The following is a 144,179-nucleotide window of genomic DNA, read 5'->3' as shown; positions in this document are numbered from 1 at the left end:
TTTTGCAAGTCTGGTAAATTAGATAAAGCATTCATTTAAAGTAACTGTAGAAGTTATTTTTATCTTTTCCCGCATCCTTATTTTTACAGAATTTTGTTTTTTGTACTAAAATTTTAGCTGGACAATTTAATAGTACTACAAATGGGTGCACAACTATTCAAATTCCGACAATTCAAGTTCTTTAAAAAAATTGAAACGGCCACAAATAAAAAAGCAATGTATAATAATTAATATTACATATGTAAGTCATATTAATATCTACAGGCCATTTTTTTCCATTTAAAAAAAATTAAATATTTTTTGAGATATGGCTTTAATAAAGTAAAAACATAGTTATTTTTAGTAATTTTAAAATATCTTTAAAAATATTTTAGATTCTCCAAAAAATAAAAAAGTGGCTCGTAGATATTAATAAGATCCACATTTATACTTTTTTTTTTAATTTATATTATATAATTTTTATATATAACGTTTTGAGTTTTCCGAATTTGAGTTGTCCGAATATTAATTGTCATGTAACCACTACAGATATACCTAACATACTTTTAGAGTTTTTTATTTGCATTCATCACCATTCTAAAGCTTGGAATAACAAATATTTGATTTTTCAAAAACAGTATTTGCTGCTTTAAAATAACTAAGATGTTAAATTTTAGGCGTTAGCAACTTTTCTCTAATAAATTTAATTAAATGGATTAAAAACAGTATGCTTGAAATAAAAATTTGTTTAAAATTTCAAAGCTAAAGCTTAGTAAACAATAGTAGTGACGATTATAAATCAAACAGTTTTCGCTATGTACAATAGCTACACTAAATTATGACACTTGTCTAACGAACGTTATTGTGAGTCATAAAATTTTAACAATACAATTGAATTAAGTAAGCTTTCAATGTTAATCGTCGTTTGATAAAATTTTAGTTTCATTTGATAAAAACTTTTTTCACTATTATTCACGTGTTTTTAATGTTTAAAATTTATTAATGGTAACTTAAATAAATACCAAAAACTAATAAAAGTTTAAACTATGTAATACAACACTTTGTTAATCAAAACGTTAGTAACTGACCTGTTTGACTTTGCACCGAAAACTCGCTATTTAACACCTTTTCAACAGTTTTGATAGACGCAGATAGGCTTCTTTTTCTTTTCACAGTTAAATCCAGTGGTTGTTCGTTGGTTATTTTGATAGGTTCAACTTGAGCTATTCTTATTTCAGGTTGTTTTTCTAATGGACTAGAACAAACTTGTTTGTTGAAATCAGCTTCTAAAGAGCTGTCTATTACAAATGTTTGTGTAACTATTTCAATCTTTCGAATCTGCTTAATTTCATCGCTGAACCGTCTTATCACAATCGGTGCGGTTTTAACTGGTGTTGAATCGTCACTGTTTTTCGTACGCTTTATAGGCGGCACGGCCACGATTGGTCTGTTTGGTGATGAGTCCGGACTTTTAAAAAACTCACGGTTAATTTCCCAAATTTTCTTTCTGCTTTCAATAGGTTTAGTACTGGGCTTCGCATTCGTTTTTAAAAACTTCTTTCTCTGCCTGAATAAAAATAAGTATCATAGAAAAAACAAATATTTTGAATACTTTGTTATGTTTTTATTTTTAAACTATGTGATTTTAGATAATAGATTTTTGTATAAAAATTTTCATGATTTTAGTAAAAAGTTTTAAGTCTCCTACAAAGTTTTGTTTACACAGCTTTATACTTTTTCTAACTAATGCTTTAAAACTTTGCACACGATAACAAATCTTATTCCCAAACAACAACTCGACGTAGTTTAAAAAGGTGTAGGCTTGTCTAACTTTTTATCTTTAGTCTTGTAAAATTCATCTTCTAATAGCAGATTAACTTTCAATGAAGCATTTTTTGAAGCTGCTCGTTTCGATCTACGACTTCTCACTTCTAACATTACCAGTTTTAAAATATATTCTACAAAAGTTGCATATATTTGAAGTTTGTTTCATAAGTGCAATACAAAACTTCTGGTTTTTGTTAAAAAAACATCTTTTTGAAAAAAACATTCTATTCATATTATCAATTAATTATAGACTATATTTATAAACTTGTAATTTTTATCTACTAAACACAAATTCTGATTTAAACATATATGCTTTTGTAAAAACCACTAAATTTTTAAAATAAGTAAGCTTTATATTTTAACCGTTTTTAGACTTTTTTGTTTTATTAAATAATTAGTTTTATCATTCTAATTTGTTTTGATAAATACCTTAAGCTATAGCTTTGTGAAAATTTATTATGAACGAGTTTCTTAAGAACTTATTATGTTACATAGTGACAACATTAATTACCTAAAAGCTTAGTTTATTATTTAGAATTTAAAGCTATATAAACAACTTTAACAAGTTTTAATTTTCACTTACAAAAAAAGACTTTAAATTAGTATAATAGATTTTATCTTCATATAAATCAATTTTTTACGGTCGATATCGAATTGTGATTCAAATCTAAATGCTATTTTAATAATGATTAAGTTTTTCTACTAATACTATTTCGCATATTTCAAATACTTTTATTAGTCTGTTTTCATAAAGTATTTAACATTTTTAAAAACTAACAAAATATTTAAGTTTAAAGCTGCTTCATTAAATTGTTACTTTAAGTTTTAATTCTAAAATTAATATGTTGCGGATGTACAGTAGCAGTAGAAAAACAGTTTTCACTTATCTATGTCTCATTCAAGTGTCTGATTTTTTCAAAGCTTAGTTATATATACAACAAATTATTCTTAAAAAAAAACTTCAAGTGACATACAATTATATTTATTTAGAAGAAGTTTAAAAATCTTTAAAGTATTTAAAAGGTAAAACTGATAGCTGTTTATTTTTTATGTGTTGAATTCCAAAAATATTTTATAAAAAACTGACAGCGTTTTCAATTATAGAAATAGTTAAACCATACTTTGCTAAATACTTATATATGTAAGAAAACACTTGTTTCGTTTTGAAAAAAAATCTTAATATAAGTAACTTAGTTTTAAATACCATCATAGTTTTAATTATTTTTTAAATCTAGTTTTGATAGATAAATATAATGAGTGTTTAGTAACCAAACATATTATAGGCCAACATACGTGATTAGATCAATTGAACGAATGATTAAGTAAATCTTACAATTTAATGTTTTATAAACTACATATACATGAAAAAAATTGTTTAAAGAAAGAACTGCCAATGGTTTAATAAAACTTTTAGTATTTCCTACGCATAAGATATATTGTTATAAATAGAAAGTAAATACATGCATTTATTTTTTTAAGTTCTTCGTTTTGAACTAAAAAAATCAATAAACTACTTCTTTTTTATAAAAATACTTGATGCAACAATGTTTTTTTATTAATTAATTAAACTTTGTTATATAGATAATTAGTTTAAATAAGACCTTGAGTCCCTACACTAATGATAATAGTAATGAAGAAGTTTTAAAGTTACTTTGTATTAAATAAACCGAAATAACTTTAGCTGAAGCATTAAGTTTTATTTTTTTTTACAAAAAACAAACAACTCATTGTCTCTCATAGTTAAACACTGAGAATGAAACAAAATATAAGAATTAATAACCTGAAAACTTAAAGAACCCTTCAAAGTCATGCAAAGTTTATTTTTAGTTTATAACTGATATTTTGGCGCCTACTTTATAACTTTTATTAAATTTTTATCGTGTTCAACAAACTAACTTTTTAGGTACTTAGTTGTACAACATGGAAAAAACAGTTTTTTTTTAATTAAACAAGCTAAAATGTATAAAATGATAAGGTATTTTTGAAATAAAATTTCTTATAAAAGTTACAGTAGAAATAACAAAAGTATTTTAATTTGACAAGAATAAAAATTATGTCTTAAATTAACATACTTTCTTTGATCAAACTAAAACTGTAATTAACTTATTTTTTTGGTAAAGCGTTTTAAGTCTTAACTCTATCCAAGTAAAAATTGTTTGCATTGAACAATTTTACCTTTTAGAAACATAACTTATCAGTTAAAACTGAATATGATACTTTATTGAGCTAATTAAAATGCTTTTACACGCCTCGCACAAAATAATCTTTATAATTTATTTGACAGACCGCAACAAATAAAAGGAATAGTTATGGTTTTTATTTGACAACAAAGCAAGTATTTTTTTTTATCTTAATTTTAGTCCAACTAATATTTTAAGCAAAATAAGTATACTAATAAAATAAAAATTAAATTCTGAATTTATAGAAACTGCTTAAATGTAGAAAAATTCCAAAATAAGCTACTCATTGAGTTAATAAAAACTAGTTCCATGATTTTTTTAACATTTACGTAAGTAATACTAAAAGCTATGCTATTTACAACCAAAAAATTACCTATACTAATTAATGTATTTAAAGTTAGTATAAATAGCTAATTACATATTATTTAAAGAAGCCTTTTACTAAACAGTAAACTAAGCAATATTATTTTAATTAAGACAAATAACTATAGAGCATTAATCAAATAGCAGTTTAATTTATTAGTTTTTGTTCAATACTTAATTTCAATTGTGTTATAAACGGAAAGCGTGGTGTTGTATTGTACAGTAAAATTAGCAAAAACTGCTTAAAGTTTTTATGCGCGATAAAGTTGAAAACAATAAGTTAGCTTCATTGTTTTAGTTGTACGTAAAATTTGAGCAAAACACGGAAATCCTCGTTTAAATATAGCGTTTTCTAAGTATTTTGAACTTAAAAAAGCCTTAATAATGATTTAAAACTAAAAAGTAGAAAAACATGTATTTCAAAAAAGATAGGTTTTGTTTTACACTAATGCATAGCATTGACCTTTTAAGCATTTAAAATTAATACTAACGCGTATTTTTCATTTAGCTTTAATCTTAAAAGCTCTTTAAATTTGTATTTGAATTTTCTAACTTTCTTTACTTTAACATATGTACAAGTTCAATGATACGGTTTTACTAAAAACTATTTTTATTTCGTTCTTTTAAGTATAAGATAAACTGAACAACTTTTTTGTTCTGTTTTATACTAGCTGTATTTTGTTTTTTATTTATAATCAAATATTGAGAAAGCTTACGAACTATTTTGCATTAAAAAGCTTTTCATTATCATTATCAAAAGCCTGTTTAAAAGCTAGTAAAACTGTTTTAAAACAGCACTAGTTCTAGTGAATTAAATTTAAACCTAATTAGTACGTTGTTTTATAACTGATTTCTATACACTTCATTTAAACTGTAATTTATACCTATATAAAAACTTAAAAAATACAATTGTTTCTTTTAGATAAGTTTTTATATATCTTAATCTATAAAAAGAATTTGTAATTTTTTACCTAGCCTAGTTAAACAAAATACATTAAGCTCTATAACTTGTTAAACTATAGACATTTATAAAGAAAATCTAAAACGAATAAAAGTTATCTTTAAAAGTAAAAAGTTTTTGTTAATATACTTTTAAACGCTATATTTTTACAAACAGTCAAAACTTGATGTGAGACATTTCCTCTTTGAAAAAGAAAATATAAATTTATTTTGACTCAGTGCCGCAACCTAGTGGTAAAAAAATTTATACTCATGTTTCAATTTATTTCATCAAACTGTTCTATATTTGATAAAAAGCAAGGACTTTGAACATAACTTTTTTTTTTTTAATTATACATTTTTATATGTTGAATTATCGCTCTCATGGAAACAAATTCCTATCCTTCAATTAGCAGTACTGAAACTTAATTCAAAACAGTATTCAAAACATTTTATAGGTAAAGGGCCAGATTAACCATCAAATTGTATCCGTGCCAAATTCGGTACTGAAACGTTTTTTCAAGCTAAAAGTTGTTTCGGGCTGGATTAAGCCCTCGGAACGTAGTCTACTGATTGCCGTTTAAATAAAACAGAAAAAAAAAACATTACATTTTACTTTGGCTGTGTATACTTTCTTCCAATAGTTTTGTCATGCAAACTAATATTTATTTAAGTTTTTATGTAGTTTAAATATAGTTTCTATCAAAACAGTAGTAGTTTACGTGTCGTAAGAACTTTTTTTGTAATAAAGGGCTTATTTGCTTTCACTGAGTCTAATACATCTTAATACGTCACTACCTTATCAAATTATAGTTCTAACTATATACGTTAAAAAGTTCAACCACAACGTTTTACGTATTATTTGTTTTAGAACGTTTTTTTGTTAATAAATAGAAATTTCTTTTAATTTTATGAGTATATCAATATTTTTAAGTGAAATAGTAAAAAAATAGTCTTATATAATTTTTTTGAAATTCACAAGTGTATACCTAAGTTATAAAAAGTAGTAAATATAAAGAGCAAAGCAAAATTTTCAGAAGTACTGAATATTTATAATAAAATTTAGGAAAAATAAATTTTTTTATACAACTAACTTAATTAATTTAACCTGAATTTAAAAAATTTAAGGTGTTACATTATAAAATTTTCCTTTTTATCTACTTCTTATTATTTTTTATATCTTTTCTACTTCTATCTACTTGAAATTTAAATACTTTTAGCTTGCGTATTTATAATATTTACATTTCTTGCTTCAAACTTGTTACTTTAGTTTTAGCTTTCAGTCAAAAAAGTTATTTTTGGTTATTGTAGTGTTAATTTCATTTGGTTATGTATGAAATAAAAAATTGCTTTAACTTTTAAAGATTATGATAATCATGAAAACATATTAGTTAAACTTGTACTTGATTTTAAAATTAAAAAATCGGTTCTCTTAGTTTTCTAAGTTTAACAAGTTTTAAAACTAATTTCTATTTTGAAGGAAAACCAGGTAACTTTTATCATAATCAACCTGTAAGATACACAAACACTTTTTGTAAATAGACATTTAATAGTTTATTATCTGTTAGTTTAACAAAAAGTTTTTCTTCTACACACTATACATAGTTCTTGAACAGTTCAAAAATGTACATATTTAGCTGTATGAAAAGCAGCCGTCCAACAAAAATTTATTAATACTCTAAAATCTAACAAAAGCTTTCCTGAACAGTTGTTTTAAAACTACTTAGAATCTAATATTTTTAATGGCCGCAAGGCCTATCTATATGGTCGTTTGACCAAAATTTAGGGCTTTGATTTCCTTATTGTTTTCAATAAACTTACTAATGTTGTAACAAGTAGTTTTTTTGAACTATGTCTTTAAGTTTAAAAGTTGTCTGCACAAAATGTCTGAAGGTTATTGTTTATTTAAATACACAAAAACTAAAAGCAGCCTAAAAAAAACTATATACTTATAGTGTAGAAAAGTAAGTAAAAACCAATTTATATTCAATATTGTTAACTATGTTTTTTTTTTTGCTTTTAACAGTTGTGTTTTACTGGTAAAAATATTTTTCTTTGGATACCTGATTATCTAGATTTTATAAAACAAATCAAATACTTTGTTTTAAACGTTTTATATTTTTAGGTCAATTAAGTTTCTATTTTTAATAACTTTTGTGAGTACAACAAAATAAATAAAAATAAAAGTTTATAGTTTTGTAAATTAATTTGAAAAACAAAACTTAACGTTAATTTGTAAATATTAACAAAAAATTAAAAACAACTAATTTTTTTGTTAGACTTTTTATGTAAGAGTTATTAAAACAATGTGAAAGACTCGAAGTTTTGTTTTTCAAGTTAATTTACAAAACTATAAAGTTTTTTTTTGATTATTTTTTGTTGTACAGACATAAGTTATTCGAAGTTAAAACTTAACTGACCTAAAAATATTAAACTTTTTAAGCAAAGTTTTATATGATTTGTTTTGAATTTAGATAATTTTACTCTGATTTATTTTGAAGTGTTGTTCTTCATATTTTGTAATAATTTGCATTTTTTTGTAAAAAATGTGTTGCTTAATTAAAAAAAGAATTTGGTTTTAAAAACTTAATTTTCTAGTACTTTTATTAATAAATAATATATTTCTATAAACTAGATCTCAAGTTAAAATTAGCTAGTCTTACTTTAATATCATAACTTCATTTTTAATTTCGTTAGTTTTATAGCTTTTATTTTCAAAATGATTTTTTGAACAAATAAAAAGTGGATCAATTTACTTTGTACCACTAAAATACAGCTGAAACAATTGCACTCATAAGAAAAGTTGACGCCGTTCTATTTATCAAGGTTTTCTGTTGCTGGAGATCTACTGAATATTGTTTCTCCTTACTCCGTTCCTGAACCATTTTACTTTTCGCCCAACGCTGAAAGTAGTCAGCTACATGGCAATCTTTATCGCTGGTCCACATCTTATTTCCTTGCAACCAACGACGATGCAAATAACAAAATACTTGTCTTTCGCTCCCTTGCACACAATAGGGCCCCAGAGTCGCCATGGCAACCCATGTTTTCCTGCTGTAGGGTCGTGGCAAATGATGTTTCCATCATCGATGGTCTGAAAGTGGTGCCAACGACCGAAACTCAGGTGGGGCGTTTTTCCCCTTAGCACCTTCTCTTGTGATTTCCATCCGACCACCCTGCAGTTTCGACCAATTCGCAGTCAGTCAGCGGGAAATAAGCGGAACCCGTTGAAAATTTTGGGGCAGCAGAATGGGACCAATGTCGAATTTGCTGCTCCTGTTGAAACTTCTCCACCCGTAGTCCGGATGTTGAAACTACTACTCGACAAACCTGGCTTTTCTGTCGAAGAGGCCCGCTTTCACGGTGACCTGGTCCAAAAATTTAAAAATTTCTCTTCAGTATCTCATCGGTTCGCTGCGGAGGCAATAAACACTTGTCAGCACTCAGAAAACAGTTTAGAATCGCCCTGCAATGACTTTTCCTAAGCCGTAAGTGAAGTTTCGGTAAAGTTTACGCCACAAACGGCCCTCTTTCGCGTTACTTGGTCATTTGTTGGAATATAAAAGTTATGAGAATAAAAGGTTCTGTGGTGGCTTACAAAAGATATTGTCAATGTTAATGGATTTGTATAATTTCAAATTTACTTTTTAGTTTATTTTTTGTTAGATTTATTGCTTTCGTGACGTAGGTCGTACTAAAAATATAAAAAGCTTAAAATTATAATTAATCGGCTGTATGCTGATGTAAGTCAACTATTTTAGTCATAAAAATTTACCATAAAACGTTTTTACCAGACCGCGTGTGTAAAAGTGTCCTTAATTTTTTATTAAGTCGTTGAAGTAAAATTGTAACAGATTATAAAACCTAGTAAGGAGCATATTAAAAACAATGCGATATAAATAAGCTATTCAAAATACAAATTTAATCGTTTGTTAACAAAAGATCCTAGCGAAACAAGCTCGCTGGAATATATAAAATAACAAATTATACAGTATCCTTCTTTTAATACACTGACATATGTTTCTGTGTGTTTCACGAGTCAACACACTTCAACTGAGCTCTGTAAAAAAATAAACACTGTAAGGAAAGAATAGAAGCTAGTCATTGAAAAAAAATATATTAAGAAAAGAATAGAAGCTAGTCCTAATGTTCATATATATCGTGACGTAATGATTAGATACATTTTTTTCAATGATTAGCAACCAGTAAATATTTAGAATTAGTACTTCCTTCAAATTCATGTCAGCAGTTTATATTATGATATGTTATCTTATTTTGTATTTTTACTTTAATTTATTTAATTTAGATTTAGTAATTACAAATATTATATAGTTTTATAACAGTCGGATTTAACAATAAGTATAACTTTTTTGTACTACATATATTACACAGAAATTTAAGACATGATTCGTTACAAAAACATTTTATGATAACTAGTGTTAATTGTGTTTTTTTTTTTTGATGAAACCTCTAACTATTTATTTACTAAAAATTTTATCTTAGAATTAGTTGCTAACATAAGTAGTTGATAAGAACTAGCCGAAATCGGTTTTTTGTTGTTATTTTGTTTGAATAAAAAAAACTTTTGAACGAATTATGTCTTAAATTTCTGTGTAACATTTAGTATATTATCTATTTTGTGTTAGCAACTATAAAAACCTATAAAAATCCATAGCAATTATTTTTATTTTTAATGGACACATGTACACCTACTTTAGCTTCTATTCTTTCCTGACAGTATTTATTTTTTACAAAGCTCAGTTGAAGTGTGTTGACTCGTTTAACGCACAGAAACATATGTCAGTGTAATAAAAGAAGGATACTGTATAGTTTGTTATTATGATATAAATAAGCTCAATTTTAATTGAAGTTAACTTTTTTTCACAATTTAAAATGAGTCGCTTGTTAGATTTCTTTTAGATTAGACCCGACCCGTAGGTGGCACACATCTAAGTTTTTATGTTTAAAAATTGATTCTTATTTTTTGGTAGATTATACCTAATATATCTACGTAAAAAAAATTTTTGACAATATTAGTTGGTAACAAGCTGATATATTAAAAAAGTAAATTATTTCTTTTCAAAAGCTTATTTAAAAGTTTTTCTAATCAGAGAATAACGAGAAAATTATTTATACATAAACTTTATATTCATTTAAAAAGATACAAACTGGACAACTTTAATATTTAGTTGTTATATTTACAGTACTATTATAGAAGCTACTTTAAGTAGTACGATACAAGCGAACCTTATTTTACACCCAAAATATTTCTCAGAATTTCATCAAAGATTTACTGGTCATAGAAAATATATTTAGTTCTTTGGTAGTTTGAAAACTTAAACTAAATGAATATTTGTATAATACAATATGTTAAAGTTGATAGCGCTAGTAAGCTAAAAATTTTAAGAAATGTTCTTTATCTACTAGTAACACTAAAACACTTACAACCCTTTTAAGGTAAGTTACTAAAATAATAATAATTTAAATTTTAAGAACAAATGATTTCGTTCAACCTTAGGTAGTTTTATGTGCTTAACAACTACAGCAGAAGTTGTGTAGAATGGTTTAATGTTATGTACAACAAAAAACAGCTATTTTAAAGATTGAAAATAATAGTTTTTATGATTTCTTTTTAAGTTTATTCTTTTTAAAAGTTAACTAAAGATTTAAAACTCGACAAAGCGTATCGAATACAAAAAATTAAAGTAGTTTCTGATATAAACTTTTAGAATGATTTTGAAAAAATACAGAGCACTTTTAAATAGCAATAGCACTTTTCTAATAAAAAACATTTTTTTATAAAAGAGATACTAAAATAATTTTAATCATCTGATAAATTTGTATATTCAGTCTTTGTTAGCTTAATATTCGCTAATAAGTACTTTTTCAAATAAAAAGTAATAACTTTAAAGGGAATTTTTGCAAATGTACGATCAGCATAATTGAAGAAACATGTTTACATATTTTAGTGTCATGTAGTTCTTACTAACTGTAATACAATAAACCTCTAGTACAATATCAGTACAACAAATGAGAAGAACACGATTAAAACTGGACAGGAATGCACTTTGAAGTATGCATCTAAATAAGAGCTTATTTTTAATCACGTTTTTATGTTAATAAAAATAGTTTTCATAACACAAATTTTAAAGCGATGAAAGAAACAAAAAGCAATAGTTTTTCATTATTCCTGATATTACAAGCTGCGTTCTTTCTTCCTTGCTTCTTTTTTTCGCTTTTTTCAATCTTTATGACGTCATAACTAGTAGTTGCGCTTCTAGTTGTTGTCGTCATGACGATCTTAGCCGTCGTCGTCTCGCCGAAACTGCGCCACCACTCGGATATTTTGCGAGGAAACCCCTGAGTTACTTGCAGCGAATCAGCGTCGAGCTTCCACCACTTCTTTCCCTTGATAAAGTAAATTGATTGGTCGTAGGGATTCACTGTTGCAGCGTTTAAGTTTTCAGGGATTCCGCTAAGCTGTGAAATTTTTTTCGGGTACGTCGGCTGCATCTTATTGTTTTTCTGTTTTATTTTTTTGTGTTTACTAATAATTCTTTTGAAATAGTTATATCAATGTACAACTTTAAGTAGTTAAATAAGTTAATTAATAAGTTAAGTTATTTATAAACTCATGATGAAGTTGATGAAGTTTATAGAAGTTATTGTAATTAAATTAAACATTTCTTTAAAGTGTTGCAAAATTAGTTTTTGAGTTTTTCAAAAACTTATCACATTTTATGCGGCATGTATAATACTTAAATGAATTATTATTTAAAGTATTGTACGGAGAAACATTTAAAGTAAAGCATTTTCTAATACTTATAAATAATAATAACAATTTCACGAGAATAAACATTTTACTTAATTTTTTCACAACATTTTTCCTGGTGTATAGTTTAAACAAAAAACGTTGATCGTTGAAAAAACAAAAAATTTCAGCACCTAGTCTTTAGACTCACCAAACTGTACTTCCAGTACTGATCTTTGCGAAAGAAGTAAACCTGGTCATCATTCACGTATGCTGCATCTACTTTCTCCAAACTATCCGGTAGATCGAAGTGTGATAATAATTTTATCGGATGCTCATCGTACAGCACGTTGTCTTGATAAACCAGCACTGATTTTCCTGTTTATATTTATTAATTAAAAAACGCAACAAAACATCATCTTGATAAAATTTAGACGTTAAATAGTTGAGTTTTTATAATTAAAAATAAATTTGCTCACAGCTCAACTTAAAAAAATCTATTAAAGATGGCAATATTTCAAAATAATAATATTAGACTTTCAATTCCTAAAAGCTAAGTATTCAGGTATTTACTCAAGTACTAATTCTAATAAATGTTCAAGTTTTGAAAACTTATAAGTTAAGAATTTACAACAGACCTGTGAGAAAATATATTTCAGAACTGTAGGAAAACACAGCGTCTATTTTAATTTTAGGGAATTCCCTCCAGAAGAGATAAATTGGGTGAGGTCCAAGTTTTTCTGTTTTCGTCAGCCGCCAGAAGTCTTCACCCTGATTTTTTTATTATTAATAACCAACTTTATACTAACCATTTGAGTTTAATAAACCAAAAATATAGCTAAAAAACTTGTCTGCCTTAAAACTTACTCAAAGAAATAAAATAAAACATATATCTTAACAACTTACTGTTAAATTTCTAAAAATTTAACCATTAGAGTATAAAATTTTCAAAACGGTCAACTTTATAAAAAACCATAAAAACAGCTTTTGTATGTTTAAATTTAAAGTTAGACGCATTTTTAAAGTAACATGAACGTAAGTGTTCTCAAAAAAAAATGTTTCAAGGTTTCAACCTGAAATTAAAAAGCAATTTTATTTAAAAAACAAATTCTAAAAGTCTCAGTCGGTCACATTTGAATGAAACGAAACACTCCAATTGAGATTAACGATAATACAATAGCAGATAAAGGTAGCATATGCACATACGAACATCTGCACATAATATACTGTGCGAACCGATTAACCTATCTAGTTTATTCATCACTTTAAAGTTTCGCGACTCAAATCCATTTTGCCATATGTGCGCAATTAAGTCGTTTTAAAATAATATTCTCAAACTACCCATGCAAGTAGTTTGTAAAGTTAAAAAATGTTTTCAGTGTTTATTAAAGTATCTAAATTGTTTTTAAAGTTTGTGTTTTGTTTTCTTAAATCGTAAAAATAAAATTAAACTTTTAGTAACTTTATAACTAAGAATCCTCCATAAAAAATGTACTACTAAGAGCATGTTCACCAAATAAAACTTTGTATGGTGTATATATATTTATTAAACATATAAGATTTCTAAATATGTTTACTCATAAAATTTATTTTATTTGGTTACTATCAACATGTATTACTTTTAAACAACACGTAAATTAACTTCTGCAAGGACCTAATATATGCAACTAATAAAATATTTTTTTCTTCAAATTTAATGTTAACCTTGAAAAAATAAAGTTCTCCTCTGATATTTGCTGCGGCATCAACGTTTGAACAGCAAATTTTCGTTTTTTTGTGTTTTTTTGATTTTTTGTTTCTTCTGTTTTTGTTACTTCTTTTCATCCTTCTACTCAAATCTATTAAAACTGGATATTTTTAATTTGTAATAAAATGTAAAAGTAAAATTACTGTAAGGTTTCCACACTTTTTAAATATATACTTTTTATTACAAATTAAAAACAATGTATCGAGGTAATCTTAAATAACTAAAAAATGGAAACACTTTTGGTAATTAAAATTTTTTAAATATAATTTAAAACTATATTTAGCAAAAGTGTTTCCATTTTTTAGTTATTTAAGATTACCTCGATACAAAATTAAACTAGATAATAAAAGCACTAAAAACTTGTCTGGCGCAAACGCTGTTTTTATAGATATCTTAATTAAAATAAGAACATTTTCATTAGTTTTTTTTATCTTTTTATAAACATACAAGAGTTGAAAATGGTCATTTTAGAAAAGAAGTTCCTTTTTTTTGTTTTAAATATAAGCTTGTATAGAAATTCTACTAGTCTATGTTTATTCTACGATGTAATATACTTTACTTTGCAATACTACTAATGTATTTAAAAAAAATTATGCGACATTATAAATTTTAGAAAATTTTAAAGTCTCTATGAAAATACGTACACTAAGAAATAAAGAGTCAAAACATTTTATAAATACAGTTTTGGCTCGGAGTTTAAACAAGACTTAAATGCAGCAAGCGTTGCATACTAAAGTGTTACTTTCTGCAATAAGTTTTGTTTTTGTCAGATGAAACGGACGGTTTACAATTGAAATGTATTAGAAAATTTGCGTGTTAAATTGTATGCCGGGCACTCATAAATAAATTAGGCCGATCGATAATGGTTTCTTACACTTTGATTCTTACACTTGTTTGAAAATTGTCTGGCAACAATTGAAACGTCGTAAACGCTTATATTACAAAAAATTGCTCAAGTGTTATTCTGTTATTGAAAGTCAAGTATTTTAAAACATTAAATGAGGCGTTTTGATTTTATAGCAAATTTTGTTAACGGTGTCAAATTTTAAATGAAATCATAAAATTGTAAATAAAAATGTTCCTATTAGTTTAGTCTATATTTTTTGTGTTCATCAGTTTTATCTAAAACAAATACTAAAGCTTTTGGAATTGAAAATTTTATTCATCGTTTATTTTATTTGATCATCAATAAAAACACCAACCATAAAAGGGTTTTATGATCCTTTTTTAATTTGTTAGCTACATAAAGACTATTGAAAAAAAAAGTTGTTAGTTATTTTTTTTTGTACGTTTTGAAAGCTGAGTGAATATTTCGTTTAAAAACTTTTAAGTACAATTATCACTTTTAATGTATATATGTGATAAAACTAATTAGTTTATATCTTAATAATTTTTTGTAACAAATTACTTTCTTTAATTTTTTTATAAAAGTAGTATCTATTTTGAAACTGGATACAAGGCTTATGTACTGTTTTGTTTAAAAAAACAAAATAAAAGTATGATTTTAGTTCTTTATAAACAATAGTGTAAGCTTTAAAATTATGGTTTAGAACTGTAAAAATAAAAAGAATTGCATTTTTTTCCTTATACTAACTCATCGAGTAGTAGGGTTTCGTTTTATTATAATTCGAGTATAAGAATGCAGTTTTTTAAAACATACTTTGTTTGTACTTAAGATAAAAAAAAATTAAACAGTTATATTAGTATGAAAATTTAAAACAAAAAGAACGGTAGTAAACTAGTATTCTATGTGGTCAAGTTTTTATAAACTTGAGTTAAAGTATGTAAGTTGTTTATAAATCCTTCACAAACACTAATCAGTACAAAAATATTTTAACACCGAAGTTATAAGTTTTAAACTTTAGTTAATTTTTTTGTAGTTGCAATCATAATAGAATATTAACTTAAAGTAGTTTTACCTTTACAAATGTTTTTTTGAATAGACGGAGTATATTTAGAAGCATGTTAAGTGTATAAAACAACAAAGTACTCAATGAAAGTTATTCTTATTTATTGTACTCACAACCAGCTCTAAAACTAATAGACTTCCAATTAATAAAAACCTACTTCAAGGAAGTCTGACATATGCCCAAGTAATTTATATCTCATTAATCACTATAGGGTGGCTACTTTATGTTATCTGGAAAAGGTTAATCTACCGACACAAAATTCTCCACTTCCTAAGAAGCTTTACCTGTATTTTTCCGTCTTTTTTAATTTGTTGCGTACTTAAGTAACTCTTAAGCTCAATTTACTTTGAAAACTTAAGTGTAACTTTTTGATTAAAAATATATATTTCAAAGTTGTCTAGCCTAAACAAAACGTTTAACTTAAACATTTATGGATCAATTAAAACCGTTTAATGCTTAATCAAATATTTTTAATTTATTAATCTTTAGAAACATTTTTGGTACACACTACAAAAACAGAAATTTAATCTTATTCAACTATATTCCCATTAAACTTTAAAACAACAAATTGTACTAATTTATTTTTCTAGTTGTTTTTATAATTAGTTTAAATGAGCTCTAAATCTTTTGTATACCTTCTTAAGTGTCAGTGTACCATAGTAGTACACCGAGTATAACTTTGTTAAACAAACAAACTTATATAATCCATTACTTAACATTTTTCACTATTTTAAGAAAATAGTTTTTAATTTAATTATGTGAAAGGTTTCTAACATTAAAAACATTGAGATTTAGTTTTAATAAAAACATTTTCGCTTCTCTTTTATGGTAAAATAGACATTCTTTTTCAGATTAGTTTTGTTTGGAAAAATACTTACTGTAAAGCTTGTTTTGTTGAGTTTTTGTCGTACGATAACCTTGAGTTACATGATTTTTATCGTTTGAAAGTAAATATTTAATAAACGAGTTAAGCATTTTGGGGAAGTTTATTTTAAACTTTATGTATGAATTTTTAATAAGATTGTTCAATATATTTTCTAATTTATCCTATTTGAAAAATACTCACTAACACTAATACTTTTTTTTATACCTATAAAAACAACATGTTAAAAAAAATTGTTCTTTTTTTAGTATCTTTAAAAAACAAAATAAAACTGAATCATATGCGTACAAAAAAAAAGAAGACTACACAACACAGTATAACTTACTTGCATTATTTGTCCTATCAAAGTATGTTTTTGTTCGATCAACTAAGTTGTCAATTTTCGAGCTGCTAATGCTACTTGTCAATAGGTTCATCGAACTCTGTTGGAAATATGTTACATAACGAGATTTACATGTTAAAAAAGTTTTATACAAAGTACTAACTGTTTACTACTCTATGACTTACACATATATGATATATATCAAAATGTAAGACTACACTAGTACTATTAACGCATTTTAACATTTTTTATATAACTTTTGTTATTTTAAAACATTTTTTAAATTTAGTACTGAAACAACATGCACGAAAATTGTACTAGAAAAAGTTATCAAAGTAATCATTTAAAATAAAATGAGCTCTATATCAGTGTTAGTGTTTACTTATTTGGTTATTTTGATAGTTTATGTGATTACTTTCAAAATCTTTTAAAACCACCACGTCAAAATATCGCATACTTAAGACTTTTTAACGCAGTTTCAGCCAACATTTTAGTAAGCGTTCGTCACCAGCTATTAAATATCCGGTTTGTATTTGACATTTTACCGAGAAATACATTTTTTTAATGTAAATTTTCTAAAAATCGATATCTAAACGAAAAATTTCTGCTCTTAAAACAATTTTTTAATTATTTATCAATTTCGGAAGGAAATGCAACGCATCAATGTTACTCTTGCTCGTGACATTGTCAATTTTATTATTTATTTATAAGTATTTTGTTTGATTAAAAATATTTTACTTGTTTTTTTGTTTGAATATACTAAAGAAACCGATAATCATTAAAAAAAACATTAATACATAAATTTTGTGTAACTATTAAAACAACATTTATAATCTTTTATATCCTAAAACTTTTTAGTTTTGATAAAATATTACATCAAAAATTAATATAGAATTGTATAAGAAATTAAACGGTTGTATTTTTAATGTTTTACTTTAAACAAACTTAATTTTAAAACTAATCGTTAACTTTTAAGAAAAAAACAATAACACATATTTTATTTTTTTCTACATATAGTTTTAAATCAGTAAACACATTCAAAAGTGAATACAATTTTTTTGTAATTACTCATGAGGTATTAGAATAACTTTATTCTTATACAGTAAGAATTCTTAACTGAGTCACACCTAGTCACGTATGGTTAGTAAATGTTTTGAATATTGTCTATTGAAGGACAAAAATTAAAGCGCTCAAAATATTTTGTCCTAGGACCTAGGTGAACGAAAAAACTAGCACACCACTTGGGAACTTATTAACGTCTTGTCCAGGACTTTTAAAGGACTTTAACGTCTTTTTTAAGTAAGTTATTTTTGTTAAAAATTGAAGTGTTTCCAAATCACTTGTATAAAAAATAACATAAATTAAAATAGTTTTTTTTACTAAGAGTTAAAAAAAATTATAAAGTTCGTTATAAACTTAAACTATTTAAATTTTAATTTTAAATGTTATTAAGTTTTAAAAACTTACATGCTCAATAATGGCTGTTTCCGCAAAACTGTTTACTTGATGACAAGTAATGGATACCAACAAACACGATGCAAGCAGCCTGACAAATGTACTTTCCAGTCTTGTTGACATCCTTTTTAAATGTATTGTTCCAATTCAACAAAATTCCTAAACAGAACTCACTACAAACAACTTAAATATATATTCAATAAACTTCAGTGTGAATACACGAAACTTTCAAAGATTTGCGTTTCAAGTGTTTCGGGTAGCTGAGCAAACATGAAGTCATTTCAAACGAGACAAATTGATGTCGGAAAAAAAAAGAGAGATTATTTTTTTTCACGTTTTTTTTTTTTTTTTGAATTAAAATAAGCTGTTAACTTTATATTTTCAACAATATTTTATTTTATTTTAATAAACTTTTGTCTGATGAATGTTTAAAAAAAAATTAATATCTGAATTAAAAATGTTTATTTCTAAAACAAAAGTCGTTCAATGCAAACTCATCCATTATCAAATACAAAGTTAGAGCAACAACTTTATATTGAAATAAAATTTAGTAAAATTATTTTTTTAAACTTTTGTTACATTTAAAACTTGTAAATTAGTTATATCAATTTTAGAGTTTTTGTCCTTTTAAATTAGCTTTTACTTTTGCTATTTAAACAATTAAGTGATTTGTCCAATTTTTTTTTTGTAATTTATAATGTTAAAAACGTATAAACATAGTTACATTTTTGAAGTAAACATTTTTTATAAATGTTTATGTATAATTTCCTAGAACTTTTTTTCATTAAACCACTAGGTGGACTCAAAAGTTTATTTTCTTTTATGACTTAATAAACTTCAAACTGTTACTGAAAGAATAATTATAATTATGACAACAGTTCAAAGCGAACAACTATAATGATTCTCTTAAATATAAACATTTAAATTCTTTAACTTAACTTCTTCGTTTGTTCGTTGCAGAAGTTGTTTAAGTTTAAGTAACAAAAGAAACTTTTTAATTTACCTCTTGGAAAACATTTTAAAAAGTTTGATATTTTATTATACTTTAAAGTAAAGATAATGTTGAAGTAAATACAAATAAAGTTATCTAGATAGTAAAACTACTTTTTAAATATTTTATTGCAATCCTGACAAAAAGAGTTAAAATATATTGGACGTCTTTTTTAATATAATACTCAAAAAAGCAAAGTTTTATCTATGAACGAAAAATATTTACATAACCAATAGTTTTAGAAAGTTTAATCAAACAGTACTGTTATAAATAAATTATTGTTAAATCGAGTCATTTATACACAGATAATCAATGTAAAACTTAATTAAATAAATACTTTCACAAAAAGTCGAACTTTATCTGAATGAATGTGTTTACTTAAGTAAAAATAAACTTTTAATAAACTTTCATGTAAATGAAAACGATTATGTCGTAAAGATTTGCTTTGCAATTTTCTTTGTTCTTTTTTCTTAGCAAACATCAAATCGTTTTAAATGAGGAAAATTAATGTCAGAAAAAAGGATAACTGTTTTTGCTTCGTTTCGTTTCGAGTTAAATCAGCAGTTATGGGATGTCACGCAACAGTTTGAATAATCTTGTAATTATAGCTTTATTTTTTGTAGCTTATTTAATAAAAATGCGTAAGTTACTAGTGTTGCACAAAAATAAACTGCTATGATAGCATATACTATTAATGAGCGAAAATTCCTAAAAGCAACTTATGTAATTTAAATTGTAATGTATGTTATTTACATATTTGTAAGTTTAATAAAACTTAAAAGTTTTTTTTTCAGATTGTCATTACTAGTTATGATTTGTAGTTGGCTATAAGCAAAACTACATAAGTTAATAAAAAAAATTTGAAAATTTATAATAAATTTACATTTAATAATAAAACTTGTTGATATAATTTCAATATCGTAGTTCTTTTTTTTTAATGTTTTGTATTTTAAGCTAATTCAAAAAATTTAAGCGCGGACTTTGAAATTAATTATAAACAGGTTTATTTAAAACAAAAAACCTCCTCATTGGCTTTTAAATAAAGTTTAAACCAGCACAATGTATTGAAATAGAAGAAATTAAATAAAATGTTTTGAATATTTGTTAAAGAAACAGATTTGGAAATGATTTTTATTGTAAAAATTACTTTTGAAAAAAAAAAGCGAAATAATGTTTTATTGCATAAAAACAAAACTTATACCTAAAGACTCAATGTATATTTGGTGGGCTAAAAGTGTGTAATTTAAGTTGATCCAAGTAATATATCAAGTCAAAGATTTTTATTTTAAGACGTTTTTTAATATATTTTAATTTCCAAAATTAGAGTTTTTTTTTATACAACTATTTAAACTTTTTTTTTCTTATAGCAACCCTTAAAAATACGCTTTCTTGATACTTGAATAATTTCTTTTTTTTCAAAAAATAGGTAGTTTTAATTTTAAAATGTTAGTTTCTGGGATAAAGCCTTTACTACTGTTGTCAATAGTTTTTTTTTAGTAATACTGTTCTACAGCTTTAATATTTATAACATATTAAAACCTTTTAAATCAGTTGCTTGAAGCTTCATAAAAAAGCCGTTTGGCTGTAAATATATCCTTAAAATTAGTGTTTATTTAAAACTGCAAAAATTCTTCTTACATGTTTTTTTCTATTATTTAAAACTAGACAAATGCTAATAAAAGTTAAAGTATTTTGAACATTTAAGAATTTCTGTTATTAAAAATCAAAAACGATAAGTGGTAGTATAATGTGGTAATTGCAAATAATGTGTTTTAGTTTCAAGGTTTCAAAATAAAACTAAAAAATTATTTAAACTTGAATAAGACTATTATTGCTTGGTAAAAATTATCTCAGGTATTCGTCCTGGACAAGACGTTAAAAGGTATCCGTGCCGTGGTGTGCAACCCGGTAATCACAGGGTTCTTGTGCACAAGGTCCTAGGACCAATTATTTTGAGCCTTTTTTTTGTCGTTTAATAGACTAGACATTAAATATCAGTAAAATTTTAAAGAAATAAGTAAAACCATACTAATTTAAAAAAAAAAACACGTGTAAAATAGGAAAACAAACATAAAGTAAAATATTTAGTGCAAACGTTTTACTCATTTTCCATTCGAGAATCATGTGTTTTAAATTTTTTTTATTTAGAGCAGTGTTTCCCAAAGTGAAAAGTTATGAAAATTAACTTTCGAAATTCTTCTCTTAACTAAAATTAAATTACCTAGATAAAAAGCGTTTTTTAATTTTAGTGTTTTAAAGTTTAAAGTTTTGTCGTTTATCAACAAAGATTCTTAATCATTATAGTTGTAATAAATTTGACACTGAACAAAAAAGTATTATTAAAGTCACTATTGATGTTAAGCATTATTTGTTTTAACAAATTTTCTGGGCATAACACTATTAATATTTTCTTAAGCAAAGTTGAATAATATTAGTTTTCTATTTAAAAACCTAAGCAATTTTTTTAATCAGCTAATGAATTTTCTCAAGAATTAATTAAGTTTTCCTTATTAACTCTGGATATAAAAAAAAGTTTACGTTTTAGTATTAAAGATTATCTTCAACTTTTTAAGTTAGATGTGAAAAAGTAAGTTTTTATTTATTGTCAAACTAAAAATATTATTAGTTGTTTGTGTTAAAATTATTAATCAATTATATAATAGTTTTTCACTTAAAAGTTAGTACTGATACTTACCTAATCATTTCCTATCTTTAATTTAAAAATATGCTTTAGATCGTCGTTTTATTATTGTACTTGAAGAGCTGCTTAGCAGCGAAACCGTGGTAAAACCAAATAAACGTTTGTTCTAAACGCAATATCATTTAGTAATTGCTCAAGTTTGTTTGAGCACTTTACTTTTATCCAGCGAGACACTTTTTTAGCCTATTATATATGTACTGATAAATGTAAAAATTATTGAAAGATAATAATTTTTTATTAGTGTTGTTAAAATTTTATTGCTTAGGCGTAAAAATATACTTAAACTTATTTGCAAAATGCTTAAGCAGAAAATAAAATTTATAATTTTGAAAATATAAAAGTTCCAGTTTAATTTTTTCATATTTATTCAATTTTCCTACATCAAACATTAGACTGGACTACTGTAGTCCAAACATTTCTAGCGCTTTTTTTATCGTTCAACAAGCAATAACAGTTTGATTTAATTTTGACAGTATATTTATTTACGAAAACAGCTATGCACGGTGTTTAATAAAATAAATTTTCTGTTTGTTATGTTTTCCGCTTTTAATTTAAAATATTTTTTAACTTGCTTACTACAGCATCTTCGTTTTAGAGGTATGAAGTTATAAAAATAGTTTAATATGAAATAGCGTGAAAAGTAGTTTGTACGAATAGTAACTTAAATATCTACATTTTTTGCTTTATCTATTAAATAATGAATAAAGAAAATTTTTTAAAAATGCTTTAACAGCTTTTTTTGGTGCATAACATAATCAAAAATTATTTTTTGAATAAATCAAAATATATACATAGACCTGAAAAGTGTGTTCAATTTACTAAAAGTACATATTTGAAAATCAATCACTAATTATGATAATCACTACAGCTATAACAATTCTAAACTCAAGACTACAAATAGAGCTCACAATATGTATATTCAGTATTTTACCAGAATTTTAAGTGGTACAATCATGCCACATATTCCACGTTTGGATGAATTTAGAACTTCTTGTGAAGAGTTGGTGGAGAAAACAAAATTTCCTGACAATTTCAAGTATGTCATGAAGTATAACCATTCCAAAGGAGAGCTTAAAGTCACAGCTACTGATGATGTTAAGAAATGGTTGTACAAGACTAAAAGCAAGGATGATTTGAATGAAATTTTAGAAAGTATACACCTGTCAGTTATGGAAAAAATTATAGAATTACCAGTTGCAAAAAAGATAAAAGAAAATACCAAAGCAGCAGCTGATGAAGATATGAAAGAAAACACCAAATCACTAGCTGCTAAAGATATGAAAGAAAATAACAAAGCACCAGCTGATGAGAATATGAAAGAAATTAATATAACACTGGGAGCTGAATAAATAAAAGAAAATTCTAAAGCACCAGCTAGTGGTTACTGATAAGACAGTTTTATTGACCAGTATATAAATTGTAAGGACCTTGATTTGTGTTGAGTGAAGTTAATTTCATAATTTAAGAACTGTATAAGATGACTTAGTTTTATTAATGCTTATTTGTTAATATTGTTTAAGTTTTAGTACTTCTATTTTGTTGAATGTAAATTTTTAATACTGAAACTTAGTTGTTACAGGTTAAATAATTTGTTTATAATAAACTTGCTGTACAACAATGCTTTTAAAATGTGAGTTTTTTAACACAAAGTTTACTTGAATTATATAATAATTAAATTAATAAATAGTCTTAATAAATTTACTTAAAGAAGTTTTTTTCAAGTTCTAATATTTTTAGCTCTATAAAATTGAAAAGATAATTAACTCACTAAATAATAGTTTGTAAACATAGGGTTTCCTGCTATATAACCGCTAAAATAAAGTACTTCTGTTTGTCAAACAATTAACTAAATTCTTTTTTGAATCTTATATATAATAAAAATAATTTGTATGCAATTATCAAAGTAAATTTAGAATTAAGACAAAATTTTTCATAGTTTTGTTAAAAGTGTAAATGCAACCTATGTTTGTCATATTGTGCTCTTGGCTCAATGTAATCCTTTTTTCTCTTTATTCTAAATAATTTTTGAACAGACAAAATTATGCAACCTGCAGTCCTTAATCAAGTGTTCAGTTTAAAACTAATATCTAAGGACTGCAGATTGCATAATTTTGTAAAGCAATACTACAATTATATTTGTATACAGTCAACTAATATGCATCTTGATATTAAAAAAACTAAATACAGCCTAAATTTTTATCTGCTTAATACCATAAGTGTAAAAAAAAATCTGATTCGAGCTGGTCTAAGTACAATAAACAATACAGTACAAATTGATTTTGAGATATAAGTTAAACTAGAGTAATTGTTAAGATTTAAAAAGTAAAAAACAATGCTAAATTATATTTAAAAACTGAGCGAAGTATATTGAACTAAAATTCAAAATTTCAACTGTACCTCCTTTAAGTGTTAAGATAATTACCAAAGATATTTGGAGTAATTCTAACTTAAATTGAAAATAATAAAATAAAAAATTTATATATAAAATGAAAAACTAAAATAATTTTTCTTTAAAATTTTGTTGAGACAGAACTTTTTAAATACTTCAAGGAACATTTTCTAAAAATTTCCGGTAGTTATCTTAAAAAACGTAGGAGGAAGAATAAGATTTTTAGTGATTTCTAGTTATTTGCCGTTTTAATTTGCGCCTTCCATTAGGAACCTATTGTTGCCTCCAACTTTGACCGGGTATATCTCAAAAATTATTTTAAATTTTTAAATCTGTAAAAAGCATCTTGTAACTTAGTAAAAACTTTATAAAAAAAGATTAAATTGTGAAAAAAGTGTTAACCCCCCTATGCCCATAATTCAAGTGTTAACCCTGGTTTGTATTAGAAAGGAATTCAATAGTTTAAGTCGATTAACTAAAATATTTATCTAACAATATTCTTATTTCTAGCTTAATTGCTTGCACTATTTACTATGGGAAAAGTGCTAAGCATTTTCAAAAGCAGAAGATACAATCAAGGGGGCCAAACAGAATCTCAACCAAAAGCATCTCCGCAAAGAAATAAGGAATTTATTGACTTTTCACAGCCAAAAACAGTTGTAAATAATGCAGCTGACAATACTCAGCAACCAAGTATAGAAACAAGTTAATTTCAACTTAGTAAAAAAAACTAATTTTATAATGTTTGTTTCCAAATATTGTTCAATTTATTTTTCACTTACTGCTATATGTATTAAGAAGTTATGCTAAACTTTAAAAGTTTCAAAATAATTAAGTTAAATAATATTTGATAACTTAAATGAAGTAAATCATGGTAACAAAACTAAAGGGCGTGATTAATTTTCTAATATTGGTTTTATTTTCTATTTTGCGCCAGTTTGTTTATTCATTTCAACATCAGTAAAACAATTAAGGTGTATAATTTATTATTTCTAAACATGTGTTAGTTTAATACATGTTTTAAAATACTTCCAAAGATATTAATGTGGTCTTCAAACAGATGGTCAATCAGCTGAGTTATCAGCTCTCAATGATTTTAATCAAGGTGGTAGAACTTGCTTGTGTTTGATCGATGATGGAAGAATAGTTGTTACTGCAAACAGAGAAAATAATGTGGTTGTTCAGGTTAGTTGGGACTTGAGAAAAAATTGAAAAAAAATATTAATTTAAATAAGCAAACAGTAAAACTAAGTTATATTTTTTAACAATAAATTGTTTTACTTTCCAGTTAATGCAAAATAAGAGTTTACTGTATGAATATACAAACTAAATTCTATACTTGCTTATGCTTTTTTATTCTCCAAATGGCCCACCAAAGGTTTTTATTTGTTTAAAAGATAGTTTTTTTTGGTTTATTAGAAGGACCCTATTGCTTGGGGTAGGTGAAATTTTTCCAGAAAACTTTGCTAGCCATTAATTTGATTAAATTTAAGTAATTAGTAGATGAGTATACCTTAATATTTATTCTAGAGAACAAATGAATATAGCAAATGTTTGCACAAGTGGTCTTACCATGAAAGAGACATTATCAAACTTAGTTGTCACAAAAGTGTAATTGCCAGTGCTTCGAGAGATGCTACAATTGTTTTATGGAAAATTGGTGAAGAAAATAGCTTAGGTATGGTTTTTGATATGCTTAAAAAACTAAGATAATTTTTCAAGTGCATTTTTACACATTAAAATATTCAAGTTTTTTTTATTAAAACAATGATGTCGAATTAGAATATTTATTTCATTAAAAGACTGTAATTAGTGGACATAAAAATTTGCCAACAAAACCTTATATTTTACTATTGAATTAGTATATATTTTTGTATTTTTGTTTGCTTCTTGGTCAGCAGTGTTAAGTTTGTAAGAACCTAGGACAAAATTAGAAATTTAGCACGAAGTAATTTTAATTTTATCCTCTAAAAGATGATATGTTTATTACATGAAAAATTAAGTTATGTGTTTTTTTATTTTTTTTTAGTATTGAAGCTAAATCAATAAGGGTATAGTGTGGTAAACACTTTTTTTTTTAATTAGTGCTTGGTTTTATATGAAAATCTCAAGTATAAACTAATAGTCAGTTTTACAATATTATAAAATCAAATAACTTATTAGACTTAGTCATTTTGAAAAGAGTTGCCAATACAAATTTTTTCTTTAAAATTTTAAATCACTTGAAGGTTTATCTCTTTTTACGTTTTTTTTTGCCAAATTCTTAAAATTTCAGGAAACAGACTTAAAATAAAAAATATAATAACTTGAAAAATATACGTTGAAGATAATAATAGGTAAAAAAGGAGTAGTTTTTAATTAAAACAATACTTATGTGAGCTGTTAAAGTGTTGGTAGTGGACTAAAAGTATAGTAAAAGATAATTGATAAGATATTATAGACATTGACTGAAATAATCACTGGTATTTAAAATTTAGTCTCTAGAAACCAATTAAACTCACCAAATCTAGTTACTTAAGTTTATTAAAACTGTGTTGAAAGGAAAAAAGTATCTGATAGCTAAGGTAAAACTCTATAAAATAAGACTAGCTAGTAAAAAATATAAAGTAAACCACTTTGTGCCCTTAACAATATTTGTTCACCACTTAAAGATATTGTTTTAAATTTAAAATTAGAAATAAATTTAGGTCAGTTGTGCAATAAATTATAAAAATAGATATATGCTACAGCCAATAACCTTTTTTATTTAAATTTATTAATAGAAATGTTATAGTTAAAGCTCAAACATGTATGTTGAAATGGTGACAAAATTGTATAAAAAACAATGAAACATATTTATTCGTAAACACTGTAACTGAAAATTAAGAACTAAAAAGTATTTATTACTGGTTTTTATCTCAATTTTTCTAGCTCCTTTAAAATTTTTATACATGCTGCTAATCTTGTACAACAGAACTCGATTAAAGTCCTGACATATCAAATTCAAACATTTACAATTCTGATATATTGTAATCTATGTCTTTGGACAATTTTTTTTTACTGGTAACATCTTGATTATTGGACATGCTTTTACTTGTTTATTGAAATTAAACAAATTAAAATAAGGTATTAAACTTGCTAAAATTATGCAATTTTAGCAATACTTTTTTTTCTAAATTTTGTACTAATATAGTATTGTATTAGTTGTATCTTCTGCTACGTTTAATTTAAATTTTTTTTAGCTTGTTTTGAGGTATGAATTTAATGTTAATAAATTTATTTAAGAAACTAATAATTCTCTAACATTTTTTTACACAGAAAATGTATAATGTTCTTAAATGAAGTTGATATAAAAGTCTTACATTATAAGGTAAAAATGTACTTAAGCAATGCCAACTAGTTAAGACTTCAATTAGTTTATAATGAATCCTGCATTTTTTCATTACAAAAAGCCAAAATATACTAAAGGTGTCTTAAGATTAGTATTCAAAATTTTGAGAATATAAGCAATGATATATTTTCCTCCATACATTTGTATCAAAACTTTTTACTAAAGTGATGATATCTCCACAGTTAAAACGACATGTTTTAATTCTGTGAAAAGTTTTTTGGAGCATCTGATTATAGCCTTCATATATGGTATAATGTTAATTTCTGTAAATAAAGGCCTCTGGTTCAATTATAATACTACTATTTATTATATTTAGATAGTTGATTTGTACTTAAAGTGATGATTAAATACTAAATTCATATGTTGCAATTTTTTTATGATAAACATAGAGTTCATCATTTAAGTTGTTAGCTTTTTTAAATATATAAAGTTTGAAAGGTAGCTAAAATACACCTAGCTAGAAAAAAAAGTTGGTGAAAACTGAATGTGAAAAAGTTGTAATGACTCGTGTCCTGTTTATCTTAAAAATATCAAAACCGAGTAAGAAATTTTATTATTATTTTTGTATTGTTTATTGTGCAATGTTGGACTCGGGCACCAAAACCAGAGTCACTTGAACAGGACACAAGAAGAAAAAAATAAAATAAAGTATTTTTTTTCAACAAGAGTTCATCTAACTTTTTCTAAATTCAAATAATAACTAGAATCTTTTTAGTTACCATAAAGTTTAATTCAAAATTTTGTTAGTTTTTTTTTTTGTGTGACCTTATAAATTTAAAGTGATTTTTCTTAAAAATCCAACTAGCTTAATTTATTATGATGATATATAAAATTTTGTCTATTAAACAGGTTTACTTGAAGATCATGAGTTAGCAGTATCAGCTGTTGATTTTGACCATAGAAGTGGAAACTATCTAGTGAGTGGCAGTAGAGATAATTGTGTTAAATTCTGGGATTTAAATAGTATGGAATGTGATAACTCTATTGAAATCAGCAGGTATTTATGTTGTTAGTTTTTTCAACAGTTGCTTAAGTATGGTTGAAAATTGTTTTGTTTTCATCAGAATAAAATTTATAAACAAATAATGAAAGTCTTCATAAGAGATAAGATAAAAATTAAAAATAGTAATTTCAAAGTAAAACTAACATGTTTTATATACTAAAACATAGTAATAAAAATACGAAATCAGTTAAAATATATGTATCGACTGTTTTTATATAATAGTAAGAACAGTTGGATGGTTTTAAACTTTCACTAGTTTCTGAATATTTAGAAGGTAACATTTCAAGTACTTTTTTTTAAATCGTTTTTTACCTTTTTTAGTTAAATTAATTGAAAACAATAATTAAAATATTTTAGTTTAAATTTTGAACTTAAAGTTAAGTAATCTAAAATGTTGTTTAAAATCTTTAGTGTTACATAATTACATTTTTAAAAAGTTAGAGATTAAACATAGTTACAATAAAGTAATCCCATTTCAGAAGTACATATAATCTTATCTGGTATTTATATCTTAACAGAAATCTAGTGACAGACATCAAGTGGAAAGCAGATTCTGACGTCATAGTACAAACTTCTGAGGACAGAATTGTCAGAGTTTTTGATAGCAGATTTCAACAAGTCAGTTTATGATATAGTGATTATTTCTTAATGGAAATTAAATATAAATATTTACTTTTTAAACTCTACAACTATCTATTCATTTTATAATACAATCCTATTCCTTTTAATTATTACATTGTAAATTAACAAGTATATTATAGGAAAATGAAGTGATAGGATTTTTTACCAAAATCAGAAATTATTCTCATTTGAAAGATTTAAGTTTAAACTATAAGTCAGTTTTTCTAAAAAAAATTCAATGCAAATGTATAAAGCGCAAATTTAACATTTTTGATTTTCTCAGAAAATTAAATATTTACTAGAATTGCCTCTTCTCATTTATTTTTAAAGAAATTCACATCAAATTTTGAATTACAATTGAAGTATCTTATAGTAACATTTTAGAATAATTTAAATTGTATGACCAAAAGAAAAACTAAATCAGTTTTGACAACTTATAAACAAATAGTTGCTAAACACAGTGATTTAGTTTTTTTTTACTAATAGCTCCATATTTAAGTCCTAAATTTAATAAAATCTTTATTTAGCCTAAATAGTGTATTTAAGTTCATATTACTAGCAAAAGTCTAAAATTAATCAAGATATAAAACAATTACTGAGGTACTAATTTGTTAAAAATCAAAGTTTTAGTATAATGTTCTGAATACTTATTTTTTTCTTTGATTCTTGAAAACAAATTTATGTAAATTGTGTATTACAGAGGTTTGTAAACTGTCAAATTAACTGAACTATTTGTTAAGTTACCCAAAACTTTCTGTCATTGACAAAACATTATAAAACTTACCAGATGAGTAATCAAGTTTTTTGTGTTAAAAGTAATAGTTTTCTGATACATTTGTTGAACAAAAAAAAAAGAATATTAATAAATGTTTTTTTTAGCAACCAGAGAGGTCTAAACACAAATAAAGGCTTTATCAGGGTTGCCACACGGTCAGGAAATCAGGAAAAACTAAAACTAAAACAATGACATAAGTCCGAAAAAATAGGGGTTTTTGAAAAAAAGTCAGGAATAGTCAGGAAATTTGACAAAATTTAAAAAAGTTCAGATTTGGTCAGATTAATTTACAAAATTCCTTATTTTCCAAAGCCTTCAAATTGTAAAAAAATAATTAAAAATCCTTAGTAGTCAGACTAAAATTGCAAAATTTTCCTAGAAATTTACAATTTTTTTTAATTTCCAATGCCTTCATCTGGTATAAACTAATAAAATATCTATTGCAAAACTGCAAAATTTTTCTATTAACATATTAAATAACAACCCTACTTACACAAGCAGTTTTTTTTTATGCTCTTTAGTATTGATGATCTGTGGCAAGAGCACTTCCATAGTGAAACTGTGATATATACACAAAAATTTTCTTGCATTTCTTTAGTTCAGTGATATCTCTTATGCAGCCTTTTTTAACATTGTACCAGAGTATCAGGGGCGTGTTTTGACTGGTTTCCTGTTTCCTGTGAACCCCATAAAAAAAAAAATGAAAAAAGAAAAAAAAATCTTAGAATATCATTAAAAACGTTGTTTATTAACTTTGTTTTTGCTTATTTGATAAACTTTGAATAATGAATGTGGAATTTATAACACTAAAAGATAAAAAAGTTTTCTTAACAAAAAATGCTCTTTTTTGCCCAGCTGAAATATATTTTAAATAAAATTTCAATTGTGACGTTATAATAGGTAAAAGTTATAAAGTAGCATTTCTATCTAGGAAACTTTTTACCATGATGCTCTTAGTTCCCACTAAAAATTGTTAATTAGTGTAAATAACTTTTAATACAGTATTGTTTTTGAACTAGTAAGTACAATTTTACTTAAAAAATGTCTAATACAATCACTAAAATTTTATTTTACTTATTTGGTTGTATATAATAATGTTGTGTAAAGTTTTTGTACTTTAAAATTTATATTTTTTGTTTATGTGTCAACCAACTGGGTTTAAACCGTGAAAAGTTCAATTTATAGAGTTTTCAAAATTATCCTTAGACCTGCCATTTTATTCTTTTATCATTTAATGCTATTTTAATATTTTTTTATATAAGTTTTTTTATTTTTGTATATGTGTTAGCCACAAATTTTGTTCTTGATTTTTTTAAATTTTTAACTCAGAGATTTCAAAATCATTATTAGAATTCCTGGACCATCAGGCTAACATTAAGTTATAATTTAAAGATTTTTTAATTTAGTTGTGAAAGTCTAAATTTTTTTTGGTAATTATCAAGGATGATGTCGCACCAATATCAAGCTGTATTATATTGTGTTTAATATCTTTTTGAACCATGATTTTAGGCTTGTAGGCATGTATGTTTGATCTAAAATTATACTTCGTTTTAAACAAGCTATATAAATACATAGTTAGAATTAAATTCATTTGTTATAAACTAAAATACTTAATTGATGTTATTATTTCAGTACAGTAATGTATATAAGTTATGTATCATTTGCTTTGTTTCAAAATAAAAAGGAGTTAAATATTTAAGTTTTATTGGTTTATAATAAATAAGTTATATTTATGTATTTATAAAATATAAGTTTTAAGCCTATAATTATGGTAAAAAATGACACGAAATTAATATAAATTCAGCTTGATATTGGTGCGACATCATCCTAGTTAATTAACCTTTTTTTAGTAAAATTTAAATATTTATAGTTTAAATTACTTTAAAAAAACTTTTATTATAAATATAACTTTTCCGGCTCTTTTAGTTTTAATTTATCTAAGTTTAGTACAGTATATTAAATAAAAAAGTATAATATTTTCCCAATTACTACTTATATGTTTTTTCTTATTTCTAAGCAAAAAAAAAGCATTTTAAACAAACACTTTTTCGGCTAAATATTGCGTACAACTGGCAGTGCATACCTAAGAAATGCGTACTTTAGCGAGAAATTAAGAACTGAAAAAATTGTGAACCCCCTTTGAAAAAAGTCTAGACACGCCCCTGCAGTTTATTTTTGTTTTAGAGTATCCAGCAAGTTGTGGCCTTTATGCATAAGAACATTTCGTGCTTGGTAATTAAATTGCTGTGCATCATTATGAAAGACGTGATAGTTACTAACCATTTTTATGGTTTATTATATTTGCTTAACCAGTTATTCAAGGTTGAATTAAATGATCAAGCTTCCCTAAAACCTGCTCTTGATCTTGGTTGTGCTGCAAAAATATAAAAAAATACCTAGTTAAGGAACAAAAGGTCTTTAATTCAACCAAAAATATTGATTATTTGTTATAAAAGCGGTTGAAAATCTCTGGAGCAGAAAGGCTATTAGAAGTACTTTTTTAAAAGATATTTATGCCTAAATCCGCATAGCTTTGAGAACATTAGGAGTCACAATTGTTGTTAAGCGTTTTGCCAACATTGTGCACTCCTTAACATAATAAAAAATGTACTTAAACTCTGAAGGTGATACCAGCATTGAAAATTTTTAGAACTTTGGTAAATTTTCCAATGAATGCATTAAAGTTCAAGAGCTTCAAGCAAAAGGATGGTTGTTTGGACCAGTTCTATTTTGAAACATTAAAATTTCCTGCCAAATCTTCTCTCGGAAAGTTAATGCAACCATTATTTGTGTTGCACAATGACCAGGCTGAGGTAAAACTAGATTAAGTATTAAGAATGCTCTGCTTGAAAACAGTATAAAATGAGAAACTATTACATCCTCAAGGAGAGTTAAAAATTGTATGTTTGCATACAAACCAGAACTGTATCAAGTTAGAAAATACAAGTATTTTGCTGATAGAGCTGTTTATTGCAATTACATCAATTATACATAAATGGTTGAAGTGATGTAATGGAAGTTAGATTATTGAATTAAGCAAAAACTGTTGTTTTAACATGTATAAAAATTAGATTAAAAGTTAAATATAGTTTTAAGTGTTTGACTATGTATTTTACAATAGGTTTAAAAAAAGTGCTTGATTTAGAAAAGTCAAGAAAATTTTAGTTAAAATTCAGGAAAAGTCAAGAACTTTTTCTCAGCTTGATCTGTGGCAACCCTGATACCCTCACATCTCAAAAACTAGTTAAAATTTTAGAAAACGGTAAAACAGCTGCTTTTACATTTAGCGAAGTTTAATATTCCCTATGGCCTGAATTAAAAGTAGAGGGATAATGTGAAAACTAAAAGATTTAAAAATATATAGTGAAGTTAATTAAATTTGTGAAGTCCTACTTTTGTGAATAATAAACAATATAATTATCTTGAAGTGTTAAACATATAGATTAAATAGAATCCAGTTTTAATAAATAAGTAAATTTAAATGCAATAAATAATATAAGTTATTATTTAGTTTGTTAACTTGAAAAAATTGATTTTAAATTTACGCCATTGGGAAGGGTCTACCTAATTTTTCCCAAGATGAATAGGAATTTATTTTAGCTATTAGGTTCTTTTTACTGTATAAAAACTTGTAGTGATTTACAGGCTATAAATTTTAAAAATCAGTTATTTCAATACATTTTCAATGGTTGGGCAAACCAAAGTATTGAAAGTAAGAAATAGAATCTTCTTTATCTTTTTGTAACCAATCTTTTATTTACATATAGCCATTTGCTAAGTTTTTAATAAATTGTAGTATAATATTAATAATCAAGCCTTTTTTGAATTATATATGATTTCATTTAAATAAATTAGAATTGCTCTTTCTTTCAAAGTAAATCAGGAATTTTTCCCGATTTAAAGTTTCTTGATCAAAAATAAAAACATTAGCGAAATTTAAGTTTCTAAGAAATTTGGCATGAAAAAAGTTATGATTTAGTGAAACTTTTTACATAACTTCCTATATAACGAAATTTTTTATTATATACTTTTTAGATTATATTATAGTTTTAGTTTAAACAAACTCAAATGTTAATTTTCGTACAAAATTCACTTACCGCCTTAAAATAAAGATAATGAAAATATTTACAGAATGAAAAGATTAAGTCGTAACTAATAAGATGAAAATAAAAAAATTGTACACAAAACATAGTTATACTAGTACTTTCTTGTATATTATGACTTAATTACTTAATTTTAAAAAACTTGTCTACTTAAAAACTTTTTAAAGTTAAAATTGCATTTGTAAACTGTAAAGATCCTCATTAGTTTTATGCTGACAGTAATTTTCTATTAAAATTACACTGATGAATAATAGTATAAATCGCTTTTGTTATGTTTGTATTGTCTTATAAAAAGAGAATTTAGTATTAGCAAACGTGTTTTTGTGCAATCGTGTTTTTTAATTAATTAAGTTAATGAGAAAAAAGTAGTAAAAAACTCACTAAGCTTATAATTAGTTTCATATTAGTTTTCCACTAAATATAAATGATATGTCAAATCTTATTTTTCCCAAATTTTTTGTTCTCTAGCATAAATATGATTTACTTTAACAGGTTGCACTGACATCAGCGCTTCAGAAGCAAATACAAACTTGCTGTGACGTCACTGGTAACTACGTCATCACTGGTAGCAACGGTTTCGATGGAAAAGGTTGCCAAGCCAACTTGTTAGACCTTAGGACGATGAAAGTTATTGAAGAGTACATGTTGGTTTTATGTTTTGTTTAATGTTTGTTTTAAATATTTAATGATGTAAACCAAACTAAGTCACTTAAAGTTTTTCAAACAGTTTTATACCAGCCTTGGATTTTTTACATTACTGTCAGTATTTAAATGTAAATATTTATAAAAAAATATAAAAGTTTTGATAACATTTCAAAATAAATAATTGACTTATTTTCTTTTATGTATTTACTATGCTTGAAATATTAACTTTAGTATGAAATGTTTTAATTAAAAGAAAAATGGTTAGTAGTGAAACGAAAATAGTTCCAAATCTGACCCAATCCTCATAAAAAGCTGCTGACCTCTTGCTTCCTAGGAGTTAAAAAATAGTCTTATACTTAAATAAATTTTGTTAAATAGTAATAACTTGAAAAGTTAATATGTTTGTAATGGCTATTTAATATAAATCAACTTAACATCCATTAAGATAAAAAAAAAAATCAATGTTACTACACAAGTTAACTTCTAATCACTAATTTTTTTTTGTAAACATAAGTTTTTACAAGTCATTCAGCATAATTATAAACGTTTATCAAGAAAGCATAAATTTAATTCTACTGCACTAATTTTTTTGCTTATAGCCTGTCACAGGCCGCAGATGACCGACCGTGGTTTATTTTCTAGTTCTCTTATGATAATTTTTTTCGTTCATTTGATCGTACTGATATATTTTAAACATTCTTTTGGATATTTAATAATACTTGGGTTTTTTATCTTCAGCGATGGTTTAATCAGTACGAAAATTACCCTTCGTTATAAGGTTAGGCTTATAACTATAAGTTAAGACCTACACTGTATTAGTTTTTTAATGTTCAAAATTTAGTCTAGAAGTGACTTCATTCCAATGAAATTAAACACGAAATTCACAATAAGACACAACTAATGAACTACTATCGAAAGTAATTAAAATTTTGGTAAAGAACATTAATTCATCACCTAGAAAGGTTGTATCATATAATTTCTTGTAATATAAAGTATTAACAGCGCTTTTCAGCACATCGTTATAACAATATAAATTTTAAAAAAATCACAAAAAAATTATGTCTAGAGATTTTTTGAAATTTGTACTAGCCAAAATAATTGTGTTTTATAAATAAAACTTAAAAAGTTTTAATATTGACAAATAAAAATAATTAAAGTTTTTCTTTTTTTTTCTTTTAAAGGACTCTTTAATATAGCTTAGGTAAACTTAAAGCTTTGAACATTTATGAAAAAAGACATGACTTAGAAGTGTACAATATAACAGCTAAAAGTGAAATGAAATGCTATAAACAATAAATCATTTAACATTATATACTGTTATATTAGTGCTGTAGAGGCTAAAATATATAAAATTTCAGACTACTTATTTAAACTTTCCATAATAATATAAGATCAAAAAAGTTTGGTTGAGATAAATGAACATCCGGATGCACCTGCAGGGTTGCCACTCGGTCAGGAAAAGTCAGGAAAATTTTTTAAAGTTGACAAAAGTCAGGAAAAGTCAGAAAATTTGATAAAATTAAAAAAAAAAGTCAGATTTTTTCAGTTTAAATTTACAAAGTTCCTTGTTTTCCAAAGCCTTCAAATGGTAAAATTAATTAAAAGTCCTTTAAAGTCAGAAAAAATTCCAAAATTTTCCTAGAAATTTACAAAAGTATTTAAATTTTATTTCCAATGCCTTCGTCTGGTATAAATTAGTAAAATATCCATTAAAAATCTGCAAAGATTTTCTATTAACATATTGAACAAGCAGATTTTCTGAGCTTTTTAGTATTGATGATCTGTAGCAAGGACACCTCCATAGTGAAACTGTGATATATACAAAAAGTTTATCTAGCATAATTTTAGAATCAAAGTGTTTTTTGTTCAAGTAAATAATTGAGTTCTTTATAACTAAGCAGTTAGTTAAGTATTTTATGTAACATGTTTATGTGTATACTTTACCTCTTTATAATTTTTTCAAAGTTGTTTAAATTTATAAATTAAGTTATAAAAGAGGTATATGCCAAGATTAAGTTTACTTGTATTTTTTGTAGAATAACTTAAGTTTTTAAAGTAAATAAGAGTATATTTATTTGTTACAAATTTTATACTAAATGATAAGAGGAAATATTTTATATATGAAAGTAAAAATAAATGAGTGCTAAAAGAAAAGAAATGAAGCCCACAAGTTGTGGCTTGAATAGAGAAAAGATTCTTTTCAACAAGTGTAGGGGCAGCAGATGAGAGCGATTTAAATAAATTGAGGCAAATGATTTTAACTGCCAAGAAAATGAAGCGGAATGCAGTTCAGATGAAGGAAACCATATCTTTATTAGATGAAGAGGTTGAAGTGCTAATAAAAAACGGAAAAAATAAATTTTAGTACATACATTTAAAAAAACTGTATTTGATTAAGTTCTTAATTGTTTTAAGGTTTGAGTTGTAAAAATTCCTTATTGATTTAAGGTTTTAATTGTTAAAGTTCCTTATATGTTGTTTCGTTTATTTAGATACATTTATGCTAGGAAATTCTAAAAAGTTGTGTTCTTTATTGTTTTAAGGTTTTAACTGTAAAATTTTTTATTATTTTAAGATTTTAGTTGTAAAAGATCGTTATTAATTCAAGGTTTTAATTGGAGAAGTTCTTTATATGTCGTTTGTTTATCTAGATATATTTATGCTAGGAATGCTAAAAATTTGTGCCTTTTTTCAGACAAGCTGTGTTTTAAGGTAATAATACAAGTATTTTGCTGATAGAGCTGTTTATTACAAACATCAATCATACACAGGTGGTTTAAGTGATGTACTGGAAGTTTGATGATAAAATTCAGCAAAAACACTGTTGTTTTTAACCTGTATTAAAATTAGATTGAAAGCTTTATATAGTTTAAAGTGTTAGATTATGTATTTTAGAATAAGTTTTATTTAACAGTTTGATTTAGAAAAGTCAGGAAATTTTTTGTAAAAAGTCAGGAAAAGTCAGGAAATTTTTCTCAGCTTGATCAGTGGCAACCATGCACTTCCCTGTCCTTGAAGTTCAGCTTAATTTAACTTTTAAATCACATGATAAAACCACGCAAAAATAAAGATTATTTGTACTTTTTAATAATATTTTTTTTATTTTAAGCTTTTTGGAAAATCAGGTAGTGCCTCCATAAAACGTTCTTCGAATCGTCTTAAAACGCGTAGAATATGTTTTTGTGATGATTGCTTCATGTAAAAAAAAATTCAGCCAAAAACTTGTGGTCGAATTTTTAAGCTACACCATACAATTTACACAGAAGTTAATTTCAGAAAAATTAAAAAGCGCGACGGTGGTAAATGCTAGGAAGCTTTTTTTGTGGTTTTTTCATTCCCCACCGTAAAAAAAAGTCATTGTTAAGGGGTAACAGATGCATCCTAATGATCATACATTATTAACCATACACATATATTTTTCAAAAAATAATAAAATAATCAGAGATCTAATAATTTGTATATAAAAATTGTTTTTAATTAAAACCAAATAGATAATAAAAAAAGTAAAAGATAAATAAATTAAAACGCAAGCAAAGTAAAAAATATCAATCTACAAATATACCACAGTGGTCACACAGCTTCAATATCAAGCTGTTCTTTCATCAATCACAACAACGAAGATGGGAAAGTGAAGTTTGCCACTTGCTCACTAGATGGCGTTGTAAACGTGTGGCAGGACAACCATAGCAACTACAATCTGCATGGCAACCACCTGCATAGCAACCACAAGCTGGGAAAGGGGCAGCTAACAGGGATGCAATACAGTTGTTATGACAACAGTTTGGTGGTGAGTAGTCTGAATAATGGTATCCACAAAATTGAACTTTCCTGACAATAGTTTGTATAAAAATTTTTAGACATTTTTCATTTTACGCAAATTAAAAAGTTTGAGAAATACTTAGATTAAAATTCTAAATACTTCACAACTTAGTGTATAAAAAAAATAAGTTTACGTTTTTTTAATAACTCAACTTAATTGAACGTTTTAGGTCCAAAATTAAATTATTATTATATGCTAAAAAGATTTTTTAATACCAACTATATATTTTATAATAGTAATGGAAATGATGCTAATAAGTTAACCCATAATCATTTCCAATTTAAAATCATCTAAGTCCTTTATATTTGATTTACAAATCCAAATATGCGTGCTCTTAAGAACCTTTTTTTTATTAATTATATATTAAAAACTAAATTATCATTTGTTTTCATTCCTATCAAATAAAAATATTTATTTTATCGATACATTAACTTATAAAAAACTGTGAAACTTCAATGATGCTGATATATTTCTTAAAAATCAGATATATTTCTTGTTTGTACGAATGCCTATTTTATTATTATATTTTGTCGTTATATTTTATATATGCACTTAGTTATAATTATAAAAGCCAGTTTTGTGTTTGTTTCTATATTTCTTTTGAATTAATACTAGTAAGAATTTTGAAAAACTAAATGGTTAAGGTGTCGTTAAAACATTAGTACTGTGATTTTTAAAATAATTTTTATCATCGATTTTACTTTATTTTTAATTGGTATAGTTTTAAATAAGCTTTTGTAGAAAAAAATATCTTCATTATTATATATAAAATATCATTTTCTATTTGCAATCAACTATAAAGCTACTAGCATGTAACTGCAGAAAATCTAAATAATTTTATCATAACGAAATTAAATTAGTCTTAAAATACATTTAACGTAGCTTAAAAAATCTATAAAATAGTATAATTTGTTTAATTAATTTAGTCTATATCCGTGAATATCGAATTGTTAAATATTTCCAAAGTTAACTGTGCATATTTTCAATACTTACACCAGTTTTATTATATTAAGTTCAATATATTTATCAGAAATATACTAACTAGTTTGGACTTATCAAAAATTAGTTATTAACCAAGAAAAAGTATACTTTTGTTTTGATCAGGCTAGTTCAAAATTTTCAAAAACAATAATTTTTTGAAAATTTTTAAGGTTACTTTAACTCATACTTGTTTAGTAGCTTTTTTTTTGCAAAACAAAGAATTGTATCCAACAATTTTTATGTCTAAAAAGCTAACTTATTTGTTTTTAAAATTTGTACTAAATGCGAATCCCATATAAATACATAAAATTTTAATTAATAATTTTAAGTAATGAATTCTATTCACCTTTCGTTATTGATACCTTAATTTTTTTAATTAACTCCAAAACTCCGGTTGATTAAAGCTGGCTTGTTCACTCTGACAGGCTTTTTTGCCTTAAAAAGTTGCAACAATTATTTAAATCTCTGTGCTCACTAACATGATGTTAGTGCACACTATATAACTAGGTTGTAATCTTAAGTTTAAGTCTTTGGTCTTCATGATGTGCATTTCATTTTGGAGCTCACTAAATTTTTAGGGTGCACAAACTTGTTTTGGGGCATAAGAATTTTTACTAAACATGCGTAACTTTTAATTAAACTGATAGTTTTCGATCTTCCGCGTTGGTAAACGATAAAGAACAACTCTATCAACACAAATAAACTCTATTTAAATTTTAAACGTTCATACTAGTTTGTTAAGTCGTTACGAACAGGATTCAAAGTATAATCATTTGAATAATGAGTTAAAAAATTGCAAATAGATCACCTATCAATGGTATTGTTTCAAAAAATTCCCTACGCACATGCTTCTTTTTAATATAAACTAATATACTACCACAATAAAATCAACTCAACGTCTTATTACTACAAATTCGTAAAATTTTCGACTAAAATAATTGAAATTTAAAAATATTCGATGGATATTACTATTAGTAGAACTTCAATTATATAAGTTCAAAATTTTTGGAAAGTATATCTGAATAAGCTTTTAGATCCGAAAGTCTTAAAAACTCTAAATTTAAAAATAAGATTGCTATTTATGATGTGTAAAACCTTCAATTAGATTTAACTTGAAAGGAAAGTTGAAAGATTGCAGACACAAAGCATTCTTAAAAACCAACTTAAAACAGTAACATAAATGTGACTATCAAAAAGTTCCTTGTTTGGAATAAAACAAGAAAATAAATAACCAAAAAATAATTGGTATAATTATAAAAATAACTTTTATTTGTTTCTCCAAGTTGTGGTTCGATCATTCTTTTGTAAATAATTTGATTTATTTTTTTAATTTTAATAATTCTAACCACCACAATTTTAGTATTCTTAAAATTTTTGGCGTATTGTAATTTAAAAAAAATTAAAGCTTTTTTATTTCAAAATAGTTAGGATAATTTGAGTAGGTTAAAAAAACGAAAATTCATAAATTTCAGATGGTTTTAAAATTATAGTGTGAAATTAAAAACTCTTAAATCTTAAACTACTTCCACAACAAAGTTTCTGATGTGCAAAACAATATCTATTAATTTGTCCATCAGAATAATTTGTTTTCATTTTGAGTAAACAAGATGTAAATGAAATTCTTTTTTCGAATATTTTGACAGTATTAAACGTTTCTTTTTTTTTGGATCCATTCAATTGTAATGTTTTAGGTTTTCAAGCTTTTGAAAACTTGATTTTCGTTTGTATATTTCAGGTAGTTCAAATATGTTGTCATAATCTCTAAATATTATCATATCCACACAGGACTGCTTATTTTTAGTTTCATTCTTTTAACAATACATGTTGTGAAGTTCATTTGAATATTTTGTATGGACGATAGATTTTGCTTTTCTCTGTTTTCTTTTTTTAACTTTCTCACATTCTTAGTTTAGATAGTTTACTCATGGTAGTAATTCTAGAATAAGAAAAGTATTTTAACCAAGCCTCTTTTCTACTTTATTAAATCTTACCTTTTGTTTTCTTTTTGTGTAAACTTCTTTTTACTCATTAATTATTTTAAGTTAAACGTTTTAGTAATTGTTTCTAAATAGGAGCCTATAATATTCATTAAGTACAATACATCTCTTTTTAACATCGTAACTTCAAAAGAAAAAGAATTTTTTTTTGAGTTAAATATAGCAAAAATAAATAAACATTCAAAGTAATTATTTATAATAGTATTGTAAAAAGTTGAAGACTTAGATAGTATTTCTAAGTTAAAGCATGGATAAGCTTTTAGATTCATATGTCTTGGATGTTATTCAACCTATGAAAATTTAAATAACCATAGTTGTTTAATATAAAAGAAAACTTGAATATTGTGACTCTGAGTAACAAGATAAGAACCACCTTAAGCAAGACAATGGTTACAACGGTTGCAAAAATGGCTGGTTTGAGAAAAAGTAACCAAGAAAATGTTAAAATAAATAACTTTTTTGTGTTTTTAGGAAGTAAGCTTTAATTTTTTTATTTAGTTAAGTTTTTTTAGATTTTTGACATTTTTCAAACATAGATTTTGTCTTCTTTAACTTAATCTTAGAAAATTGCACAAAACTAAAAAATAGTTTTGTTTGTTCTAAATATTTTCTTAATATTATTTTGAGTTTAAGAGGTATGATTTGAGAAGGTTAAAAACTAAAGCTTAATAAACTTTAAATGTTTTAAGTTTAACATTGTGAATAAAAATAACTTATCGGCTTCAACAAAAACGTCCTACTTTGAAAATACAATAACCAACTTTTGTTCAAGTTTTCTTTAAACTTCATTGTTTCTTTTTCGATTTGCTTTAATAAGTTATATGATGATTTTCTTTTTGTTTTCAGATTGAACGTTTCAGTTTTTTGACATCTTTTCAGTTCTAAAACTTTCAACCTTCTCATATTTTATTAAAGCTTCGTGATTAAAAGAACTTTTAAAATTCTTTTTCCTATATCTACATCTAATACTTCATATGAAGCAAAATTTCTAATAATTTTACATACATACAAAGTCCTCAAAAGTTTGTAATTTAGATTATGTATTAAATAATTTTTGTTTGTGTAACTCTATCTTTGTACTTGGCAATACAGTATCTTTGTACTTTAGATTTTTTATTACGTCGTTTTTTTTTTTTGTTTTTAATTAAAATAAGTTGTCAGTAAATCCAGAATTCACAAAGATCTTAACAAAGTTAATTTGAAACTATTAAGTTTTTTCTTGCTTTATTTTCTTTTTGATGTACTATCTGTAAACTTCTATTTACACACTACTATTTTATTTCATGTATGTAGGAGCTTATAATAGACTTTAAATACATTATCTTTATTAACATCACAACTTTGTCAATAAGTAATAAATTTCACTAAATATTTCACTGTAAACTAGATGTAAGTTAGGTTTGTTTTATAGATGTTAATCTACAGTTGTTGTTGTTGTTGTTAATATCATATAAAGTAATATTTTTAAATCAAGGTTTTAGATTGTTACTTACATATTTTGAAACATACTAATCGTTTTGAACTAATACAAATGAAAAATGGTTTTCAATATTAAATTTACCATATCTCGTTAGAACTTTCTATGTTTTAATGTTACATAATAGTTTTTTAAGACATGAAAAAAAATTACAAAAAAATTTTTTTTTATGTAGTTTGTGTAAACTAGAACTTTCTACAATTTAGAAAATATTAGCAAAAAATAAATAAAATATGTATAAACTAGTTAATACTTTTGATGCTAACTCCTCTTTAATTTTAGTATTTTTATATAGTTATAAACAGGAATGTATAGTTTAGACTCATTACAATTACATTAGATGTGATCAACAGTCTTTGCGACAGTTTTCTGCACAACTAGGATTTTTCAAACTTTTTTTGTCCTAATTAATTTTCCAACTGTTTTTTTTACTTCTAAAATTTAATTTTTATTGTTTATATTGTGGGTGAGGCTATATAAACTCAAAAAACTGAATTTGGAGCTGTCTGAATTGGTAAGTGTATAAGTATTTACCTAGCTTTCATTATGTTTTCTTGTACAGATTTTATCATTCTTTTAAATTAGTTTGTAAATAAACTCAACAAAGAAAGATATATTTATTTATGATAAAATCTTGCTAAATTGAATCTACAATGCCTGTGATTAAATGCCCTCTTGAGTGTTGCACATATGAAACACCAGACGTTGATGCTTCTGTAGCTGCTTCTTTACTTATCATTCACAACAACGTTCACATTAATGCAAATTCTTCAAAACCAAAGCCTCCAAAAATGGACCGTCCTCGAATAGGGAGAGACTGCAATGAAGAGGGTTGGAACATATTTTTGCAAAAGTGGACTATTTTTAAAGATAGTATGGAAATGACAGAAGTAGAAAAGCATCGTCAACTGTACCAGTGCTGTGAGGAAGATCTAGGCGATGCTATTTTGAAGGGACATAATGATGTAGTAAATTTAAGTGAGCAAGAGCTTTTAAGGATGATCAAGCAGCTTGCAGTTATTCCTGTTTCAGTTGTTGTACGACGATCAGACTTTCTTAGTACAAGACAGGATTTGACTGAAAACACGAGATCATTTGCTGCTCGTTTAAAGGGAAAAGCTAGTACATGCTCGTACTCATGTAAATGCCCAAAGGATGGCTGTAACCCAATGATAGATTTCACAGACATTATCCTTAAAGATGTCATGGTAACCGGTTTAGCTGATGAGGATATACGCAAAGAGGTGTTAGGATGGGGTAGTTTAGACGAGAAAGATGTCAATGAGATAATTGGTTTTATTGAAGCAAAAGAGATGGCACGTGATGCAATGACACAACCTGCTGTTACTGCCTCAGTTTCCTCGTACAAATCCTTTAGGAAAATTACAAAACGACCAAGTGGTAAAATAACTTGTAATATATGTAGTAAAACATCTACAAAATTTATTTGGAGCAGGAAAAATAACAAGTATATTGAGTGTTCTACATGTAAGCAATGCTGGATTAAATCCAGGAAAAAAGTTTATCATGGTGACAACAATTGTGCAGATGAGACGAATGCACTTCTAGTTGGTGGATCATATACACAAAATTTTGATCAGTCAGTTGATGTTAATGATAGTGTAGTAAAACTTGATCATTACGTCTTTGATTGTTTGAATGGATGGAAAGCATCAGTGTCACTGAAACATCCAACAATTCAATTAAAAGCTTCTATTGATGAACAAGCATACACTCAGATGAATATAAAATGCCCTAGACAAAATTATTGCAAAATTAATGTCGTTACAGATACGGGTGCTCAGTCATGCTTATGGGACCTTAATAGTTACCTCAAACATGGTTTTAAGAAGTCAAGTCTTATACCAGTTAAAAGGAAAATGTTAGCGGCCAACAGAGAACAGATCAAAATAACTGGTGCTATATTTATGGAATTAATGGCTAAAGATGTACAAGGTAAAGTTCATGTTGCAAAAGAAATGGTATATATAAGCCCATGTACTGACAGGTTTTTCCTTTCAAGAAATGCCTGCATAACACTTGGCATAATAAATCATGATTTTCCTCGTATTGGTGCGACCATTGAATCCTGCACTGTCCATGAAGAACTGCAAACTTGTGATTGTATACCTAGAACTCCTCCCCCTGATAGGCCAAAGGAGTTGCCATTTGCTTGCATTCCTGCAAACAATCAAAAGATGAGAGAATGGCTTTTAGATAGGTACGCATCATCTACATTTAATAAATGTACTCACCAATTGCTTCCAGAAATGACAGGTCCACCTTTGAAAATTCATATTGACCCAGATGCCATTCCAAAAGCAATATCAACTGCTTCCCCAATTCCAAAACATTGGGAAAATGTAGTAAAAGAAACTTTGGATAGGGATACTCGATTAGGTGTGCTTGGTAAGACTCCAGTTGGTGTTCCGTCTACTTGGGTACATCGTATGGTTGTGGTTGCTAAAGCTGATGGTAGCTGTAGAAGAGTTGTTGACCTTTCACCTTTAAATAAGTATTGTGTACGAGAAACACATCATGTAAAGCCTCCATTCATTCAAGTATGTGAAATTCCTGCAAACACCTGGAAAAGTGTGACCGATGCATGGAATTGGTTTCATTCAGTACCACTTCGTCCAGAAGATCATCATCTCACAACATTTCTCACTCCATGGGGGAGGTACTACTACAAAGTAGCACCACAAGGTTATTTGGCAAGTGGAGATGCATATACGCGCAGGTATGATGAAATCATAATAGATATACCTAAGAAAGACAAAATGCGTTGATGACACTGTTTTATGGGATGAGAAGTTGGCTGATCATTGGTGGCGTATGATTGACTATTTAGATTTAATGGCAAAAAACGGAGTTGTACTCAATCCTGAAAAGTTTCAATTTGCACAAAAAGAAATAGACTTTGCTGGCTTTACTATTACGAAATCTGAAATTAAGCCACAAGAAAAGTTCATAAATGCTATTAGAGATTTTCCTATACCAAAGTAAATAACAGATGTGCGATCATGGTTTGGTTTAGTGCACCAAGTTTCACACTACAACCAATTGACTTCTTTGATGATTGTGTTTAAGCCATTATTAAGTCCAAAAACTAAATTTTACTGGAATGATGAGCTAGATGATACATTCTACAAATCAAGAGAAGCTATAGTTGCAGCCATAACAAAGGGAATACAAATTTTTGATTTGGGAAAGCCCACTTGTATACAGCCAGACTGGTCTACAACTGGTATTGGTTACTTTTTGTCGCAGAAACATTGCTCTTGTAAGTCTGCTGTGCCAGGATGTTGTCAAACCGGATGGCGTATTGTTTTAGCAGGCTCTCGCTTTCTTAGACCTTCTGAATCACGTTATGCTGCGGTAGAGGGAGAAAGCCTTGCAATTGTATGGGCACTTGAGCAATCACGGTATTTCACACAAGGATGTGATAATTTGTTGGTTCTGACTGATCACAAACCACTGGTTAAATTATTTGGAGACAGAACACTTGATGAAATTGCAAACCCCCGCCTTTTCCGGTTAAAGCAGAGAAGTCTTTTATGGCGATTCAAGATTCTACATAAACCTGGTAAACTACACCTTGCTCCAGATGCAATGTCACGTCATCCAGTGGTTACCGTACATAAAACAAAAGATGAAGTTGAGATAAGTTCTTCTGAAAGTTTAGCTGGAATACGTTTGCCAGACAGTGAGTGTATCATTGCAAGTAATCAAGTAGGTGACAATTTTCAAGCTGTGACTTTTGACCGAGTTAAAGAAGAAACTTTAAAAGATAAACAAATGATGAAGCTTATTCATTATGTTCAAGCTGGTTTTCCAGAGACCAAAGACCACCTACCATTAGAATTGCATGAGTTTTGGATAGTTCGCTATTCTTTGTTTATGATGGATGGGGTCATTATGTGTGGTGATCGTAAACGAGAACTTGATCATAATAAGTTTCTATCACCTAGCAGTATACTTAAGGATGATGTGTATAGAATTGTTGTTCCTCCATCATTAAGAAAAGAGGTTTTAAGAGTGTTGCATTCTGCTCATCAAGGAGTCACTGCAATGAACGAGCGAGCAAAATCGATTGTTTATTGGCCGGGAATAACAAATGACATTCAAGGCTGTCGGGAAAATTGCAATAGTTGCAACTTAATTGCACCAAGCAATCCTCGCCTACCTCCAATTGAACCATTGATTCCAAAGGTTCCTTTTGAGTCAATTGTTTGTGATTATTTTCAGTTCAAAGGTTGGTATTATTTTGTAGCTGCCGACAGACTTTCAGGATGGACAGAACAACAAAGAATCAAATTGGGTACAAATGATTCTGGTTCAAAAGGGCTGTGTAAAGCTTTGCGTCGTATTTTTGTGACTTTTGGTTTTCCAGTTGAAATATCTTCTGATGGAGGTCCAGAGTTTTCTGCAAAAGTTACCAAAGATTTTCTGAAACGATGGGGTATACACCATCGTATGTCATCTGCATATCATCCAGTGTCAAACGGTAGGGCGGAATTAGCAGTAAAGGCTTCTAAGCGATTGTTAATGGAGAATGTTGGTTCAAATGGTGAACTAAATAATGACAAAATGGTACAAGCTTTACTTACGCAGAGAAACACGCCTGATCCAGGATGCAAACTATCACCTGCACAGATCCTTCTTGGAAGAAATTTAAAGGACTCCTTGCCTTACCTCAGGAAGAGTATTATAGCTTACAATAACCCGCAGATCTTAAACATTTGGCGTAACGCATGGAGTAAAAAGGAAGAAGCTCTTAGGTCTCGTTATGTTAAGTCTCTCGAGATTTTAAGTGAGCACACAAGATTGTTGCCACCATTGAATTGCGGTGATCATGTCATGATACAGAATCAAGCAGGTAACTTCCCTAACAAGTGGGGGAAAAGTGGTGTAATAGTAGAACTAAAAGACTATCATCAGTATGTTGTCAAGATTGATGGATCAGGTCGCTTAACTGTACGAAATCGAAAGTTTTTAAGAAAATTTAATCCTCCTGTTTGCAAATCTCAAAATGGTATCCCTTATCTTAGAAAAGCAAACATACCAACGCAGAAGTTGGTTTTTTCTGGCAACTATGAGAGAAAAGATTCCAAGGAAAGTTTTGATTGTGTGCGCTCCCATAAAGGAATACGTTTCAAAGCTGGAGATAACTTTGACAAAATTTGCAAAGCGAAACCAGCTACCTTCCTTTCACCTGAGGACTCAAATTGCACTGATGAAAGCCAATCCTCTACAAATCAGAAAAATGGTGTATTGTCTCGTTTGGACCCTAATGATAAATCTAGGGTATTTGAAAGAAATTTTAATGACGATGGAGTATTTCCAGAAAATGAACTGCGTCGTTCCGGTCGTGTAAGAACCCGGAGAAAGATTTATGATGCCGAAAGCGGTACATACAAACCTGTTTAAACTGTTGTTAAAATTAATGTTTTTGTACAAATTGTAACTATGTTTATTGTAACATTTTAGTGATTTACGTTCGTTTTGAGTGTTGTTTCGTTGATGTTAGCACAGTAAACGGTATTTAAGTTTGCAATTTTGTAAATAGTTTGTTTTGTTAGCTAGACGTGTCGTTTCATCTCCTTGGTGATAAAATCTGGGGGGAGATGTATAAGTATTTACCTAGCTTTCATTATGTTTTCTTGTACAGATTTTATCATTCTTTTAAATTAGTTTGTAAATAAACTCAACAAAGAAAGATATATCTATTTAGTAAGTTGCACAAAGCTAGACTAAATTTTATTTCTATAAGCTAAAAGTGTATTTGCGTCATTAAAAAAAGTTTATTGAATGTTAAAATATTTATGAAAAGAAGCATATAAACTAGTATGTAAAAATACTTACTTTGTTTAGTTCTTTGTCTGTTTTCTTATCTTGAACTTGGTAAAAAATTCATTCTTGACCTTTAATTACTACCAAGTACCAACTATGTACTAAGTTAATTTTTTTTGGTCCAACTACCAATTCTAAAAGTTATATTTTAAACAGAACGACTTATTCTAACAAAAAGTAACTCTAACTGCCTCAGGTTTACGTCATAATTAGTTTGTTATGCAAACTTTTTTTAAATACATTTAAATTTGTATAATATTTTTTACACAAGTTTTACTACAGTACCGACTTTTGTAATGATATTGTATGTATTTAAGTTTCTCAAATTGTCCTGGTATGCCAACTGGTATTATTTTATAATTATTTTACTTGCTGACGAAGCATTCCAAAGTTAATCGAGCAATAAAAACGAGTTTAAAGAAAAGTTTGTTAGGTTTTTTGAAGTACAACTTTTTGTATATTTGATAATAACTTTTTTGTAAATAAAAATAATAATTCTGATAAAAATGTGTTACCTGATTCATAAATCGGTAGGCATTTGGTAGTTGCGGGCCAAATAAAAAAAAACTTCGCATTCGGCGGTTACAACGTGACGTTTTGTAATTAATTTATAAAAAGGAATACATGGCCATTTTCTTTATAATTTATAACATTAAAATACAATCTAACATAATAAATTTTAACTTGGGGTGTAGTGACTTTTTTAGGCTGTTTAGTGTGCACAGATTTCAGTTAACTTGGACACCACTGGTATAAAAGTTACTTAGCAATAAGTGTCTCATTAATATGTACATGTAAATATTAATTTTATGTAGTTTAATGTGTTTAGTTGGTTTAGAACAGGGTATACCAATCTCACTTTCGTAGTGGCCCACTTGGCAGAAGTTTTAAAAATAATCGGTTTATCTATTTACTAAATATCGCCATTTACTTTTTCGCCCCCTTACCAGTTATTTCCTTTTGATATTCAAAATAACCTCTAAGGATCTGGTAAATGAAACAACTCCTAAAAGATAACATTTCTAGCTAATATGAAAATAATACCAGTATTGTAAGTTTATACACCAGTATCTATATCATAAGTTTAACTATAATTTTTAAACAATATTAAATATCATGGGAACTTTTTCTTTTTAATTTGTAAGGCTTTTAAAGAAAAAATGCACTAATAAAATCATTTAAAACGTATTTTAACATTTTACTCAGCTAATTAACATTTAAACATGTTTTGTTTCATTATCTAGCTTTTCTTTACAACTACGGGTAAAATTTTGCAGTTTATTTTGATTTTCTTATGAATTTGTTATGAAAATCTTTTTATTTTTGAGAAAACTTTTGCTGATTTATCAACAAATAAACAAAACAGTATATTTGGTGAGCTTAATTCCTACTTTTTCAGGCTAGTGTTACAAATATTTTTATATAGAATTTTTTTTTATTATGAAACGAAGCTTAAGTTAGAAAATTACCAAATACTGTGTAAACATTAACCACTAATAAAAGAATTGTGTAATATTTCTCTATATTTAATGAAATTTTATATTTCAAAATGGTTGTTTAACTGTATTAATTTACAATAGCTCTAAAACTAAAAGTGCTATCAAAAATTGTGAAGCAATTTTTTTAATAATTGGATAAAAGTAAATTGTTCTAAACTAGGGTAAGCAACGTTTTCTGTCGGGTACAATATATGAAAAATTTAGTTCTTGGCCGTCCGGAGCATATATATTTCATTTGATTCACTTTGATTACTAGTTTATCTAATTTATTTCGACAAAATACTAGTTCTCTATTCCTTTTTTGTTATAACTAATGTAAGTATATAAGTTTCTTATTTACTCACTGTAACTTTACCCTTGGTCCATAGCAGTATGAAATATCTTCTCAGTAAATTCAGAAGTGTAATCAGAGTTGTGATAGCTTGATAAAGATACTTACTAAAAGTTTATACTATCGCTTATAATTACAATACTTATAAAGCAGGTAAAAGTAAAATGCACGGACGTATAACTTTATGAACTCAACATAAGTATCTTACTAAGTATTCAAAAAATTTAATTTTTAACGTAAGTAAAAAAAGTACGATTTCCATATGGCTATAAGAACATAATAGCTACTTTCAAACAAGTAAAAGAAGAAATAGTCAAGTCTTTATTCAACAACTTAAGAAACATACTTTTGAATCTGTCAACAAAAATAGAAGCAGTAAAAAAATAATATAGCAACTAAAATAAAAATACATACTAAGTATTTTTTCAATTTTTTTATATACATACTTGATTTTCTAATCTAAAATGAGTATGTTTCGTATATAAAAAATTAAAAGTACTTTAACTCAAAAATAATTAAATGGGTGTGCGACTCGATGACCGAGAGGTCTTTTCGTGCATCTAGGTCCTTAAACAAAAAACTTAATTGAGCATATTTTCGTTTGTTAAATAAACTTTAATAAACAAAGTATATTAATTGACATATTTTTTTCAAGTTAAACAACTAATAGTTATAGTTCAAATAGTAATAAATGACAAATATAGTACGTTTTTATTTGTTATTTGTAAAAGTTATTTTTTAAATTATTGTAATTGAACTAATGGTATAATTTAATGCGGCAAAAAATTTTTCAATATTTAAAACCTTAAGAATAAATTGAAACATTTTAAAACAACGTCAAAAGACTTATAACTTAATACCTTATTCTGCAGAATAATTCTTTAGTTACATTTTAAGCAAAGCGTTTTATATTACTTACTAAAATGTTAAACTTACAAAAAAAAAGAGTAATTTAAAAATAAATTGTATATTTTTAGTTAAAATAAGTTAGTTTTTTTTTATGTATAAGTGTTTTTAAAACTTCAAATACGTTTAAATCCCTATAGTTATTGAAAAAGCGTCAAAGTTTTTTTCAGTTTCTTTTAAAAACATCATTTATATTTGTTAGTACACATCTTAATGTATATCATATACTATGTTTGCTTTTAGCAGTACGTTTTTATTAAGTTTAAGGTTTAAAGTTTTGTAGTTTAAGTTAACATATAAATTAAATGAATAGAATCTTTACATTTCAAATAGTATAGCCTCCTATAGATTTTTAGAAAACGTAAACATTTACTTTTTAGAATGGATCTTTTTAAGCTAGCTGTCCAAAAGCTTAAATAAACTAAAATTAGTCATTTTAAGTAAACTATATATTGAGCCCTAAAAATTATGTTTATTTTTTACTTTGTTTCATATAAATTAAAAGGGTCAGCTAGTCTTACCGGTTATTTGTCAAACAATAACATTTACAAACTTGTATATGAAAATAGTCATTTATTTTTTTATTAAGTTTAAAAGGTGAAATTTTGTTTTCGGTATTTTGATATACAGGTTTGTTTTTAAATATTTTAACTACATAACTGATATTGTAGGATACAATAAAAAGTAATTAGTTAATATTTAAAGTTTAAAAAACTTTATAGTTAACTTTTTTATAAGTGCTTTTAAATACATGTGAGTTACTGACTAATAAATCATAAATTTTACATAACAACACTGATGAAACTTAAGCTAATTTTATTTGAAACTTATATGCGAACGTTTTTCTGTATAGTTAGTGTGTCTTTCTTAAAAGGTGTTAAGTAGCATGGGAAGGAATTTTAAAGCTAATTTAGCGTTTACAGAAAACAAAGTGCAGCTAAATTATTTCGAACTTATTTAAATTTAGTACACAGTTAAATAAATCTGAACATGTTTTGTTTTATCTATATAGTTATTTGTTTTACAACTTTAGGTAAGATTTGTAATTTTTTATATGATGTATAATTTTATATGATAATTATATATGATTTATAATGAAAGCTTTTTTAGACAGCACAGTTGCCAATTCACCAACGATAGCTGAAAACAATATGCTGGGTGAGCTCTTTTAAATCATTTTAAAAAGCTAGTCTTTAATCTCTCGTGCAGATTAACTATTTGATAAATTTGATGTAATTCTTTTGAGTGAAATAAAAGTATAGTTTTGTTTCATGTATCAAAAAATTTTTTTTTGAAAACCTTTAAAAAAATAAAAACTTTCATAAACACATATAATCTTAAACAATTTTTTCATTGAAAAAACTTAGGAGCTATATTTAAAAAATATTAAAAAATAGTAAAAATGTTAAAAGTCTAAAACAGAACTATTTGTTACTACAATGCTGCTAAATAATGTCTTCGAAAACATTTAACAACAAGACACCAAATGTTCCTGAAAAGTCTAAAAATTTTTTGTTTAATTTATTTATTCTTTTTAATTCGACTTTATGCAAGACTTTTTAGATTTAGTTTTGAACTTAAGCTCAATTTTATTAAAAATGGTCAATAGTTGTTTATATTTCAGATTTTTACTGTAAACCAATCTTGTTTTGTTAAAATAGTTAAACCCTTAGCCAGTTATTAAGTGTTAGTAATTCTCCATCGGTATATACAGTTTAATCTATTAGGTAATAAAATACATTTCTATAAATGTTTAACTTTAATTGTGACTTAAACAAAGTTTCATTTATATCTTATAAGCTTCTAAAAAAACTTTTTACTAATTAGTACAACACTTAGATCGTAAAAAATATTTAATTATCTTAATAAAAATTCAATTTCAGTTGTTTTAAATTTGTAAACTACTTATTTCGGTATTTCATATACTAAAACTTTTTAATCGATTTATTTCTATGCAAAGTGTTTGAATATTTAAAAAAAACCTAAAAATAAACAATTGTTTTAGTAAATAAATAAGCAACACTAGTTATAAACAGAAACTATGTAATGTATACAAAAAATATAAATTGTGTAAAGAATTCATTAAAACTAAACAAACACAAAGTGATGTTTTTGATAAAAAGTTCTAATATGCGAATTAAACAGCTGGTTTAAATTTAATTTAGTACTTATATTGGCAGTTCAATATGTGCTACTTATATTTTAAGCATAGAACATGCCCCCGTTCTAACACAAAGCATCATAGTAGCCGTTAAAGTTTCAGATAAAGAATCTCCCCTGTATTGAAAGTATTATTTTCCAGCGACCGCACTGCCGTCGCGCTGTTACACGATCAACTGCGGACCGAACGCCTACTGCAGGAACGTGTCTTTTGTGAACAGGCAGCTGCCCTGCGCCTGCTACCCTGGGTACAAGGGGTTCCCACCGCTGGCGCCGTGCGTATCCGACCTGATGAGTTGCGACGATTTGGAGTGCGGTCAGCATTCGCACTGCAACAGCAATCTGGTCAGCTGCTTATGCAACGAAGGACTGCAAGGAGACGGAACTAATTGCTATTGTGAGATTGTTTTTGAATAGCTCATTTTTTGTAAGATAAAAAAGGTTAACTATAATAGTAATTTAAACCGGAGTATTTTTCTATGTATACCATTGCACTATACCAGTATAAATAAGAAATAACTTCAAAAGAAAATATTTAGATACGGAGACAATATTGGCAAAAGTTTCTCAAAACAACAAAAAATTTCTCTTAAACCTTACCAACTCGGAACTAGATGAACTTAAAAACGAAGTTATTCAAAATATTCAATTGTCATTTAACGGTTTGGCAAATGCGACGTTCAAATTTATACGATTTTTCTACGGAACTACTAACTCTAAGTTTGAAGTGATTTTAATTTATTTTTTTTCACGACAAACTAGTAATAACATATTTTTAATTTTATATTGTTTAAAATTTCACCCTCTTTTTTTACGTTTTTTAAGCACTATGTTAACAACTTGTCTGTTTTGTCAATACATCCATATTTGAAAGTTTTTTTTTGTTGATAGTTTATATTCTTTTAGCTAGTAAAAAAGCAAAACTACAAACACCGTCACTTTTTTTGTGTTCTTCACAAAACTTCAATAACTATTTCAAATATTTAATTATAAAATGTAAACATCATCTAAATAAGTTATAAACTAATGTAATAAATGAATACTTTTTTTTTAGAGTTGAAGTTTTATCAGACCCATTATCAAAAGTAACGAAACAAAGACTGGCTAGAGCTTATAATCATAATAAAAGCTTGTACTTTGACTACTTAATAATAGGTATTTAGTTAGTACTTTTACTTAATCTCAGAGAATGCTAAAATTAACCACTTTCTTTTTAACTACTTAAACTTTTTGATAGTTTTAAAGTGATTTTTCTCATACTTGTAAGCTGGTTATAAAGTTACTAACAATTCTTAGATTATATTAAATTAAAGTTGGTTAAATATTAGCTGTTTATTTTCGTTTTAAACTTTTTCGCTCATACTCTTATGGTTTAACCGTTAATTTTTCAACCTTTATAAAAATAAGTATTGCTAACAATTCAACTGCTAATTTGTTGTTCTTCAAGTATTTTGGTATACTAACTATTTCACAGATTTAAGAAAGTAATATAATAGCTTTTAAACAAGTACAAACATTGACTGAGTCCTGGACAGATTTTAGCGTTATATTTTGTATAAATCAGTTTAGTAAACTCTGTAGATAAGTTTGTTATCATTTAGCACTAAAACTTTATTTTTATAAACAACTAATGATACACTTTATTTTAAAAGTTTGATTGAAAATTTATAGAAGGGGCAGTTTGTATCTTACATCCTTGTAAGCAAAATGCCAAATGCGAATTGAGAACAAGTGACCGGTTTGAATGCAAATGTAATGATGGATATAAGAAGATAGATGAGACAAGTTGTGTTGATATTGACGAGTGCCAAGCTGGAACCCACAACTGCCATCAAAACGCTAATTGTACTAATACTCAGCCAGGTTGTATAACTAGCTATTTTAAAGTATGGTGCGCAACTTTTTAAGCCAGGCTGAATTAACAAGAAAAAGTCTTTGTTAATGTCTTGGACATTTTTGAATTATTGTTTTTAATTGATTTTAATTTTTTACTTTGTTATCCGCACCAACACACAAATTTATTGGTGCGAACTGCTTAGTAAAAAAAATAGAAATAAAAACTCCTATTAAAGTTACGATGAATAATCGTCTGTTAAACCCTACTTGTACACTAGTATAAAATTATGAGCAGACTAAAATATAACCATCATTATTATTTTCTTTTTTTTTGCACAAGATGCTTTCAAGTTAGAAATACGTCGTGTGCAGAAGGTATGTTAGTGGGCCGTACGTTGCCCATTCCTAACTAAAATTGTACAATTGTCCAGAACCCAATAGTAGTCTATTAAGTAAATAAAACAACGTCTTAGTCTAGGGGTGGGCAACGTACGGCCCGCAGAGTGATTATTACCGGCTCCCGTTCGTTTTTTAAACTTTAATGGGATCCGGCCTGCAAATGAAAATGACCGGCCCGCGAGCGAAGTGACAGGCCCGCGAAGGGTCAGTATTACAAAATTAAAAAAAAACTTTTTATAATACTTTTACAACACAAAACTGTAAGAATTTGACTTTAAAAACATGCTACAGAATGACTTTATAAAATAATGTATACTATTAAATACACCATTTTGTCTTAATATTTTGTGTTGCTCTAACTTATTTGGAATATCTTTTCGCTAAATTACCCCAAGCAAAGTTTTTTTAAAGTACGATATTTTACATACGTACCTTTGTCAATTACAATGTCTTAACTATTTATAGACATTATTTAAACATCTGACACGTCTCAGTCTACATCTTAAGTTGTCAGACTTGAGAAAGTTTTGTAAGTTTGAAGGATTCAAAAAAGTGATCAACTGTATCCATAAAATTAGATTCCGGTCGGATACGAAACTTTTATTTAAATTAAAATCCGACCGGATCCGGATCTTGTCTCAAAATTTGTATCCAGTCAGATACGGATCTAAAAAGTCATTTTTCGGCTGGATCCAGATACTGGATCTGGTAAATCACTAATTCGAAATGCTCCGGCCCGCAAAAGACTTTTTTTTTTTGGATCCAGCCCGTTGATTGAAAAACGTTGCACATCCCTCCCTATCTTAGTGCTTATAGCAGTCGTTATAATGTTAAAAAATGAATTTTAATTTTTTTTTCTCAGTTTTAACTTTATTACACCTCTATAAATTTAACTACTCGTCGTTTAAAATGTAACTAATTAAAATTTTAAGCAAAAGTTTTAAGTTTGTTTAAAATTCTAATTTATAAAAACTAAAACAAAGGTGCAAAGTATTTTTAATAGTTTTGCTTGATAAATACTTATATTATACCTTGAGAAAAGTTAATGACTTTACTTATTTGATATTCACCCAATTAAAACAACTAAATTGTGTTGTAGGGTTTAATTGTACATGCAACAAAGGTTTTGAAGGTGACGGGAACGGTTGTTTTTGTAAAAATGGATATAAAGAAGTTTCAAATGTCTGCGTTGGTAAGATATTGGTTGTTATAAATTGAAAGATATTATTGGTTATCAAACACATTTTAAATTTTTTAAATTATTTTGTAGATATTTTCATCTGTAGTAAATTAATTATTTGACCCTCATAATAAAAATGCCTCAGCTATTTCCATGAAAGTATTTTACAGAAACTTTCAACCCTGTTATACTAACAATTGGATTAGTTGCAGCTGCAGTTCTTATCATAATAATCGCAGTCGCAGTTCTTATAAGGTTTGTTAGTTATTGAAAAAAAAATTAAAAATCTTCATCAGTGTTATCATTTTCAAAAACTTTTTGTTTTTTACACAGTCATTTATTTTTGTATTTTTGTTATTTTTAAAAGTATAAAAAAGGAAACTTTTTTACCTCTATTTGTAATCATCTATAGTTACTTTTTTTTATGTAGTCTGGAAGGCTTTGTTCTTTCATGGCTTAGTAAGAGAAGTCATGTTACTCTCTCTATATATAAACAATTATTTATTTATTTATTTAATTATACAATAAACCACAGTTTTTTACATTTTTTTCATTTCATCAATCATAAAAACTTTGCTTTACTTGATGTTTTTTACTTAATTTTAGAATTCACAGATCTTATAAAATTGTGACAGAGTAATGATGTTAAAGAATGTTGTACAGTTAGTTTAGTTTAAATATACGCATTGTAAGTTTTATTCATAATTTAAAAACTTGTGCATTTCGAAAAAAAAACAGTAATTGCTATAAAACATTTTTTTAAATACGGTAGGAAAAAGTGATGTTTAAACAATATGTTATATACTAATGTTTTATTTTTTTATATGAATTATAATAATTATCATAAAAAAAAGTTACTTTATTATATATTTAAGCTACTTAAGTAGTTTAATACTTTCTAAATTTTTCTTAATGATTGAGTATAAAATAAGTAGTGTTATTTAAATTCAATACTTTACTTAAAAACTTGAATATTTTATGCAATTGAAAAGCTGTATACGAGAAAGTTTTGTATATAAATAACTTTTAATTTTTAAGTTTGTGTTACAGAACTAAATTAAATAGATTACAGTAACCTCTCGCATCTTTACGCACTCGTGACGTTACGCACTCTCGTTTATTTACGCATTTTAGAATTCTCAAAAACTCAAAATATAAAAATTTAATTTTTTTCAATATTGCACAAACTAGGTTTATTGTATATTTTTAATTTAATATACTTTTTTAAATGCTAACTCACCTCTCTATATCTTTAAACTTTGTAAATTTATGTTCCTTGACTAATTGATAAACATTAAGTTATACATTAGTATATCAGAAATTTTGTAAACAATAAGAGATAAAATTAAAATTCTGAAATAAATATGACTGTGTTAAATAATGAAAGTATAATGAATTAATGAGAGTTTAAATCACAAATAAATAATACAGCACTCTTGCCCTATATATGAATAAACATCTAAAAAAGAAACTTTAGCAAAAAGTAGCAGTGATATTTAATAAATATAGAGCTTACACTTAACACAAATCTTATTGTTTTATTTTAAACACATCACTAATTTTCATTTGACGTTCTTTTTTTTTAGTTTATCCTTATGTGGGCAAAGATCAAATTAAAAAACGTTGTAGTAACATAAACAATTTTTATTAAACATTTGTCTTATATTTTATATATTTTTGTTCAAAAGAAGAAATCCATTACATCACCAAATGCATATTTTTGTAACAGGCCTTAAAAACAAACTTTAATATAGACACCACACCATTTCTCAATTGTAAACAAATGCTTAGTTATAAATTGAATTTGTTAAGTAGAATAGAATATAAATGTTAAGTATCAAAAAAGTCACATATAAATAAAGATAAAGATAAAATTTACTTATTATTAAAATTAGTAAAATTTTTATACAAGTATTATTATTTTATATAAATTTAAATAATTTTTTTATTAATGTATAATTTTATTTTTTGATTTTATATTTATAAATAAAGTAAACAAATTGTTAAAAGTCGGAAAGTCCTCAGTCTGCTTTTAACTAAAAGCAATATCAAAAAAAATTATTTTAATAAGTATATTTGGTACCTCTCGTATCTTTAAGCATTTTTTCTATTGACACAATGTGCGTAAATAAGCGAGAGGTTACTGTATATTGAAAAAAAACTTCGCAAACTTTAATGAGACGTTTATTTTAATCTTTTTGTTATACTTTATGTATCTTTTGATTAACATAACTTACAACTTACATTTAAAACTAAGACTTTTTCAACAATGAAAAAACATAAAATAGTATTGTTATATAAAAAAGGAAATAAAAACTATTCTATGCTTAACTTTTTAGTTTATCAAAGATTTTGTATTTTAGAATAAATAGCACTTATAATCAAGTATTATGTTTGAATAAAATGTATTTATATTAAAATAACATGGCAATAAAAATTATTCAACAGACCCTTACCTTTTAAAGCTTTCAACGAATAATTTTAAGCAATATTTTAATTATAGATTAAAAGAAATTAATTTATAACAAGGAATGTATAAAAGTTCATAGCTTTGTTTATAAACTTCTCAGCTAATTTTCGAGAAAAAAAATGTTTATGTATTACAGATTTTATCTGAAACGAAAAAGTTCAGCAAAACCTAAACCAGAATTAAACGTTGAGCAACCAGAAATAAACGTTGACCAACCAGAAATAAATGTTGAGCAGCCAGAAATTAACGTTGACCAACCAGAAATAAACGTTGAGCAACCAGAAATAAACGTTGACCAACCAGAAATAAATGTTGAGCAGCCAGAAATTAAGTAAAAATACAGAAAAAACTTTAGTTATTAATTTTTTTTTGTTACCCCAAATACTTGTTATCAAACTTTTTGTTTTATTTCTAGTGTTATGAAAGTTGTTTATATTGTATAATAGTTTTTATAACTTTTAATAAGCTTAAATTCCTAAAAAAAGTGGTTCTTCTATTTACAAAAAGTTACTCAGCAAGTTAACTAGTTTATTAATGACTATTATATATCATAGATAATTTTAAAAATGTTGTTTAACTTAAAAACGTTGTGACTTTGTAGATTTATTCTGAAATAAAATACAGATGCAACTAGATTTTTATTTAAACTTTAGTATGTTAGCAATTTTAGACATAACTAAAAATAGAATTTTTTATTTAATTTAATTTCAGTAACTAAAGAAATAAAATTTTAATAAGTTTTTTGAAAAACTGCTTATATATATTGTTATGTTTACTTTATAATTCTTTAAACTGTTAACGCAGACAAAAAATCTGCCTATAAAAAGTATTTTTCAATTTTGTCTGATCAGAGTTTATCTTAAAAGTTTGTTAATTGAAAAAGATACTGTAAAATTAACAATACGTTTTCTAACTTTAATCTTATTTACAAATACTTTTCGCATATTTGCATAATAGTTTTTATAGCTTCCATCAACAAAGTGTTTTTTTAGTTACAATTGAATTCTAAACAAAAATATCAAAGGCAACTACTGTTTTAAATAAGTGTTACAGTTGAGTATTTCATACGAATTGTTCTTCGGGTTTTAATATATGTTTAAACCACTAGGTTTTACTGTCTTTATATTTAGTTATATAGACTTTATATAAAAAAAAATAATTTTAAACGATTGGTAGTATAATAAACTCAGATATTGTATATAATCTATGTTTTCATAGACTTGATGAATATTTAACATTATAAACAAAAAATGAGAATTATAAAATTTTTAGTTTGTTTGTTAAAAACAAATTTATATACATTTGCATAACTTAATATGTAAAAAGTGTTTTCAAACAAAACTAACTTATTTATAATGTTTTTCATATGGAAACTTATACCACAGGTTTTTAGCTAAAAACACTTTTCAATAACTTGGTATTTTGAAATGAACATAGCTTATCAGATTTATTTACTTACATGCTTAAAATTAAAATGAAATGCAAACTGTAGAGTCTTTGTTTTTGTTTTAACACATGTTTGAATAGTTTAATAGTTAAATTTAGAATTTAAGCATTGTCAAAAACAGGCAAAATGTAAAATCTAGTTAGCTTTACGTAAGATTAAAAACCTTTAGTTTTTAAGATTCAAATGCACGTAATAAGTTTAACAAATCGAAAAACCAAATCATGAGAACTGTCAAAAAAAATTATCAATGAAGCTGAGTATTATCATAAGCAAAAAAAAATTAAGTATTAAGTTTATATAAAAAAGACTTTCCGAAAAAAATATTTTTCGAAAGTTAAGTTAAATAAATTTAACTAAAATTTTTATGTATGATTTACATATATATCCAATAATATTTGTGTTGAAGTAGTACTCATTCAGTAATACGAAAGTTAAGTGATTTCTTTAAAATCATTTAACTCTAAAATAATGAAGAACTTATTAATCAAGACAGTTGTAAAACAAAATATACTTATTATCACTTATTATCATTTAAAGCACTGAAAATTTTGAATAAAAAGTTTTTTTTTTACAGAAGCTTATAGATTTTGCTAAAATAACCTTTGATTTTGTTAAATATTTTCTGTTTGACAAGTTTTTCACTAGTGTCTTAAATGCAAAAAACATATGTTTGATGTGTAAAGTTTTAGGTTTTTAAACTATACTAATCGAATTTTTATATCCATTCAAAATAAAATGTATTCTATTCCATATTAGTTTTGTGCAAAAATTTGAATTTAAGTTTTTTAAATCAAAACAAATTAAGTAGTAGTTTCTACTGAACTCAATTTAAAAAGAAAAACAGTTTACATCACTTCCTGTAATTATAGTGTAAGTTTTCACTTAAAAGATTGACTTACTTAAAAACAAATCATTGTTTTCAAAAAGTGCTAAGTGTCTTTTAGATGTTTAATGATTGTTTAAAGGCTGTTCTGAAATTAAAAAAAAACTGGTTAAAACGTCGAGGTTCAATTTTTATTTTAAAGATACAAATGTTGTAAATTTTTGTTAATTTTTTTTAGTAAAAAAGAAAAAAAAGATAATTTTTTTCGAATTTTTAAAGAAGTATCATTTTTTAAACTTAAATTTTCAAACTGCATATATCAGAATAAATACAAGTTTTAATTTTTTGTAACCTTAATCTTAATCGATATTTTCTTAAAATATCATTAGAAATTTATTTGAAAAATATTTCAAATAAAAAATACTCAATAAAATATTGTATTTTAAGTTAATTCTTAAAAACGAGTTTATTTAAATAAATTTAATTTAGTTGCTAAAGTTTGTTTAGCATAAAATATAATGCAAAAACTACTTAATGTTATTAATTAATTTTAGCTTTTAAATGATAGTTAGAACTTTAAATAAAAAAGTTAGACATTGTTTTACTTTAATATTTTATAATTTAGTTTTTAACTTTTGATCATTGCTCACAAAACAATTGCTCTTTTATTTTTACAAATGAACTTAACGATCCTATAGAAGCTTAATTAAACGGGTTAAAAAAAATTTATATACGAGACATAATTAATAAATAAACTCTTAATAACAAAAACGAAATGATTTATAAACTTAAAAATGTTTTAAACTAACAAAATTTAAAATAATTTTAGTGTGAAAATTGTGCGTGTACATCAAAAGTAAATAATTTCTTTATTTATTCAAAAATTTTGTCTTTAAAAACGTAGATAGAGTTTTTCATCATTAATAAACAAGTAAATTCTTACTATATTATTTAGTAGGTATTTTTTTAATGTTGAAATTAAAGTGGTGTAAATCAGGTTTTGGCAATAAATATTCGATAATAAACAAGAATAAATGTAAATTGCTGAACACGTACAAATTAACATAAAAGTTGTTTAAAGATTAGTTTCAATTTTGTTAATTTCTACCTTTAACCGCCGACATCAGATAGTTGTTTTTATATGTTGCTTATATACACTTGTTAATCGATTTCTAATCTATTGCAAAGGTTAATTGTCTGAAATTTCCATTTTTATAATAGCTCTCTCAATATCAATAAAAAACTCTATTAAGCGTTTAGAAGATGATAGTTTATACTGAGCTTCATTTTATACACTTTTTTCTACACTTTAACCTTAAGTACTCTTATGTTAAAAGTTTGTAAAAAAATGCAATTTATTTCTTCTAACTTTTGTATTAAAAAAAAATATTTTTTTAGAACTTTTTTATTAAAAGTTACGTAAACTAATTTTAAAGAATAGTTACCAATATGAATATATTTTTCACTTTATTCTAGATTGCTACTGCCTCCAGTTCTAATGCTGATTCAAATTTAAACTTGTTTAATCCAGTGAACTTTTGGTGCGTAAAAGAGTGTACATATCTAATACAAGCATTACCAAAAGATGCTTGTAAACAAGTTGCTTGCAATTTCGGTAGTTACTTTGCTGATCGCTAGTTAAGAACTTTTATTTTAAAATATCTTGGCGCGTTAACTTTGAAGAAAAAAAAATTAGAAAACTTTTTATTCATATATTTATTTATTTTAAACATAGAACAATTTTTAAGTATAAAAAGCGGCTTTGTTATAACATAATTTATGTGTAAAAAGTTTGATTAAGTAAAAAAATATTTTTCAAATATTTTTAAACTCTTTTACAAACTTATCGTTCATCAGTAGTTCTAAAAGTTATGTTTTTAGTTTTTAAAATTAAAATTTTTAGAACACATGTCCCAGCAAAGCAACTGTCAAAATATGTGTGAAACTTGTCGAAATTTCTGCAATGGCGAGATACTGAAAACTTCAAAAACTTGCTTCGATAAAACAAACGTGCAATGCAATAAAACAGAAATGTTTAAGTTTGATGAGTGCTATAGATGTATAACTCGTAAAGAAAAAACAATTAGAAAATCAATAATCAGCAATGTGTTTACCAAGCAGAAAATTAAGTCAGTCTTTCCAACTGGTTCCAAAAGAAAAATTGAAATTAAAGTTGTTAAAAATTAAAAATGCTTATTCTAATGAATTTTGGTTGAACACAAGAAAGCTTTTAAATAGTTTGTGTTCACTAAAAAGTCTAGAACAAGTTAAAATATTTTAAAAACTTTAAAATTTTTCATCAAGTGCTTTATCTAAACAATAAAAAATAAATTATTTAACTTTTTAGCTTTAAAGTTCACAGGCTCACTTGTAAATACTTTTGAGTAACAATGATTACAATAAATTTTTATGTTGCTATAAGTTTATGTAACTTTACTATTGTTTGTATTTCAATTTACCTATCTGGTCGTGATTTTAAGCATGCAAAGTTTTTTTTTACTTTGTAATTTTTTTTTAGTTCCATTATTAAAGAAAAACACTTTTGTCTTGATTTTTTTTTTAAGTTGTGTTGAATTTTTATTTTCTGTCAACAAAATAAAACTTAATATCAGTATGTTTCTGTTTATATGATTAGCTAGATTGTTTTTGTCAATAAAATATTTTTAACAAATGCTCATTTAAGATGTAGTGAAAAGCTGATACAACTTAAAGTTATTTAGCCAATTTAAACAATATTGTTCTTTTTTTTCAAAAATTGTTACTAAAAATAAAAACAGTTGAAAAGTATATTTTAAAAAGTACCAAAATATTTTTAACGAAGTTGATAAATTCAAATGTTTTTTCTAAAAAATGCTACTAATGAGAAAGTTTAATCATACATATAATATTAAAAAAATGTATGTGAGGTACACTATTATTCTGCTTGAGTATAATTTTTAAATTGCACTACTCGCTTTTGGTTAAGTACGCATTTTTAAACCTCAAAACTTCGTATTATACAAACATTATTTTAAAATTCTTATTTGTAAGTTATAAAAAAGCCTTGTGTTTTTATTCTTAAAATATCTTATGAACTTACATCTCAAAATGTTAAACAAAATTAAAGAAGAGTGCAATTTAAGTTTAGTTAGAATTATATACTCTTAACACGTGAATTTGTTACAGTAGCGTAGAATTTGAATTTCGAAATTAGCAACTTTTTTCATAATATTTTGAAACTAACAAAAGTGAATTTTCATTATTCTAAGTCGATTTTCAATGATATAAAATAAATTATCTTCAGTAAAATTAACGCTTAGAATAAAAGATTCTTTGTTCTGCGGGATTGTTGAATCAACTAAAAATATTAATTGTTTAAGAAAATTTTTAATTAGGCATAATGTTTGTAATGTTAGAATAGAAACTAAAGTACGCTTTTTTGGCTGTGTTCAAAGTACGAATTTAAGAAAAGGTCTCTGTAGTACACACAAGCTTTATGATAAAAATATGAAACAAGTATATTATTATAATATTGGAATAATAGACTGTTTGGCTAGAAATTTTAGACTCTACTTTAGTGAAAAAAAATGAGTATTTTTAGAAAAAACATTGGAACATAAAGAGTTTAAAATTCATTTTGTTAGACAGGTTTTAATTAAGATACCTATACTTAGTGCCCGATATCTTTAAAATTAGTTGTACAGTTGTGTTCGTTTTTTATTAATAAATTTCCGTGTAAATACTAAACCTTAATCATTTAAACTAGACTAAGTTCATTAATACATATACAAATGATACTAAATTCAAATAGAGCTATTTTTTCCTCAGTATCAATTAGCAAATAAAACTATCAAATATAACTTTTCACTAATATGATACCAATAAATGCTAATTTTAAAGTGTATTTATTTATCAATATTAAAAAAAAAATTCGATAACACTAATTATTGAGTAAAAACTTATTTAACCAAACAAGGAGGATTAGTTCAAATCGAGTTTTATACGATTTAAAACGTGCGAAAAACTCTAATTTGAATGATGAAAAATAATTAAAATTTATTATTGAGTTGATTTGGTAGAATTTGAAACAATCTTACTAAATAAACCTGAACAGAACTTAATCATAATTTTTCCTTATATACTTGTTACAACTGTGCATTTTGTTTTAAACCTCTTAGTGTAATTTGTATGTTTATTATTTTTAACTATCAGAGCTGTGTTCAAGTTAGTATCACTGATTATTTTTTTGTTTTGTAGTTGGTTAGGGATAAATTAACTTATATAGGAGTTTTAACAATAAATTTTTAAAGAGCTTCACAATTAAGGAGCCTTTATACAATTATGAAAAAAATTAAATTGTTAAAAAGTTTATTACTTAACAATTGTTTCACGCTAGTGCGATGATCACAAGTAAAAAAGTAAACAAACTAACAGTAAATTGTCCAATCACAACCAGAAATGACTTCAAAACTCAAATGAAACAACTGAAGAAAACTGCAAATTATGCAATTGTAGATCAAAAAACAATTGTCCAGTTAAAGGTGAATGTCTCACTAAAGGAGTCATTTATAAAGCAACAGTTACGCATAACTAAAAAGAACATATTTACATTGGATAAACTGGAAGACAATTCAAAAGTAGATTTTACGAACATACGCAATCCTTTAAAAATGTAAAAAATAAAGAAAGCACAAGATTAAGTAGATTCATTCACAAAATCAAAAATTTCAACCCTGTTTGGAAAAAAATGATAAAATGGGAAATTATTCATCGCAGTAACCAAAATAAGCCTAGTAAAATTAGCACCCTATGTAATTTGGAGAGATTTGAAATTGCATTTACAGACAACAACAAACTTTTAAACTTGAGATCAGAATTCGTGGGAAAATGTAGACAGCTTACAAAATTTTATTTAAAGTCTTAATTTACTAAATTTAAGTTTAATCTACCTTTGTTTTCATTATGTAGTTTTGTTTTGTCGTTTGATTTTTGTTATAATTGTATTTACGTTAATTATAATTTATTTTGCTGAATATTACTAAAATTTAATTAATTAACCAATCACCTAATCAACTAATTACTTATCTAAAACTATATAAAATGTTTGTCCGTTGCAACTTGTTAGTTTGTTTACTTTTTTACTTGTGATCATCGCACTAGCGTGAAACAATTGTTAAGTAATAAACTTTTTAACAATTTAACTTTTGTCATAATTGTAAATTAACTTACTTGTTATCTTAAAAAGGAAGTTAAATTTTTATTTTTTCTGTACAAGTGAACATTTGAATATGTTTATTTGCTAGGTAACTATAAATAATATAGGTATAATAACATTTAAGTATCTTACTTGAAAGTCCTCTAAATTTTTTTTTTATAACTCAACTCTGCAAATTACAAAAATATTAACTTTTAATAAACAGTTTAATAGCAAAAGTCTAACATTTTGTATAGGTTCTCTTAATCTTATGAAATAACATATGAAATACTACAAATATGTAGAATTTAGTTGTTAAAATTTTTGTTTTTATACTTAGTTTTTAAAAACATAATCGCAAATTAAATTATTAACCAACAAAACAAAGCATTTTATTGCTATGTGCTTTTTTAGATTATATAAATCTACCATAACAGTGCTTTTAATAGTTAAACTTATTAAAAGAAAAGTAATTTAATCACTAAATAGTCAAAACAGTGAATACAAAGTAAAATTAAAAGGTAATTTAAAAAAAGAAAGTTTTTTAAGTAAATTTTTTGTTTATAAGTAGTTTTAGCAAAAGTTTATGTAAAGAATATTTTTAGGTTATGCTGCTATCTAAAAGTGTAAAGAGTTTAGCAAGTTATACTTTAAAAGTAAAACAAAAAGTTTTAAACAGTAAACTTTATAGTTACTCAAGGAAAAAAGCTTTGAAAATTACATAAAAATGCTATGAATTTTTATTTTATTTGAATATAAAACTGTTTATAGGATAAGTGTGTTATGCTTAGACTACTGTTTTCAATAAAGGTATGTTTTATTCCAAAAAATAAAGAATGTATTAGTATAAAACGGAAAAAACAAACTGTGTATGAGTGATTTGTTTTTAAGAACTATATGTAAAACATAAATTTGTGAAGGGAAAAAATGAAACTTTTAATTTTGATTATAATAAGTAGTATTACTTCTTATACGATTTGAACAACAAGTTTCTGTTATTTTCCAAAATATACTGACTGAATTTAGTTTTATTTGTTTAATAGCTATCAAACTTTTACCTATAACTTTTTACCTAACTTTAGATATAATACATAATGAACTAAAAGTTGTATCCTTAAATTTTTGGAGATTTTAGTGAATGCTATTGTGGTATAGTAAGCAAATGTATATTTATTGATATAAAGCTACAAAAATTACAAATTTATAAGCTTTCAATTTTTTGAAATAATATTCATTTATTTAAACATATTTTATATTAGACAACGTGCGATTTTTATTCTGAATACATTATTAGACTTAGTACAAAAGACTTAGACTTTATAAAACTTATTTTTTTTTAAGTTTTAGTATTACAAACTAAGAAGAATAACTAAATAAAATATATTTTTAAATGTAAGTATCTAGCCGTATAACAATTGAAGTGCTTGCAAAGTAATATTATCCTTATATATTTAAACGTTATTTTTAATAATTCAAAGCAGTTAACGTTGTTGAAATTAAATTTTAGAAAAAGTGGGTTCTAAAACTACTTATAATCTTTTTTTTTTTCTTTTTAAGTACTTTTTTGTATTTTTTTTTGTAATTTTCAAACATAGACTAAGTTCAGTAACAAATCGAAGAGCGAATGTTATTGTTTGATTAACTTAAAGTAATATTACTTAAATCTACTTTCTTATTTACAAAAACAATGTTGACTAACCAAGATTAGTTCAATACATATTTATTGATTAATTATTTTTAGTTAGTACTAAGCAGTAATGTAATTTTCTCTTGTAATAAAAGCTTTATCTAGCAAATATTTGTTTCTTGTAGAATTCTTGATCGAGCATGTTTTTGAGAATTAAAACCATATTATAATGTTTTATTTGCAATTAGTAAAAATTCAAGCTACAAACTAAAAAAACATTAAATAGTAGGCTTATTTTTTATTTAATTGCCAACAATAAAATTTCAATAGTCGGCTTTATTATCTATTAAACGTTTAAAAACCTAACTAACAAGTTTGACTGTTGTTTTATATAAAGTAGTGTTTCAAAACTTCTTTTCGAAACAACTTATATTGTTTTAGTACGATATAGTCTTTTTCTTAGGAAAACAGATTTTGTTGAGTACATAGTTTCAAACTCGTTTTCGTTTACAAATACTATAGTGCATAGGGTCAGCAGTTTTTTATGAGCAATAGCCCCGGATTAATAGTTTACATAAAACATTTAAAAAAATTATTGTAAAACAGTTATTATTTTTCAGAAACATTGTTTTTACTCATAATTAAATTTATATTAAGAGTATTTGAACAACTTGACTTATGTTGTTCAATAAGCTCAAGTTGAGGACCGTATATTTCTGCTTGACAGGCCCTGACCGGTACGAGGTCTTTAAAATATGAAACCTTAATTTAAGGAAAAATTTGTTAGTTTGACCTTCAGCTTTTTAACTTTGAACTTTTAAAAGTTGGTTGATATCAAGTTTATTATTGTTGCAAGTTTATTGTCCATATGGTGGACCTAGGGATCAAAACCCAAGCCACTTAAACAGAAAGACACGTAACGAAATTAATCAAAAAAAAAAAAAAAAACACAAAAGTCAATTGTTTAAAACAAAAGTGAAAACATATTTCAACATAATATATATATACAAATTTGTATACTAACATAAATTCAAATTTTTAATTTTCTTTTTTTATGGTTTTTCTTTGTGATCATTGAAATATTGGTTATGTTCTACGAATTTAAGACTACTTTTAATACAGAGGTGTTTAAAAACTCATGTACATCGTAGACTTATAGAGCTAATTAAGTGTAAATATCATTGTCATACTTATTTAGTTTTTTTAAGCATGAAAGTTGAATACATTTTCAAATGATCTCCTGTAAAAAACTATAAAAACTAAACAATAATTATAGTAACACTTTATTAATCAAACTGTGAAATAAAACTTGAAAAGGTTGTTTTGAATAAAAAGTAAAGTATTACCAAGTTGTGATGTGTAGCAAGCTGAGCACATCAAAATAACTAAAAACATTTAATTTTTCAAAAATTAGCTACTGAGTTTTAAGTAGCTAGTTGAACAATAGTTTTTTAAGATAGTTTTTTTTAAAGATATATGAAAGTTGTTCGAACTGTGAGTAACGTTTAAAAGTAACAAGATAAAGCTATAGACAAATTGAGCAACTTTGTTATCAATAAATTAACTAGATAAGTATTAAAAAAAGAGCAGTACAAAATTAATAAGATTTTTTAAAGCATTTTTTAACTTGTTGGAACGTGTTTAATGATCAGATTTAAGTAAGTAGATCATTGAAAATTTTGAAAAGAAATTAGTATCAACCTTGGACGTAGCTAGCTCAAAAAAGTTACGAATCTGCAAAAATTAAAACATCTGAAATAACGCGTGATAACGTCCTAGCGGGAACACAGCAATTTAAACTACCTCTAATGTTGTTGAATTTAATCTGAAAATATGCAGTTACGTTAGTACATCAAAGATATAATGTTGAAGTACGAGTGATAACTGTATACAAGGCAATTTATTTTGCTCCACACCCCATATGACTATTTATGTCATGCCACTTGGGTAAACCCAGAAAACATTCATTAAAAACAAGTATAAAAATATCACAATTTAACTCGAAAACATTTATATTGTTTTCAAAATCAAACATTTAACGTAGTCACAAATTTTTGTAACATAAAAATGTATGATTTTGATTTTTGAAGCTACAGCTACCATTAAAATCATTTTTGCAATGCAGCTTTTTGACAAACTAAAGCTTCAACGCGCAAAATGTTACAAATTGGATGTATTTAATTCGTTTAATTTTTACGAGACTAAAAATGCTAAAGAATACCTATATTTTAAATTATCTCTCAGGAGTGCATAAATAAGTATAAATGAATACTAAAAGCTAAGAAAGCAGAGTCTTTTCAAGCTGAAAAAAAACAAGTTTCTGTAGATTTGCTGAAACGTACCAAGCTACGTCCCTGGTATCAACTAAGTTTATATTTTTAGTATATGCTTTTTCTTTTTGTTCAAAATTACTTTAAAGAATTATTTTAACGTAAATCGGTCATGAAAATGCTTCTCATCTTCCTGAATGTCACTGCAGTACTCGGGATTGGAGACCCAGATAATCCAGTGGAGTTTTTAGAAAGCGAGAGTGTACGTATATAACAAATATCTACAATATATGACAATAGTTATCTACAACTTTCAAGGTTTGTTTGTTAAATAATTTGTATCCAAAACTAGTCACTTGAGTTTTGTTAATTATAAAATTATTTTAGATTTAGAAAGTTACTAAGGCTAAATCTAAAACATTTTTTCGATCTCAAAACAGTAAATAAAACAAAGGAAAAGTATCATAGAAATAACAATTTGAAAGTTACTATTTTAATTCAGTACTCTCTTAAAAAATTTTACTAAAGCTACATCAAATAAAAGTTTTCTATAAAATGAAGAGTATATGTGTAAAATATTTTAATTATGGGTTAGTAGTTTATATGCATGTAGTTGTCGCTAAGCTAGAAAATTCATAGGATTCAAATCTAAGCAAGCTAGCTGACAATGTGAAATTTGTCAAAATTTATGTAAAAGCGAGGTGGTGAAAATTTCAAAAACATGCTTCGATAGAATAGACGTACAGTGCAACAAAAGACAAATACTAAAGTTTGATTAGTGTGATAAATTTATACATTACCAAAATATGCAGAGAAAATACATAATTAGTAGTTTCATGTTGACAACCTTGAGACCGTTTTTTTATTAAAAGAAAACTGTCGAAGTTTAAAATTAGACTAATTCAAAATTTAAAATAAATTATAACATTTTTAGGTTTAATAACTAGCTGTTAATATCTTTTGAACGTTTAAAAAATTCAAATAAGTTCGAAAAATTAGAAAATGCTAAAATTGTTAAGTGAATTATAAAGAATGAAATTTAGTTATATGGATATAAAACTGTACTTCAACTATACCTATAAGATTTAATGTACTTTTGTTCTCATTTCTATTTTACTGGTAAAGTTTATTTAGTTCCATAATTTACAATAATAAATAAAGTCAAATTTAAACTTGAGAGATTTTTTTTTATTCTTGTTGTGAAAATATATTTAGTGTACCGTTTTGTCTTAACTTAAATGTCAATGTAACAAAAGTTTTATATTTTTGAATAAACATAAACTGATATCCAAATAAATATTTTGATACTTTCCGTTTTCAAAAGCATTTAAAATTAAAATACTTTGTAGATTGAAAATTAAACTAAAACGTTACAATTTATTTGTATCAAAGTTTCATCTTTTTAGTTTATAAAACAAATAAGAAATACTTTAATACATAAGTAACTAATTCAAAAAAATGTTCTTTAAGTAATCTTTATATAATAGCAGCTAGACATTTTAAAAGTGCAGAAATTAAAATAAAAAAATTTACAGCTGTTAAACTTATATAATAAAGATTTTTAATGTTAAAAAGTAAACATTTGTTAGATTTGATACTTATAAAATTTTGAAAAGATTTCAATTCATTCAAAAAATTGAAATAAATATTCCTTAAGTACTCATTGAAGCAAAATTTAAAATTTGATTCTAACAAGGTTTTAATTTGAAAAACTATATCATATAATTTAAAAATATGATTTTATGGTTGGTTTAATTTAAAATGCTTAGCTAATAGATTCTAATAAATATTTATTTGTTATACTAAGTTTAGGCAGTAAAGTGACTGGTAAACAAACACAAGTAAAATCATAAGTAATAAATCAAGAAATTATTATTATAACTATATAAGTAACAGTTTATGTTAATCGAAACATAGTTCTTCGGAAAATGTTATTGAAGTTGTTTCCAATATTAGCTTAGTTAACCTAGTTTTGTAAGTGTATTTTGGTTTTACAAAATTAGCTAAAATTTTTACAATCACTATTAGATTAACAACTTTAAAGAAGTCGTGTTTATAAAACTTTACAAAAGGAGGTTAGTTGTTAAAATGAAGCATATGAAAGTCTAAAAACAACTATAAGCCCAACTACTCAACTTGTTAACTCTTACAAAAAATTTTGAAACATTGCAAAAATAATAAAGATTTAAACTTATCGTATAAGCTATTTTAAAACTTCAACAAAATAATGAATAAACACGAAAAACTTTAGTTTTATAATTATCATTAGCTAAAATTAAATGTAGTTTACTTTGTACACAGCATAATTCTACAATAAAATTCTACTACACTTGAAATGCAATCAAAATACTAATTCTTAAACTTAATCAAACTTACAATACTAATTTATTTTTAATACCATCTTAGAAAAAAAAACACATCAAATTTAAATACTTTAAAAGATTACATGATCTTTGAAAATTGTTTGTTTATTATGTCAAAACTTAAGTTGTTGGACTTTAAAATTTACCATAAAACATCTTTTGTGGGCCAAACTCACTAAAAAATTCCTTGGGAGACAGTTAACTTAAAAAATTATGCTTTAAAATAAAATTAAAGAAGCAAAATTGAATTGATATGTTCATAGAAAAAGCACTACTGTGTACTGAAACTTAAAGATGAGTTTTGCAAGATAAAAAATACGTCGCAAGATTTCTTATTGCAAGATCAAGCACGACGTTGCCCATTGTTTAAAGAATTTGAAGCTTTTTATAATTCAATTAACATTACAGTGCTATTTTAATAGCTGAATAAAATAAGCACTAGGTTTTAGTTAAAAATAATTTTATACTCTCATGTTATCATTTGAAGAAAATTCAGCGGATGCTATCTTGACTCTATCTACTTAAGATTGAAAAAAAATAAGCAAGTTGATTTGTCAGCTTTTTTTAAGTTATTCCTTAAACTAAATAAACTTATTTTTTAACTTTTTAATAAACTTAGGCGCTAGAGATTTTAAATTGCATTAAATGTTTGAAAGACTCAAATAATATTAAAACGTGTGCAAAAAATTTAAAATAAGAGTAAATAAATCAAAATCCTTTTCAAGCTAAAACCGCACGCTTTAAAGATAGAAAGAACGAAGAAATAACTTTGATAAGTCCCTGCAACATGTTACAAGTAATTCATAAAAATAGTCTCTAAATTTATAAAAACTTTTGCTAAGTTGATAACTGAGTAAATTTGTACGATTTAAATCTTCCGATTTTTTTCTTAAGAACTTTACAAACTATTATGCACATTTTGTATATCTGTAGTATATTAAAACTTTCAAAGACATTTAAATATGCACATTAATATACTTACAAGTATTTTTCATATTAAAAAAATAGTTAAAAAGCCTTTGAAACTGTTTTTGAAAACTGCTTTGATTTTGTAAATATTTTTTATGTTTAAATTCCTACAAACTAAACAAATTTTAACCGTAATAAAAAGGTCAAGTTTTTCTTTTTTCTTCACTACTAAACCACAACTTACAAACTAATTTGGCATCAAACGATCTAACAACATTTTTTGATCTCGTTAATGTCACACAAATAATAAAAAAAACAAACAAATCTAAATAACGAAATCACGATTGCAGGAAAACTATTCAACTAGTGGAAACTTGACCTTCTTTTTGTTTTTGAGACGGTCGGCCAGTGAAACTAACACGGGACTTTCCGAGAAATTCTGCGAGCTTTCGCTCAACTCTATTGGACGGCGGTACTCGGGCGTGACAAACAAATCGGCGCTGTTGTCAAACTTTGGTGCGGGATTTGATTTTGGGGAACTACCTGAAGTGGAAACACGGGACTTGCTTTCCTCAGAAAAGTTCAAACAAGATAGGTCTGCAAAGTTCCAACTTCTAAGGGAGAAAAGAGAATTTTCAGGCGACAAATTTGTGTTTTCTTTGTCACTGATGGGAATATTAAAGTTTTCTTCACTCATTGATTTGTCACTGATTGTTATTATTTCACTTTTTAGTTTTTCTTGACCACTTACTATATTTACTTGACTTTTTATGTTGCCGTTCACAATGCTTTCGTCAAGCAAGTCAACGCATACAGGTGGGCTTTTTGTGATGTTTGAAAAAGTTGTTTCTTTAATTTTTTCAAACTTGTTGTCAACAATGCCTACATGCTTGATTCTGTTCACCAAATCATCCAAGTTGTCCTCAGTTGCTTTTGTTTTTTCTTTGGTTGTTTTCTTTGTTCCTGCAATCAGTTTAAAGTTGTTAATTAAGAATATAAAGCTTTGTTTTCGCATTAGTCAAAATTTAAAGATATAAAAATATTCTATCTTTACAGTTATTAACTTAAACTTTCGAACGAACGAAACTTATACTTGACTAACTACAAAGCAGAACTGAAAGCTGTAAAAAGATCTTGTAAATAATTTAATAATCTCACGTGTTTTCTTCTTCTTTTTCTGTTCTTTTTCTTCAGTAAATAACTGAACCGCACGAGGGAAATGGAGTTCAATGTGTTTTCTGCACTCGAAAGTCGTCACACATGACTGGTCATCCGGTGATATGCATGACTGATCATCCGATGATATCAGCCAATCACATTCGTACACTGCAACTTTATCACGTGTTCGCTCCGCTACTATTCTGTTGGCAGAAACCGTATCGAAAATCTAATTGTGAGTGAGAATTAAAAATCTAGTTTTTTGCTCATAAATAACAATAATGTTTTAGATAAGCTCTCTAGACTAGATTAAACTAATTTTAAGATCACTAGCTTAATTAGTTTTATAAACAGTAAGATCTTACCATAAAAAGTACAAAGTTTGTACTATTTGTAAAAATAATTATCCCTTTTTGTCAAACAGTCTTAATTTTATATGACCAAAAAGTAAGGATGAAATAAATGTTTCAAACTTTATTCATTAAAAGTAATTATAGAAACTAAACACTTTTTTACACATCAAAACTCATAACAAAAATTTCAAGTAGTAACTTTTGCTGGTACTACAAACAAAATTAAGAGCTATATGTACTTTAATAAGCAAACTATATAGACCAGGGGTGCGAGGCAGCATTCCAGGGGGTGCGAGATGGCTTTTCATTTTTGTATTGCTTTTCATTTTATGATATATAAAGAGATTTTCACTCTCTGATAAAATTTATAAAGTTGAAAAGTACATTTTATCGTTGCAGAGAAAACGTTTATCGTTGCAGAGGGAAGAGTGAGTTTTGATGTTTTCTACCTTATAAAAAATAGATAAAATTTGTTCGAATATAGTTTGTTATGTTTTTAAACTTCCAAGTATTTTATTTTTGTCAATATAGTACACTATCTTAATAATAAAAATACAAATTATTAATTAATGAAATCAATGATTTTATAATCGAATTATTAATAAATAATTATAGCATATAGTGTTAGGGGTGCGAGATCAAATTAAGAGACTATAGGGGTGCGGGGCATCCAAAAGGTTGGGAACCACTGATATAGACCCTTAAATTCAGTGTAGTTAATCAAAACAGCTGTAACGTACTAGAATGCCTTCGTTAATTAGCAACTAAACTTAAGAAGTAACAAAATAATTCTGACATTATTTTTCCTAGAATTCAAGTCCACAAATATATTTTATTATCCAAAAATCAATTGAATCACACACCATAAACAAAGTAATACACCTTTTAAGTACTTACTACTTACTGGGTTGCCAATAATTTTTTGAGAACTTTTTGCAGGTTTTCTGAATTTCTCCTAGATTTTTATACTACAATTTTTTTGTCTATTTTTGGTATATAATTAGATTTATTGTGAAAAACTGTCTTAAATAATAAATAATATTGAAAAGTTACTGTAACATTACTTTAAACGTACTTTTAAATAAAGAGACTCTAAATCATACAAAAAAATATGTATGACAGATTTTTTGTATCTTATCTAAATTTCATAATTTTACATGTAAAAATTGTTTAAAATTCCAGGTTTTTCCAGTTTCTAATTCAATATTTCTCAAATTCCAGGTTTTTTACCTAAATTATCAAACTTCAGGTATTTCAGGTTTTCTGGCAACCCTGTACAAAGTTGCTACATAGGTAACCGACGTCGTCTAAAAAGTGATACTAAGCCGTGTATATAAATCATAATGTAAAGCTATTTAATATCAGAGTATTTTAACTTTAAGTTTAACCACAATCCATATGTTTAATAGAAAAAATATATGCATAGAAGATACATATATTAATGTATAAACACTAAACAATAACTTAGGCGTTTTCAGCTGTTGTTAAAGCAAAAAATAAGCATAATTTCTAATAAAGATTATTTTTTTAGCTAGATTAAACTTACATAACAAACTTTTAACCAACAGCGTCAAATTACTTTACACTTAGTTAAAATAGGCACTAACCTGAACGTTATTTTTTCAAAATACATTTCTTTTTTCATAAGTGCATACACATTAATAAAAACGTGCACAATCCTAAACTTATATACAGTCACCTCTCGCGAATCTACGCACTTGTTTGATAATGCAGTCTCGTATAGTTACGCATTTTGTAATTCTGAAAAAATTCAAAGAAAACAAAATTTTAGAAACTTAAATATTTTAAACTTATTATCTGTGTTTATTTAACAATATGTTTAAAATATTATTAGTTTTTTTAAATGCTAACTCTAAATAAAAACTGAGATTTTGGCATTTTTAGCTTGTGCCTTCCATAAGGAACCTATTGAGCTCTACAGCTTTGCTCTATATATATTAGGTGTCTTAGCCACCCTTTATACCTTTAAATCAAATGTTCAATTACAATATATATGGTTTTTTTTTTGAACTCGATAGATCTTTTTTTAGTTGAGTTTTTTTTTAAGTCTAACATTTATGTGAAAAGTTCTTAAATAAAAAAATTACAAAGATTTTTTTCTAATTTGTCCACAAAAGATTAAACTTGTCTTCATTGGTATTAGAGAAAAGCCTTTAATTTGTTATACATACAAATAAACAACTTTTATTATAAAACTTTCCACATATATGTACAACTTGAAAAAAAAAACTACTTTTGTAAACAAAAAGTGAGAAAGTTTCAAAATTTTACTTAATCAAATGCATTATAAGAAAAGAGCCAATTTAGTAGGTATATTTGCTACATCTCGTTTAGTTACGCACTTATGCCGTAGACACAATGTGCGTAATTTCGCAAGAGGTGACTGTAGTTCATTTTACGTAAGTATTAAAAATATTTATAATAACTTTTACTAATATGAAGAAAAGATTATAAGCATTAAAACCCTATGTTTAAAGGTAAATTAATTTTTTTATAATATTTAGAACAATAGCTAAACAAAATTGAACTTTTTTTAAAGTTTTTAATTGTATATTGAATTCACTAGTTACGATACACAGTTGTAATACTCTAAGTAAGAAAAAATTCAAAAAATAACGCTAATTTTTTATTTCAGATGCTATATTAAATAAAATAGTTAGACATACATAAAAAATGAACCATTCAAAACTTGTAATTAATGTTTTGTTCAATAAAGGGAAATAATCTAAATATCCTTTAACTTTTCAAAAGTCATTACGTGTTGAGCCTTTCGAATTATTCAACTAAATTCCAAAACAAAACTGTCTATATGACTCACATTTACAGAATTTAATTTCAAAATAGCAACATTTTGAAAAAAGGAGTCAAGTTAAACTGTTTTTTTTAAGTAAAACTATTTTGCTTAAACTTAACTACAAATCTTTATTAACAAAGTTAAATCTAATCGTCTTTAAAATAATAGGGAAACGATTTAAAAACTTTATTTATTTACATAGTTTTCAACAGCTTCGATTATGACAACCAAACTACCAAAGCACACGCCTTCATATCCGTAATTAAATAATGAACACCAATTTACCAAAACGCTTACTTTTCAAAATGAATGCTTTCACCCAACGAGTCGATTTGTGCGGTGAACAGCAAGTTGGTGAAGTATGGCAGCATGGTTTCCATTGAGTACTTCCTGTCCCAACCCAACAACGCGTCGAGAAAACACATCAGCTCGTTGAACTTAATTGGAGCGTTCTTCGATGTTTTCAGCTCGATCGGTTTGCTGTGCGTTTTCAAGAACTCGTCTATTATCGTTCGGTTGGGAAAGTCTGGGACCTTTGTAAAAATTTGATTTTAACTATAAAATTAAGATTTTCTAGTTACTATTAATTGCAAGTTTTAATGAGTGGTAAAGTCCTTAATGAATATATTTAAAAGAACCAAATATAGTTATTATGACCAAATTGTAATAAATAATTTTCAAATAACTTTATAGTATCAAAGAAGGCGAAGCGTGACATAGAATAGGTAAAAAAGAGCAGCCTCAGTTACCTTAAATCTTTTTTTTTTTTCATAATCAAAAATGCAATAATAAGAAATAATAATGTTAGAGTAGCAAAATAATTTAGAATAGAAAAGATAAATACACTTATACCTATTGAAATATTTAATTGAATTTGTAACACTACAACGTTTTTGTAAAGGGTAAAACTCTTCTAAACTAACTATTTAAACTCAATTTCAACACTCACACTTGGTCTCCTGTGTGTGATGAAAGCTTTCTGGTTGCTAAAAAAACTTATAGATTATACAATTATGTTTTAGTTAGTTTGTGTTGCTCCGCTACCACTGTTTTATCTCATGCAAAAAAAAAACCAAGTGTGAGAAAATAAAAGTAAAAAATTGGCATTCTAAACTAGGGGCGGGCCGGATCCGGAAACATTTAGTTTTTGGCGGGCCGTAGCATTTAAAACTAGTGATTTACCGGATCCAGTATTTGGATCCAGTCGGATAGTGCCTTTTTAGATCCAGATCCGTCCGGATCCTAGTTTTAAAATACTATCCGTATCCGACTGGATAGTAATTTTAAATAGAGATCCGGATCCGATCGAGTTCTAACTTAAATAAAAGTTTTGGATCCATCTGGAATCTAGTTTTATTCAAACGGTTGATCACTTTTATAAATCCTTCTAATTCACAAAAATTTCTCAAGTGTGACAACTTAAGATGTAGACTAATTCATGTCAGATGTTTATGTGATGCTTATAAATAGAATTGACATGTTAATTGACAAAGGTAGGTATGTAAAACATCAGATTTAAATAAACACTTTCATTGAGGTTATTTGAAAAAAGAATAATCCAAATGATTTTGAACCAAGTAATATCAACGGCATTTTATCAGTTACACATTAAGATGAAAAGCCATTTTAAAGTCAAACTCTTACAGTTTTGTTTTGTAAAAATATGATACAAAATTTTATAGAAAATTTGTAACATTAACCTTTGCGGACCGGTCATTTTCATCTGCGGGCCGAATCCGGCCCGCGGGCCGTACGTTGCCAAACCCTAAACCGTATTCTAAAATAAGTTTTAGTAAATTTTCAATTTTTTACCTAACCGTGTTTGCATGAATTAAATTTTAATTATTTACTTTAATCAAATACCTTATTTAAATTAAAAAACTAAATTTTATCATTAACAATACAATAATGAAGCAAAACTATAATCTATTGAATTCTGTTAATTTTAGCTGGTTAAAAAATACAACAAATATTTTTTGGCACGTTAAAAATAAACCTTAAAAATATCTTTAAAAAAGCAATTTGAAAATTTACTGTGCTTAATTACAAACTTAGTTCGTTTAAAAATATCTGTAAAGGTTTTTATAACAGTAAGAAGATTTAAAACACTTTGGTGTTAAGTAATTAAATATTTAGATAAATCTAGATTAAATAAAAAACTAGGTTAAGAAAAGCAAAAATAAATTTAAGAGCATTTAAAACACTAACTAATCATACTCTATATGCACGACTAAAACATTAAAAGTATATATGTACTATGTGTAACAATAATTATAGAACTGGATTAAAGTTAAGTTTATATACAGAACCAGTAGTTGTAAATTGTTATTATGATAAAAACATATACATATGGGTAAAAAACATTTCAGAATGACCCTAAAAAAAATTATTCATTGAAAAATTTTAACATTGATATGTTAAAGTTTAAATTATTTAAATAGCTACTTTATAACTTATTTGAATATAAATAAAATGGGTAGGCTGGCTAAAACCTATAACACAACTTTATAAGAAAATTAAACAGACTAAACAACATGAAAAATTATTAAAGCTTACATAAAAAAAATACTTCAAAAATTGCAAACAGATGGTAAACTAAACTTAAATAGTTTTAAAGTGTAATTAATATAAAAAAAATTTATTTATTACAATCAATGAGTTTCTACTATTGTTATGCTAGCAAACTTTTTGTTATCAAACTATAGTTGTTAACAAAAAAAAACATTACTACAGATTTACTAGTTACACTTAATTAAACAGAACGTTTTTATTATACCTTTTGCGACTTTAAGTATATTTTCTTTTCAGTGGAACTATTGCTTTGTGTACATCCTGTTGTAAAAATTTAATTCTAGTTCATATTTTTTTATAAAAACTTTAAATATTTTTCTAGATCTCTTTCAGCCACAAAAAAAACGAGCTAATAAAAGACCCTTTAAATTTCAATATGAAGAATAAAATTCATTTTCTCAGTTCTATTCAGTAAATGAAGTAAATTTCGCAGACACTTTATAAACCAGCTCCCAAATAAAATCTATGCAAAATTTCTGAAAAACAACAATGAACATTTTGATTAATCATTCTCAAAAAAATAAATTTTGAAAGTTCGTGTAGAAACAGACAAATAAAACAAATAAACAGCAGTTAACTGACCATTTGTTTTCCAGTTGTTAAAATTTTCTAACACTTCTGACTCTTTCCAACTTTCCATTAGTTTTACTGCTTGCACCTAAAACAATAAACTTCTTAACATGCTAAAAAATTTGCAAAAAAATATGTTATTTTGAAGAAAGAGTTTATTTTTTTCAGAGTTTTTAAATACATGATTTATCTTTTATATACGTCTAAGCTGTGTTATAAAAAACAATAAAAAGCTAACAAGAATTTATTATGAAAAGCTGATAAACGATTATTCTAAACAAAATTTCAAATTCCAATTAATAAAAATGAAACTTTATAAATACTAAACCGTACTTTTTTATACCATATAAACCAACATTTTTAATTTTACTCAATGTATTTTTTAAGTAATTTATTCACTTGTAATAATTTGAGTTAATTTATTCATAAATTAAAATCTAACTAACAATTCAAAATATTTCAAAAATACTTAATTATGTAAAGTACCTATACTTTTTTTTCTTATATAAATATAAAGCTGGTTTAAATTTATAATTATATTTTTAGTATCTTATATTATTAATATCTTTACAAATTGTTGAATAATTTTAAATATACAAAACATAATTAAACTAGGAGTTATTCTTAATTGTAGAATAGCTTAAATTTTTTGGATGAAATAAAAAACAAGATGTTATTTAATTCGTAGAAGATTATCAGATTACAAGAGAGCTCAACTATATTTTAAACATTAAAATCAGCTTGAGTATTTAGTAAAACTACATTTGGCACACCTAACAAATTTTACTTTGTACTGTTTTAGTTAATAAAAATTTACTTATAACTTTAGTATAAATTTTTACAACTAATCAGCTTTTAAGTGTAAAAAACAAGACTTCTTATGTATTTAAACCCAGGTATTACAGCATTCAACTTTAAACAATTATGTTTAATGATTGTAATTCAAATTTCTTTCTAGGGTATATAAATTATTTATAAAAGTATTTTATTAAAAAATCTAGTTTTAAATTACTTTAAAATTCTTAAAGTTAATTGAAACTGGTTTAAAAAACCATATGAAAAAACTGTCTCAATTCTTTTATAAAAGCAAAAAACAACAGATACAAAGATCTTTCGTTTATTATATAAACATTTTCAATGCTTTTGAGAATTAAATTGCTTTTAAAGATATATAATAAGTACATTTTTACTTTGGATATGTTTAAATTAGGAATTAAAATTCAAAAGTTTTTGAAAATAAGTACTTAAATATGAAAAATTGTCAAACTTTTTTTTAATTTATAGCTTATTAAGATATATTTGAAAATATATGTCCATTCCATCATTTAGTAAAACTGTTTATGGTTTGGACTACATATATTTGTTTACATTTATTGCATGTTGCAGCATATATTCCGTAATCTATGCAATATAAATTTTGTTGTAACTTCATATTTTTTATTGCTTTAGTTTTTATTTATCATACTCTTTTCTTATAACTCCCGAAATTTGCACATAATGCGCATTTTCCACATTTAGCTGTTTTATGGTCTTCATTGTTTTCTTTTTTCGTGAAATTGTTTTTGTTTTTTAATAAATTCATTAGTGTTTTTGGTCTCTTGTATGTTAATCTTAATAAGTCTGTACTTTTACATTGTTCATCTTTGTTAAATTTAATAAATTGTATAAAAATTGTTGCCCGTGTGACTTTTTCAGTTTGTTGTGATATATTTTTGATATTTGTTTTTGTGCCTTCTTCATTTTTTCAACTAACTCTTTAAATGTGTTTTTTATTAGTTTTTTTAATAAAATTTGATTTAATGCATTTAATTTTCAAGTTTAAAAGTGCATTTTCATAGTCTTACGGTTTTTCATTTAATTTTTTAGTCTGTTGGCTTCAGATAAAATAATCCTTCTGAAAACATGTGTTGGGTGGTTAGAATTGCCATTAAGAAACTTTGCTGACTTTGCTGTGGGTTTGATATTATTTGTAGTTTTAAAACAGTTTTTTTTTTACTAATATTGTTATTTGGTGTAGTACATCTAAAAATTCTAGTTCTTCCCCTTCTCCTTTTTCGTATTGTTCTTTTTCAATTAGATTTAACTTATTCACAGGAAAATAAAAAAACATGTCATCTGTGTATCTTTTATAAATGTAGCACATGTTTAGATTTTTGTTTGTTTAGTATTATAATGGAGTGCAATATTAGCTAGTGAGACGCTGAAATTTTCACCAGTGGAGATACCTTGGTTATTTTTGTATAGTTTGTTTTGAAAATTTATAAAATTGTTTTCTTTGTAGAAAATGATGGTTTTTATTATTTGAGTAATCTGGTTGCTAATATAGTTTGTACGTATATTAAGGCATTCTTCAAAGAAGCTTTCTATTAATTTAATTTTAAGGGTATAGCTTTTTTACATCTGTTGTGATTATTTAATTTCTTCTTTTATCTCATTTTATTTTCCAACTAAATAAATTATTTAGGTATTGTTCACTGTTCTTGCAGTATTCTTTTATTTCAGTTTTACAATAATTTATTGCAATATGTTTTATTAGGTTTTAGAGCATAGTTGTAAATCTAGATAGGAAAGTGTTGCCTATGGCCCAAATCATTCTTGTTGGTATATTTCTTATGTTTATTGTTTCAATTTGTTCTGGGTTTAATTTATGGGTTTTGAAGGTTGGGTAAACATGGCCAGGGTTACTATTTTTAAAACACTTTGCTTTTGGCCCTTTGACTTTAGTTAGTATTCTGCTTTTGTTTGTATTTTTACCAATTGTATAAAATATTATTTTTCATCTTTTACCTCAATTTTGTTTAAATTTTCTACTAAAAGTTCTGCTTTTATTTTGGTTTGGTTAATGAAGTTAGTTAAAGATGTATTTGTATCAATTATTTCAAGCTTTTTCAGTTCTTCAGAAATTATGTGTATATAGCCTTCATAGTTTAAAATTATAATTTTTCCATCTTTGTCTGAGTTGCTTATGACTATTTTATTAAGACAAACTAATTTTGTTAACTCTAATAATGCTGTTTTCATTTCATTATTGAAGTTATTTATAAACTTTTTTTTTCTTTTATGTCTTCTACTTTCCTGTGTACCAGTTTTGTGCATTTTTTACTTCTTTCTCTTTAGATAAACAAAAATAAAAAATGGTTAGAACCATCAAAAAAATCAGTCACAGTCTTATACAAGCACTTTGAAGAGATCTTTCGTTTATTAAAAAACAAACATTTTCAATTCTGTGGAAAACAAAAAAATATACTTGCAACTAGAGAAAATTAAGTACCGTAAATTAAATATTTTTAGTAAAATTTAAAATAAAACTAAAAATTACCATATCATTAAAATACTGAATTTCATACTTTTACTTCAAAATTAATGGAACTTTTATATTTGAGATTAGTCAGTAAAGTTTGATATAATTTATCAATTTGAGAAACTGAGAAAACGACACATTAGAAAATTATTTTCGTTTACTGTAACTAAGAAAAACTATTTCTATAAACAACAAACAGTTTAAAAAAAAATCATTATAACTGTAAACAAAATAAACAAATAGTAGAAACGATAATGTTCTATTAGAAAATAATTATGTTAGTTTTGAAAATAGTCTATACAAAAATAACCAAGGGATACCTACAGGAAAAAATTTCAGCGTCTCACTGGCAAATATTGCCCTCCACTTTTCAACTAAAAATTTAAACTTTTTAAACTTATGTTTTATTTATAAAAGATATATAGACGACATCATTTTATTGTGCCCGGCAGATAAATCTATTTTTATTAAAGATGAACTCACCAACAAATTTCAATCTCATGATCTAAATTTACAATTTCAAAAAATCTCAAATACAGAAGAAGGAGAACAACTGGAATTTTTAGATATTTTACATATTATAAATAGCTCTGAAATAAACGGATTTGAATCAGTAAACCACACCAAACCCACAGCAAAATCAGCAAAATTTCTAAATGGCAATTCTTACCATCCAACACATGTTTTTAGAGGAATAATTTTATCAGAAGCTAATAGACTTAAAAAATTAAATGAAAAAACAGAAGATTATGAAAAGGTACTAATTAACTTAAAAATTAAATGCAGTAGATCAAGTTTTAGTAAAAAATCAATAAATAATACCTTTAATGAATTAGATGTAGTATGTAATAAAGATCCTAATACAAATAACATTAAAAAATCAGAACAAAGTGAAAAAGTGACTTGGGCAACCAGCTTTAAAAAATTTATAAACTTTAGCAAAAATGAACAATGTTATAGTACAGAATTATTAAGATTAACTTATAAGAGACCAAAAACACTGAGAAATATATTAATAAACAAAAATAATTTTACAAAAACAGAAAACAACAAAACAGCTGAATGTGGAAAGTGGGCTTTGTGTGGAAATTTTTGAAACTATAATAAAACAATATAAAATATGAAAATTAAACAACGTTTAAATTGCAAAAGTTATGGAATATATGCAGCTACATGCAACATATGCAAAAATTTATACATTGGACAGACTATGAATAGCTTTACTAAGAGGTGGAATGCCCACAGAAACATATGGAAAAACAATAAAACTGAACTAAACCATGAAGTAAAAGACCAATTTGCTCTAATTATACATTATAATAAGATTCACAAAAACAATATACCACAACAGATAGAAAATGCATACACAGTCCAGTTTTTAGAAAGCCCTATAAGAACTATTTTAGACTACACAGAATAATTGTGGATTAAAAAAACTAAGGCAAAAATTAATTTAAACAATGTTTTTAAGGAATAGTTTTAATAAAAAATTCAAAATTTCATCAAATTTTTTTTTTATCAAGTACAATATTAGGGGATTTTTTTTAAATTGTTTTTTGTTTATAGAAATAGTTTTTCTTAGTTACAGTACCAAAAATAATTTTCTAAAGTGTCGTTTTCTCAGTTTCTCAATTGATAAATTATATCAAACTTTACTGACTAATCTCAAATATAAGTGTTCCATTAATTTTGAAGTAAAAGTATGAAATTCAGTATTTTAATGATATGGTAGTTTTTAGTTTTATTTTAAATTTAACTAAAAATATTTAATTTACGGTACTTAATTTTCTCTAGTTGCTAGTATATTTTTTGTTTTCCACAGAATTGAAAATGTTTGTTTTTTTATAAACGAAAGATCTCTTCAAAGTGCTTGTATAAGACTGTGACTGATTTTTTTGATGGTTCTTACCATTTTTTATTTTTGTTTATCTAAAATTCAATCCTGTCCGGTCTTTAAAATCAAAAGAGGAAGACTACCTTCATCCCATTTTAATTTACCATAACAAATAGAAGAAGCATACAAGGAGTTTTTAGAGAGACCAGTAAAAATAACTTAGATTTTGCAGAGCAATGGTGGATTCAAAAAACTAAATCAAAAACTAATTTAGACAATGTGTTCAAACAATAATTCAAGCAATATACAAAATTTTTCATTCAAGTTCTGTTTTAGGGGATTCTTAAGTTTTGTTAACCATTATATTTTACAGTTACCTTAATTACAGTAAAGTAAAAACTGCAAGCAATAGTTTGTTTACCTAGTTTTCAAAGAATTTTTAGTATTAATTTTTATCTATTTTTAAATATATCTTAAAAGCTATAAGTTAAAGGAAATTGTTAAACAATTTTACATATTTAACTACTATTTTTAAATTTTTTGAAATTTAATTCCTAATTTAAACATATCCAAAGTAAAATGTATTTATTAAATATCTTTAAAAGCAATTTAATTCTCAACAGCATTGAAAATGTTTGTATAATAAACAAAAGATCTTTGTATCTGTTGTTTTTTGTTTTTGTTTAAGAATTAAGACAGTTTTTTCACATGGTTTTTTAAACCAGTTTCAATTACCTGTAAATTACAATTTTCAAAACTTTCCAATCTCAACTATAAAAAATCCGGACTACCTCCAAACATTTTTTTTTAAAGTGGTTCTATAGAGTATAAACTAAATAAATGTAAAAAAAAGGGTTTACCAATAATCAAAAAATTGTCAAAATTTCAAAAAGCTCGAACTACACTTTAAGAAGTTTTCAATTATTCGGTGGGTTGCACGATTTTAAATGCTTCATCAGTCTTGTAAAACAATATAAAAAAATAAGACCTTTCCAACACCAGGAACTCCTTTATCGCAGAAATCGCAACCCAGCAGCAGTCCAAGACCGATCAGGTGGTTCCTGCCCAGATTTGTTTTCTCGCGTATCACATCCGTGTTGTATCGCGTGTACGTTGTTTTCTGTTGTGGAAATTTTGTTAGAACGTGTTATTAGTGAATCAATATGTGACACACTCTTTACTAGAGTATGTAAATAGGTTTAGTTTTTTTGAAATATTTTAATTCAGTAAGGTGATTAAGTGTATATACAAAATAATTACAGCACAAAACTTTAAAATGTATTTTCAAATTAAATATTTTGAAATACAACATTCAAATTTAATATGTTTATTTTTAATCTAACACAAAGTTTTCAAACACAACTCTAAAAGTACTAAACCAGAATACTTACCAAAACAAAAACCACAAAAAAATTATAAAAGCTTTTTAACGACTTAAGCTAACCAAAACTTCAACAATAAGAACTTAAAACACAAACAAACTTTCTGAGTGCAGTTGAAGTTTCTGTACACGGTTCGAGCGCCGTACAGCAGCACGTCGCTGTCGTTAGTGACAACAGCATCCACCAATCCGGTGCTGTTGAGCTGAGCGCACAGCGATTCGGCTTCACCTTCGGCTTGCAACCACGGTATTCGCAGGTGGTCCAACAGCAGACAACACTGAAAACAAGAACAACGTTGTTGGCAAAAATGAATGAAAAATTTGGTTTTTATATTTTCCGTTCCATAAGATATGTTTAGTTTAATATACTTTAAAAATATTTTTTTCATATCTTTGTACAGAGTATTTAATCAAATTTTTTAAGGTATTTTAAACAAAAATCAGTTCTACACTTTTAAAAACAGTTATAAAAACTTGTTACAAAATTTTATTGAAATAAATTTTACCTTGACATTTTTAGATTGACAAAACACACGTACTAAATCTAGAACAAAAACATCAAATTTTGTATAATCTTTTATTAAATTAAAATCAGTACTAAAAAATTATGAACCCAATGTATAGGTTTTATTAAGAACGGTTTATTGTTTGTCAGAATTTTAAGACAAAATCAAATGTGAATTTTATTTAAACATGATTAAAAAAACTTTTCAGAACAAATTTCAACAATATCATATTTTGAAACAATTGTACCTTTTAATAAACAAATATAAATAATTTTACGTGTTTTCCAAATTATAAATCAAAAATTAATAAATTAAGTATTTTTAAACAAACAAATTTTTAAAAATAAAACCTGAAATATATGTAACAAAAAATTACAAGCCAATGATACTTAAAAATTAACAATAAAAACTTAGAATATAAACAAATTATCAACTTAATCAAAACTTACTCAACTTAAAGTATAGACCAATAAATGTTATACTGCGAAATAAAACTTGTCTATATTATTTGAGAAAATATAATAGTTGTTTATAAAGTTTGTATATATACCTTAAGGTATTAGTATCATTTAAACAATAGAAATAAATACTTAAGAAAATGCACAAACTAATTTCATACTTCAAAATATACCTGAAAAAATAAATTAATCAGGTGAAAACAGGTGTACTTAAAAAAAAATCATTTTCAAAAATAATAAACTTACTTTGATACCACTTCAACTTTTTTATACTAAACTATTGTAAACTTAAAGATGTACTTCAGAAAAAAAACATACATCAAAAAGTTATTTCAACCACAAAAATCGATAAAAGATGACAACAGTTAAAATCACTTAAGTTAAAATTTTTGTTTAAACTACTGTGAGTCATTACCATCAAATCATTTTAAACTAAATAAATTTAATTTTGACTTGATTCATTTTCCAGAAGGATAATTTTAAACTAAAACATCCAGGATAAAACACTACTTAAAAAAATGATATCGTATAAAACTAAATTAATTATTTAAACTTATTCAAAGTTTTAAATCTATGCTTTCTTCAGGGTGGCCTAACGTTTTTATAAAATGTTCTTAAATTTTTTAAAACTTCTTACAGGTTTGCAAAATTTCTTCAAGGCTTTTAAAAGTACATAGTTGTTTGACCATTTATAGTAGTAAATTAGTTTAAAGTTATAAAAGGTTTTTTTTGGTAGATTTAAATTATTTTAAAGATACTATTTAACTTTTCTTTTTATTTATTGCAACCTGTACTATTATTTTAGATCAATTTATTCAAATTTCTTCTCATATGATTGTTCAAAAGCCTTAATGTTAATATATAACATAATTAGCTATAAAATCTGATTAAAATTTGCTGACAGTTATAGTTTGTTAGTTTTTTATTAATATTTATCAACAACCTATTGAATTAAATAATATTTTAAATTTTTGAAACAACTAATATAAAGTTAAATAAAAATGATAACAAGAACTAAGCGCAAGAACTAGAAAAAAAGTTATAAAAATGAGTAATAAATATTTTATATAAATAACTATGAAAAATATTATTTAAAATTATTTGAAAACAAAACAAACTTTTGAAGCAATTTTAAGTCATAGGATTTAAAAAAAAATATTTTTTCACAATTTTTCTTGTGTATTTCAAATGATGTACTAGCATCTTCAAGTTGCTGATATTAATAGCCTCTCTAGTGTGTTTATTGCTTTAAGCAAAAAAAAAACAACTTTTATTAAATGTGACAATTATTTCTAATTCTCCCTTTGATAAACTAATTATGCATATATTATTTATACAATGTTTTGCTCAACTGATATAGTTTATAAAGAATAAAACAACAAAGCCTCAACAGTATACTGTATAGATGACATAAACAGGGTTGCCAAATGTGTTTGGCAAATTTTTTCCAGGTTTTCAAAACTACATATTTTGGGTCTGTTTTTAGTTTAAAGTAAAAAACTGGGTCAAGTAGTATAAAAACATTTAAAATATACTGTAAAGCTACTTCAAATGTGTTTTTTTAATATAAACAATTTTTGTTGATGACTAAAAAATGTTATCTATACAATAGATTTTTTGTGTCAAATGAAAACTTTTCTATTTAACATGTAAAAACTGTTTAAAGTTCCCGGTTTTTTAGCTTAAATTATCTAATTCCAGGTTTTAAAATTTTTGGCAACCCTGCATAAAGCTAAATAATTTGACTAACCAATAAAAGGTAACAGAAACACTTAGCAAAAACTTTTTGCCACACGGAGATATAAGATTACTTAAATTAAAAAAGACTCGTATGGTTTTATCTATTTCAAACCAAAACTATTAGCCATAATTCAATTAACACATTGCATGTAAGTAAATTATACTTATTATAGCTACTTTAAATGAACTAAGCACAACTAATGACTTATAACTTATACTGTTAAGTTGAGATTTATTTTAAATACATAGGGATTAAAATATTGTATCAGACATTTTTGTTTTGCTCTGCTGTTGTTTTGCTCTTGCTCTTAATTTTCTTTTAATCTAAACTCTATTAAGTTGCATCAGTCAGAAATAGGTTCTTGTTGACTGACTTAACATAACATTCGAAATAATAGAAATACAAATAAAAAAGTTCTTTCATTAATTAAAGTATTAATTCAAAAAACAATTTACCAATTACTAATTAAAAACTTAAAAACTTGTATGCACTTTCTTTAAGTCTAAAAATGAAAAAAAATAAAAAACAATTATATCAAAATTGTTAAAAAACTAATATTTAAAAATTTCCATGTTTTTCCATTATTTTTGTACAAAATTCCAGGTATTTTTTTTTTTATTTCTTAAATTCCAGGTTTTTCCAGATTTCTTTTTCCTAAATTGTCAAATTCAGGGATTTTCCAGGTTTCTTGGCCACCGTGTTTCTTATAGATAGGCTGATTTTAAAAGCCATACTTTAATTTTTAGTTTATATTTAACTACATCAAAAAACTTAGTAAACTACTTTTCATAAAATTACTTAAGGTTAGAGAACTATGCTTTGTGATTTCAAAAATATTTTAGTAAAAAAATATTACCTGTTTAAATTTGTAATTCAGACGCTTTCTGGTTGTTGGGATTTTAGTAGTAGTACTGTAAATTATTTTATTTTAGTATTTTAAAACTATTCTGATAGAAGCAGGAACTTACTTTTCAGTACCAAGGCGTTTCAATACTGTGTTAATTTTCAACTCTGGAATTTTTCCGTCCAACACAAAAACAAGTTTTATTTTGTGCTTGCTGAGAGTTTTTATTCTGAATAACAAAGTTCTGAAACAAAATATAATTTACTAAATAATTTCTTTTCGGTACTAACTTTATATAGAAATTTGAGACAACAATTCATTTTGCAGTATATTTTATTTTTGTGAACTAAAAATTTTTCAATCTACCCTTTTCAATAGTTCTTGTAGATAAGTAAATAGATTTTTGTAAAATAGTAAAATTAATAAAATTGTAAGATTATGCGTCATAATAGGTAAATTACTGTAATTTAATAACCAACACGTGACCAACGCCTTAAGAAACTGGATGATCTATGGGACTAATAAGCCAATAAAAAGTCAATCGGCAATAGGTGAACATTTGTTAAATAATTTAGAATGCGCAAAAATACTATAATATGTTTTCAATTGTTTGTAAAGGACGTAACATGTATCATTTAAGTGTTTTAGAGTCTATATTTATTAAAACTAATAAGCCAAGTTTATGCAAACAAAAATTTGTTTATAACTCTAATTTGTTTAAATTATTGTAAATTCGCTACTAAGTTTTGTTTTTGTTGTTTAATTTTATTTTTTTGAAAGTTTAAATAAGTCGGTTTCCTTTTATTAAAATTGCTATTTATACTTTCAATTTCTAGTACTTAAGCTTTATACTTTAAATTTTGTTAAACGACTTTATATTAGCATCGCCTAGTACATGTAATTTTATTTACCTATTATGAGGCATAATCTTACAATTTTATTAATTTTACTATTTTACAAAAATCTATTTAGTTATCTACAAGTACTATTGAAAAGGGTAGGTTGAAAAAATTTTAGTTCACAAAAAATAAAATATACTGCAAAATGAATTGTTGTCTCAAATTTTTATATAAATTATAATTTCATAGTTATAAAATAATAGTATAATTTCAGATAAAAGTATGATTTTTAAAAGATTTGAAGTACTGCAAGAGTACATAATTTATAATAATTCAACTTTATTTATAGATTTTTCTTAATGAAGCAAAAACACATCTGAATCAAAGAAGTTCATGAGTGCAGCAAACATCACCCAAGTACTACTTACCTTTATCTTAGCTGGGTAAATAATATCTACAAATTTAAATTTTGTTTTTACATTGTATTAAACAATTTTAAAAATTAAAATATTATTCAACTAGTGCATATGTATAACACTTTACAACATTACAAACTTAATTGAATAATTATTTTTTAAGTATTCTTTTAAAACTAATGCTTTTATTGTTTACAAGTAAACAAAAAAGGGTGCAATTTTATTAAGTTGTATAGTTCAATTCATATAACTATAATTTTTTTTTTAATTTTAGTTAACCTTAACTTAAATAGAATTTTAATTTGAATATTTCTTTAAATAAAACTGGCATGTTGTACAAGAAAATTTAATAACAGGTTTATAATAAAATAACAATCATACACAAAAATTACATCAAACTAAAAATTCAATTATAAAAACATATATATGTTCATTTAGGGTAGGTGTCAAATATGCACGAAAGGACACTTTTGCACGGGTTGATTTTTTTTACGATCACTGTTACCCCTAACTCTTACCCTTGGTGGGGATTTTTTTTAGTTATTTATTTTTCTATTTACTTTATTATTTCCTATGTGTTTTTTTATTACTCTTGTGTAAAAATGACCCTTTGTGTGAAAGTGTCTTAGTGCATACTTGACACCTACCCTAAATGAACATATATGTTTTTATAATATATGCTTGTCTATTATACAAAAAACAAATATTTTTCAATTTTCTTACAGCTATTTTAACTATTAAAGGTGTCTTTTAAAAGCAAACTTCAATTGTCAATGTAAAAAACAATTCTTAAAAAAAAATAAATTAATTAACAATTACTTTTATTAACAGTATTCAAAGGTAAAGTTAGTTATATTCAATTGTTTTTTGTAAGACTAACACAAAAGATAGTTTTTATATAAAATTTATACAGACTTATACAAAGTTTGATAAAAAAAATGTAATTATCTCTGTTTAATAAATTCTCATTATAATTTAAAAGTAAAGCACATTAAAAAAAAAAAACAACATTTCTATTTGTAGAACACAAATAATTTGTAAGCTCATTAAAATCTTATAGTAAAAAGTTTAACAAAATCTGTATTATTAAAAAAAGCAAATAGTGTTAAATTTCTGCACAGACAAAACTGTCATAATTTTTAAACAATACTCTTACAGTTATATTGTTTAAATAACTATTAACAAAACTTTTAAACAACTGAAAATTATTTTTTAATAGTAAGACTTATTAAAAGTTAAGTATCTAAAATACTTTTTAACAATGTATAAAATAAATACAAATTAAAAAAGTTTCATCAACATTTATAAACTTTGATAGATTATAGTCAAAATACAACAGCTGGCTTTAACAAGATCTCTGAAATACTTTTAAATGTCCAATATCAGCTACATTATTCATTACAGTAAACTTATTTCTTTATTTTAAATAACTTTTTAAGTATATTTCACATAGGGCTGTGTTTATTATATCTTTCAAGTTTTGATAGAAGTGTTTTACATTCAAGAGTTTTTATAAAGTGAATATGTACTCAAATCTAATTGACTTATTATCACTAGCAACAGTTAAGTTCTAAGCAATCTGATTCACTGTCAATTTATTTGCTTTATTCTTCTTAAAGTTGTATTGCCTGCTTGATGCAAAGTTAAGTACTGTAATACTAAAAATATTTCTAAATTACCTTAATACTGTTTTATATGTTAGATATTTTTATACACATACAGTGGACATAAATCATGCTGAAATCCAAATAGATAAAATGAGATTTGACTAAAACTAAATAATATTTGAATAAGATTATATTATTAACTGATGATTTCTTTTTTTTTTAAGTGAAACATTGTTTTGAAAATAAAGTGTTAAATAGTCAAAGTTTTCAGATCTTAAGTAGTAGCTTTTTAAATGTATTTGCTGGTTTTTTTTTACACTAGAAAGTATATTTATTGAGCATTTAAAAGGCAGCAAGTTAAACATATACTATACTATACTTCAAAAGTATAAAACGTTTCTGTTTAAAAACAACACACTTTACATTTTAGAAAAAAGACCTTTATGTTGTAACATTGATAAAACTATATATAAAAAAAACTTGTTCAAATTTAAAAATGCTTTTGGGAACAATTTTCAGTTGATTTTACTTTGATATGTAAAATGAAATATCTTTACATATAGGTATGTTTATATTGTCCCGATTTGCCAATATTTAACAATCTTACAGTTACTAAGTAAGGGACCAAAAAAGGTAAAAAAAAAAACATATTTTTTGTTTATTTAATTTTGTAAAAAAAAATATCTAAACTCAACTAATAATTAATCTCACTAAAAAAATTATTCTACTTTTAAGCTTTACAAAAAAAGAAAACTAGTATATTTTGTAGAGAATTTTTTAAATATTCATTTTCACAGCTGATTTTCAATCTCTAAACTCAACAAAACTTTATTTAAGCAAAGACTCTTCAAACAACATTGCATAACTTCAGATTGCGTACACTAGCATAACTTCAGTTGTATACTTTTTTTTTTGATTGAAGTGTTTAATTGATTGGAATCTTAGCTTTCTAATCATTAATTCTCATGACAATTATAAGAGAGTTAAAGTAAACCCCATTATCAAAGCTACTGAAGTCCTGAACTGACTTTCATAAAAACATCCTTATAACTTAAGTATAATAGTATAATAAGATGAGTAGCAGCCTAATTTGCAGGAGGGCACAAAATTGCACAAAGACACTTTTGCATGAGAGACACTAACCCTTACCCTCCGTCGGTAGCTTTTTTCTTTTTAATTATTATTTTTTTTTTTTTTTTTTTTTAATTTTTAATATTTTATTATTTATAATTTTACTATCCCTGTTACCCCTAGCCCTTACCCTCAGTCAGTAATTTTTTTTTTCTTTTTGTTTTTTTATTAATATATCTTTTAGTTTTATTTTTTTGTTTGTTTTTTTTTCTGTTATTTTTACTTTTGTGCAAAATTGACATTGTCTTTGTAGAATTTAGTAACCTCGTGCAATTTTGTCTTTCTACAACTTTGACCTGTTCCCAATAATATACATCATAATTTAACAAGTTCATATTCAGCTTTTCACATGTCAAAAATTAAATACAAAAGGTGTAATATAGGACTAGAGGATAAATACAAGGTATCTAGTAGAAGAGAATCAACAAAAAAGTTAGTAATAGCTTGTAAATATAATCTGAATAGTCAACAGTAATCTTAAAACAATCAAAATTTGATTATTTTTCTCACACTCGAAAAATCTAGTAAACGCAAAAAGTTTTTTTTATATAGTGATAATGCAAAGCTTGGGTCTATTTTCACATTATCAAACACCATTAATTAGTTTTTGAAGTTTGACACTTTTCAAAAATCATCTTAATCACATTTCAAAATAATCCATGTAGTTAAACTTCTTAACTATTGCAATTTTTAACACAGTCATATTGGATTGATTACTATTTGAAAATTTACTCACAAAACATACCTCTATAGCCTATTAATAAAAATTTCTAAACTAGATTAGAAAACTTTTTGAAATTGTGGGACTTGAAGTTGTGAAATCTAACAGTGGACTTGCAACTGGAAAAAAAATCTTTAAAATTTGTGGCTGTAAATTCAAGATTCTATAACATTTAGAGCTTCAAACCAAACTAAAAACTTCCATCTACAACAAAGTTGTACCAGTTGGTGCAGCTCGATTTGAAGGGCTTTTGCTTAGATTATATTTTGATGTATTTAAAACTGAAAACCAACGGTCAAAGAAAAATAGTTTAAATAAAAAGTATATTATTGACTTTTTTGTAATTTGAAAGAGTGATTCCAAAGCTTTGTTTGTTAAATTCAATTAGTAAGTTTTTGAAATACAGCATTTTATGAATAATTTTTTGTTAACACTCAAGCAAACTTTCAAAAATTAAGGTAGTTTGAGCACAAGCTGGGTATAACTATTTATTTTTTAAATCCACAGTTTGAGTAAACTATTAAAATTAATGAAAAATTTCTAGTTTAATGCTAATTTTTATGTTTTTTATCTGTTTTTTTAATTAGGTATAGCCAGTGTATTCTTTAACATCACCCTTTAGAACTTTATTTTTAATATTTAATAAACATTTTCAAGCTGTTATAAAACAAAATATTAATAATATGAGTTGAGCTTTCTCATTTTTAAATCTAAAATAACTATTTTTACATAAAACAATCAGAAAAAAAAAATTGAGCTACTACTTAAAGCCTGAAAATTTTTCCTTTTATGATAACTTGTAGTTTTGTTTGAAAAAGTCAACAAATATAGTCTTAGGCTATATTAATCACTTCCAAATACTAATTTAATACAAAATTTATATTAAATCCTACTTCCAATTAAATATGACTTGGGTACACTACGCTTAAATTTTTTAAGATAGCTGAATGTTTCAAAATAAAAAACAATAAACTTCAAAGTAGTATCATTCTTTGTCCTGGACAAATGTTAAAAGGTATCCGTGGTGTGCGACTCAATGACCAAAGATTTTTTCATGCACCAGATCCTAGGACCAAATATATTGAGCTTTTTTTTTTGTTCAATAAACTATTATTTTACTTTATTTTTCAAACTCTTCATTTTTGCTAACCATATAATTACCTCTTTCTTACTTCTTTACTAACAGTTGCAACTTAAAAATATTTTAAATCACTTTTTGAACACAACATAAAGTTAACAGTAGTTTATTTTTAGCTTTTATATGAACAAAAAACTTTGTGAAAAACACTAACTTAAACAGGCACTGAAAATTCTTTTAAAAATAGTTGATTTATATTGTCTATCAAACTAATAATAATAATTTTGTTATAACTTAGCTTATACTTTTCAACTTATAGTTGTCATTTAATATTTACCAACCGTAAATAAGGGTGTAATACAACATTTTGCATTGGTTTGACACTTTCAGCCTCACAAACCCAACCTGCTAGATCGACAGCCCATGTTTCATTTGCTACTTTTAATGATGTAATGTCCTCTTTTACCTCATTCAAGATTTCCCATAGTCCTTTTACACCCATAGTATTGGTTGTTAGTATTTATCTACACACATGAGATTTTATTTAAATTTTGTAGAAAAAGTGGGTAAAGCCCACCATTGGGAAACTAACACTTAGGACTTTTAAAAAAGTAAGTGAAGTTAAAGTCACTTGACATAAGAGTTTATCGATTTAGATCCTAAATAATTAAAATTATATAGATCTAGGAAAAAAAAGTCTTTTTATTATTTATTTTTAAAACTGCTTAAAGCTAATTTGTACTTGTAATGTTTTAATAGATTGAAATTCTACTGAATTTTTTTAGAAACACATAAATTCTTAAATATTTCAGTCTGCTTATTTATTCTACTAATACAATAACAGTGTTTATTGTTGTTTTCTTTTTAAATTGTGTGGTGCAAAGCGAACGAACGTCTTCATATGTCATACCTCTAAAAAAGGTTTGTCAGAGATAAATGGTTCTTAATGATAAACTTCACAAAAGTTTTATATTTATACTGAAAGAATCATGTTCGAGTAACTTTGTGAACCCAAGTTAGTTTAAACGGCAACTTTGCTCTAGCTAAACTAGGTTTGGGAGACTTTATTAGTCGGCGTGCTGGAAATGTTAAAAATGTCCATGATGGTCTAGCAAGTTTAAAAACATGTATAATTAAAATATTATAAATTTTTTTAAATGCAAGTTTTAAATAAAATTTAAATGGTTATTTAAACTACAACTTCACAATAAATCAATTTCTTAAATTATTAGACAAGGAAAAGACTAGCTATGTTTAACAGAGACCTTAGTAATTCTAGAGGAAAAAAGGAACTCATGAACACATGTAGAGTGTAGACATGAAGCAAAATACTGTACTATTTTATGGGCACTATTTTGTGGTTATAATTGCCTCAATCAAGTCTGCCCACAATTTAATGTGACGTCATTACTTTTTATTTTAATAATTACACCAAAAAAGTTACAAAAATACGTCACGCTGAGTAGTAGTTTGAACGATTTTGCAAATTTTCATTTTTTTTATAATGTTACATGAAATGTAAAGACTACTGCTAGATATTAGAGCTTTATTTCTACAAAATTCTTTCTTACAAAAAAAGCGCCTTGGTTTATAACGGCCTTATGGCGTCATATGACATGGCGAGAACGACAGGAAGCAAAAGTGGTCACAGTTAACTTGTGTTTGAACCAAGCCGTTTGCCATTTGTAGCGAAGTAGATGCGAAACATGCGAAGTATATCACACCAGCTGTGAGAAACTTCCAACTCTGAAACCACATAAAAAAAAGGTTTGTTGCTTGTAAAAAAGCAGTTTCAGTCGGTTGTAATGTTTTCTTTTTTTGAGTAAGACATGAGAAAAACAACTTATTGTGGTTTTAAAGAAGACAAATTAAGTGAAGAATAGTTCGAAGCAGTTGATAACGGTATTGAAATTTTTTCTTGCACCAAGTTGCCTTTATTTTTAAAAGAAGAAATAATACTCAGTTTAAGTTTGTTTATTGATGTATATTTTTGCTTAGTTTTACATTATTACTCAATTTTAAGAGCACTATAACTAATAGTAATAAACTAATAGACTTTATTTATACAACAATAAATTATGTAAAGTAAACATTTATAGTTATATTACAACCTTGCACTAAATCACACTGAAAGTTATGATTGTACCAAACTCTACATGTGTAAAATTCAAAACTCTATAAAACTTATCTTTTTAAATTTGGAATAAAAAAAGTAACTTTGCTACTTCAAAACTAACTTACTTTCTTCTGTAATTTTTAATTTTTATTAAAAAAACAAATAATTGTATTAATGTGTTTTTCTTTGATTTTTAAAACTTATTCCAAAATAGGTTAGCCTAAAAGTATAAATTTTGTTCCTAAATATTTTCTGTGGATATAAGTTTTAGATACTTAAAGTTTTTCAAGTAACTTTTGTTTAAATGAATCATTTAACAGTGATTTCAATATGTAGTTAGTTATTAAGTTTAGAAATAAAAAAATTAAACTTAAAACTGATTACAACACAGTTAAAATTATAAGCTCGTAAAAATAAATAACGGTTTTTGTTTGTAGCCAGGGAAGGAACACAGTTTAAAATATTTGATGCTAAATATATACGGAGGTAAATAAAAATTAAAATTGAAAAAAAGTAAGTCTAAAAACAGAGAAGACACTAAATTTTTTAAGTAAACGCATACAAAGTTTTTTAATGCATAAAAAATAATTCTTAATAAAGTCGTATATAAGAGGTAAAAATTTTAATTAATCAGTTTTTTGGACATTTATGCAAAAAATAAGTTTGTTTTAAAAGAAGTACTAACAAAACTAATAATTGTTTGGCAGTTTATAGCAAACGCTTTGAATAGAATTAAGTTAGAAATGTTTAACGGATAAGCATAAGTCTTGAGTTTAAACCCTTTTCATAAACAATACAGTTTACACAATAATTCAAACTTATAATCTTGGATAAAAACTCAATTCTTTTAACTTTTAGTATTTAAGCTTTAAACCTAAAACACACTCGAAAATGTTTTCTGCCTTTGGAACTATGATACATTGATTTAGATTTTTAATTTGAAAATTAATTAGATGGGAAACTTTTAAAAATATTAATATTTTTAGTTACTTGAGAGAATGAAAATGTTTTTTGAGTTTGTAGAAATTTATAAACTAACTGCTATAAATGAAACTTTTAAAATCAAACAGATGTAGTGCAGTATTTAATAATTTGCTTTTAATAATTATAAAAACGTAATAATAACATGCAAAAACAGCATAATATTTTTTAAATACCTATGACATTCAATATAAATTGATACATGTTAAAATTTCTGTTTTACTAAGTTTAATTCAGGCTCACTATATCAACCTATTTATTTTAGTTTTTGAAGAAGCTAATAGCTGTTCAAAAAGATAAAAAAGTAAGATATCTAAAGAAGTCAAAGCCGAAAAAGTTTTTGTCGAACAGTTTGATTAATACTTTCTGGAACAGTTCTTAGTTTACATCGCACTTATAATATATACACAAACTTACATACTGTACAAATTTGCTTAAAAATAAAATAAACCTGTAAGATTAAATCGGCAAAAATTGTAAAAAACTGCTAACAGTCTGCTTCAGCTTGGTTTTTTGCACGTAACAAGACAAACAACCAGCGAATTAGAAATTAAGAAGAAATAAAGTGACACAAAGCATAAAAATGAGTAAAAAACAGAACTGTTGAAACACTGTAATTAAAATTTAACTAACTTTGTTGTAATACAAAAGTTTTTTGACAAATACATTTATACAAAGTCTGTTAAAATGTTTTTATAACTTATGAATATGTTTTTAAAAGCTCTAACTTTATGTTAGACGAAACTTTGTCTTTGGAAAATAAGTTGTACATCATTTCATGAAAATAATTCTGAAGCCTGTAATATCACATAAAAATGTTTAGAAAAAAAGGTTTTAAATTCTTCGCAGAGGAAAAAAAGGTCTCAGTGTAGTAAAAGCTTGTGGTCTGATGGTCCAAGTGATATTATCAAAACTTTATGTTTATTTGAACTTGACATATAAGTTGTTTAATTGTATTTTAAACGATATTTGTTTTTGATGTTTTTAAACAAATAAAAAGTCAAGCTTAAAGTGACAAAGGAAGTATGACTGTTCTCTATCCAGTTTAAAGCTTACTGTTAAAAGCTATGAAAACTTAATGATAAAATTAATCCACATTTCTTAAGATTTTTCAGTTGTGAATTTGAAGTTTATTTTTGACTACACTTGTTACAATAAATCACTCAATGTGATCTTAGATTGCAAAAGCCACGAAAATTAAATTAAAATATGTAAAACTAAGTTCATTCAAAAAATATTTATTAAATTTAGTGCAAAGACATTACTTTCTTAGTAAAAAAAAAGTTAAAATAAAAAAACAATGCAAAGTATAATCTTAGTTTCGACAAGTAATTTAGTCTAAAATTTCTTAAAACTAACAAAAAACTGTATTACCGGTTTTGTTGTACTCAAAGCTAAACATAAAAGCTCAATGTTCTATTTCTTTAATTCGGTACTCATAAGAAATCAATAGCGCTTGAATTAGTAAACAAAGTTTATTATATTTATGAATAACTGCCGTTTAAAGATTTTACGTAGATATAATTAGTAACACTAAAGAAATGTATGAAATTTTAAAAATAGAAAACAAAAATGCGAACTAACCAAATTTTTACATAAATCATGACTTGTTTGGTTGGAGTAAACTACTTAAATCAAATTTAATATAGTGAAAAAAACCTAAACTCAAACTAAAAAAATTATAATAATCACCCAAAAATTAAAAAACAAAAAAAAAGAGCCTTAACTTTAAACAAGTAACAATAAAGACCCGAAAGTTAAAAAAATAAAGTAATTACCCAAAGTTAAAAATATAACAAAATTGAACAAGTAAAAAAAATAGCTGTAGTCATTACTTATACTCAGTCGCATCTATTTTAAGTAAAACTCTATTTTTGTCTGCATTACAAGTTTCTCAAAACTAAGCACATATGGTATGTTATGAAACATTTTTTTGTATTACTTTCTAAAGCAAATATATATGCTTGTATTTTTTTGTTGTAATTTTAAGTTTTTTCGGCAAAGTTTTATGCTGTTGAAAAAAAAACTGATTATTTATAAACTGTTATTATTTTAAGCAGTTTTTACTTTAAATTCTTGCTAAAACTCAACACTCTAAGGCTAAAATCGATTACAAGTTTTTTTTTTTGTTTGTATATAAAGTTTATTCCTTATTAATCAAAGAAAAAAGAAACGAAACTAAAAACTACGGTTTTAATGCCTTTCTAGACATAAAAAACGTGATGTTTTAGTAAAATGCGTCTTTTGATATACTCAAGTTTCTCCATTACTTTGTGAAATAGCTGAACTTACATGGAGTCATACATGGTATAAAGTAGTAATGCTCTATTCACAACTTGTATAAATAAACTTTACATCATTGTTATACCAAGTTTATTTAATAGTTTTATATATTATACAAACTGGTTTTATTTTTACTATCTGATTACATTTTGGATATTTTACCAGAACAGATTTGTAATTAGTTTAAAGCTTTCAGTAGTTTAGGTGTAACCGACAGTATTCACCTTAGAGTAACAAAAAGTATTTAGCTGTAATCTTACCGCGGTATAAAAACTTATTTAATTAAAACTAAGTTTGTTTAACATCAAAATTTTATTTTAAATTATTGTTTGTAGTATAAAAGTAAAATTATGTAAACTATTTTTATTTATAAACAAACAAGCGTTATATAAGTTCTAAAAAATACGTTAGACCATTAAATTTGAAATACTCTTTTTAATCTGTAACTAAAAACTTTTACAAACTGCTAGTTTAAAACAAGTATGCAAAAACTTCAGTTTTGTAGAATATAGGTAGCTGATTTTAACAGTTGTTAATGTATATATTGAAAAACAAGTAAAAACTAAGTATGGAAAACAACTATGTTAGGAATTTTTATAAAGAGATGAATTACTTTACGCGTAGTGTTGCTAACACAGGATGATTTAACAGTTTTATACAGTGATGCTTGTTTTTCTTTAAATTCATTTGTAAATATAAATTTTATTAGTACAGCAAAGTTCTACAGTATTAGCATTTAAAAAGTTTTTACATTCGATTATTACGTCATTTTATATATCAAAACTTTAAACTACAGTATAGTTTTACTTAAATTTCAATTTTTTTAACTTAGTAAGCTACAACTTTTTATATGACTTGCTACGAAAGTACTCAAATAAATTTAAGAAAAAAATAAATGTGTTTTGTTATATTTTCTAAATACGTTATGCCTCAGAAAAAATCTCTTTGAATACAAATAATGATTGAAAATTGTTCTGTTTTCACAAATTTAAACAACTATTTTCAGTAAGTAAATTTATTTATTTGAAAAATCAATATTTTATCCGTGTGTCACACATCTAACGAATTTCACCAAAACTGCAATAAAAACAGTATACTTGAAAATTTGGCAATAAAATTGAGGCTGTGCAAACATTGTTGTATGTAAATTTAATAACTACTACAAAATGAAAAAAAATAATGCAGCCAAGCGTACAACTAGAATTAAACCAACAAAAAAAAAACTTACAGACATCATATAAAAATGCAAATAGCAGTAGTAATTCAGACTAACTGAAAAAACTTCTATACGTATGAAAGTTCTTCAATGCTGATCAAAGAAAGTTAAAATAAGGGTATTTAAGTATATTAAGATAAAACAGATATGTTCTTGTAAATACAAGTTCAAATTATACGGTTCGATGGTATTTTTTGAGCAAACTAAAACAACATATTCTTTAAACAGTAGAATAAGATTAACCGATTTATTTATTTAAACTTTTTGATGAAAAAAAAATTGCTTGGAGAAATAATTTTATTTAAGATTGCATTCTTTTCTTTTTACAAAATGCATTATCAAAAGTTACACTAATTTTGTTTATATCCAATAACAAAATAAACCATTTTAGTTTTTATAAACAACTAAAAATATCTAAAAAATACGCACACATTTTAAAACTACTTAACTAAGTATGTAACGTAAAATAATTTTTAAAAACAATAAGAGCAGAGTAAGTTAAAAGACAAGTTTGGCATCAAAGTTTTGTTTGAACAATTCAGTCGAATTAATCTAAAATTCATTTTAGCTAAACAAAGAAAAAAAAATGTAAAAGAATGAAAAAAAATAGAGCGTTACTATGATTTTAAACTACCAAAAACTATACAACAAATTTACTGGTTACAGTATTTGATAAATTTTCATGTAAATAAGATTAATATTAATAGTTAATCAACTTCAAGTTCTCTTATAGATAAAAAAGCTGCCGCTTATTCATCTGTTTTGGTCAGTTTTATATACTTTATTCATTTTTAAATTTTAAAGTAATCTTAAATTATACTCACAAATATCTTACGTATTTAAAACTCAAAAATGTAAGATTAAAATGAAGCTATAATTATTTTAACTAAATTACACTTCTTTTTTCAATTTGTATTTTTTAAATTATTACTTATTAATTACTATGCTCAATACGTTAAAACTATTTGAGCTTTACACAGGGTTCGTGCGCGAAATTCCTTTTCATTTAGCCTGACAGAGACCTATTTAGCCTGACATTTTTTCAAAGTAGAAAAAATCACTTTCAGAAGGCATTTTGGGTATCGGGGGGTCTTAAATAGCAAATTAATACAATAAAAGTATTCACAAAACTACTTTTAAAGAAAATAAAAATATAAATGAATTATTTTTCAACATCTATCAATCCCTCACCCAGCAACTTGAATATTTTTAACTGGTCATTATAATTTCTGCTTCAATGAATTCATACCTTTATTAAATTTTGGGGCTTAGTTACATCCACCACTTATCACCCATATACAAGGTTCGTGTCAATTAGTACTTGAATTCGTCAATTATAAGTTACATGACTGGACCAAAAGCTTTTATTAACTAAAACAGAAATGTGAATAAGTCTGTAAAAGAAAAACAAAATGTAATTAAACACATCTCTCAAAAACTTTATGTTATCATTAAATCATATTAATTTTTAAAATAACTAATTAAAATAACCATGATATTACACAAGTAATTTTTTAGTCTTGTGAATATCTCTGATAACTTTGAATAAACAGAAAATAAAATATATGAACAAACTGCTAAGAGTATTAATCTATAAAGTATTTGGTATAAAGCCTTTATATTAGAAATTAAAACAGTTTAACCAAATAAGCTCTGAAAAACAAAGCTTATGTAAACAAATTCAAACAAACAGTCAAGTTGTTGAACTAAACTGTAATGTTTAAACTGTACTTTTTTATGAATTTTTATAATTATGACGTATATAATCTACTAAAAACAAAATAATGAAGATTCTTAAAATTATTTTAGAGATTCAACAAAAGGTTTTAAGCACTTATTTTTACAAGTACTGACTGATTTTGTCTTTAATAACTAAATCTTTATTTAGAAATAAATTCACATCTCAATTTGATCTTAATTAAAAAAATTTTATACATTTGAACTGACAAAAACTGAGATTCTCAAATTTTTAAACACAAAAACTGATTTAGCCTGACGTTTTTCAACTTTTTTCAAAAAAACTGATTTAGCCTGACTTAGCCTGACGCGCACGAACCCTGTTTACACCAAAAACAAACATTTTTTTTTTAATTTGCACCGTAACCACAATTTCGCTTTAAACTATAAGCTTAAGTGCACTATACCAAGTGTGCAGCAAATTATCAAGTGTACTTATCTTAAAAAAAACAACTAAAACCATTTACCATTATTTTGAATTCTAGTAAACTGTATAGCTTTGATTAATGTTTTTTTTTTTCATTTAAACAAGTCAATTAAGTCGATCGTTCATGTTGGTGTAATACATAAACTATAACTTTGGCAAAAATTTAAATTTATAACTATTTGTTATGATGAAAAAAAATCTTTTAAAATGAAAAATAATAATTGTTTAGAAAATCTAGCAATTAATACACTAATGTTAGAAAAGTTAGTGGATTACCAGTGAACAAAACATGTTTGTATGTTTAGACTTTGTTTCGTTACCCACTGTTCACAAATACACATTATGTACAAACAAAACTTAGCTTAAAATTTTAAAAAAAGTATGTAATTTAAAAAATAAAATGAAGAGTTTTAACACCAGTGACGATTTTTTAAACATACTGAGAAATGTTATGCGTGTTTAAAACTCGAACTAAAACATCCTACTTTATCATATTGTCAACAAAAGCCATTCACCTGAGCAGGCATGGTTTTAGTCGATCTTCAATATCACAACACCTCACAAGCTTTAAACTTTGCAATCAAACCACGAGCAAGAAACTAATTTTTCGAGTTGACCTCGAATATGAGGGGGTTCATGTCGTTGTCGAAATCCTGCTGCAGCAAGTTGATGTCTTTCGAGAAGAGCGTGCTGATGCTCCGCAGCTTTGTCAGTATCAGCATTATCTCGCCAAAGTCCGCGACCGCCACCTCCGGCGCCTTCTCCATGAACTCCAGCGTTTGGAGCGTCTCGGCGGCGAAGACCTGGATTTTTTCCACCTGCTCCCTCGCCCGCAAGTCGGCGCGGTCGGGCGAGAAGAGGATGAGGGCGAGGAGGAGGCAGATCTCGGTGACTTTTATCTTGATCTTGCGCATCCTGCAGTGCACGTCGTTGTACGCCCGGATGAACTCCTCGGAAGCGCCGGCGGTGATGAAGTCCGACGGGTTGTACTTGAACTTGCTGCTGACGTAGCTGTCGCCGCGGACGGAGAAGGCGAAGTAGCTCCTGACCACCAGCATCTCCAGGCACCCTCCCCGCAGCAGCACGACCTGGTCGCCCAAGCCGAGCTCGTGGAACTCGGGAATCCCCTTGCAGAACTCGATGAGCTTCCTGATGCCGGAGCTCATGATGTCGCAGAAGTGCTGCAGCATGCAAACCGACCGCTGGTCCTTCAGCATGTGGAGCGACAGGCCTTGCGAGTGCAGCAGGCTGTGGATGTAGCGCATCCTCTCCGGGTGGCTCATCTCCTCTAGTTGCTCGGCGTTTCGAGGTTCGGCTTTTCGTTGAGCTTTCGCCTCGCTTCCGGGCTGCCGGAAACGGTAAAGGTGCTTTTATGTGTTTGAGTCGAACCAAAAAAAAACATCGACTTGTAAAGTTTTAGTGAACTTAATTTATATAATGCTTCATATGCGAGGTAATTATTATGGAATTAGTTTATAAAAAAATGATGGTTACTTTCTATGTACTTTCGTTAAACCATCAGTGTTTTTTGATAACTAGACTTTAAAATATACTAAAATATGCAAATATACAGGCCATAATTTATTTTTTATATTTATTTATTTACTTTACTCAAAATATTTGTAACATGATTAGTGAAAATTTTATAACTCAAGTTAAAAGAACTACAAAGTTCTAATGTAAGCGTATATTAAATTTACATATTTATTTTTTATTTTACTAGTATTTATGGTTACACAAACTTAATAACTACACAAATTTGTGTAAGTTAACATAAGTAAAGCACTTAAAATGTTTGAAAATATTATTTATTCTCAAAATTGATTTTTCTTAAATTTAAAAGTTACATAGTCTTTTAAAATATTTAACTAAATTATTGACGTTTTTTTATGTTACATTACTTTAACAGGGTTCGTGCGCGAAATTCCTTTTCATTTAGCCTGACAGAGACCTATTTAGCCTGACATTTTTTCAAAGTAGAAAAAATCACTTTCAGAAGGCATTTTGGGTATCGGGGGGTCTTAAATAGCAAATTAACACAATAAAAGTATTCACAAAACTACTTTTAAAGAAAATAAAAATTTAAATGAATTATTTTTCAACATCTATCAATCCCTCACCCAGCAACTTGAATATTTTTAACTGGTCATTATAATTTCTGCTTCAATGAATTCATACCTTTATTAAATTTTGGGGCTTAGTTACATCCACCACTTATCACCCATATACAAGGTTCGTGTCAATTAGTACTTGAATTCGTCAATTATAAGTTACATGACTGGACCAAAAGCTTTTAATAATTAAAACAGAAATGTGAATAAGTCTGTAAAAGAAAAACAAAATGTAATTAAACACATCTCTCAAAAACTTTATGTTATCATTAAAGCATCTTAATTCTTAAAATAACTAATTAAAATAACCTTGATATTACACAAGTAATTTTTTAGTCTTGTGAATATCTCTAATAACTTTGAATAAACAGAAAATAAAATATATGAACAAACTGCTAAGAATATTAATCTATAAAGTATTTGGTATAAAGCCTTTATATTAGAAATTAAAACAGTTTAACCAAATAAGCTCTGAAAAACAAAGCTTATGTAAACAAATTAAAACAAACAGTCAAGTTGTTGAACTAAACTGTAATGTTTAAACTGTACTTTTTTATGAATTTTTATAATTATGACGTATATAATCTACTAAAAACAAAATAATGAAGATTCTTAAAATTATTTTAGAGATTCAACAAAAGGTTTTAAGCACTTATTTTTACAAATACTGACTGATTTTGTCTTTAATAACTAAATCTTTATTTAGAAATAAATTCACATCTCAATTTGATCTTAATTAAAAAAATTTCATACATTTGAACTGACAAAAACTGAGATTCTCAAATTTTTAAACACAAAAACTGATTTAGCCTGACGTTTTTCAACTTTTTTCAAAAAAACTGATTTAGCCTGACTTAGCCTGACGCGCACGAACCCTGTTTAAGCTTTTATAACTGTTTCATAAGAATGTCGAAACAAATATCCTGAAAAATACTGTGGTCATTTTACAAAATCAGTTATGAAACTTGTTACATAAATCTTTTACTGATTTTTTTAGTTTTTTGGCTCTGTTTTTAAATTTATGTTTGTTTATGTAAGTTTAATATTTAGTCTCAGCAGTTCAACAAAAAAAAAGTGAAAAATTATTTTTTCAATTCAAGTATATTTGAAATACAATTTTTTTATACTCATATTATATATTAAGAACTTTTTGAACGTGTAAAAAGCTATTAAATCTTAACTTTTCAAGCAGATACTGTTTCAAAACGTTTACTTGAAAACATCAAATAAATAAAATATTTTTTTTTATTTATTAAAATCTTTTAAGTTATATTTTAATAAATTTTGCTCGTTTTGAATAACATAGACTTTATAGCTATTCATTTTTTTATCTAGAAACATATTATTTAAAATAAACAAATATTTAAAATAGCATCTTTATGGAAAATCAAGTTTTAATAATTTTTGACAGCAGTAAAATAAGACCTATTTTCTAATACAATGCTAATAGATTACGAAAACTTCAAAGGACCAAAATAAGTAATACAAATAATTATGAACATAAACCATTAGTGTGATGCATAACTGTACAAATTTAAAAACTTACATTGTAAAAGTTGTAAAAAGCAAATAATCTAAGTTGCTCACGTTTACATGCGTGCCATGCAGAAAAAATCCGCTACTCGGCCCTGCCTGATGCTCATCGACAACATTTCTTGCTTGTTCTTGGTTGGAGAAATTTTCGTGAAGTTTACTTTCAAACTTCTTTTTCGAATCAACCTGCAGTGTGCATAATAAACTTGTTTCAGTTGTTAGTTTGAAGTGAACAACTTCTTTAAACATACTTTTATAAAATTTTCATGTAAATAAAAAAAAACATTGACTTGAAAAAAATTTAAAACACGTTTACTTTTGTTAAGCAAGCCCAAATTATTAAGAAAACAAAAACCATAAATTTCCAGTGATGAAACAAAAAAAAAACAATTTTGTACTTTAATTTTTACACTAAACATTACTAGAGTTAATTAAATACTTTATCGTTCTATTCTTAGGTTTTGTGAATAATTATGTTATATAAAATTACGTTTTGTGTTGAAATATCTTAAAGTCCTACAAACGATAAATTAAAACTAACTATAACTTGTTTTGATAGCTGTTCATGATACCAAATTAAAATTCTTGAGAGGATTAGTCATTAAAATACAGCAATTTGGTTGAAAGTTTTTATAAAAAATTCCATTTGGAAGAACTTTTAGCTTCATTGAAGCTTGACCAGCAAATGCATGTTTTATATTTAGGTAGTTTTGTATTTTTTTTTTTTTTTTATAAAGTGAAATACAAGTAGATACTAAAGACTTAAAGCTATAAAACTAAGTAACAAAAGTTATACGTAATACAAAATTTAAGATAATGTATTTTTAATTCGCTCAAAAAGCACTTTGTCATACTTGTTTTTTACGTCACCTAGCCAGGTTAGAATGGATTCAAAAGATTTAGAACTTTGTAATTCAATTCTAACGCATAAAATTAGATTACAATTAAATCAAAATTCAGAACTTTTACTTGCTAGTTTTGACTTTGAGAAAACTTTAAAAAAAATGTTAAGCATAGTTTTTCGAGATTTTACTTAATCATATTTCAATTACGAAACAACATTTCGTTATGTAGGACTTTTCAGTTATTAACTAAATCTGAAAGAAAAAAATATAGAAATAAGTAGAAGATATTTGGGGTTCCCACTAAAATTTATAAAAATATTATAGGGAAATGCATAAGGTATAGCGAATTTAAAAGGTAACAAAAAAAAAATTGCTAGGTAGATAGTGTTTGAGAGCAACTAAATTAAGCTACTGTTCATACTCTTCTTTTACTTAATTTTAATATCAATTTGTATGATAATTTTACTATACTTTTATCATCGAAGTTTTTAAGTTTACATTTATTATAGAATAGAGTTTGATGTTTCACAGCCTATGTCTATTTTATATAGCTTATAGCATATAATGAAAACTTTATGCTATAGACAGTATTATACTACGTGCAGGAGTAGTATTCTATAAGATAAATATAATAGTTAAGATGTAAGAGGCATTTTGAACAGTTTTTAAAAGGCATAATTTCTTTATATACCAAATGAGTATATTAAAAACACTTAAGTTTTTTTATTTCTGAATAAAAATATAGTGGATTTGGTAGGTGATTAACTACTTATAGACTGTTATCATTAAAAAAATCGGACAACCAGGGTTTTCCAAAATTTCTTAAATTCCAGGTTACCCAGGTTTATTTTAGCTAAATTGTCAAATTCTAGGTTTTTAAAGGTTTCCAGGTAAAGTGACAACCCTGGTAGTACCTATAAAATTTCTTAAAATGTAAAGTGCGTATTAAACTATTACTTAAGTTTAGCATCATTGTGTTTTGTTTCCTGTCGTTGTTAAACCACAAGTTTTAAAACCATAAGTTCAATAAATTGGTTTTAATTTTGTTTTATTTAATATTTTTACACAACTTCCATTTATTTTGTTCATTCTTTCAGATTTGTTTATAACAAATTTTCTTATGAAAAATGTTTGCTTTATTTTGTAAATATACATTTTGCTTTGTATTTGAAACTTTTAAATAAACTAGTTTTTGAAAAAAAAAAAGATTGGTTTTTTTAAAGCTGAAAGTTTGAAGCAACCAATGCTAGAAATAACATTTTGTACTCATTATTTTTTTTAGAAACTATTTTTGATAAAAGTAAAATAATTGCAATTCTAAAAAAATTCAAGACTTTTTATGTGAGAAATTAAACAAAATTATTAAATGTGTTAAAATTTATTAATGTATAACTTTTTTCATAAAAAATTTTTTTATCATTATTATATGATAAAAGCAACAACTGTAGCAAATAACTTTCAGAATGGTGTGGAATTTTACTACTTACATAAATTTTAAGCCTAGCTAACGTATTTTTAAACAAAATTGTGATTTTCTTGCCTTTATTTTGATTGAAAGTTGTTATGAGAGTTCGCAAGCAACGAATGGAGAATCATAGGGGTGTGTGAGTAGGATCATAAACTGTCTTGCATACAGTTATTTCTCATACATGAAAATTTATTAATATATAAAGTTTAACAAAACTGCATTCTTAAATGTAAAATACAAAAATATTAAAGGTAGTAATAATGCTCTCCATACCCCGTGTGACGTCACCACGCGTTATTTCAGATGTAATAACTTTTTGCACACTTGTAACTTTTTCATGCTGGCTACGTCCCTGGTTTAAACTAACAACTTGTCATTGAATAAAGCAAATTTCTACAACAGAATGATGTTCTAGCTAGACTAAAACAACTGAAAAAGTTATAAAAATTATTTGTTTTTTTCTGCTGTTTTTTTGCCTTTCAAATAAAAAAACACGTGCAAAATATCTGCTGCGTGTTCGATATTTAGATAATATAACACTTAGGTCGTCGGCGGACCAAAAAGCTGACTGTTACTTTCAAATTACTATTCTGTCATATAGAATTAAAAGCATTTTACGGTAAAGCAAAGTTGAATAGTTCAATAAGTTTCTCATGATTTGTAAAAACTAAAAAGTAACTTATTTTAATCAATGTCTTTGTTTACGTAATAAAATAATTTCCTAAAATTTATTATTCTAAACTACTTTGAAAGCTCATTTAGTGTATGAAACTCAGAAACTTTTTTTTTGTTTTAATTATCAAAACTATAAACTAACGTTTTCATTCTAAATTTATTCTCTGTTACAGATTTTTTTATTTTTCTTTATTTATAAAAAATAGACAAATGTCTACCAAAATTACCAAAATCATATTAATTTTAATATATACAATGCCTTCTGTAACTTAGTTAGAAATATTTCTGATTTACAAACTATAAGGGTTGCCAAATGTCCGAGCTGAAAAAAAAACCTTGACTTTTTGATCAAATTCTAAATTAAAACTGACACAAAAATACATAAACAAAGACTTAAAATTATATTAAGTTTTCAGTTTTAATTTAGGCAGATTAAAACAACACTTCTTTTGCTGAATTCAATCATATAACTTTCATTGCACCATTTGAACTATCTGTGTATGATCGATGTATATGCAATAAACAGCTCTATAAGTAAAATGCTTGTATCTCTAACGCATAGAAAAAACACACGTGAGATCATAGAAAATTTTAATTTATTCCAAAAATTCAATAAGACCTTAAAAAAAATTGCAAAAGCAAATCTTTTTTTTAAATAATGTTAGCAAAATGCCGTTTATAGTGATTGATAAACTTTCTTATTAAGAGCATGTTTATATCTAACTTCCTGACTTTCCTGAACTATATTTCAAATGCTATACCCTTATTATGGCAACAAGTTTAAATCTATAAATTTATTCAAAGGCTACACAAACACGCCAAACATTTCCAAAACAATAAAGCATATCTCACTAAACCAAAAATTTTTCCTAAAATCAGTTCATTAGAATAAACTGCACAACAACAAAACACATTCTTGAAACTAACGCTGTCGGCTGTTTGCAAGAGGTCGGGGTTCTTCGACGCGGCGAACCACGCGAACGAAGTCTCCCTGCTCGGCGGCGTTTCAGGCACGTGTATCTGGTCGAGGCCGCGGAAGGACTCGAAGTCTTTGTAGTCGAAATCGTAGCTGTCCTTGTGGTGCTTCAGCAGGATTTCCACGAACACTTTCTGGCTCATGGTCATTCGGTACTGCGGTTCGGCGGCAACCGGGGGGTTCTGATTTAACAACGTGTGGATATTAACGTTTGTAAGATTGTTCGGGCTTATTCAGGCAGTACAGTGATATTTGAATATTGTTATTGGAAAAACTGATGCTTTAAAACGTTTTTCATCATAGGAAAAATAAAAAAAGGATTATAGACACTAATATCAGAAAAAAAGTTTACTGTGATAAAAAAAGAAAAAAATATTATTTGCAAAAATGAGTTAATTTTATTTTTGAGATTATTTAAGTGCTCACTAAACATTACTTTTGTAAAGATCTTTTTAATAAATTAAAGTTGTTATAATTGTTAATTTTTGATATATGTAAATAGTTTATGAATTTGAATTTAAAAACTTCTAAAAAAATAATAAAATATTTGTAGTTTTTATTATAAAATTTAACTAGCTACTTTTTATGTCTTTACAAATCTGTTTTAGATGAAGAGACATAAACAAAGTTTATTTTCATAATAGTAACCTTTATTTTATTACTTTCAAGTTTATTAGTTTACTATTTGAAATTATATTCATTAATAGGTTAAAGAAGCATTGTATCAAACAAAGGTCATCTAGCTTTAAAAATACATTAATAAAGTTGTCACTCATTGAAGCAAAAAAAAAAGTTGAGCATTTAATATAAAATATAATATAATAATATAAAATTTGTATATTAATTTCAAAGAAAAAAAAAAACAAAACAAAAGTTTAAGATATTGCTTAGTTGAACTAAATTAAGTTTTAAATAAGCCGCAGTAGTAAAAGATTTCAATTTTTGTAATATCTGAGTCAGCAGAAATTAGCAGCAATATGATTTTTTGAGTCTTAAATTTATATATAATTTCATAACTGCTTTTTTTAAATCAAAATAAATTAAAATTATAAGTTTTACATGCCATACTCAAACTATAATTTAACTTATTTCTACTTTTTGTTGTTTAAACTCATGTTTTTCAAAAGCAAATTTAACAATATCTCAGCAACTTTTTCTCAAATACAAACTTTGCATTTATTTTCTTCAAAAAAAAAGCAGAATTTTAAACTATTATATCAACATTCCAACTTGCTTGACAGACAAGTTTTGCGGAAACTGCTGACAATAAGGCTGCTGACTGACGTGCTGCCGATCCGGCAAGCTGCTCTCAAAGGCGGATTCCAGGGCGACCTTCAGCAGCCTTCTCTTCTCGCGGTTGGCGCTGATCAGCTCGCGTTTTTCAATGACCTGCTCGCTGGTCATGATCAGGTCGCTCCTCATTCCGATGCCCAGGCACTTCTTGTACCTGCACGCCTGGCAGTGCTTCCTCGTCAGCTTCGTTATTTTGCAGTCGCCTTTCAACATAACGAGTTTGTTACTACTGTTGTTTTTAACGTTAATAGAAATATAAAAAAGTATTTGTGGCCTATACTGGGCTTAAGTTATAAGAGGTTTCAAACTGTTATCATACATATTGTTATAGAAACGTTTATTTTCTCAAACTTAAGCAGTCCAGAAATAGTTATTTGTAAATAGTTCTGTCGGCGAAAGACTGGTAGGTCTACACTACAAAATAAAAAAATTGCCCATCTAAGGTAGTCATAAAAAAACTTTTATTTAAGCATACATATATTCAAGAGAAAATATTTTAAAATTCTAACAACTGGTTTGGAGCTTTCAGATATTACATACTTTTAGTAAAATTACAACAACAGTAATTAAAAAAAATGTGAGTAAGTTTACAAAGTTATAAAAACTCTACGGTTAGTTCTTTTTCAAGCAGTTTAAAGCTTATATGATAAAAAGCATGAACAGAAACTGTTATTTATTTTGTTGGTAAATTTATTTAAAAGATAAACTTGAACAGTTTGTAAATCAAAATTTAAAAACCCTTAAAAAAATACTGATCTATTGGAATGCATCTTTCATATGCTTTTTCATTGTTTTCATGTTGAGTTTCACAAAATCAGTCAACTAGAACGCAAGATTCTTAGGCAATGCTATCACTATTATGGTATGGAGTTGTTGTTGATAAGACTTAGAGACTGAGAATTATACACAAACTGTATAGTTGAGTAGGTGTCAAATTTGCAAAAGCTGACAAAATTACACACAGATACTTTTGCACGAGGTGACTAAATTTCACAAAGACACTTTTGCTCGAGGGGACATTTTTGCACAAGCAGACAATTTTGCACGGAGACATTTTTGCACAGGTTAATTTTTTTTTTTTTATTATATTTTTTTATTATCACTGTTACCCCTAACCATTACCCTTGGTCAGTAACTTTTTTTTTGTTTTTATTAAATAACCTTTTCGTTTTATATACATATATATTATTTTTTTACTCTAGTGCAAAAATGACCCTCTGTGCAAAATTTTCTTTATGCAACTTTGTCTTCGTACAATTTTATCTTTGAGCAAAATTGACCCTTCTTGCAGTTTAGTCCCAATGTGCAATTTTGACCCGTTCCCTCTATAGTTATAATATAACTGCATGTAAACCTGTTAGAGTATTTTTTTGGTTTAAATATTAGAGTTATTATTTAATAATTCTTAGTTGTTTTAGAGTTCTTTAAATGTTTTATAATTCACATTATTTAAAGTTTTAAAGTATGAAACTATTTTTCACTTAAACTTAAATTGTTATTTAGTTTCATATATTACAAGTTATCTATAAAGTAACTTATACTTTTGAAACAGTGTTGTTATAATAGTTTTCTGTAATTATTTTTTATAATAGAAACATTACTCAATTTGTATAGTCTGATTAGTATAATGTAGACTAAAATACCACCGAGTATTTACTACACAGTAATTAAATAAGGTAGGATTTAATTATGATGAGTAGTACCAATAAATGAAGTGTACCACAATCCAGACCTTATACTGACAAGCCTACTTATAAAAGGTACAATTTTACAGTTATTGCAATGTATCTGATGCTTATCTGTCTAATAAATACATGATAAAAGCTATATAACTGAACACTATATTGCGCAAGTACTAGTAAAAAAAATAGTCTAAATAATTTTAAAAAAATTATTGTAAAAAATTGAGTATTTACTAAATTTACACCACAGGAAACGAAAAACATATAACAAATTATTTTTTGCAGTATATCAAAAAAAACTTTAAAATAGAAAAAATTCAACCTCAAAAACACCTGAACTTTCATTTAAATTTTCTGTTTTTGCTTGAGCTTTTCCAGATTTTACTGGCTTTATAGACTAAGTGACAAAGAAGTGTTAAACTTATTTTATTTTTGTTTGTCATGAATAAAACATTTTCCTTTATAATTGTACTTGGCATTTTCAACAATTTTTCAATGAAAACATGTCAAAAGGTGTATTTATATAAAAGAATCAATTAGCTTTTTCAATATTTCAATAGACGAATGATAAAACCATTATCTTAAATATAATGAACAATGTTAGAGGATACTTAAAAGTATGTATAAAACAAAAAAGTTATTATATCAAAAACATTATTATACTAGTGTCATTATATGACAGTGTAAATAAATATACTACACAAAATAATTAATTTTATAAATTTTTTTGCGTTTACTTTATTGCACACAAACATTTTTTAACTTTTTATTTCAAAATTATATCTTTATTCACCTTACTTTCAAAAATAAATTCCAGAGCAGACTTAATGATTTACTAATTTTACAAAAAGTACTTTTTATTAACTTTATAAAACAATAACAAAATTTTAATTCAAATACCGTTTATATTACAGGAAATATTAGTTCATTGTAATTTAAGGTTATTGATGTGTCATTTTTGTTAACACTCTTAATTAAAATCATGATATTTTAGTATCTTTTTATTAACAAAGATATTTGAAACATATTTTTTTTTAAAGGTTAATATTTAATAACTATTCGACTAGTTAATATTAATCAACTAAGTATACCAAGTTATAAAGAACTGTATTAATTTATTAACAACAAATTTAAGATAATTTAAATATTTATTTAAAAATACTCAACTCAAAATATTTATTCATACTCTTTTTATTGTTCAAGATTTCAATAATTTTTGTCTATACTGTTCTAATTTTTTAATATTAAAGTATTAATTGCATGTCCTTTAAATATTTTTACAACAACTTCTAACAATTATAACTTTGATATTAAGACAGCTAATTTTATACACATATTTCTAATATACAGTACAATGACTGATAAAAGGTTTTTTGATTTTGACAGACACAACAAAAAAAATGCAAGGGTATAATATAAATTACTATTGCATATTCAATTTAAAAGTTGAAACATATTTGTTCACGTGTATCTTTGAAAATTGAATATACCTTATAAATAATAAGAGGGTTTTGTTATAACTGTTTTTTACATAACAGATGTAATTGCACATATGAAACAAACAAATAAATTAAATACTACTGTACAATACTGATGTAAAAACCAACCATCAAACAAGCAAGCGAAATTGCCACCCTTCTGAGTTGATCTTCTGAAGAATCCCTTGCAACCCTCACACGTGACTGCACCAAAATGAAAACCCGTTGATTTGTCCCCACATATCTTGCACACCTGTGCAAAAATTAAACACTTTTTTTATGCAAGCAACTTTAAACTTTCAGTGAAATGATTTCTATCAGTTCTTAACTGTTGCAGGATAGAAGTTTAACATATACTTACAACAATTAAAAAAGTACTCAACTTATTAAAAACCAACAGCGCTTATCTATATAAACTTAATAACACATTTCTATTTCAGTTCATAAAGTTAATACCAGTACTAACAATTTTGTTAAATCTCTGTAGAACTGTGTTGTTACTTTAAATTGAAAAACATGATTAAATTTATAAAAATTGAGTACAATTAAAGTTGGTGTTGTAAAACTCCAACAAAACTTAGTTTGTTTTTATTTTAATTAGCAATATTATCAATAATTAAATGTTTTTAAACATTAGATGTTAACTGTAAACTTTTAAACAAAAACATTAAAAAAACATTTTTATTAAAAAAAAAAGTAAATAAAGATGTATTGCAAAAGGATAAATTCTAAAGGTTTTACAGAGATCAATAAAAATTTCAGGAAAATATATATTTGTATTAAGTAGTTTTTTGTCATTTTAGTTTGCATTTTGCATAGTACAATTATGAAAACCCTTATCTTGATTTACAATTATCTCAAATATCAGAAAGTTGAAAAATACTAAAAATTAAAAGTTGTTAACAATTTTTTCTAATGAAGGATCCAACAAAACAAGTTTGCTGAAATAAAATATTATAAATTAACAGTTTATTGAAAATATCAAGATTTTTCTATGCTAAGTACTACCATCTCCTTAATACAAACTCTATGGAGCTGTGCTATTTGTATTTAACTAAGAGTACATAATATTTGTAGTACAGCAAAACATCTTTGATTTAAAAAATTAATAATTCACAATTTTTTCTAAAGTAAATATATTAAACTATAATACAACTTGTAAAAAATAAAGAAAAAACCCCTAATGGGGTATTGTAGGGGTGAGCAATTTAACAAAAATCACTGACCTATGATGCAAGTTTTACCTTGAAAATAAATTATGCAACAAATAAAGTTTTTTGTGAAAAAAAATTTGAAATATAGTTTTAAATTGACTGTCATTACACTATATAATTAATGTTTTATTACAACTCTTCTTAAAGACAGACTATTTTAGTTTAATGGTATTTTTTCAAATTTATGCCACCTGCAAACACTTTTTTTTATAATTAGATTTTTACTGTTAAGTTTGAACTTACCAACCTTATGTTCTTTTAGTTTCTTAACTTAAAACATTCTTAAATACATTTTTATATTAAATTTAAATTACAGCATAATAGTTAGAATTATATATAACTTTATCTAAGCATCAATTTAATTGTTATAGATCTACCTACCTTTATGGGTTTTACTTTTTTCAAACGCTTTCCAGTCATAACATTAGAAATCCGGGTAAGAAATAGATATAAACTCTTATTTCAATAAATTCAAAGAGTATCCAGTTGACCATTTAAATTATTACGCAAAATGTATTTAAGAACGAACTAATTAACAAAACACTGTTATAGTTTCAAAAATATATCACTTTATTATACATTTTTTAGTAGTTTTCAATCTGTAATATTGTTTCTTGTCTTAGTAGAACTTTAATTTTTTTAATTTATTACAAAAAGTTTTATTAGCCTTTTTTATAGATTAGTCTAATATTAAGAGCTAATGACATATCAAAAATAAACTAAAAGTTTACTTTCTAACTAAGTACTAAAAGAAAGTTTTAAGTCTACAAAAAACATGTTAGGCTGAAACTTTTTTATTAAGTTAAGCTCAACTCAGTTGTCTCATAATCGTGGGTTAAAACTATTATGGATGGGAAACATTTTTAGTTGGAAAGCCATATACGGGAAATTTAGTCCTTGGTAAACTAAAGCATTTTAATCTAGTTGCAATCATCAATTTTTAAAATTTGGGCGGAGAATGGAATATAATATAATGTTTATTGAGGGGAAAAAAAGCGCTCAAATATTTAGTCTAAGGACCTGGTGTACAAAAAAAAAATTGGTTATCAAGTCATACACCAGGATACAGTTTAAAGTCATGTCCAGGACAGTTCCATATAAAGTTCCATATATGATAGGTTCCATATATGAGGACAAAATAAAAAAGATAAAAAAGGACAAATTCTATCTTCTCCACATTTTTTGAAATAAATATCTCAAATTATCAGAAAATGTTCCTTTAAATATTTATAAAACTTTTTCATAATAAATTTTTAAATATCTGATTAAAATACTCATTTTTTAATAAACAGAGAAACAAATACATTTTAGTTTTTTGGTCATTAATTTTTTAACTTTAAGATTTTGCAGATTTTTAAATAGCGCAAGGAACACTTTCTAAAAATTTGAAGTAATTGTTTAAGAAAACGTAGGAATAGATAGATGAAATAATCTTTTTTTTTCTTTGCTTTTTTAGTTTGCACCTCCTATAAAAAAACTAATGCATTCTCCAACTTTAACAGGCTGTATCTCAAGAATTTGCTTGAATGTTACAAATCTGGTAAAAGCAACTTATATCTTAGTTAAGACTGTGAAAATAAAATTAAGTTTTTAAAAAGTGATTAAACCCACCCCTGTTTTCCCTTTTTAGTTTGTAACTTAAATCAACAAACCTATAAAAAATATTAAACAGTAAGTTGTTTTTTATTGATTTGTTTATTAAGATTTGCAGTTAGAATTTCAGAACAAACAACAATTATTAATATATATTTGTACACGATGTCAAATGTCTATAGTAATTTTAAACTTATTTTGAAAATTGAAATTAAAGTTAAAAACTATGACTATTTTTAAAAGTTAAAAAACTTTTAGTTTTAAGCAAGACTTTAACTTATATTTTTTTTAAAGAAAACTTAAGTTTTTAGACAAGGAGTGCATAGGCTTGTTGTTAAAATCTAAATAGAATATATAATTTTTTTTATTGTAAAAGTTTTTAATTTTTTTCTAAATTATTCTTTCAATAAAGCAGTTGCTTTTACTTGTATTTGAGATTTTATGGCAACCTAACATCTGCATTTTGTTTTTTAAGAATAGTGCGTGATTTCAAACTTTATTCTTGTACCTTTTTTTTAACTTTTACGTTGTTAGATAAGACTAAAAAATGAATTTTTTAGTCTTTTTATTGTCTGACAACTTTGGATTAATGATTAATGCTCAATAATTTTCAGCAACTAGTCGTTTATATCAAGTAAGTTAATATTTTGGGTAGCTTGTAGATATCATGAACTAGAGCTGCTACTAGATTAAGCTATCTGTTCTCAAGAAAACTCAAAAAGATCCCAATAAGTCTTTAAAAGTATTAAAGAAATTGAATGAAATCTTAAGTTAACATAAAGGCTTGATCATTCCATTTTAATCACCAGACAACAAGCTTTTAATACACTGATAACAGGGTTTTGTTCTTATTGAAACTTTTCAGTCAGTTATAACCAAAAAGTCTGCAGCTGTTGATCTACAAATGGTTTTTCATGTTTTACCAACTATTGCTTGCTGGCATGATTTGCATCAATGATGTTACTGATCAGTAAATATAAGGTTTCTGATGTTTTAAATCAACAAATAATATCTGATCACAATCTTTGAAGATAAGAATTAGTTACCTAAACTACACGTTTATGTTATTGAGGAACGAGTCAAGACAAATCTAGTATACTTTGTTGGAAGTAATTCAATGCTTTTTTTAAATCCTAGGCTGCAGTCTAGGATTACTCTTTTTTTACCTTCAAGAATAATTCTTTAAGAATTACTCTTCAAGAATAATATATTACCGAAAAAGATTACCTAGACGTCAAAGCAATAGTAAATGATATGAGTACTGTCAAAAACATTGCTGAACAAGCTGCTAAACTGTGCAGAAATTTTCAAACTTCTTCAAGAAATGAATATAGTTCCAAGACATCTTAAAAGTTATTGAGGACGATAGGAAGAAAGTGCCAAAACTTAGAATAAAAGTGTTTAAAGAACCCAGCTTGAAAACAATTACAATAATTTTTCTTAATTTCTTTTTAACAAAATATCAACCAATATTTGTTATTTTTATGTTTTTAGACGACAAATTTTAAATAACTGTTTAAAATATTTTTTTATATATGTACAAAAAAGTTATAAAGTTATTTATAACGACTTAATTGAAAGCAAAATTAAGGCTATAGGGGGGTACAACATTTTTTTACAAAAATTAACTTTGGCTTTTAAATGAAAGCTTTAAGTACAAACTACAAGCCAGTTTTTAAAGAATTCAAAAATATAATTTAACTTTTGAGATATTTAATTTTTTGTAAAAACTTTCCAACATAAACGTATGGACTGCAAATTTTTTGGGGTCAATTTTCTCGGAAATTTTAAAATTCACTAAAAATCTATCTCCTCCTTCATTTTTCAAGCAATCTTCTTCAAATTTTCAGTAAACATTCCTTATAATAAAAAGAAAAAACGTTACTTTAGAATTTTAATAGATAAAAAAAATAAAAGTTTTATCCCAAAAATTAAAAAAAAAAAGTGTTTTTTTTTCAAAAAAATTATATTTTTACTTAAAATTTTTAAATTCCAAAGTAACATTTTTTTGTTATTGTATAAAGATTAGACTGTGAAAGTTTGAAGAAGATTGCTTGAAAAATGTAAGAGATAGATTTTAAATGAAATAGTCTTTTTTTGCTGTTTTAGTTTTCCTTCCCATAGGAAACCCATTATGTGGCCCGACTTTGACTGGTCATATCTCAAAAAATAATTCGAATTTTTTAAAACGATAAAAAGCATCTTGAAGCCTAGAAAAAACTATATAAAATAAGATCAACTTGTAAAAAACATGGTTATCAAATCTTATTTTGTCTAGTGAAAAAAGGGCTATACACTTATATTTGCTATATTTAACTACTTAACTTAAATATATTAATTAGTTATATAAATTTACAAGCAATCTGTTTACAACAAATTAAACTATAATTATTTCTTACTATATGTTACCATTACAAATCTTTAATTTAGAGTTAAAACAAAAACACTTAAGTAAAGCTTGTCACAAAGAAAAACTATTAATAATTGAAATAAGTTGTAAAAATTAACACCAATTTTATAGAAATTACCTCTGTTTATTTGTTTATGTTTTATAAGATATTAATCATATCTCTTTGTGTATCATTGTTTCAATCTTACAACATTTTCAAACTTTTAAGTTTGTTATAGAGATCTGTACTTTTTAATTTCAAACAAAATCTAGTTCAAACTCAGAGTTTTTCACAAAAATCAAACAAGCCAAGTTAGTCAAAGAGTGTTGCAACCCTGGTATAATAACTCACATCATACAGTATATGTAACTTATGTGCATAATAGGAGTTATAGAAAGTAAAAAGTTGTGTGGCCTGATGGTGTAGGAAGCTTCTTAATGACAACTTAGAAACTCTCTGAGTTTAACTTTTCAAGATCAAATCCTATGGTTGACACATATTCAAAAAATTATATATAAGATACTTGTGTTGTACAGTTCAACTATAACTCTTAATTCTTTTAATCAAAAGTATAAAAGGAATAATTTAGTAAAATATATCTTTAATATTGTTTACAAGCAACATGAAGGCAAAAATTGACTTTGTTTTAAACCTTATAAAAATTTGCATTATTCATACTGTTTGTAAGTTATATAAATGCATATCATAATTATTGTTTTATGAAAATTTTGGTGCAGACTTTTTTTTTCAAGAGTTCAAAAAATTCATCTACCTTAATTCAAAAAAGCAATAAATTTGTCATAGTTATTGCTATGGACCCAGTGTATTTTTTTAAACATATATAATAATTGAAAAGTTAAAATTTAATTCATTTGAATTTAATAACAATAAATCATTTATAGTTAATATTAGTATCATTTAAGTTTTATTTCAACTGCAAACGAGTGGACAAGAGCAATCATTTTAATTTCTAGAAATAACACCTACATGAAGCACCTCGAAAACAAACTAAAGATAATCATAAGTTAATTTGCATATAAGATTTAAATTCAAAACTTTCTCTTTTAAGGTACTTTTTTTTTAATGACTATTAAGGCCATAGGGGAGTCCAACATTTTTTTTTACTAAAATTAACTTTGGCTTTTATATGAAAGCTTAAAGTACAAACTATAAGCCAGTTTTTATAGAACTCAAAAATATCATTTAACTTTTGAGATATTTAACTTTTTGTAAAAATTTTCCAATATAAAGGTATGGACCGCAAATTTTTCGGGGTCAATTTTCTTAGAAATTTTAAAATTCACTAAAAACCTATCTCCTCCTTCATTTTTTGACCTAGAGACTTCAAATTTTCAGGAAGTGTTCCTTTAAATATTTTGAAGAATCTGAATGTTGGAATTTTTGAAATTTTGAAAAATAAAAATTTTATCCGCAAAAAGCTAAAAAAAAGGGTAGTTTTTTGACAATATTTTTTTTTTACTCAAAATTAAAAAAAATCCTACAATAGATCTCTTTAAAGTTTAATGATACACATTCTGTAAAAATTTGAGAAAAATTACTCAAAAATGAAGGAGGAGATAGATTTTTAGTGAAATAGTCTTTTTTCGCATTTTTAGTTTTCGCCTTCTATAAGGAACCTATTGAACGCCCTTTCTTTGATCGCTTATATCTCAAAAATTACTTTGAGTTTTTTTAAGCGGTTAAAAGTGTCTGATAGCTCAGATTAAATTCTACAAAATAAGATCAAGTTGTAAAAATCAAAGTGGACCCCCCCCCTATGGCCTTAATTACATTCGTCTGCTAAAAGGGGTCAGTTGCAATTGTAAAGTTTTAGAAACTATTTCATTCATTTTAACATGCAAATGAGGTAAAGTGATAATACAGCAGTATAAAAAAAACATCTCTAGTCTCTACCATGACATTAAACTGTATCCTTGGTGTATGACTCGATAACCATTAGATTTTTTCGTACTCTTTGTCCTGGGAAAATTTTTTTGAGCGCTTTTTTTCGTTCAATAAACAATAGCTTATCACTAAGCAACCTTACCCAAAAACTTTAATTTATACCTTAATTCCTAACTTGCCTTACCCAAGTATATAAAATATACTAAAAAAAATTATAAATTAAAATTTAAAGTGAAAACACTTATAACATTTGTCAATTAAAAGCGCACTAGATTTCCAGCCGACGAGTTCAAATAACAGAACACTTTATGTATATTTGAATTTGATTAGGTGTCACTTTTGCTCGAGCGTCACTTTAGTATGAGGGAAAACCTTTGCACGGCGTCACTAGTGCACGGCGATATTTTTAAACGTCGAAATTTTCGCATGGCGTCACTTATTGCACGACGTTACATTTGCATGGCGACAATTTTGCAAAGCGTTCACAATACAAGTTTATTTTCATCAACTTAAAAAACCAGCTTTTAAACCCAAATTATTTTAAATAATAAAGTTTGGTTATTTTTCATGAAGTTTTAATGTAAAATTTTTTTTTTGATGTTTTACCTAGAACAATATAATAACGTGCTACAATTCACTTTATTCATATTTATAGTCTTAATTTTATAAACTAGATAAGTACATTTCTTTTAAATTAAAAAATTTTTAAATACTTTTGATAAGATAAACTTAATTTAGTTAAACTTTAAAAGGAAATATAAACTTAATTCTGTAGGGCTTTAAAACAGAAATCTTGAGACTGATTTTTTACTTATATTCTCTTGATGTTTAAATTAGCATTAAATAGTTTCTAAAAGAAAAACTTAAAGTTGTTTTAATTTAAAACAATTGTTAAATTTAAAAAACAGGATTTAGTTAATTTATGGAGTTTAAAGGTATTTCAGATTTTACTTGATGCTTATTTTTTAATTTTGTGGAAAGTTTTTTTTTTAATTTTGCGTGAGGATAAAAAGAGCAACAAAAAGAGCGCATTTTTCGTAACTTAAACTTGGGCCATTTCATACTATAATGTTGCATGCTTATGTAATAAGCCAATGAGAGAGTAACATTCGGAAGTTAGAACTTATGTTTATCCAAAGTATCAAGAGATACTCTCAAGCATTGCATGATCATGAAATAAGCCAATGAGAGAGTAACATTCGGAAGTTTGAACTTATGTTCATCCAAAGTATCAAGAGATACTCACATCAGCATTGCATGATCATGAAATAAGCCAATGAGAGAGTAACATTTGGAAGTTTGAACTTGTGTTCATCCAAAATATAGAGAGATATGCTGCAAAATTCTTATAATATCTTACCTTGATAGACTAACAAAACTTGATATAAAATAATTAGAATACAGGATACTTGAATTTGACCTCATTAATTTTTTAATAAACTAGTTAACGGTGAAACTACAGTTTATATACAAAAAATTTTTGAACATTATAGAACTAATTACTTACTGAGAGAAAACAGAAAAAAAAATACATGCAAACATCATTTTAATAATGAGGCTAGGCATAATTCATTTTTTTATCAGTCAGTTGAAATATCGAACAAACTTAAAATGAATTAGTTTCCTGAAAAAAAATAAAGAATTCCGATTAATATTAAAAAAGTTTGATTAGAATTAAATTTTTGTTAAAAAAGTTGATAAGTAATTTTTATCAACCGTCGATCTAATTTAATGATTTAGCTTAGTTTATAGTTCAATTTTATTACCTTTACTCTGTTAATGATGAGTGCTTTTTCAAGGTGTTTAATGATTATTTATCTGGCCAGTCTATTGTTAATGTCCTTGGGGCATTAGGTTTTTATTATTTTTTAGTCAATGCATTTAAATATTTGATAGTGATCGTTTTACATCAAAGTGTAAACAAGTATAAGTTTGAGGTTAATTTTTTCTTTTTATGCTAATCTATAATACTTTATACTTTATAATTAATCATGTTTTTATCTTTTAAAAAAAAAATAAAATTTTTTCTTTATGTGGCTTTCAGTTTCAGTTGCCTAGGTCCATCATATAGACAATAAACTTGTAATAGTAAAGAAAAAATATAAAAAGGTATAGTTGTTAACTAATAAGTTAGAACTCAAAGTATACTAAATCAATTTATTTTAAATTTTTAGTAATTTTCTACAACTTTCCATAAGCACTATTTATGTTTAACTAAAAATTAACTTACATGAAATTTTGAAACAAACAGACTGCCGACGGTGAACAAATTCAGAGGTTGATTGCTGAAATGGATAGAAAATACGGATCTGGTGTAAGTTTACACAGTAGTTTAATAAATTTAGTTGGTTTTGACCGTGCATAAGGTATTTAGGTTTAAAAACAAGTTGTCTCTTACTACTTAAGATAAGTGAATAAAATATTATTTAGTTATTTGAATTTTTATATTAGCATTTTTTGTATAACTAGAAAAACGAATCATGTTTCAAACATAATAAATTCTGGAACAATTTCTAATTTAGTAAATTTGTATATAACTTTTCTTACTAACTGTATCTAACATATATTCATAAAGATTTGAACATACCTTTATCAATGACCAATTCGACCATCATGGATACGGTCAAAGAAAACATCGGTGAAAGTCAGAGTCATGAGAGAATAATGGTGGAAGTGTATGATAAAATTTCTATTTTAAGTACAGCTTGTCTCGCGGCATACTGAAGTCCAGACTTAGGCTCTGTAAACTTTCGTTGATGTTTTTTAAAACATATATTCAGTGATAAAAAAAAACACAAATTCAACAGAGACGAAAGAGGAAGATAAGAAGAAGTCGAATGACGAGGACATTACGATGCAAGTGAAAAAGAAGCACAATGAATATATAGATATGTATTATGCTCACAACTTTGATATAAAATTGTCATTTCACCTGAAATATCGTCCGATATCAGCAACGGTGAGCTGTATGTTTTACTAGAAAAATATCTGTATGCTTTTTTGATTTGAAGAAGTCTGGTTTTTATAAATTTTCATTAAAGTACGCATTTTAAGTAACTTTATAGTATATTTTCAATGTTGTCATGAAATTTAAAACAGTTCATTTTAACTTAAGTTTAGATTAAAACAAAAAATGAATCAAAAAACTAGGTTTTGGTAAAACCTGGAAGAAATTTATAAAAAATTTGGCAACCCTGTATAAAATTTTAAAACTAAAGAAAACAGTATTAACTTTTTAAGTATTACTTTCTAAATAATTTCACTGTAATTTTTATTATATATTTTATCTTTATTACCATACAGAGCCATCATTTGCCGCAAAAATGTTTCCAAAAATGAAATAGAATTAATAAAATGTTTTACAAATAAGATAATTAGATATGGCTATAACTTTTATAATATTAATAGTAGTAATTTTTATCATAAAGAGCCATCTTTTGATATAAACTAATTGTTTGTACAAAATAAACAAACAAAATTATATTCTTACTATTTCTTTTCATTAAACGTGTTATACTTTCAATACAATCCATCTTTTGGTCTTCCATTTACAGTACGGTTTTTTTTTTTGAATTCTTCTATTAACAGAATTATATATATCTATAATCTCTATATCATTACTAAATAATTAATTAATATTTTATTTTATACTCTAACTATTTTTGTATTTTTCAATTGTGCAGAGCCATCATTTGCCGCTTCGAAAGTTTCATCCAACTCGACTTCAAGCAACGGATCCCAGCAAGCTCCCAAAAGATCACTCAACCTGAGCGACTATAAAAAAAGGCGTGGATTGATTAAAATTAAATATCTGAGTCGTTATTTTAAAGTAGAAATTTTTAAGTGAAATGTCTGACAATTGTGTTGTTTTTTCTGGTAATAATGATTAATATGTCCCTTTCTATGTTGATAAAGTCTAACGTGCGTTCGAAAGTATTTAATATTGGAATTATTTCAAAATAGGTCGTTTTATTTTCAAAAATAAAGCTGTTTAATTTTAATGTTTTATGTTTTATCAGATTCTTTAAACTTTTTTTTTGTGTATTGAACTATTAAAAGATAAATCTTTAAATTAATATTTTGTTTAAGTATTTTTACACCCGTTTTGTTTAACGATACAGAAAACTTGGTTTTGAGCATATACTATCATAACTTATTCAAATTAATTTTTAGATCTAAATCTACAATTTTTTTTTACAAGTTTTTCTATAATGGATTAAGATTTATTTGGTAGTTATATTTTTTTCTATATAAGTAGTTTACGATACCAATTAATTTAATATATACCGTTTAGTTTTAAAAGAAATTTTAAAAAAGATAAATAGTTTAAAATTTTGTAGATAGCAACTTTAACGTATTTAAAATGTAAGTTAACTTTTAGTGATATTTTTTTACTTTTCTGAGGGTTTCCAAAAAATCTGGAATTTTAACAAAGTTAAAAACAAAAATAGAATTTTTAAGAAAAATCTCTAAAAAACCTCGAAATTTAAATAACTTTTACATGTTAAGTAGTAAAATTTAACTTGGCACAAAAAATCTACCATGTAAATGATTTTTTAGTCATCATCAAAAGATCTTTTTATTAAAAAGCACATTTAAAGTTGCTTTACAGCAGCAATTCTTAACCTGGGAGTAAATATCCTTGTTTTAGAAACCTATCTTATGAAATGAATCAAGAACAAACAAGTTTTTATAAAAAAGTATCAAACAAAGATGATAAAATGTATACTGTTAATATAGTGGTGATCTCTCTACACAGAAAGACTCATTTTAATCTTAGTAAATTTAAAGTTTTAGTGTAAGTTATTTCTATCTACTTAAAAAGTATACAACTTAAAAAGTGTAATTGTACTAGCTAGTAGAGTTAAAAAATTATCATTTTTGAAACAAATTAGTACATTAAGTTTTTTTGGTTAAAAATATTATCTAAGACTTATATATTCTAAAAATCTGTTTAATTTTAATTAAAGTAGTTATACATTGAAAAGCAATAATAAATAAGGTTTAGACATTTCATTAGTTGCAATATTTTAGACATATTTGAACTAAAATTAAAAACTTTTACTTATAATAAATATTTGGTTACTAATATCAACTGTTGCGAATGAAGGGTCTCTAAAATTAGTTTTAATAATTAGAATATAAAATCGATTTATTTGCTTAGGACGGTAATAAGATTTGAAACTCTATTGGGTGCTATAAATAAATCAAGCAACATCTTTTTTTACTGTGAATATCCTGGACAAGACTTTAAAAGGTATCCGTAGTGTGCGACTTGAGAATTAAAAGTTTCTTCAAACACATGGTTCTATGACCAAATATTTTGAGCGTCTTTTTTTCGTTAAATAAACTATATCTTATTATATTTTTCTAAACTACACTAACTAATTGAAAGTAAAATAGTTGTGAAAAGTATCAATAAATTTTATCTATAACTTTTTGTAGAATTTCTAAGGCCATAATAGGTCCATGCTACTACGTGTTTATTAAAAAATAATTGTTTTAAGAATTTTTTTAACCTGTTAAGGCCTTAGAGGAAAGAGATTAATCACTTTTTTTAGAAATTAATGTAATTTTTTACATTAAAAAATGAGCAACTAGTTGCTTTATATCTTTTAATATGAAACTTCATGTAGTTTATACATTTTAAAAGCAAAAATTGTTTTAAGTTTAAAGATACACCTCTTTCTACTTTGACATAAATATGAATAACTGCCACAGAGTCTTTAAAAATACTTAAGAAATATTTATATTATGTTTAGAAAAAAATATTTTCAAAATGAACAAAAATCTATTTTGGAAAATTTCGTAGTGTAGAATTATGATCGAGAAACAAAAGTTATAATTCGTAGCATAAAGTTGATTTTTTAAAAGGTATTCCAAGCAATTCAAAGGCCGCTGTTTTCCGACCCTGCACAATACTTGTTCTGATTTTTTAACGTAGCTGCTTTAATTATCCCCAATTAAACTATGCTTTTTATGTAAAACTTAAAATTGTTAAAATTTAAATAAACCCTTTTTTTAACTTGCCGCCGAGCCTTAGATAATATAAACCATTTGATAACTTTAACTAGTATACGAATTAAAGAATAGTTAGCAAAAAACCATGAAGTTTTTTCATCTATTTCGATCATTTTGTTGTAGTCAATTTTAAAGCAGTTATGGTTAGAAATAGTGTTTAAAGTAAAACAAAAAGTTTTTTTTGATAGTAGCAGAAAAATGAAAATTTGGTCGAATATGCAAATCAAGCATATTGAAGTAATTAGAAATCTGCACTTACTTGAAATTTTGTTAGCTCTGTTTCAAATTTAGTAGACTTGAAGTCTTGGTTGTGATTGTTACTCTAGTTAACAATTTTGTCAGGTATGTTTTAGTCAGAAAGATGTTTTATTAAAAATAAAAGTAATTGTAGATTTAGAATTGGTAAGCACTATAAGGTTGTTTAAAATTCTAAATATTAATAAAATAAGTTATGTTTGTTAACAAATATTACAAATAACCAGATAATATTTAAAGATTATCAACTTAGCTAGCAGTTACTTTTTATCTTGTAAAGTTCATGTTAGTTTTTGAGATATCAGGGTACAAAACTGGAGATTTTAATAGGTTCCTTGTGGAACCACCTAAGTGAAAAGTAAAAATAAAATTGTTACATTAAAAATCTATCTTCTTCTACCGGTTTTGAGCAATATTTCTTAAAGTTTTTGAGTATAATCTTTACTAGAAAATTTAAACAATTCTACTGAAGGAAATATTAAAACTTTGTTTTAGAATTTTTTTATTTCTAAAAAAAATAAAAAATAAACTTCTATTTTGGTCATAACTTTTTTATTCCTTAAAGTAGGACTTTTATAACTATTGCAAGAAACATTTCCTGAGAATTGTAGCTTAATTTACCAAAAACTGAAGGAAAAGATAGATTTTTAGTGGGTTTTTCAAAACTCAAAGTATATTTTTTTATACTAAGATTTTTTTTTCTAAATTAATTTGTACCTTAAACTTTTTAAAAAACTGACTATGTCTCAAAATTTAATGTCTTTTTTGTTCTGTAAAAAGTGGCTGAGGTATATAATTTTAGTTTTCTTGTCAGGGCTTATATGATTTTTTGTAAAAAAAGAATGTTGGCCTTAATGGCTGATACTTTTATTGTGGTGTTAAAATTAGTATAAAGTTTCTAAACAAAGCTAGAAAAGTAAACTTATAAAATATTATTATTAAGTAATTTAAATTTTGTTAATTAATTAACGGCTTCAAACAAAGTATGTGAAAAATGAAAAGCAATTATCTTAAACCAGCTGTTGTTCCACTGAGGTAAGAAAAGTGTTGTACACACCATATTGTAAGTAAATATGTTTCTTGTTAAACTTTTTTGTTATTGTGAATTAGACTGAATTTATGATTCAAGATAAAAGCTAAAATTACTAAAAAGGTCCTAGGTCTTCCAGCAGATAAAGCTGACTTTCTAAAATGTAATTTGTATTTCTTATTTTTAACTTGATTATTTTTTGTTGAAATTTTAGTGGGAACCCTTTTAACAAGTCTAATTTGGTAAGTTGTCTTATTTATAAAAATAAAGATTTAAAACTCAATTGAGCTAAGGAGCTTAGAGTTATTTAAAAATTAATTTTAGCTAAACACAAAGCACTTTTTTTACTTCTTACTAGTGTTTGAAATATCTTAAAATGATTTTGAAATTTGTTAGTATTTTGCATGTTTCAATTTTATTTTTTTAAGTTCTCACTAGGGTTCTCTGAAACCATTGTTTTTTTAAAATCTAACAAAGTTTTAGATAAGCCTAACAGACTCATAAATAGAAAACATTATTGGCATAAGTGGTAATGTATCATACTTATTATTGAATTAAATAACTTATGTTGTGAGCACAAATTTTATTTGTTTAATTGTTTATATATATGTTTAACTAACTTTAGTTATTTATAATTTAAACATGTTTTAAATTCTTACAAAACATACACAATCGAAACCTCTTTAATCTATATATAATCTAAAACAGACAAAGAAAAGGTAATATTTAAGAAAAAAGTTTCAAGAAAATGTAGCATTAATTGGATTTGTATCCTCGGTTTACCAAGAGTTTAAATGTTAAATATTATGACGTCATAGATATTGAACCTGACAAGCAGACTATACTAACAATTTTTTTTCATTTAATAATGTGATAATACATAAACTGTAAAATTTTGTACTAACTTAGTACTATGTTTATCAAAATATTTTTTATTAAAGTAAATTTAAAATATTAATTTTATTAATGCAAAATTTTACATTTTTTTCTTAAAAATTTCAAACACTTCTTATGATTTCACTTTTAATCACTTTATTTATTTTGTAATTTTTAAAATTCACTGTACACTTTGCATGAATAAAATTTTTTTTTTATGACAATTTATTTTGGTCGTAATATGTTGTTAAATAATAATAAAATATTAAATTACAATTTGCTAAACTTATATTTTTTCAATTTTACCCACAAACAATCGCTTCAGTACTTTGTACTTAAACCCGCTTGGTTAAGATCACAACAGCCGTTTCTCGCGACTATGTTTGCCTGACGAGTCCTAATAAGGACGATACCGGTCGTAGGACTGTCTCGGTTCTCGGATGCTGTTGTTGTTGATCTTGCGGTAAAGTTCATTAATTACTAAACTTAGATAAATGGTTTTTTTAGCATTTATTCAGCTTAAATCTTTACGTAAAAAACTAACATTTCAAATATTGAAGAAATTATATTTATGTTGAATTAAGTTTAATATAAATATGTTTTTAAACTAACAAGCTAATATATTGTAGTTAAGGTTATCCAAACGAACAAATTTCAAAAAGTAATAATCTTAATTTTAAGTTACAACGTTTTTTTCTCTTAGTATTGTAATGACTAGTTAAACCTTAAATAAACTAGAAATAAACTTATTTAAAAATTTTATAACCTGCTCTAAAGCATTATTATTTTGTGTGATTTGACCGCAGGGCAGAGAAAATTAGCTTGGAAAACATAAAATATTCAAACATAATAAAGAAAAACGCAAACTGCATGGATTTATTTGTGTTTTAGTTATTTATAAAAACTGCACAAACTTTTTAATTCAAGTTTTCGACATATCGGTGCAGCGCCATTAACAAGCGGGTCTCTCGAGGCAATAAACCTTAAAAGTTCTTAAAGTAAGATCTCTGAGCTGTTTGCTAAAAAATTTTTTGTGCATTATATGTGGCTGATGTTTTGTTTGTAAAAAAAAATAAGGTTAAACGTTTATAATGTCATACGTTAGAATTGTTTAAATATAGCTTATGTTTTCGTTTGCTTTATTCAGCTTAATTAAAAAAGCTATCGTTTTGTTTCTTGTTGAAAGACTGTAAAATGCAGCCGTTTTTTTATTTACAAGAAACAATGCTAGATATTACTTCTTAAGACTACTCTTAATGATTTCAATCCATTTAAAAGTTTTAAGATTATTTTTGTAAAGCAATAGAGTCCCTCTCGAATGGCTTAAATGTTTCGTGCAAAACTAGCGATGGTATTGGGTTTGTTAGTTCTTTTGCACCTTCTTACCACATCATAAAAGCTTCGGTGTTTCCCGTAATACTTGCTGAGTCAGCTTTTTTTTCAATTCTTTTTTTTAATATTTAATACCTAGCGCTAACCCACTTTACCAAAACTTATTAATAGTAAGCAAATAGCTAATTTTTAATAACTAAGATTAAAAACAAAAGGAAAAGAATAGTTTTTTGCTGACTAAGCAAATATTGGGAGAATCACCTTAGCGATTCAATAAGACTTGTTATCAAGCTTATAAAAAACTCCGTGCACCCCAACGTGCTTTTCATCACGAGTTTCAGAATAGCTAGTAATCTAATAAAGTTAACCTTAATTACAACTGAGACCTCTTTTTTTTCTCTTCATCACGAATACTAGAAATAGTTTTAGAAGAATTTAAAAATTTTCAAATTGGGATTAATGCACTCAAATATAGGTTGTAGATTTGTGCACCCTAAAATAAGTTTTGTCTACGCTAGTGTGCACTAGGGCACATTTTAATAACCACTGAGCTATTCAAAAAAAAAGTTTCGCGATTTGAATTTTTCTAAGCAATGTATTTTAAAATAAAAAACAATTCAGGAAACGTATCATCCACCCTGTTTATTTAATAATTTTATTAGACAAATTACAATTGAAAAAATGTTTAACGCTTTAAAAAGTTTAAAGTAATTTGTAAAAGTAATTACAACTATTTTATATTTTTATGCAAGCAAATTGATTTAAATAAAAACGATTTCACAGACTTAGAAACTAAAATGAGAAGTCCAAAACTATCTAGTGACATTTTAAAGTTCTGTGCACTTAGAACTGGCGATGAAGCTTATAAAACTATTGCAAAGTGGATGAAAAACTCTTCTTATGACAGTATTAGATCGCTTTGTAAGTATAAACCAAATCTTGAACTGTATAAACTTGTTTACAAAGATTCTAAGTTAGAAAACTATGATAATTCTAAAGTTGATATGGTTATGCATGGCACTTCGTTAAGTAATGCGGAATCCATTTTAAAAAACCTCTTTCGCAATTCGTCAAGCGGCTTCTTTGGCAGTGGCGTTTATAATACCCACTGTGCCGACTTGGCGTTTTATTTTAGCAGAAAAAATAATTTTGATAAACCACAAAAAGTATGGAGCGCCATTGTGATAAGTGAGGTGAGGACTGATGAAGAACCCGTCGAAAACGTTTATAAGTCATATTGGCGCAAACAAAAGCTCAATCCAAAGATAGAATACAGCAAATATGTATACCACATAAATTCGAAAAGTCCCTTAAATAAATTTATTGAATCTGGTGATGAACAATTTCCTACAACACCATTTGAGCATTCTGAGCTTTGTAATGAGTTTGTTGTAGATGCTAGTATACTGTTTCCGAGGTATTTAATCCTTATTCAGGCAGAAATTGATAAGAATAAGTACGAAAAATTTACAAAGTTAAGGTCTGTCTTATAATCTTATAGATTATAGAAGCATCTATAATCTTATAAAGATTTCATTTTATGTTAATAAGTTATGTTAGTTTATGTTGAATCATATGCATAATTTTGTATCTTTACAAATTCTTTGTTATAAATTATAGTCACAATTAGTTCTCTTCTAGTATTTGTTTGTTGACTTTGTTCGTTGTATTGTTGACTTGGTTTCTTTTTGTTGTTTATGTGGTCTGATGGCAGAGGCTTTTGAAAACTTAAAGTTGAATTCACAAAACCAATATCTAGTGGTCAACACATTTACAGAAAAGAATTGCAATTAAATCTATATTATAGAATAAGTTTTGCTTTATCAAAACTTGATTTGTGTTCTTTATCTTTTATTTTTAGTGAAGTATACAAAAAATCTAATATAATATCAAAAACTTCCTGTGTTAAACAAGAAGTTGAAGTAAAACGAGGCTAAACTAAAAAAAAATGTGAAGCAGCTTGTCCAAAAAAACACAAGTATATCCAACACAAGTTTCCAACTGCTACCAATGTAACCTTAAATGATCAAAAATCATTGGTTGCTGAACAAGGTTGCTGATTGATCTAATATCATGATAATATGATTGATCAAAGAAATGTATAAGATGAATGACTTAAAAGCTATAGAGTTTAGTGAAAACAGTAGCTGGCTCGAAATATTCTCTAATAAATCAATACTAATGGGTCAATACTAAAAATAAGACAAAATAGTCAATCAGATAAAATTAAAGTTCAAATAAAAGGTCTAGCCCAAACAAACAGAATGAAAGAATATTTTTTTGGGAAATTTGATATTTGAACTTCAGTTATGATCAAGGTAATTTGTTTATTGTGTTAAAATTATTTTTGTTATCTTTATTTCTTATATACTCTTGATAGTATATATTTGTATTTAACTTGAATTATATATATTTAATGTCTACTGTTGCTATTATGGTAAAATAAATTATTTTTTAACTTATAAAATATTTTTTTATAATTTATTTAAACTTTATTGTTTGTTTAAATATTAAAAATTTTTAGGTAATTATCTTGAGTACTATTGAGTTGAAGTAGTTGAAATAATTTATTTTATTTTAAATTGAATTACAGGGTTAAAAAGCATATGAAAACACTTGAGAATAAAGGAAAACTGGCTTAAGTATTTAATACATTTGAGAAGCTGTTCAAACACAAGAGAGGGGCTCACCCAAAAGTAAACACAGCAACATGTAAAAGTTGTTTCTCGAAGCTATGCTCAGAAGCTTCTCTAGTAACGCATATGCTCATTCATGATGACTAGAAATACTACAAAGTGTTCGTTTTGCTTCAAGTCTTTCAGAAAACACATGCTTTGAAAAAGCGTCAGCTGCTGCACAAGAAACTAGATAAATCCAAAGCAGTGTATGATATGTCAAGTTAGGTTGATAAATTTTTTTAACACAATTGTAGACTGTTGTTTAATTTTTCATGGTGTTGTATTAAGTGTACTAAGTTTTTATTGTTTTATGTTAATAAAATAAAACAACTTTAACTCTAATTTTACTACCTGCTGTTTAATTGCTTATAACTTGGCTTAATTTACATTAATCTTTACTAACTGATATAATAACAAGTTATAAGAAGTAATTCAAGCTTATATGCTTTAAATAGTTTTATTTAATTAATTTTTCATAGCATGTAATAAACACTAATCAGTGTACTTAGAAATAGTTAAATAGATTTTTTAATTATTTTAATTATATTATTATCTTTTTAAAGGTTGATCACAATACTTTAGAAGAACATACGCGTCACAATAAGAAGTTCCACCCAAAAAAAAAACGTTCAAATGTGGGGGGCGTGAAAAACATCTCAGCTCAATTCTTAGTTGGAAAGCTTGTCAACTTATCCATACAAGTTAGTTATTAAGAGAACAGTTTACTAAAATATTATGTTGATATTTAATTAACATTAGTTTCTTAATAGTTATGGCAGTCTGATATAAAACTACCTGTATTTAGAAAAATATGTTTTTAATTTGTTAAGTGAGAATTATATTTACTTAAAAACTGTTATTAAACTCATGATTGACTTAATGGAAAAACTAATTAAAACTTAGACATATTTTTCAAGGGTTTTAACATGAAAATAATTATAAATTAATATACATTATTAACATATGATATGATTTGTTAGTTTTTTTTATATCTATCAATTTTGAAATACTAGCATATTTCAATAATGTTTTAAGGGCATAGGAGGGGGGTCTGACTTTTTTTTTACTGAAAATAACATTGGATCTTATATGAAAGCTTGAAGTACAAACTCCAAGCCAGTTTTTATAGAATTAAAAAATCTTATTTAACTTTTGAGATATTGCAGTTTTGTAAATAATTTCTAATACAAACATATGGACCATTTTTAGGGTTAATTTTCTCAGAATTTAAAAAAACACAAAAACTTACTTTCTCCTTCATTTTTCAAGCTATAGACCTTAAACTTTCAGGAAACGTTCATTTTATAGTTTTCTATAAAAAACTACATAATGTTTGAATTTTTAAAATATTAAATAATAAAAATTTTAGGTTAAAGAAATAGGTATTTTTTTAAATATTTTTTTTTATTTTTAAATAAAAAAAAATTCTGTATTGAATCTTTTTAAAATTTTATAATAAATTTTCTGAGAAAAGTTGAAGAAGATTGCTTAAAAATGAAGGAGGAGATAGATTTTTAGTGAAATGGCTTTTTTAGCGTTTTTAGTTTGTGCCTTTCGTTAGGAACCTATTGAGGTCACCAACTTTGACTGCTCATATCTCAAAAATATTTTGAAAATTTTCAAGCAGTTAAAATGGTTTGATAGCTTAGATAAAACTCTATAAAATAAGATCAATTTGTAAAAATCAAGGTGGACCCCCCTCCCCTATGCCATTAACACTATGTAGTTTGAGGGTAGTAAAAAACAGTTCTAATACATTCATCAAGTATTTAGTTGTTACAATTTTTAATCTTAAATAATCATTACTTTGTAAAGTTCATTGCATTAAGACATAATAAAAAAAATTAAACACATTTAAAGAAGAAATGTTAAAGCAATTTTTAAATAACTATATTTATTAAATACTTTGTTATATAAAATTTATTTTTTACAAAAAGTATTGATAACATTTTCCTTTTTTTCTTTAATCAATAGTTTCAAAGCCACTAGAAAGTTTCATTTCAAAGTAACAGCTGAACTACAGTATTCCGCCTATTAAATATTTTAATCCTGTTTAAAAAATGCAAAACAAAACTATTTTTTTACTGTATGTTTCACTTTGAGCTACAACAAGTAGAAATATCATATTAGTTTTACTTTTTACAGATGAGAAGCTGTACTAATGTGATTATTGTACTCAAACTTTCAAGCATCAGATCCAGCACATGGAGTCATATCACTGCTGCCCCTTAATGACAAAACCTCGCCCCAACAAGGACCAACCATACCTCCTTATACAGGTTTGTTGTTTCTTTACTGTGAAGAGAATATTTTAACAAAATTAACATAAAGCACTTTTTTAGTTTTAAGTATAGAATATGGTAATTTTAGTTAATGTTTGTATTTTTTTATCTTAAGTTGTAATAAAAATGTAATGATCTACCAGATTCGGTTTCTTTTTTAAATTTAAGATCCGGATATTTTTTCAAATTGGAATCTAGTCGGATCTGGTTGAGTATTTTAAGTTTTATGTAGTTTTAATAGAGAAAAAACTTTTAAAATTTAGTTATTATAATACCATAAGTTAGTAAAAATTGTTCTGCCAAGTCTCATTTAGGATCCAGATCTTTTTTAAAAACTAGGATCCAGCCAGATCCGTATCCCAGCAAAAAAATGAATGGGTCCGGTAGATCATTAAAGTGTTGCTTGACTAAGTCTTATTGTCAAAATAATGAATATGTATAATTTTTTCTTCTATATTGAGATTTAAACGATTAATCTTAAAGAGCTTCACACTTAAGTAGCCTTTATGTAATTAAGTAAAACAAAAGTTATTTTGTTATTGTTATATAAAGTTTTTATCCATAATAACTTGTTATTTTATTCGCTTGTGATCATTGTGTAAGCAAGAAACATTTGTAAAGCAATAAACCCAATACAACTTTTGCTTTATTTAATTATAATAATTTTCATTACCATTTTCGTTTATATATATTTACTTTTAGCATCAAACAACCGGAATGACTTCTTTGACTACCACCTGTGCGGAACGAGGCGTGGCCACGGGTGGCGCCACATCCTTGTCATCCAGTTTAATTTCTTGAACAGGGGCCGGTTCTTTGTTGAACAGCTCCACCGGCTTCTTTCCACCGGCTCCTCTTTGAAGATTTCTTTTGGCTCTTCCTCTTTTGATCAGGACAAGAGGAGACGGAGAACAAAGGGGAAACCCCCTTGATGTTGACCACCACTTCCGGTTTCCCTGCTACTAGAAAACCACCTCTCCCAACAAGAAAAGGAACACAAGGTGGCGTTTGACGAAGAAATAACGCACCATGGTGTATGCCCGTTCCCATGACAACCATCACCACGGGAGGAGCTTGACGTCATCGAGGATTCCACCGTCTACCTTCGGCTCCACAATCGAACTTTTTTAATTGTCTCGACATTTTTGAAAGCTTTTGGTTTTTAACTTCATTATGTATACCCATTTGATAAAAAAAGAACGTCTTTCAAACTGTGTACCAACTTTATTTTTAGTTGTATAATTGTGTTTTTAAAGGAAACATGTTTTTGATAAACTAAAGAAATTTTAACAATATTTTTGCCACATGTGAATATATATATAAAGAAAATACTAGTTCCATTGATGATTATGTGCCAATGTTTTAGTTGTTTGCTTCTTTTGAATTTCTAATGTGTTGAGGTCATGTAAAATAGTTTTTTCTATTAAACTGCTCTAGTTTTAGAACTGTGTATATATATCTGATTTTGTTATTGTTTGTATATTAGTTTTTTTATACCAAATACTTTAGAAATATTATTTATTTGGCAACAATAACGATTGAAAAAAATTCTTAAGCTGTTGACATGGATTTCAGTTTTTTAACTTTTGGTCTAATTTGTATATATACAAGTATTTCTATGTAAACTAAACCTCATTTTATTTAGGCTATAACACCTTGACCATTAGTTAAAACTTATGTTTTTATGTAAATAGTAAAGGGTTGCCAAAGAAAAACCCTTGAAAAACTTAGAGTTTGAGAAATTTACAAAAACCTGAAATTTTGAACAAAAATCACTAAAAATTCTAAAATGTTAAACGGAAATCACTAAAAAACTTGATAATCTTAACAACGTTTACATGTTAAGTAGTAAAATTTCGAATCGACGCAAAAATCTGTTGTATAAATTAATTTTATTTTTCATCATTAAATTTTTTATTAACAAAAAAACACATTTAAAGAAGCTTTAAGATATCTTTTCAATGTTGTTTTATTATTTAACACAGTTTTTCATCTTAAGCTTAATTTTAAACTAAAAAAGACCCTAAATTGTGTAATTTTTGACAACTTGAAGAAACTTTGAAAACCTGGAGAAAATTTTCCAAAAACATTTGGCAACCCTGTTTTATGCGTTTTAAATATACAATATTATTTAGTTAAGGCTAGATTTAATATGATGTGTTTAAAAAATAGTTTTGTAAACATTATAAATATAGTGCTTGTTTAAAAATAATTCAAAATAAAGTTATAAACTAACAAGTAAGTTTAAATATTTAGGAGAAAATAACAAAATGCTTCAATGAGTAAAATTTTGTTTAAACTTAAGCCGATTTAAAATATATTTTTTTTTCATTCTATTAATGATATATAGTTAATGTTTAATGCATATATTAACAACTCTTTTTTTCTTTTACATTAAGTTTTATAATAACTGTAGTAGAATAATTATATTTGCAGTTATTTTAGCTAACAAAAACAGTAACTTTCAACATTGAAATTTTTTTAGTTGTGTTATAAATACTGTAAAGTTAGTTTAATCAGTTTTACAAATGCAGCAACATTCTGACAGTGCTTAACATTTTTTTTTCGATTATAAGATCCAGTGGCTAAATAAATTCGGTCTGAATAAGTTTAATGATTTAAACTTTATTTGAAATTTAATATGTAAGTCCCACTGCGAGTTTACAATATATAACACAATTATATACTGGTTAAAGTAAAAATTTATAAAAATTATATTTAAAAGACTTGCAAAGTAAACTGATAATTAAACAATTAGTTAGAATATAGATGGGGCAAAAAATACTAGCAATACAAACCTAAACAAATCATTGCCTTACACTAAAAGCTAAACAATTAATTAAGTAAATTATAGTCTAAATTATAATCTATTAAAAAAATGTAAGTTAAAAAATTAATTAGTATTATTTAAGAATGCATATTATTATTATTAATAAGCAAAATATGTACCGAATATTTATAGTAAAAGCATCATAAAGCTGTAAAAACTAAATCTTTTTAAAGAAAAATTTGAAAAAAGGTACTTTAATGAGACTGTATACTAATCAAAAGTAGAAAATAACAACTCATAATATCTACCTCTTAAAATTATATCCACAAATCAGTTTTTTTTATAGGCTTTAAGTGTTTAGCATATGATAGATTGTCAAACTACATTTTAAATACATATTCAAAACAAAGATTTAATTATTCTTTTTAAGTGTTACAGATACATGCAGATAATTTAAAATTTACTTAAACTTAAAAAATAAAATTTCAAATTGGTAATTTTAAAAATACCTATTCTATGAAATAATCTACCAAATAGATTAGTTTTCATGATTTACAGCAAATTACAATTAACAAGAAGTAGAACTTTAGCCTCGTGGTGTAAGACTCAATAACCAAAAGGTTTTTTCGTACACAAGGTCCGTGGGTTAAGTTTTTGAGCGCTTTTTTTATTGTCGCTAAATGTACTACTATAGATTAATATTCGATGCGAACTTCTTTTTAGATTAAACATCTGTTAATAAACTAAAAAAAAACCTTTCTAATGATCCTAACTAAATACTTACTAAGGCTTTAAATGACATCTTAATTTATTTGTCAATGTACTCTTTAATATGTTTTTTATGATACCAGGTTAAATTCCAGCTACTAACAAACTATTTTTTTTTGTTCAAAAGAGAACGATATAAATGTGTGTATTTTTACATTTTAATTTTGATTGGTGTTTTTGTTTTTACCTAATGCTGTTAATGTTCAAGAAGGCTAAGATTTTATCTTTGACTTCAGCATTTGATGACAGAGGGGCATAAATATTGTTTAGGTAAATCTCTAAGCCAAGCTTAAATTATTTTATGAAGCTTTTTTATCAAGCGGTTCTAAATCTTGTACATTTTAACTTATTATTCAACACTGTTATCAATACGGCTTAAAATTAAGAGACCATTTAGTAAATAAACAAGTATAAGCAATTTGAAAAATGAATACGAAACATTATT

At 25.8% G+C, this 144,179-nt stretch overlaps 4 protein-coding genes across 5 annotated transcripts in view; 1 reads left to right on the top strand and 3 right to left on the bottom strand.

Annotated features, from left to right (window-relative positions):
• LOC145836155 (uncharacterized) overlaps nucleotides 1–1,929 on the bottom strand; it is a 4,937-nt gene extending 3,008 nt beyond the window's left edge. The window contains exons 1-3 of the mRNA XM_082943967.1: nucleotides 1,811–1,929; nucleotides 1,068–1,546; nucleotides 1–10 (exon numbers count right to left, since the gene is read on the bottom strand). The exon at nucleotides 1–10 is cut by the window's left edge and continues 148 nt beyond it. Coding sequence (XP_082800093.1) covers nucleotides 1–10; nucleotides 1,068–1,546; nucleotides 1,811–1,917 — 596 coding nt within the window. The 5' untranslated portion in view covers nucleotides 1,918–1,929. The remainder of the gene's footprint in view (nucleotides 11–1,067; nucleotides 1,547–1,810) is intronic.
• A 21,687-nt stretch (nucleotides 1,930–23,616) lies between these two features.
• Nucleotides 23,617–39,102, top strand: LOC145835981 (WD repeat-containing protein 31-like). Of its 2 annotated transcripts, none has more exons than XM_082943755.1 (8): nucleotides 23,617–23,678; nucleotides 24,948–25,130; nucleotides 25,498–25,622; nucleotides 25,968–26,115; nucleotides 28,657–28,804; nucleotides 29,329–29,428; nucleotides 34,802–34,953; nucleotides 38,522–39,102. In XM_082943755.1, the coding sequence occupies exons 2-8, from the start codon at nucleotides 24,971–24,973 to the stop codon at nucleotides 38,784–38,786; spliced, it is 1,098 nt and encodes a 365-aa protein (XP_082799881.1). In that variant the 5' UTR covers nucleotides 23,617–23,678; nucleotides 24,948–24,970; the 3' UTR covers nucleotides 38,787–39,102. The 2 variants fall into 2 exon arrangements, with proteins under 2 accessions (XP_082799881.1, XP_082799880.1); XM_082943754.1 differs by having other exon boundaries at nucleotides 24,948–25,142.
• A 35,728-nt stretch (nucleotides 39,103–74,830) lies between these two features.
• On the bottom strand, nucleotides 74,831–102,568 carry LOC145836504 (flap endonuclease GEN-like). The gene is made up of 11 exons (XM_082944300.1): nucleotides 102,481–102,568; nucleotides 98,141–98,323; nucleotides 92,132–92,251; nucleotides 92,020–92,074; nucleotides 88,560–88,736; nucleotides 88,066–88,197; nucleotides 81,955–82,030; nucleotides 81,578–81,633; nucleotides 79,099–79,334; nucleotides 75,634–75,836; nucleotides 74,831–75,438 (listed from the first exon to the last, which is right to left on the bottom strand). Exons 2-11 carry the CDS (start codon nucleotides 98,299–98,301, stop codon nucleotides 74,831–74,833), a joined length of 1,824 nt encoding a protein of 607 aa, XP_082800426.1. The 5' UTR covers nucleotides 98,302–98,323; nucleotides 102,481–102,568.
• Nucleotides 102,569–106,114: 3,546 nt separating this feature from the next.
• On the bottom strand, nucleotides 106,115–120,370 carry LOC145835446 (vitamin D3 receptor-like). The gene is made up of 6 exons (XM_082943040.1): nucleotides 120,216–120,370; nucleotides 118,750–118,873; nucleotides 115,398–115,663; nucleotides 114,119–114,349; nucleotides 110,258–110,389; nucleotides 106,115–107,905 (listed from the first exon to the last, which is right to left on the bottom strand). Exons 1-6 carry the CDS (start codon nucleotides 120,252–120,254, stop codon nucleotides 107,159–107,161), a joined length of 1,539 nt encoding a protein of 512 aa, XP_082799166.1. The 5' UTR covers nucleotides 120,255–120,370; the 3' UTR covers nucleotides 106,115–107,158.
• Between the last annotated feature and the right edge of the window lie 23,809 nt (nucleotides 120,371–144,179).

Source organism: Thalia democratica, chromosome 5, assembly GCF_965202585.1.
Source record: "Thalia democratica chromosome 5, ktThaDemo2.hap1.1, whole genome shotgun sequence".
Classification (NCBI taxonomy): Eukaryota; Metazoa; Chordata; class Thaliacea; order Salpida; family Salpidae; genus Thalia; species Thalia democratica.
Note: the sequence above shows the minus strand (reverse complement) of the source record. Positions and strands in the feature narration are given on the sequence as shown.

Bases quoted from the DNA above. Each gene is read 5' to 3' on its own strand.
- LOC145835981 (XM_082943754.1), top strand. From the start codon at position 24,971: ATGGGAAAAGTGCTAAGCATTTTCAAAAGCAGAAGATACAATCAAGGG. The intron at 28,805-29,328 runs GTATTTATGTTG...ATATCTTAACAG, and splicing joins AACTCTATTGAAATCAGCAG to AAATCTAGTGACAGACATCA. The intron at 34,954-38,521 runs GTTGGTTTTATG...AATATACCACAG, and splicing joins AAAGTTATTGAAGAGTACAT to TGGTCACACAGCTTCAATAT.
- LOC145836504 (XM_082944300.1), bottom strand. From the start codon at position 98,301: ATGGGTGTAAAAGGACTATGGGAAATCTTGAATGAGGTAAAAGAGGAC. The intron at 79,335-81,577 runs GTATAATAAAAA...ATTTTTACAAAG, and splicing joins TATACTTAAAGTCGCAAAAG to GTCCCAGACTTTCCCAACCG. The intron at 75,837-79,098 runs GTAAGCGTTTTG...TTCTGCCAACAG, and splicing joins GAAAGCATTCATTTTGAAAA to AATAGTAGCGGAGCGAACAC.
- LOC145835446 (XM_082943040.1), bottom strand. From the start codon at position 120,254: ATGACTGGAAAGCGTTTGAAAAAAGTAAAACCCATAAAG. The intron at 114,350-115,397 runs GTTGGAATGTTG...TTGTTAAATCAG, and splicing joins AAAACTTGTCTGTCAAGCAA to AACCCCCCGGTTGCCGCCGA. The intron at 110,390-114,118 runs GTTAGTTTCAAG...TGCACACTGCAG, and splicing joins TCTTGCAAACAGCCGACAGC to GTTGATTCGAAAAAGAAGTT.